Source organism: Giraffa tippelskirchi, chromosome 9 (genome assembly GCF_054371585.1).
Source record: "Giraffa tippelskirchi isolate mGirTip1 chromosome 9, T2T-mGirTip1v1.2.pri, whole genome shotgun sequence".
NCBI lineage: Eukaryota > Metazoa > Chordata > Mammalia > Artiodactyla > Giraffidae > Giraffa > Giraffa tippelskirchi.
Genome location: NC_137283.1, coordinates 78,321,363 through 78,465,541, shown reverse-complemented (window position 1 = coordinate 78,465,541; position 144,179 = coordinate 78,321,363). Strand labels below are relative to the sequence as shown.

General features: G+C 38.5%; 2 long non-coding RNA genes across 2 annotated transcripts; one reads left to right on the top strand and one right to left on the bottom strand.

Annotated features, from left to right (window-relative positions):
- Positions 1-71,100: 71,100 nt before the first annotated feature.
- On the bottom strand, positions 71,101-74,760 carry LOC145520248 (uncharacterized). The gene is made up of 2 exons (XR_014064339.1): positions 74,612-74,760; positions 71,101-74,526 (listed from the first exon to the last, which is right to left on the bottom strand). It is a non-coding gene; the product is annotated as an uncharacterized LOC145520248 (long non-coding RNA).
- A 60-nt stretch (positions 74,761-74,820) lies between these two features.
- On the top strand, positions 74,821-120,426 carry LOC145520247 (uncharacterized). The gene is made up of 5 exons (XR_014064338.1): positions 74,821-74,896; positions 75,943-76,052; positions 77,740-79,139; positions 85,806-85,927; positions 120,180-120,426. It is a non-coding gene; the product is annotated as an uncharacterized LOC145520247 (long non-coding RNA).
- The last annotated feature ends 23,753 nt before the right edge of the window (positions 120,427-144,179 follow it).

Below are 144,179 nucleotides of genomic sequence, written 5' to 3'. Positions count from 1 at the left end.
TTCAGTGTGTCTGCCCTCTGATGCCCTCTTGCAACATCTACTGTCTTACTTGGGTTTCTCTTATCTTGGGCGTGGGGTATCTCTTCACGGCTGCTTCAGCAAAGTGCAGCTGCTGCTCCTGACTTGGACAAGGGGTATCTTCTCACAACGGCCCCTCCTGACATGGAATGTGGAGTAATTCTTCTTGGCCCTCCCGTGTCCATGCAGCCACAGCTCCTTGGACCTGGATTATACAGTGGAAGGAACAAATAGATTTAAGGGACTAGACCTGATAGACAGAGTGCCTGATGAACTATGGACAGAGGTTTGTGACATTGTACAGGAGACAGGAATCAAGACCATCCCCATGGAAAAGAAATCCAAAAAAAGCAAAATGGCTGTCTGAGGAGGCCTTACAAAGAGCTGGGAAAAGAAGAGAAGCAAAAAGCAAAGGAGAAAAGGAAAGATATTCTCATCTGAATGCAAAGTTCCAGAGAATAGCAAGGAGAGGTAAGAAAGCCTTCCTTAGCAATCAATGCAAAGAAATAGAGAAAAACAAAAGAATGGGAAAGACTAGAGATCTCTTCAAGAAAATTAGAGATACCAAGGGAACACTTCATGCAAAGATGAGCTCAATAAAGGACAGAAATGGTATGGACCTAACAGAAGCAGAAGATATTAAGAAGAGGTGGCAAGAATACACAGAAGAACTATATAAAAAAGATTTTCATGACCCAGATAACCACGATGGTGTGATCACTCACCTAGAGCCAGACATCCTGGAATGTGAAGTCAAGTGGGCCTTAGACAGCATCACTATGAACAAAGCTAGTGGAGGTGATGGACTCCCAGTTGAGCTATTTCAAATCCTGAAAGATGATGCTGTGAAAGTGCTGCATTCCATATGCCAGTAAATCTGGAAAACTCAGCAGTGGCCATAGGACTGGAAAAGGTCAGTTTTCGTTCCAATCCCAAAGAAAGGCAATGCCAAAGAATGCTCAAACTACCGCACAATTGCACTCATCTCATACGATAGTAAAGTAATGCTCAAAATTCTCCAAGCCAGACTTCAGCGATGCATGAACTGTAAACTTCTGGATGTTCAGGCTGGTTTTAGAAAGGGCAGAGGAACCAGAGGTCAAATTGCCAACATCCACTGGATCATCGAAAAAGCAAGAGAGTTCCAGAAACACATCTATCTCTGCTTTATTGACTATGCCAAAGCCTTTGATTGTATGGATCACAATAAATTGTGGAAAATTCCAAAACAGATGGGAATAACACATCATCTGACATATCTCTTGAGAAACCTGTATGCAGGTCAGGAAGCAACAGTTAGAACTGGACATGGAACAACAGACTGGTTCCAAATAGGAAAAGGAGTACGTCAAGGCTGTATATTGTCACCTTGCTTATTTAACTTCTATGCAGAGTACATCATGAGAAACGCTGGGCTGGAGGAAACACAAGCTGGAATCAAGATTTCCAGGAGAAATATCAAAAATCTCAGATATGCAGATGACACCACCCTTATGGCAGAAAGTGAAGAAGAACTAAAGAGCCTCTTGATGAAAGTGAAAGAGGAAAGTGAAAAAGTTGGCTTAAAACTCAACGTTCAGAAAACTAAGATGATAGCATCTGGTCCCATCACTTCATGGGAAATAGATGGGGAAACAGTGGAAACAGTGTCAGACTTTATTTTTTGGTCTCCAAAATCACTGCCTATGGTGATTGCAGCCATGAAATTAAAAGACGCTTACTCCTTGGAAGGAAAGTTATGACCAACTTAGAGAGCATATTAAAAAGCAGAGACATTACTTTGCCAGCAAAGGTCTGTCTAGTCAAGGCTATGGTTTTTCCAGTAGTCATGAAAGGATGTGAGAGTTGGACAGTGAAGAAAGCTGAGTGCCAAAGAATTGATGCTTTTGAACTGTGGTGTTGGAGAACACTCTTGAACATCCCTTGGACTGCAAGAAGATCCAACCTGTCCATCCTAAAGGATATCAATCCTGGGTGTTCATTGGAAGGACTGATGTTGAAGCTGAAACTCCAATACTTTGGCCACCTCATGCGAAGTGCTGACTCATGGAAAAGATCCTGATATTGGGAACGACTGGGGGCAGGAGGCGAAGGGGATGAAAGAGGATGAGATGGTTGGATGGCATCACTGACTCGATGGACATGGGTTTGAGTAAACTCCAGGGGTTGATGATGAACAGGGAGGCCTGGCGTGCTGCTATTCATGGGGTCGCAAAGAATCGGACACGACTGAGCGACTGAACTGAACTGAGGTCTTTTGAGGAAAGACTCCAATTTCAGTAGCTTGCACAATTATCCAGTATAGTTGAATCACTGATTTTACAGTCAACATTTTTTGACAGTTAGAGGTAATTTGAACTTAATATAATCAAACTAACCCTTGTATAATTAAAATCAAGCTCTCTCTTCTCCAGGGTCACCTCCAGATAAGGTGTGTGGATTCACCGCATTGGAGACATGATATTCATATCGTCAGTTCAGTTCAGTTCAGTTCAGTCACTCAGTTGTGTCAACTCTTTGCAACCCCACGGACTGCAACACACCAGGCTTCCCTGTCCATCACCAACTCCCAGAGCTTACTCAAATTTATGTCCATCGAGTTGCTGATGGCATCCAACCATCTCATCCTCTGTCATCCCCTTCTCTCCCTGTCTTCAAACTTTTCCAGCATGTGGGTCTTTTCCAATGTGGCCATTGGAAAAGGGTGACCAGAGTATTGAAGTTTCAGCTTCAGCATCAGTCCTTCCAATGAATATTCAGGACTGATTTCCTGCAGGATGGACTGGTTGGATCTCCTTGCTGTTCAAGGGACTCTCAAGAGTCTTCCCAAACACCACAATTCAAAACCATCAATTTTTTGGTGCTCAGCTTTCTTTATAGTCCAACTCACACATCCATACATAACTACTGGAAAAAAACATAGCTTTGACTAGACGGACCTTGGTTGGCAAAGTAATGTATCTGCTTTTAATATACTGTCAAGGTTGGTCATAATTTTTCTTGCAAGGAGCAAGTGTCTTTTAATTCCATGGCTGCAGTCACCATCTGTAGTGATTTGGGAGCCCAAAAAATAAAGTATCTCACTATTTCCATTGCTTCCCCATCTGTTTGCCATGAAGTGTTGGGACCAGATGCCATGATCTTAGTTTTCAAAATGCTGAGTTTTAAGCCAACTTTTTAATTCTCCTGTTTCACTTTCATCAAAAGGTTCTTTAGTTCTTTTTTGCTTTCTGCCATAAGGGTGCAGTCATCTGCATATATAAGGTTATTGATATTTTTATCAGCAATCTTGATTCCAGCTTTTACTTTATCCAACCCAGTGTTTCTTGTGATGAACTCTGCATATAAATTAAATAAGTAAGGTGACAATATACAGCCTTAATGTACTTCTTTCCCAGTTTGGAACCAGTTCGTCATTCCAAGTCCAGTTCTAACTGTTGCTTTCGCACCTGCATACATATTTCTCAAGAGGCAGGTCAGGTGGTCTGGTATTCCCATCTCTTTAAGAATTTTCCACAGTTTGTTCTGATCCACAGGATCAAAGGCTTTGGCATAGTCAATAAAGCAGAAGTAGATTTTTTTTTTTTCTGAAATTCTCTTGTTTTATTGATGATCTAATGGCTGTTGGAAATTTGATCTCTGGTTCCTCTACCTTTTCTAAATTCAGTTTGAACATCTGGAAGTTCATGGTTCACATACTGTTGAAGCCTGTCTTGGAGAATTTTGAGCATTACTTTGTTAACATGTGAGATGAGTGCAATTGTGGAGCAGTTTGAGCATTCTTGGGTGTTGCCTTTCTTTGTGATTGAAATGAAAACTGACTTTTCCAGTCCTGTGGCCACTGCTGAGTTCTTCAAATTTGCTGGCATATTGACTGCAACACTTTCACAGCATCATCTTTTAGTATTTGAAAGAGCTCCACTGAAAATTCATTGTCTCCACTAGTGTTGTTCATAGTGATGTTTCTTAAGGTCCACTTGATTTCACATTCCAGGATGTCTGGTTCTAAGTGAATAGTCATACCATCGTGAATATCTGGGTCCATGAAGATCTTTTTATTCTTGCCACCTCTTCTTAATATCTTCTGCTTCTGCTATGTCCATACAATTTCTATCCTTTATTGAGCCCATCTTTGCATGAAATGTTCCCTTGGTATCTCTAATTTTCTTGAAGAGATCTCTAGTCTTTCCCATTCTATTGTTTTCCTCTATTTCTTTACATTGATCACTGAGGAAGACATTCTTATCTCTTCTTGCTATTCTTTGGAACTCTGCATTAAAATGGGTATATGTTTCCTTTTCTCCTTTGCTTTTCATTTCCCTTCTTTTCACAGCTATTTGTAAGGCATCTTCAGGCAAACATTTTGCCTTTTTGCATTTCTTTTCCTTGGAAATGGTCTTGATCTCTGCCTCATGTACATGTCACGAATCTCCATCCATAGTTCTTCAAGCACTCAGTCTATCAGACCTAGTCCCTTAAATCTATTTTTCACGTCCACTGTATAATCTTAAGAGATTTGATTTAGGTCAAACCTGAATGGTCTAGTGGCTTTTCCTGTATTCTTCTATTTAAGTCTGAATTTGGCAATAAGGAGTTCATGATCTGAGCCACAGTCCTCTCCCAGTCTTGTTTTTGCTGACTCTATAGAGCTTCTCTATCTTTGGCTTCAAAGAATATAATCAAACTCATTTCAGTATTGATCATCTGGTGATGTCCATGTGTAGAGTCTTCTCTTGTGTTATTAGAAGTGGATGTTTGCTATGCCCAGAGCATTCTCTCGGCAAAATTCTATTAGCCTTTGCCCTTCTTCGTTCTGTACTACAAGGCCAAATTTTCCTGTTACTCCAGGTATTTCTTGACTTCCTACTTTTCATTCCAATCTGCTATAATGTTTTCCCTGGTGGCTCAGACAGTAAAACATCTGCCTACAATGTGGGAGACCTGGGTTCAATCCCTGGGTCGGGAATATCTCCTCGAGAAGGAAATGACAACCCACTCCAGTAATCTTGCCTGGAAAATCCCACGGAGGACCCTGGTAGGCTACAGTCCATGGGGTTGAAAAGAGTTGGACACAACTGAGAGACTTCACTCACTCACTCTGCTATAATAAAAAGACATCTTTTGGGGGTGTTAATTTCAGAAAGTCTTGCAGGTATTCCTAGAACCGCTCAACTTCAGCTTCTTTAGTATTACTGGTCAGGGCATAGACTTGGATTACCATGATATATATATTCATTTGCCTTGGAAATGAACAGAGATTATTCTGTCATTTTTGAGATTGCATCCAAATACTGCATTTCAGACTCTTTTGTTGACTATGATGACTACTCCATTTCTTCTAAAGGATTCTTGCTCACAGTAGTAGATATAATGTTCATCTGAGTTAAATTCACCGATTTCAGTTCATTTTAGTTCACCGATTTCTAAAATGTCAATGTTCACTCTTGCCATCTCCTGTGTGACCACCTCCAATTTGCCTTGATTCGTGGACCTAACATTCCAGGTTCCTATTCAGTATTGCTCTTTACAGCATCAGACTTTACTTCCATCACCAGTCATATCCACAACTGGGTGTTATTGTTGCTTGGGTTCTGTCTCTTCATTCTTTCTGGAATTATTTCTCCACTGATCTCCAGTAGCATACTGGGCATTCACTGAACTTTTGATGATAGCAGCAGCTTCGCGGCACTGGAGCAGTGGCTGCATGGTGCTGAAGCAGCTGTGAGGAGATAACCTACGTCCAAGGGCAGAGAAGACCCAGAAGATGGTAGGAGGGGCAAAATCGCATTTAGAATCAAATTCCATACCTGTCAGAGATGTTCAGAGGGCTCAAATAATCCTTGTGTGCACCAGGACCCAGAGACCCCCACAGAGAAGGAGAGATAACTGTGTTTGAGTGTCTCCTGTGGAGGTACAGGTCAGCAGTGGACTGCTGAAGGAGAAGGGGCTCTGGGTGAATAGACTTGGGTATGGTATAAGCCCTCTTGGAGGAGGTCACCGTTAACCCCACCATAGAGCCACCAGAACTTACACAGTACTGGGGAAACAGACTCTTGCAGAGCACAAACAGAAACTTGTGGGCACCAGGAACCAGGAGAAAGGAGCAGTGACCCCACAAGAGACTGACCCAGATTTACCCGTGAGTGTCCAGGAGTCTCCAGTGGAGGCATGGGTTGGCGGTGGCCTGTTGCAGGGTTGGGGGTATTGCGTGCATGGCAACTTTTGAAGGAGGTCGCCATTATCTTCATTACCTCCACCATAGTTTGGCCCAGGTAAATAACAGGGAGGGAACACTGCCCCAACCATCAACAGAAAACTGGACTAAAGATGTACTGAGCATGTCCCCGCCCATCAGAACAAGACCCAGTTTCCCCCTCAGTCAGTCTCTCCCATCAGGAAGCTTCTGTGAGCCTCTTATCCTTCTCCAACAGAGGGCAGACAGACTGAAAACTACAATCACAGAAAACTAGCCAATCTGATCACAAGGACCACAGCCTTGTCTAACTCAATGAAACTATGAGCCATTCTGTGTAGGGCCACCCAAGATGGACAGGTAATGGTGGAGAGTTCTGACAAAACGTGGTCCACTGAAGAAGGGAATGGCAAACCACTTCAGTATTATTTCCTTGAGAACCCCATGAACAGTATGACCCGGCAGCAGATTCCCTCACAGTCTCTTTCAGAATCAACTAACAGAAGACATGGAGCAGCATTTCTGTCTCCACATTCTTCAGAGGAAGAATCTCAGGCTTGGATCTGTTATCCTCGCCTGTTAGAGTCAACTATACCCTGGGTCCTATAGCATAAAAAGACTTCTGAGTTGTCCATAGCTTTGGAAGCATTGGGCAAGGAATGATAGAGACAACATATCTGTCAAAAAAAAAAAAAGTAATTTGGCTGAAAAAAAATGAAAATTGAAAGTTGAATCCTTGATACACCAGGATGTCAGAAATGTTATAAACATTTTATTTTAATTACTATGTTTATTATACCAAATATTAAAGAACATTTTGTTGTCAAATAAGTGAATGTTGACTAAGAGATGGAAACTATTCTACCTTTTTAAAGAAAAGGTTGCAGAGAAGGCAATGGCACCTCACTCCAGTATTCTTGCCTGGACAATCCTATGGACGGAGGAGCCTGGTACGTTGCAGTCCATGGGGTCACGAAGAGTCGGACACGACTGAGCGACTTCAGTTTCACTTGTCACTTTCATGCATTGGAGAAGGAAATGGCAACCCACTCCAGTGTTCTTGCCTGGAGAATCTTAGGGACGGGGGAGCCTGGTGGGCTGCCGTCTATGAGGTCGCACAGTGTCGGACACAACTGAAGCGACTTAGCAGCAGCAGCAGCAAAGAAAATGTTGAACCTGACTTAAGATATTTAAACAATTTTATACAATTCTACTTATTTGAATCTTTTTTGATTTTTTTTTCTTATTTGAAAAATTTTCCATGCCTGAGGGGGAAAAAATAATATATATTATGTGTATCATCAATAATACAAGAGTAGAGATAATGGTATATTGCTTAATCAAAAAAAAAAAAAGGATTTCTTAGTGTCATATATTTTAGTTGTTCTAAGGAAAATCTAGTGATAGATATCATTAGTTTTCAAGAGGAACAGATGCATGAAAAAACTGAAAGGGTTTAATAGGCTGTATCTTTGGCACTCTTTAGCTCTCATTGTTTTTATTTGCATTATTTTGATTGAACTTGTTGGTTTGTTTAGATTACATCAAATTTATTAAAGCACAAATTTTACTTAATTGGCTTCTTCAGTCAGTCAAATTGATATTCTGAAACGTCAAATTAAATGTATATCATCAAAGCATAGTAAAAGCAACTTACTAAATTGCTTCTAGCTTTGGATATTTAATATAATTTTCACACTGTATTGCTTCACCTAGAATTTTGTTTTGAACTGATAATATTGAGTTTTAGTTTTGTTCCTGTGGTCTTGTTACTGCTTTTTAACTGATTTACTTTAAGCATCAGTTCAGTTCATTTCACTCACTCAGTCATGTCCAACTTTTTGCGACCCCCTGGACAGAAGCACCCCAGGCTTCCCTGTCCAATACCAACTCCTGTAACTTGCTAAAATTCATGTCCAGGTCAGTGATGCCATCCAATCATCTCATCCTCTGTCGTCCCCTTATCCTCCTTCCTGCAGTTTTTCCCAGCATCAGGGTCTTTTCAAGTGAGTCAGTTCTTCACATCAGGTGACCAAAATATTGGAATTTCAGTTTCAGCATCAGTCCTTCCAATGAATGTTCAGGACTGATTTCCTTTAGGATGAACTAGTTGGATCTCCTTGCAGTCCAAGTGACTCTCAATAGTCTTCTTCAATACCACAGTTCAAAATCATCAATTCTTCATTACTCAGCTTTCTTTAAAGTCCAACTTTCACATCCATACATGACTACTGGAAAACACATAGTTTTGACTAGATGGATCTTTGTTGGCCAAGTAATGCCTCTGCTTTTTAATATGCTGTCTAGGTTGGTCATAGCTTTCCTTCCAAGGCACAATGCTATTTTAAGCATAACTGATTAATTTTAACTTTCATAAACATTAAAAGAAAGTAACAACAGTCCAGCAAGAATGAGATGCCTTGCTGAACCAGAAACTGTGTTAGACATTCAGTTGTACCTGACTCTGCAACCCCATAGACTGTAACCCTGCCAGGCTCCTCTGTCTATGGTATTTTCCAGGCAAGAATACTGGAGTGGGTTGTCATTTCCATCTCCAGGAGACCTTCTCAACCCAGGAATCAAACCAGCGTCTCCTGCATTGTAGTCAGATACTTTACCATTTGAGCCACCAGTGAAGCCCAGAGAGAATCAGCCCAAAAGATAACAATCATTAGAGTCAAGGATTTATACACTGTTTTGTGTTTTATGGGCTTCCTTCATGGCTCAGATGGTAAAATAATCTGCCTACAATGGCTTGGGTTCTATCCTTGGGTCAGGAGGATACTCTGGAGAAGGGAATGGCAACCCACTCCAGTATTATTGCCTGGAGAGTCCCATTGACAGAGGGACTGTGTTTTATAAGCCACTACAAATAGCCAGATTCTCTGTGATTTGACATCAGGACTAATACACATCACTACCTAGCAAAGTGTTGTGCCAATGTCGGAAAATATCCATGTGAAGCAGAAATTGCTGACAGCTTCTATGGAGCTTTGATGATTGCCACCCTGTAGGACCAGCTAGCTGTTTTCTGATGTCTTCCCTGCATTGACAATGGGATGACAAGTTGTTTTCAATGCTTTTATGAGAAGCCAGGAGTTTTATGTAACAATTCCAGATTCTAAATGCTAGCAAGTAATTTCCTTCCCTTCCTTTCCCTCGTGTTTCCTCCCCTTTCCTTCTTTTTATTTTCTTCCTTTCTTTGTATGTCCCTTAACTTTTTCCTTTTCCCCTTTTCTTCCTTTCCTACCTTTCTTCTTTCTTATTTTCAGGCAACTATATAAATATTAGAGAATTTTAAATATAAGGATATCATGAGTACAGTGCCATGTTGAGTTAACACTTACAATAATTTTTAATTTAAGACTAAATATTATTTGTAAAGGCAAATGTTTTAAACTTCAATTGACTCAAATTATTTTGTTCAGAATTCTGGACAAATTTGTTGTCTAAATGCTATATTTTGTGTACTTCTAAGGTCTCAAATACTATAACATCAACTTTCAATCAATTTTAAATGATAAACTGAAGAAATCTGTGTATGTCATTAAATAATATTCATTATAGATTTTATTCAGAATTGTGATTGATGCTGAATAAAAATGTTAAGTGTATAATTATTATTTTAGACAATTATTATCATTTATCATTGTTACCAAACAACTAGCATTTTTAATGGTATTTTATTGGCTTAGAAATTGTCTCCTTTTCTTGGTAAAATATCCAAAAGTTTAAGTACATTTTATTTCACTTGTTATTGTACATATAACATAATTTAATAGTATTTATTAATCCTTGTGTGTTAAATTGTATGTCTCAGCATGACTGAGCTACCAGGTTCACAGGTATTCAGTTAAACATTTTTCTGGGTGTGTCTGTGAAGATGTTTCTGGATGAAATCCACGTTTGAATCAGTAGATTGAGTAAAGCAGAATGTCCTTTTCAGTGTGGATGGGTCACATCTCATCCAGGGAGGGCCCAAATAAAACAAAATTTTAAACAAAGGAGAATTCCCTCTCTCTGCCTAACTGTCTTTGGGCTGGGACACTGACTTTCTCTTGCCTTGGGCCTTGGACTAGGACTGGGATGTTTACGGTCTGTTCTCCTGGTTCTCAGGCCTTCAAACTCATATTGGAGCCAACCATTGACCCTCCTGGGTCTCCAGTTTGCTGAGTGTAGACCCAGGACTTCTCAGCTTCTGAAGCTATTTGGTCTGATTTCATATAATAAACTCTCTTTCAATAGGTAGGTATATAGAAGAAAGATGATAGATTGACATTCTATGTTGTTTTTGTTCAGTTGCTAAGTCATGTCCAGCTCTTTTGTGATGAATGGACTGTAACCTGCTGGGCTTCTCTGTCCATGGGATTTCCCCAGGTAAGAATACTGGAGTGATTGCCACTTGCTTCTTCAGGGAATATTTCTGAACTGGGATCATACCTGTGTCTCCTGCATTGCAGGCAGATTCGTTACCATCTGAGCCACTAGGGAAGCCTAGACATTTTGTATACACATATACATATATATATATATATATATATATACACAAAAAACATTATATGTGTGTGTGTGCATGCATTAAGTCACTTCAGTCATGTCTAACACTTTGAAACCCTTTATACATAAAGAGAAGCAGAGAAAGTTAAGTGGCTTAGTTGAGTCTGACATTTTGTGACCCCATGGACGGTAGCCTTCCAGGCTCCTCCACCCATGGAATTCTCCAGGCCAGAATAGTGGGTTGGGTAGCCATTCTCTTCTCCAGGGGATCTTCCCGACTCTGGGATCAAACTCAGGTCTTCCACATTGCAGGCCAATTCTTTACCAGCTGAGCCAAAAATACAACAAAATTAAGTGTGATCACAGTGACAGAATGTGATCCACTGGAGAGGGGAATGGCAAACCACTTCAGTATTCTTGCCTTGAGAACCCCATGAACAGTATGAAAAGGCAAAAAGATAAGACACAGAAAGATGAGCTCCCCAGGTTGGTAGGAGCCCAATATGCTACTGGAGATCAGTGGAGAAATAACTCCAGGAAGAATGTAGGGATACAGCCAAAACAAAAACAATACCAAGTTGTGGATAGGACTAGTGATAGAAGCAAGGTTTGATGCTGTAAAGAGCAATATTGCATAGGAACCTGGAATGTTAGGTCCATGAATCAAGGCAAACTGTAAGTGGTCACACAGGAGATGACAAGAGTGAACATCAACATTCTAAGAATCAGCAAACTAAGATGGACTGGAATGGGTGAATTTAACTCAGATGACCATTATATCTACTACTGTGGGCAAGAATCCCTTAGAAGAAATGGAGTAGCCATCATAGTCAACAAAAGAGTCCAAAATGCAGTACTTGGATGCAATCTCAAAAACAAGAGAATGATCTCTGTACGTTTTCAAGGCAAACCATTCAATATCAATATAATCCAAGTTTATGCCCCAACCAATAACGCTGAAGAAGCTGAACTTGAACAGTTCTATGAAGACCCACAAGACGTTCTAGAACTAACACCCAAAAAAGATGTCCTTTTCATTATAGGGGACTGGAGTGCTAAAGTAGGAAGTTAAGAAACACCTGGAGTGACAGGCAGATTTGGCCTTGGAGAACAGAAAGAAGAAGGGCAAAGGCTATTAGAATTCTGCCAAGAGAACACACTGGTCATAGCCAACACCCTCTTCCAACAACACAAGAGAAGACTCTACACATGGACATCATCAGATGGTCGACATCAAAATCAGATTGATTATATTCTTTGCAGCCAAAGATGGAGAAGCTCTATACAGTCAGCAAAACCAAGACTGGGAGCAGACTGTGGCTCAGATCATGAACTCCTTATTGTCAAATTCATATTGAAATTGAGGAAAGTGGCAAAAACCTCTAGACCATTCAGGTATGAGCTAAAACAAATCTCTTATGACTGTACTGTGGAAGTGACAAATAGATTTAAGGGACTAGATCAGATAGATAGAGTGCCTGAAGAACTATAGACTGAGCTTCATGACATTGAACAGAAGACAGGAATCAGGACCATGGAAAATAAATTAAAAAAAAAAAGCAAAATGACTGTCTGAGGAGGCCTTACAAATTGCTGTGAAAAGAAGGGAAGTGAAAAGCAAAGGAGAAAAGGAAATATATATCCACTTTAATGCGGAGTACCAAAGAATAGCGAAGGAGAGATAGGAAAGTGTTCCTCAGCGATCAATGCAAAGAAATGGAGGAAAACAACAGAATAGGAAAGACTAGAGATCTCTTCAAGAAAATTACAGATACCAAGGGAACATTTTATGCAACGATGGGCTCAATAAAAGACAGAAATGGTAGGGACCTAACAGAAGCAGAAGATATTAAAAAGAGGTGGCAAGAATACACAGGAGAATTGTACAAGAAAGATCTTCATGACCCAGATAATCACGATGGTGTCATCTCTCACCTAGAGCCAGATATCCTGGAATGTGAAGTCAAGTGGGATTTACGAAGCATCACTACGAACAAAGCTAGTGGAGGTGATAAAATTCCAGTTGAGTTATTCCAAATCCTGAAAGATGATGCTGTGAAAGTGCTGCACTCAATATGCCAGCAAATTTGGAAAACTCAGCAGTGGCCACAAGACTGGAAAAGGTCAGTTTTCATTCCAATCCCAAAGAAAGGCAATAACAAAGAATGCTCAAACGACTGCACAATTGCACTCATTTCACACGCTAGTAAAGTAATGCTCGAAATTCTCCAAGCCAGGCTTCAGGAATACGTGAACCGTGAACTTCCAGATGTTCAAGCTGGTTTTAGAAAAGTCAGAGGAACCAGACATCAAATTGCCAACATCCACTGGATCATCGAAAAAGCAAGAGAGTTCCAGAAAAACATCTATTTCTGTTTATTGACTATGCCAAAGCCTTTGACTGTGTGGATCACAATAAACTGTGGAAAATTCTTCAAGAGATGGAAATACCAGACCACCTGACTTGCCTCTTGAGAAACCTGTATGCAGGTCAGGAAGCAACAGTTAGAACTGGACATGGAACAACAGACTGGTTCCAAATAGGAAAAGGAGTATGTCAAGGCCGTATATTGTCACCCTACTTGTTTAACTTATATGCAGCGTACACCGTGAGAAATGCTGGGCTGGAGGAAGCACAAGCAGGAATCAAGATTGCCGGGAGAAATATCAATAACCTCAGATATGCAGATGACACCACCCTTACGGCAGAAAGTGGAGAAGAACTAAAGAGCCTCTTGATGAAAGTGAAAGAGGAGAGTGAAAAAGTTGGCTTAAAGCTCAACATTAATATGTGAAACGAATCGCCCGTCCAGGTTCGATGCATGATACAGGGTGCTCAGGGCTGGTGCACCAGGATGACCCGGAGGGATGGGACGGGGAGGGAGGTAGGAGGGGAGTTCTGGAAGGGGCAAACATGTACACCCATGGTGGATTCATGTCAATGTATGGCAAAACAAATATAATGTTGTAAAGGTAAAAAATAAATAGATAAACTAATTTAAAATAAAAAGAAAACTCAACATTCAGAAAACTAAGATCATGGCATCCAGTCCCACCACTTTATGGCAAATAGATGGGGAAATAGTGGAAAGAATGGCTGACTTTATTTTTCTCGGCTTCAAAATCACTGCAGACGGTGATTGCAGCCGTGAAATTAAAAGATGCTTACCTCTTGGAAGGCAAGTTGTGACCAACGTAGATAGCATATTAAAAAGCAGATACATTACTTGCCAACAAAGGTCCACCTAGTCAAGACTATGATTTTTCCAGTGGTCATGTATGGATGTGAGAGTTGAAATATAAAGAAAGCTGAGTGCAGAAGAATTGATGCTTTTGAACTGTGGTGTTAGAGAAGACTCTTGAGAGTCCCTTGGTCTGAAAGGAGATCTAGCCAGTCCATCCGAAATGAAATCAGTCCTGGGTGTTCATTGGAAGGACTGATGTTGAAGCTGAAACTCCAATACTGTCGCCATTACATGCGAAGAGCTGACTTATTGCAAAAAACCCTGATGCTGGGAAAGATTGAAGGCATGAGAAAAAGGGGACGACAGAGGATGAGATGGTTGGATGACTCAAAGGAGATGTGTTTAGGTGGACTCCGGGAGTTGGTGATGGACAGGGAGGCCTGGTATGCTGTGGTTCATGGGGCTGCAAAGAATCGGACACGCCTGAGCCACTGAACTGAACTGAACTGAACACTTTAAGAAGAAAGTCACTTAGAGCCAGAGTTAAAGATCATGGTGGGTTTAAATTCGTATTTTTGAAATAATCAGATATTAGGAAAGAAGGAGTTGTGATAACATGCTCCAGAATTTAAAAAGACAGAATAAGGGAGTAGAGAGACAATTTATTACGTATATATTTATTGTCTGTCATCCCAAATATTTTAATTTACATGGGAAATACAGTGAGAAAAAAAAGACAGGACACTTTGTTACAAGGATTTTTTTGCCATAATATAGGAGAAAGGTTGGATCGAGATTTTAGACTCTAGTTTGAGAGATACAGAAACAAAGACTAAGATAGACTGTTAAAATGACAAAGTAAATTGAATAAAGGGGCAGAGAGAACCTCTGAACCAATGGAGCATAGTATTGAGACAATGACTCACCAGCCCAAGACCATGAAGATTGTAAGTTAGGAGTACCTTAACGTGAAGCAAAATCTGAGTAAGTTATATTCTAAAAATTATATTTTTTCCCAGGAAACAATTGTTCACAGTATTTTTCTTTTGTTTCTTCTGCACACATTAATATATATATTATATAATATATGAATATGGATATATATTCATATAATAAATATATTGTATGTTATATATAATATAAAATATATAATATTATACATTTCTTGTGTACACATTACTATATATTATATATATATGTACCTAATATCCTAAAATAATTGGATTATTCATTCAAACTTCATGTCAAATAGGTTTTCATATTTTCTCCGGAAATTTTGCTGGAAACTTTAGAAGATAAATGACCCAGAGGGATGGGATGGGGAGGGAGGTGGGAGGGGGGTTCTGGAAGGAGAACCCATGTACACCCATGGTGGATTCATGTCAATGTATGGCAAAACCAATACAATATTGTAAAGTTAAAAAAATTAAAAATAAATAAATAAATAAAAGTAAAAAAGAAAGTCTTCAGTTAATTATTGTAAATACTTTACAATAGATGTTCATATTGAATTAAATGTGTGTCAAGGTAATCAGCTTCTTACAGCTTTCATTGTAAATGTCTTCCTTTGATCTAAATTTTTCTATTTATTTATTTCTACACTGATTAGTCTCCACTCTGAAAATAATAGTTGTGTATTTCAAATGAATCAATTGAAAAATATACAAAGAAATAAAATATAAGTTAATAAATATTGTTTTTCTTTCAAGGAAACAAATTTTCTTTCTACATTTAGTTTATCACTATTTTTCAAAAAATTTCTGAAATATTAACTATATTATGTTCATTATATGCATGTGGGGACTTTTATGCTGATATTCAAGTCGTGTATGAATTTTGTTTAAAAGTTCATATACAGATATAGATATAGATATACATATACATACGCTTGTATGCATGTATTTTTGCTTTGCCATGTTTAAGACAGAGGTTTCTGTCCTCTGAATTCTTTGTTTTCTGGTATCCCGTCTCAGACACTAGGCAGCTAGTGTCCTACTTTTTTTTTCTTTTAGTCACAGTTAGAAGATATTCTTATAAACTTTTCCAGCAAATGTATCTCCCCAGGTATTACTCTAACAATTCCGTAGGGAATTCAAACATAATTTGAAATCTTACTCAAAAAATTTCTATTCTGTTATAACTCTATGACTTTTATTGAAACATAAATATATGATTATACTAGAAGCATTGACAAGCTGTGCTAACTTCAAGACTTTGACGAACTCTGTCTAGTTGTAAATCTAACCTTCTGTTATAGTTTCTGCCAAAATGAAACCCTTTGGTTTGGTTTAAAGTTTCTATAATACCTTTAATATTAATATAATAATAAATTATCAATACTAGCCAAGTTCGATGCATTTTTTACATTTTTGTCATGAATATATATGTTAAATACACAGAATCAGGCTATTTTTAAAATAAACAGCATTACATAAATGGCTCCAATCATAATCAAATTAATTTTATTATTTTAAAACCCAATTTTAAATGCATGTATAAACAGACAGCTATATAAACAGACATACACCTACTTACCAAGCTGAATATATACATTTAGTGTAGACACATTTCTGCTAGAGTGATATTTAATATACTTAGATATATGTTCTAAAGATGGATGTCAAAACTTTGCATCCAAATTTATTTTCTCTTGGTCATCAACAATTTTTATAAAATTCATTCATGCCAAAAAATGTTAATCAGCTGCAACCACCTTTTAGTGAAGCACTGGAGAAAATCAACATATGTTAGAAGAAGAAATAAAAAAGCCATGAGAGTGTATACAATGAAGAACATTCTGTTTATGAAGAAGATTAGAATTGGATTAGTAGCTTGTGGAATCTGTCCTCCTTGAAATCTTTTAGAATATAATTTAGATTTTTGTTATTAAAAAAAATTCTCTACTCTCATGAGAAAAGCAACCACATATAAATTTTGGCTTGGCATATATATAGTCCACAGACATCATTTTATGGTGTCTCTCTACAATGTTGTGAGGCAAGAAGTTCAGAGAGTATCTGGGGCATTTTTAAGGTGCGTTGAAATTCACTGTGGTTCTAACCAGAGAACGTAAGCTGATATTAAACCAGGATGGACCTAGAATTAATTTCTGTGTAATTGTTTAATGATCCTTCCATTTCTTCGGTTCTTAAAAAGACAGATGAAGAGGGGAAGCAACAAAATAGTCCTTTTCTTGGATTGTTACAGATGACAAGAACTAATTAATCAGATTTTTTTCTCTCTCCCTTTTAATCTGACCTCCAGAATGGTTTCTGATTCTGTACACATCCATCCTCAATTTCACTCATTTTGTTACTGTAACAAGATTACTGTAATGTCCTCCTAACTTGACCCTGATTGTGCTCCCCACATCTTTCCTTAATCTATTCAAATTTCAGAAAGTTATTTTTCAAAATGTCAATCTAATAGATGTTCCTCAGTGCTGTTAAGAAAAATGCAACTGCTCCTTAATTTCTGAAAACTTATTTGATTTACTACTTTCATTTCCATCTGGATTTTTTCTTCTTTTTGCTTAATTTCTCTCACTAGGACATCTAATACCATACTGAGAGGTGAGAATGGGCCTCCTTGTCTTGTTCCTGGTTTAAAAGATATAGTTTTCAGTTTTCCACCACTGAAACTGATTTTAGCTGTGATTTTGTCATAAGTGGCCCATATTACTTGAGATACATTCTTCTGTACTTGTTTGGTTGAGAGGTTTTTTTTAAACATAAATGAGTGTTGAATGCTGTCATCTTTTTTCTTTCTGAATCTATTGAGATCATTGTGGTTTTTATTTTGTTGATATTGTGAACCACGTTGGCTGATTTATGAATGTTGAACTATCTTGGCATCTCTGAAATAAATCCAAATTGATCATGGCATACAATCTTTACAAGGTTCTCAGTTTGATCCTTTAAATATATGCAGTTTGGTAATATTTAATATATGCAGCTTGCTAATATATTCTCCTATTGATCCTTTTAATACATGCATTTTGCTAATATATATGAGAATTATGTTCATTATATTGTCCTGTAATATTCTCTTTGTGCGTTGTCTTTGATTTTGTTATCTGGGTAATGTTGGCCTTGTAAAATGAGTTAGGAAACATTTCCTCCTCTTAATATTTTTGGAAGAGTTTGAGAAGTATAGATAAATCTTTGAATAGTTGATAGAATTCACCTGTGAAGGTTTTTAAGCTTTTGGTTTTGTGGAAATTTTTGATTACTCTTTCAAATTTTCATGGATGCCCAGTTTTTTTCAGATTTTCCACTTCTCATGATTCAGTCTTGGACAACGGCATGATTCTAAGAATTAATACATTTTTCTTAAAATGTCCAATTAAATGGCATCCATCTGTTCATAATATTCTCTCATATTCTTTTGTATCTCTGCCATATCCATTGCTATTTCTGCTCTTTGGTTTCTGATTTTATTTATCAGAGCCATCTCCCATTTTTGTCTTTGTAAGCCTATCTGAGTATTTGTCATTTTTCTTCTTATTTTCAAATAAATAGAACATAGTTTTATTAATATCTTTGTCTTTTTAGTGTCTATTTCATTTATTTCCACTCTGATCTTAAATAGTTTCTTCCTTCTACTGATTTTAGGCTCTCCTTGTTCTTTCTTTTATTGATTTATTTTAATTGGAGGATAATTACTTTACAATATTGTGATGATTTTTGCCATAGATCAACATGAACCAGAAATGGATACACATGTGTCCCCCCATTTTGAACCTCCCCCACCTCACTCTCCACCACATCCCTCTGGGTTGTCCCAGAGCACTGGCTTTGGGTGCCCTGATTCATGAATCAAAACTTGAACTTGTTATCTATTTTACATATGGTAGTAAGTCAATGGAATTCTCCATACCATAATACTGAACTGGGTAGTCATCCCCTTCTCCAGTGGATCTTCCCATACCAGGAATCGAACCCAGGTCTCCCACATTGCTGACAGATTATTTACCATATAAGTCACCAGGGAAGCCCAATACACATGTTTCAATGCTATTTGTACAACTCATCCCACCCTTCCCTTCTCCCACAGAGTGCAAAAGTCTATTCTTTACATCTATGTCTCTTTTGCTGCCTTGCATATAGGATCATGTTACTATCTTTCTAAATTATTTATATAGGCATTAATGTACAATATTTATGTTTCTCTTTCTGAATTACTTCACTCTGTGTAAGAGGCTCCAGTTTCATCCGCCTCATTAGAACTGCTTCAAATGTGTTCCTTTTTATAGCTGACTAACATTCTACTGTGTATACATACCACAACTCCCTTTTCTACTCATCTGTTGATTGATATCTAGGTTATTTCCATGTCCTAGCAATTGCAAATAGTGCTGCAATGAATATTGAGGTACATGTGTCTCCTTCAATTATGATTTCCTTGGGGTGTATGCCCAGCAATCGAATTGATGGGTCATGCGGGGTTCTATTCCCAGTTTTTTTAAGGAATCTCCACACTGTTCTCCATAGTGGCTGTATCAGTTTTCATTCCCACCAAGAGTGTAAGAAGGTTCCTTTTTCTCCACACCCTCTCTATCATTTATTGTTGTAGACGTTTTGATGACTGCCATTCTGACCTGCATGAGATGATACCTCATTGTGGTTTTGATTTGAATTTCTCTAATAATGAATGACATTGAGCATCTTTTCATGTGTATCAGTCATCTGTATGTCTTCTTTGGAGAAAAGTGTGTTTAGTTCTTTTGGCCACTTTTTGATTGAGTTGTTCATTTTTCAGTATTGAGCTACATGAGCTGCTTGTATATTTTGGAGATTAAATCTTGGTCGGTTGTTTCATTTGTTACTTTCTCCCACTCTGAAAGCTATCTTTTCACCTTGCATATAGTTTCTTCTGAAGTGCAAAATATTTTAAGTTTAAATAGGGCCCATTTGTTTTTTTCTGCTTTTATTTTCATTACTCTGGGAGGTGGGTCATAGAGGATCTTGCTGTGATTTATGTCAGAGAGTGTTCTGTCTGTCTATGTTTTCATCTAAGACTTTTATAGTTTATGGTCTTAAATTTAGATTTTTAATCCATTTGAGTTTATTTTTCTCTCTGGTGTTAGAAAATGTTCTAGTGTCGTTCTTTCACACATGATTGACCAGTTTTCCCAGCACCAGTTGTTAAAGAGACTATCTTTTCTTCATTGTATATTTTTGCCTCCTTTGTCAAAAATAAGGCGTCCATAGATGTATGGATTTATCTCCAGACTTTTTATTTTGTTCCATTGATCTACAGTTCTGTCTTTGTGCCAGTACCATACTGCCTTGATGACTGTAGCTTTGTACTATGTCTAAAGTCAGGAAGGTTGATTCCTTAAGTTCCATTCTTCTTTCTCTAGATTGTTTTGGCTATTTAAAGCATTTTGTCTTTCCATACAAATTGTGAAATTATTTGTTCTAGTTCTGTGAAAAATACCATTGGTAGCTTGATAGAAATTGCGTTGAATTCATAGATTTCTTAGGGTAGTACACACATTTTCACTATATTGATTCTTTGAATCCAAAGACATGGTATATTTCTCCGTTTATTTGTGTCATCCTTGATTTTTATTTCATCAGTGTTTTACAGATTTCTATATTCAGTCTTTTGTTTCTTTATTCCAGGAATGCAAGGATTATTCAGGATTTGCAAATCAATCAATGTAATACAGTATATTAACAAAATGAAAAATAAAAAAACTTATGGTTATTTCAATAGATGCAGAGAAAGCCTCTGGTAAAATTCAACAAATATTCATGATAAAAACTCTCCAGAAAGTAGGCAAAGAAGAAAAATACTTCAACATAATAAAAACCATAGGAATCAGAGAAGAAAAAGAAATAAAAGGAATCCAGACTGGACTAGAAGTAAAACTCTCACTGTTTGCAGATGACATGATCCTCTACATAGAAAGGATATATGATGTAATTCCAGTTGAGCTATTTCAAATCCTAAAGATGATGGTGTTAAAGTGCTGCAGTCAATATACCAGCAAATTTGGAAAACTCAACAGTGGCCACAGTACTGGAAAAGGTCAGTTTTCATTCCAATAACAAAGAAAGACAATGGCAAAGAATGTCCAAACTACTGCACAATTGCACTTATCTCACACTATAGCAAAATAATGCTCAACAATTCTCCAAACCAGGCTTCAACAGTACATGAATGATGAACTTCCAGATGCTCAACCTGGATTTAGAAAAGGCATAGGTACCAGAGATCAAATTGCTAACATCTGTTGGATCATTGAAAAAAAAAAAAGAGAGAGAGAGAGATTTCCAGAAAACATTTACATCTGCTTTATTGACTACACCAAAGCTTTTGATTGTGTGGATCACAACAAACTGGAAAATTCTTCAAGAGATGAGAATACCAGACCACCTTACCTGCCTCCTGAGAAATCTGTATTCAGTTCAAGAAGCAACAGTTAGAACTGGACATGAAACAACAGATTGGCTCCAAATCGGGAAGGGAGTATGTCAAGGCTGTATATTGTCACCCTCCTTATTTAACTTATAGTTAGAGTACTTCAGGCAAAATGACAAGCTGGATGAAACATAAGCTGGAATCAAGCTTGCTGGGAGAAATATCAATAACCCTAGATATGCAGATGGCACCACCCTTATGGCAGAAAGCAAAGAAGAACTATGAAACTTCTTGATGAAAGTGAAACAGGAGAGTTAAAAAGTTGGTTTAAAATTCAACATTCAGAAAATTAAGATGATGGCATCCAGTCTCATCACTTCATGGTAAATGGGGAAACAATGGAAACAATGAGAGACTATTTTTTGAGGCTCCAAAATCACTGCAGATGGTGACGGCATCCATGAAATTAAAAGACATGTGCTCCTTGTAAGAAGAGCTATAACCAAGTTAGACAGCATGCTAAAAATCAAGGATATTACTTTGCCAACAAAGGTCCATCTAGACAAAGGAATGGTTTTCCCAGTAGTCATGTATGGATCTGAGAATTGGACTATAAAGAAAGCTGAGAACTGAAGAATTGATGCTTTTGAACTCCATTGCTGCAGAAGACTCTTTAGAGTCCCTTGGACTGCAAGGAGATCCAACCAGTCCATCCTAAAAGAAATCAATCCTAAAATGTTCATTGGAAGGACTGATGCTGAAGCTGAAACTCCAAAACTTTGGTCCCCTGATGTGAAGAACTGACTCATTGGAAAAGACCCTGATGCTGGGAAAGATTGAAGCTCGGAGGAGAAAGGGAGGACAGAGGATGAGTTGGTTGGATGGCATTACCAACTTGATGGACATGAGTTTGAGTAAGCTCCGGGAGTTAGTGATGGACAGAAAAGCCTGGCGTGCTGCAGTCCTTGAGGTTGCAAAAAGTCAGACATGACTGAGCCACTGAACTGATGTTCCTTCTAAGCTTACCTTCTGAAGAGTTGTTTTTTTTAATCATAAACTGGCTTTACATTATGTCGAAGTTTTTCTATGTATTTATTGAGATAATTTTATGATTTTTATCATTCAATTTGTTAATATGGTATATAGCATTGATTGATTTGCAAATGTTGAAGAATCCTTGCATTCCTGAAATAAAGCCCACTTAGTCATGATGTAGGATCTTTTTAATATGCTATTTGATTCTATTTGCTAGAATTTTGTTGAGGATTTTATCATCTATGTTCATCTGTGATGTTGACCTGTTGTTGTCTTCTTCTGTGGCTTCTTTGTCTGGTTTTCAAATTAGAGTTGTGCTGACCTCATAGAATGAGTTTGGAAGTTTAACCTACTCTGAAATTTTCTGGAAGAGTTTGAGTAGGACAGATGTCAGTTCTCCTCTAAATTTTTAGTAGAATTCACCTGTGAAGCCATCTGGTCTTGGACTTTTGTTTGTTGTAAGATTTTTTATTATGGTTTCCATTTCCAAGCTTGTGATTGCTGTGTTCATATTTTCTATTTTTTCCTGGTTCAGTTTTCAAAGATTAGACTTTTCTAAGAAATTGTCCATTTTTTTTCTAGTTGTCCTTCCTCTTGGAATACAGTTGCTCATAGTAGTCTCTTGTGATCTTTTTTATTTCTGTGTTATCTGTTGTAATTGCTGCATTTTCAATTTTAATTTTAATGATTTCATCCTTTTTTTTTTCTTTATGAGCCTGGCTATTGTTTATCTATTTTGTTTATCTTCTCAAAGAACCAGCTTTTAGTGTTGCTCATCTTTGCTGTAGTCTCCTTCACTTTTAGTGTTGCTCATCTTTGCTGTAGTCTCCTTCACTTTTAGTGTTGCTCATCTTTGCTGTAGTCTCCTTAGCTTTTTTTTTTATGCTCTTTTATGATTTATTTCCTTCTACTAACTTTGTTTTTGTATTTGTTAGCATTCTTCTTCTTCTTTTCTAGTTAGTTTAGGTATAAAGCTAGATTGTTGATTTGATGTTTCTCTTGTTTCTTGAGGTAGACTTGTATTGCTATGAACTTCCTTCTTAGCACTGATTTTCTGAATCCCATTGGTTTTGGGTTGTCGTGTTTTCATTGTCACTTGTTTCTATGTATATTTAGATTTCCTTTTTGATTTCTCCCATGATTTGTTGGTTATTCAGAAGCATGTTGTTTAGCCTCCATTTGTTTGTGTTATATATATATATTTTTTTTTTCTGTAGTTCATATTTAATCTTGCCACATTGTTAACAGAAAAGATGCTTGATATGATTTCAACTTTTAAAATTTGCCAAAGCTAGATCTTTGGCCCAGGATGTAATCTATCCTGGAGAATGCTCTGTGTATGCTTGAGAAAAAAAGGTGAAATTCATTGTTTTGGGATGAAATGCCCTCTAGATATTAATTAGGTCTAACTGGTCTGATGTGTCATTTAAAGCTTGTGTTTCCTAGTTAGTTTTGTTTGGACGATCCATCTATAGGTGTGAGTGGGGAATTAAAATCCACCACTATTATTGTGTTGCTGTTAATTTCCCCTTTCATACTTGTTAGCATTTGCCTTATGTATTGAGGTGTTCCTATGTTGGGTGCATATGTATTTATAATTGTAATATCTTCTCCTTGGGTTGATCCCTTAATCATAATTTGGTGTCCTTCTCTGTCTCTTATCACAGTCTTTATTTCAAAGTCTATTTTATCTGATATGAGTATTGCTGCCCCTGCTTTTTTTTGATCTCATTTTGTATGAAATATCTTTTTACACCCCTTCACTTTCAGTCTGTTTGTGTCCTTATGTTTGAGGGTCTCTTGTAGACAGCATGTATAGGGGTTTTGTTTATGTATGCATTTGTCCAGTTTTTGTCTTTTGTTTGGAGAATTTAACCCATTTACATTTCATGTAATTATTGATAAGTATGATCCTGTTACCATTTACTTTTTGTTTGGGGTTTGTTTTTATAAACCTTTTCTATGTTTCTTATCTAGAGAAAATCCTTTTGAATTTGTTGGAAAACTGGTGTGGTGGTGCTGAATTCTCTCAGCTTTTGCTTATCTGTAAAGCTTTTGATTTCTCTTTCCAATCTGAATAAGTTCCTTGCTGGAAAGAGTAATCTTAGCTGTAGGTTTTTCTTTTTCATCACTTCAAATATGCCCTTTCATTCCCTCTGGGCTGAAGGGTTTCTATGGAAAGATCAGCCATTATCCTTATGAAGATCCTCTTGTATGTTATTTGTTGCTTTTCCCTTGCTGCTTTTAACATGCTCTTTGTGTCTAATTTCTGTTAGTTTAATTGCTATGTGTCTTGGTGTGTTTCATCTTTGGTTTATCTTATTTGGAACTCGGAGTTTCCTGAACTTGGGTAGCTATTTACTTCTGCCTTTTAGGGAAATTTTCAACTATTATCTCCTCAAGTTTTATCTCATCCCCTTTCTTTTTGGCGTCTTCTTATGGGGCACCTATAATTCAAATGATGGGGCATTTAACATTGTCCCAGAGGTCTCTGTAGTTTTTTCTCATTTCTTTTAACTCTTTTTATTTTTTTTCCACCCTGCTTCATTTAACTCCACCATTTTATCTTCCACCTCACTTATCCTTTCTTCTGCCTCAGTTATTCTGCTGTTGGTTCCCTCTAGAGTGTTTTTAATCTTAGTTATTGTATTGTATATTATTAACTGACTCCTCTTTATTTCTTCTAGGTCCTTGTTAAGCATATTGTGCATCTTCTCAATCCATGTCATCAGTCTATTTACCTGCAAATCCATTCTTTTTCAAGATTTTGGCTCATCTTTACTATCATTATTCTGAATTATTTTTCAGGTAGACTCCTTATCTCCTCCTCTTCTTTTTTTTTTTTTTTTTGGACTGGTGGGTTTTTATCATATTTCTTCACCTGTTGTAGATTTCTCTGTGCTTTCATTTTGTTTAGATTGCTGTGTCTAGGGTCCACTTTCTACAGGCTGGAGGGTCGTGATTCCTCTTTATTGTAGAGTCTGCTCCCTGTGGGTGGGGTTGGACCAGTGGCTTGTCAAATTTTCCTGGTTGGGGGAACTTGTGTCTGTGTTCTGATGAGTGGATCTGGATCTCTTCTCTCTGGAATGCAATGAAGTGTCCAATAGTGAGTTCTGAGCTGTCTTTGAGTTTGGCATGGCTTTGGTCAGCCCACCTTTTAATGTTTGGGGTTGTGTCCCTGTTTTGCTGAAGAATTAGTTTGGGTGTCTTGCACTGGAACTTGATGGATCTTGAGTCATCAAGCTTAGATTCATTGTAGGCTTGGAGGCTTTTGGGTTGGCTTTTGTCTATTTTTTGTTCCCTGTGGTCAGGAATTCTACGATGGTCTAATGTTCTGGAGTTGAGCCTCCTGACTCAGGGTTTAACTTCCCCTCTTACATTAACATCAAGCCTTGTCCATCCACACAGCACAGAAAACAAAGGCCCTAGGTTAATGATGAAGCAACTCTCCACAGCCAGGAACACACAGAGTGATTCACAGAGTTATATAGAGAAGAAAGAGGGAGGAGGGAGATAGAGGTGACCAGGAGGAGAAACGTGAGAGTCAAAAGGGAGAGAGAAATCAAGCCAGAAGTCAAATCCCTAAGTGACAATGGATACTAAAGATTAGGTTTTTAAAGGTAAAAAATCTATAACAGATATCAAAAGGGAAAAATTAAAAACCTAGATTAAAGATTAGACTCTCAAAAACGCAATGTAAAAAAATGAAACAAAATCAATCCTAAAAATTTAAAAAATATATATGGAAGTTGTTTTTAAAAAGTAAGTTTTTTTTTTTTAAGAACAGTAATAACAGGCTGTAAAAATGAAACCTAGAGGAGAAATAAAGAACTAACATTTTAAAAATTAAAGAAAAAATGATAATAGTAAAAATATATCTAGGAATTTCTCTGAGGCTGCTGTGGGCAGTGTGGGGTCAGTTCAGTTTCAGATGGTCCCTTGTTCTGGCTTGTACTTGTCCTTAGTTTCTATATTTGCCCCTCAAATGCATAGTCTCAGCATTAACTGAGGGTTTTATTCTGTTGCACCTGTCACTTCCTGGGTGGTTCCCCCTTCTTTGCTTATTTTGCCTTCCTCTGTTTATAAGTCTCTTCAGTGTCTAATTTCCCCCAGACACTAGGGGGCGAAGGCAGCCAGTTACTCAGGCTCACTTGCTCAGTTGTGCTGTGGAGAAAGAGGGACATTCCAAACAAATTCTGCTAGCATGTGTGAGGAGTGCTCCCCTTGGATGGAACATGCTGGGGTTGCCACAGACCAAGTCATCTTGTACTTCCTGGGTTCACACTATTAAAGCTCCTGCATGCTCCGTGAAGGCACTGTCCCCAGAGGACCCTGCCTTTCATGCACTTCCCAAGTCTAAGACGCTCAGGTTCTTGGATGCTCTGCAAGGTCACAGATGGGCTGTGCGTTTTGTGCGCTTCCCAGGTCCAAGCCGCTCAGATAACCGAGTTCTTGGTGAGCACACTGTCCCAGTTGGGCCATGCATCTTTTGAACCTCTCTGATCCTGACCGTTCAGTTTTCTAGGTGTGCCACAAGGGCACAGTCCCTGGTTTGCTTTGTGTGTCTCCTTTGGAGTGCTGATTTCAGGCTATGGCACTCCTGATCCTGGCTGACGTGAATCACCCAGGATCCCATGAAGTCGTGGTTTACAACTGGCAGCCTGCTCACGGTTTGGTGGAAAATTCGGCCTCTGGGGCCAGAATTGCAGCAGCTCTTTGCCTTCTGCCTCTGGCTGTTGCACACCCACCTCTCTGCCTTCTGGGAGGAAGGGTCATAGATGGCAACCCGTTTGCTCTCCTTTGGTATTTGCCAAAGTGTAATACCTTGTTCTGTGAGTGTGCCAGGGGTCACCATGCCTCCTTAGAGATTTTTCGTAGGAATGGTCCTTTTTTTCTGTCTCTCTGGCAATCTCATGGCTTGGGTTGCTATGTCATATTAGGCCCCTCAGATTATCCTCAGGCATTTAAGCCCAGGACTTATCCTAAGGATGGATGATGCATCTCATGCCTCCACACCCAGCCCCCACTCACTGCTGGTGGACATGAGTCTCTGAGCCACTTCTGCACTGGCAGTTGAGGTTAAGTGCATAGTCTGTGTTTTATTTGTTTGTTTGTTTCCAGTTATGTTGCCCTCTGAGATTCCAAATCTCCCCACTGGCCCTGCCTGTGAGAGGGTTTCCTATTGTGTGGAAACTTCTCCTCCTGCATGACTTCTTCCCCAGGAAGGGTCTATGTCCCAAATCCTTTGTCTCTGTTTTCATCTTTAATATTTTATCCTACCTCCTTCAGAGAATTCGGGCTGCCTTTCTGGCTGTCTGGTGTCCTCCACCAGCATTCAGAAGTTATTTTGTAGGAGTTCCTCCACATTCAAATAATCTTTTGATCAATTTGTGAAGGAGAAAGTGGCCTCCCCATCCTATTCCTCCACCATCTTGGGACTGCCCCTCATTGTTCTTTTTTTTTTTTTTTTTTTACTTCATTTAGGGGTAAGTTTAGACTTCCTTGATATTTATTTTTCCTTGTTTATTGAGATAGGGTTGTATTGCTATAAACATTCCCCTGTATTGCTTTTTTTACATCTCAAAGAGTTTGGTGTGTCATTCTTTGATTTGTCTTCAGATAGTTTTTGATTTCTCCTTTTATTTCTTCCTTGACTCAATTGTTGTTCATTAACATGTTGTTCAGTCTCCATATACTTGTGGTATTTTTGGCCTTCTTCTAATTGATTTTTAGTTTCATACCATTGTCATTAGAAACTATGCTTAAAATTATTTCAATCCTCTTAAATTTACTGAGACTTGTTACATGTCTTACCATATGGTCTATCTTGAGAAACTTCCATGAGCATTTGAGAAAAAAAATGTGCACTATGCTGCATTTGGATGGAATATTCTCTATAAACCCATCCAAATCCACTGATCTAATGTTTCATTTAAGGTCACAATTTTCTTGTTTTCTTATTGATTTTCTCTCAGTATAATAATTCTCTTGATATAAATCAGGTGTTACTGTTCCCTAGTATTAGTGGATTGTGACAATTTTTCCCTTTAGGTCTATTAATACTTGGTATATATATATAGTCAGTTCAGTTCAGTTGCTCAGTCGTGTCCGACTCTTTGAGACCCCATGAATTGCAGCATGCCAGGCCTCTCTGTCCATCACCAACTCCCAGAGTCTACCCAAATCCATGTCCATCGAGTCAGTGATGCCATCCAACCATCTCATCCTCTGTCGTCCCCTTCTTCTCCTGACCACAATCCTACCCAGCATTAGGGTCTTTTCCAATGAGTCAACTCTTCACATGAGGTGGCCAAAGTATTGGAGTTTCAGCTTCAACATCAGTCCTTCCAATGACCATCCAGGATTGATCTCCTTAGGATGGATTGATTGGATCTCCTTGCAATCCAAGGGACTCTCAAGAGTCTTCTCCAACACCACAGTTCAAAAGCATCAAATATACTTCTACATTAGGTACCTATATATTAATGACTGTTACATCTTTTAATGAATTTTTCTCTTCCTCATTTTATACCATTCATCTTTTCTGACTTGAAGTCTATTTTGTTTGACCTGAGTGTCGTTGCTGTGTTTTTGTTTGATTGTCATTTTCTTGGAGTATCATCATCAGTCATTTCACACTCAGGCTATGTTTGCCCTGAGAGCTCACATGAGACTCCCGGAGTCAGCATACACTTGAGTATTGCTTTTAAATCAGTTTAACCACTCTGTGTCTTTTGATTCATGATCAATCCATTTATTTTTAGGGTGACTATGGATAGATGAAGATTTAGTGCTGTCCTTTTATCTTTTATCTTCTGGTTGCTCCATACCTCCATTTCTTCTTTTTCACTCATGCCTCTCTCTGACGTTTTGATTTGATGGCTTTCTGTGATGTTGTTATCAGTTTCTTTGGGTGTGTGTGTGTCTTTGTCTCTGTACTTTTTAGATTTATGTTTTATGGTTATACTGTGGCTTCTAAAGATATCTCAATGTCTCAGTGTTTTTTCTGCTGATAGCATCTTATCTTCATTTACCTTTAAATGTTTCATTCTTTTTCCCTTGCCCATTTTTGCTTTTGTTGTCTCAAATTATCCCTTTTTATGTTGTGAGTTTGTAACCAAATTGAAGTAGGTATTTTTTTCTGCTTTTTATTTTTAAACTGTTATGCTGTAATAAAATGTTGAAAAACTTATTCTGATATAGATTTACAATTTTCTGTTTCTGTCTGCTCATCACCTTACTCAAAATGCCCTGTACTTTTGTGTTTTCATTTCAAGTACTAGAGCTCCTTTCAACTTTTCATGTGAGGCAGATCTAGTGGTGATGAACTCCCTCAACTTTTATTTGTCTGGAAAAGCCTTTATTTCTCCTTTATACACCAGGGATAACTTTGCTGGGTAGAATATTCTTGGGTGACAGCTTTTATTTTTCAGTATTTTGAGAATGACATTCAATTCCCTAATGGTCTGTAGAATTTCTGCTGAGAAATTTGTTGATTGTCTAAATAGGCGTTAATTTGTAGGTTGGTATCCATTTTCACTTGTCTGTCTTTAAAATTCTTCCTTTGACATTAACTTTTGAAAGTTTTAATATAATGCATCTTAGAAATGTTATTTTTACATTGAAATAACTGGGTGTTCTCTTAGTTTCATGGACTTTTATATCCAGTTCCTCCTCGGGGTTTGGGAACTTCTCAGCTACTAAGTTTTTGAAATACACTTTCTGCTTCCTTCTCCTACTCTCCTCCTCCTGGGACGCCATTGTCCTAAAGTTGTTCTTAAATGAGCTAGCTCTTGTAGAATTTCCTCACTTCAAAAAGTATTTTGACCCTCTTTCTTCTTCTATTTGTGGCACATCTAGACTTCTGTCTTCCTTCTCCGTAATTCTCTTTTCCATATGGTCTTCTGTGTTTCCAGTGCTTTCTAATGTATTCTTCATCTTGTTTATTGAGTTCTTTAGCTCCAGAATTTTTTGCGTCCTTTTGCAGAAATCGAAATTCTTTGAGATTGAGATCAAACTAAATATCTTTGGTAAAATACTCTTTCTGTTTGTTAAATTTGTTTCTTAGCTCATTGAACTGTGTTTTGTTTGCTTGTTTGTTTTCCTGTGACTTTGTTTAGTTTCTTCATGACGTTCTTTTGAGTTCTCTGTCAGTTGTATCACAGTGTTTCATAACTTTCAAGTTTTGTTTCTAGAGAACAGTCATTTTCCTTTTGTGATGCTGTGTTGCTGTGGTCCTTCACGGTGCTTGATAAGTTGTTACTCTGTTGGCACATTAGAAATCTCAAACATCTTTCTACTTGATTCTAAGGATTCAGCAAATTAGAAATCAGAGGGCTATCTTCTGTTTTCCAGTAGGAGATGTGATGGTTCTTGCTTTATCTTATCTGTGCTTCCTCTGATTTTATCTGAGAGATAGCACTTTATATCTTCTACCAAGTCTGTCAGAGGTGTTGCCCTATGCCTCCAGGGTCATTGATGCTTCACTGCTGCCACTCTTGTTGATTCACCACCTGAGGCACTGAGATGGTGGATTCTTCTGCCGCACGTGGGATATCCTGAGTTGCACGCTCTACCACCATGAGGAGAGGGGGAGAGTTTGTGGGGTGAGCTGAGGTCACATGAGTACCCCTGCTGTATCTGCTGTCACCAGGTTTGCAGGTTCTCTGCCACTGCAGATGGGGGCTGGAGTTGTGGCCACATGTCTGGAGGAACAAAACCCATGCTCTGCTACCTTTGCCTGTAGACCATTCTGAGGCTGGGAGGTCAGAGTCAGGTAGCCACTGAGAGGTGCCACATGCTGCTGTCAGGTTCTCTGGGGCTGAGGCTCTGCTTCCCACTGGTTTTTCAGGCACTGACTCTGCTTTTCCTCTGTTTCCATATTCTGTGTCTTCTCTACACACTTTCAGATGTAGAGATATGTGAAATTTCCTGGCATCCTGATATGTTGGGCAGAGGCACCTTTGCAATTTTTATTTGTGGGAGCAGATTTTTAGAAGTTGTTGGACTTTCTTATAATTCTATCTTTCCTTCTCCTGGCTACGGAAGAAGATGGCAAGGACCTATAGGAATGTGACAGCAATGTAGAACCACAAGATAAGAGTGGGGTTCCCTGAATCTCTGTGTGGATAAATGTAATCTGCAAACCAGAGACACTGTCATTGCATCATTTAGTGTGTTGGAAGCAGATCTTTTGTCGAAACTAAACCACTGTCAAGTTATTATTTGTTGGTGATTAGTTCAGCAAGCATCATTAGTCCAATAAGGTTTAAAATCAGTTTATTTCAAAATAGTCACCTCTCGACTCCTACTTTCCTCTAGATCATATCATGAAAGATGGTCAAATAAATAAAAGAAAGTCAATTCAATATTTATCTGTAAATTGTTAACGTAAGGCTTTATTCTTTTATCTTTCATTTTCCATCCCACACTTTTCTTGTTTTTTATTTATGACAAGCCCTGGAGACTTTTTGACTTGACTGTATCATTTGTAAAACATATAGTTCTACATAAAATTTTATGACAGTTTGTTATTTAAATGGGGACTTCCCTGGTGGTTCAGATGGTAAAGAATATGCCTGCAATGTAGGAGATCCAGGTTCAATTCCTGAGTCAGGAAGATCCCCTGGAGAAGGAAATGGCAACCCACTCCAGTATTCTTGCCTGGAGAATCCCATGGACAGAGGACAGAGGAGACTGATGGGCTGCAGTCCATGGGGTTGCAAAGAGTTGTACACAACTGAGCCACTAACACTTTCACTTGTATTTAAATTATTTCATAAATAATGTTCTACATCAACATGTAAACAAACACATCATGATGAAATACTTATTTATACTTTTATTTTCTATTCTGTATATTTAATACTTTACTAAATGTCTTTTGAGAATGAATTTTCAGGCCATTTTTATTTTTCAGCTAATATATATCTATTAGCTAATATACATTACTTTGAATCAGCTAATTCAACCACATAAACATATGTAATTTCCATTAGATAAATTATCTCCCTTAAGTATCTCTAGTTGGTTTTTTCCTGATAGTACAGTTGCTTTTTAACAAATACTTTTAACTTAGGAAAATTATATGCAAAGCCATTCAACCCTTAAACATTTTGACATATAGTCAGAGACAAAAATTTAGCCTATTTGTTTTAATCAGTGGATTTATGTTTTAATTAATACATGCATTTATAGTGTATGGGATGCCATTAATGAGAAAAGATTTTAAATAACTTACTGTATTGAAATATCTAAATAAAGTATAAAATATAAATTTATAGCAAAATAAAACATGGATCTAGTTTAGAAATAAGTTAGTAATTTCATAAGGGCCAAAGTATGCTAAAATTGATTTAAAATTAAAATTGTGCCTATTTTATTTAGGTAACCATAGGAAAATGATGGACTCATAATTTTTTTCCTTTCATTAAAATAAATAAATAAACAAATAAAACAGGAGCCAGATTATCTAGAAAGACAATCCTCACTGTCAAATTTAGTAAACATTTTCATTTATAATTTTGTTCCTGTATAGGAATCATTGAGAAACAATAGAAAACTTCTGCTGCTCTGATATCATCCCAGGGGAAATATTCCTATTATGATGACTGTCCATAATCAATGCTTATGTATATATAAGATATTTCAACCAAATACTTTTAAAATTCAAAAGGAGTCAACACTCAAAGTCACATTGCAACAAGAAGTATAAAATGCCCTTTGGGGAATATAATTTGAGGAAATGGACAAGGAATGGTTATCTGCTTACTTACATGTTCTTCTGACCACAGGAGTGTATACCTTATTCAAAGATCACTCCCCTGGCTCATGAATAATGGAAGTAAACTGCCTCAGAAGGGATAAAGGTCATAAAGATCATGAGTAGATTATTGAGTCTCAGTATTCCATTATTTTAAATATATCTGAAGTCAATTACATATATTTGTGTGAAAATCCAAGTGAAAAAAAATGAGAAATAATTACTAATATTTATTTGCTTTTAAAAATAGTTTTGGATTTTTAAAAACAACTAGAATTTTAAAAATATGCTTTAGTATGTAGTACAATAAAATTTTATACTATTTATTAGCTTGCCACTTTAAAAGAAAAAGTCAAGTTAATATGAGCTTCTTTTCTAAGTTTTAAATGAAGTGAAAAGGTAAGATTATAAATATAAATTAAATATAAGTAGATATAAATATAAATATATAATAAAGGTAAAAACTCAAGGTGATAAATTATTAATCATTTAATTTAACATCAACAATATAGAGTTATTGTGAAAAGAAAGAATACAATCAAGATTCTCAGATGAAAATGTAGAGTATAAATACAGCGCCCCATGTAAGTCAATTGCCCTTATCCCCTAACAACAACAACAACAAAATATATATATATATGAATATTCACGTGCTTCTGAGATTTTCCTATTAAAATCATGTGATGAATTAGCAGAAATAGCACTAAAAAATGTATCAAGGTTTTCAAACAGCTGAGAAATAAAACCAAGTAGAACATGCTTAAGTAATTCTGTTCTAAGTCACTGAGGCAAAATGACTGAGAGGAAATTAAATATAAAATTTATTGATACAGTAGATTTGGTGAATATGAGTTAGAAAAAGATTTTGATATGCTGAGCTGTCTCCCTCTAAAAAAAAAAAAACAATTGTCACTGGTGTTAACTGGCTCTTAGGTTTTAGAAATCCTTTACTTCTTCTTTCAAAAATGAGTATCAAATATATTAAGTATGTTGAGGGCAAAAATTATTAGAATCGGCCCCTATATATAAATGGTTCTTATTCTAAGAAGAAATACAGAATTAAGCCTACAAATGAGAACCAAGAGCTACACGTATTTGAAAAGATAAGCATGAGACCTCCATCTAGCCTCCTTCCTCTCACTCTACACCTATATGCCCAAATCTGTTCTTCAGAATGACATTTTTAAAAGTTGATCACCTCATATGATCATTGAACTTCCCTGATGGCTCAGTGGGCAAAGAATCTGCCTGCGATGCAGGAGACGCATGGTTCATTCTTGGGTTGAGAATATCCCCTGGAGGAGGAAATGGCAACTCACTCCAATATCCTTGCCCGTAAAATCCCCTACAGTCCAAAAGGTCACAAAGAGGAGGACACAACTGAGGAATTAAGCAGGAGTACACCTTATATGATACCCTTTGCATTGCATTTAATTCTCTAATTATTAATACTTCTCTGATGTCTCAGACTGTAAAGAATTCACCTGTAATGAAGGAGACCCAGGTTCAAGCCTTGTGTTGGGATGATCCCCTGGAGAAGGGAATGGATGTCCATTCCAGTGTTCTTGCCTGAAGAATTCCATGGACAAAGAAGCCTGACAGACTACAGTCCATGGTGTAGCAAAGAGTCAGACACGACTGGGCAAGCAACACTTTCACTTTTCATTGATTTCTCATTGGCTTGGAATCAATTCAATAGTGCTCTCTCTTTCTGACAACCTCATCAGACTAGCCCCCACTCAAGTCTCCCTCCTTACCTAGTAATCCTCTTCCTCTTGCCTTCTAGACACAAGGTTTTGTTTCTGTTGTTGTTATTTTTTGCTTTTGTTTTTGACTGTTTCCAGATACACTGAATATACTTTAGACCTCTTGGAATTTCCATTCCCTCTGTTGGGATCCTCCATTCTGCCGATTTTCCCACGGCTGCCTCACGCTAAGCATTCAGGTGTCAACTCCAATAGCACTGCACAGAAGGATTTATACAGATCTTCCTCTCCCAAAGGATCTTGTTCTCTAAAGTAGAGTGAAAATTGCTCAGTCATGTCTGACTCTTTGTGACCTCCATGGACTGTAGCCTGCCATGCTTCTCTTTCCATGGAATTTTCCAGGCAAAGATACTGGAATGGGTAGCCTTTTCCTTCTCCATGGGATCTTCATAACCCAGGAATCAAACTGGGGTCTCCTGCATTGCAAGCAGATTCTTTAACAACTGAGCTACCAGGGAAGCTCCACTTTTCTCTAAAACTACTGTACTTTACTATTATTTTCTTTGTAGCACTTATTGCTATATGAAGTTACATTTGTATACATTTATTCAATTTTTTGGAATGGATAGCTTAGAATAAGATAGTTTAAACCTGGTATGCTTGATTCACTGCCTTATACCTATTAGAATAATTTTTGGTATGTATAATAAGAATTTAGTAAAAGAAAGGAGGGAGGGTGATAGGTGAATGTTAAGTGGGTGAATGTTAAGTAAATGAATTGAAGACAAACAAGAACCCATATTAGGCATGAGCTAAGAATGGAAGGATGAGTACAATTTAACCAAAAACATAGTCCTTCCTAGTAAATATTAATAATGTTAATAATGTATAAATGTTATTTTGTTAAATGTCACAAATGCATGATACTAACATAATATTAACAATAGGGGAAACAGGGTACAGGGCATATTGGAATTCTCTGTATCATTTCTGTCAATATTTCTGTATATCTTACATTGTTTTAAAAAATAAAGTCTATTTAAAACAAAGTGTCATAAAAACACAAAAACACTCATGCAAACAGGGTGTCATGACAAAATATCAGATGATCTTTAGTATAAAGCTATCTTCCCCCCCTCAGAGAAATAGGGATTCTGTCTGCTTTAGGTTGTGTTCCCCAGAAGTTGACGCTAAGATAAGGGTTCATGTAACAGAGAATAGGAATTATTCCTAGGAGAACTGGTGGGGAGGAGAAAAGTGAAACTAGCAGAGAGAGAATGAATAAGGCAGAAAAGGGGGCAGTTCCCAAGAAAAGTCTGAGGGAGAATCACTGGTTGGATCTCATCAGGGAGATCTGAATCATCTTTCAGAATGTCTTTAGGAAAAGCAAGAGAGCAGGAGCATTTACACACCCTAGTTATCCATTAAACCTGCTCAAGGTGGCATCGGTGTTCTAACTTTCCATAAATGCCCAGCTAAGGTGAAACAGGCAAATTCTGGCAGCCTGAAGGCTACCTTCAGACAAAGATCTAGTGATGGCTAATGGAAGTACACACATCCTGTCAGCCAGATGTGGTAAAGGGTATAAGGTAACACTGATGCTGAGTCAGATCTTGAACTACCTACTACTACACAACATGGACTATTTCAGAAGAAAGACTACTAATGATAATGATCTATAGGTGCAGTCGGTTTTATTGTCTGAATTTCCTTTGGTCCACTGTAGTGGTGCATCTTTCTTCTACATTTAGAGTATATCACATTACCCTGTTTATCCCTGGAGTTTCTGATTCAGTGACTCTTGACTGGGACTTCGTTGTTCGTTGTTCAGTCTCTCAGTCATGTCTGTCACTTTGTGATGCTGTGGACTACAGCACGCCAGGCTTCCCTGTTTTTCACCATCTCCCAGAGCTTACTCAAACTCATGTTCATTGAGTCAGTGATGTACTCCAACCATCTTATCCTCTGTCGCCCCCTTCTCCTCCCTTCAATCTTTCCCAGCATCTTTCCCAGGGTCTTTTCTAATGAGTCAGCTCTTCCCATGAGGTGGCCAAAGTACTAGAGCTTCAGTTTCAGCATCAGTCCTTCCAATGAATAGTCAAGGTTGATATACTTTAGGCTTAACCGATTTGATCTTCTTGTCAGTCCAAGTGACTCTCAAGAGCCTTCCCCATGAACTGGGTCTAGAATTTGTATTTATAACAAATTTTCAGGTGATGCCTATATTGCTAATCTAGGGGATTACTGTTCTTCTGTTACGAATTACCAAAATATTAATGAGTATTTTTAAAGCTATGGAGGTGCTTGCTTTGTGTAAGGAAGAATATGGATTTCAGTAATTATGAAGTCTATGTTCTATTATATTTGAAAACTTCTCATTTGTTTTAATCATTGGAATTTAGTTTACAGTTTTGTAATGCACCCTAATAAAATAAATGATTGCATAGCTTTTATGTTTGTTTTATTTTCACAAATACTGTCAGTATTTAATAAACTTTAGCAATTGCAAATGCAGTAGCTAACTGTGTATTGAAATAAATCATATGTCCTACTGAACAAAGCTACTGACACTTGAGTTATAATTGGTTAAATTGTACACATACAATAAAATATAAATCCAATCAGAGAAAGATGAAAGCTAAACCACTTAAAGTATATATAAGACAAATTTTTGATTGCTTTAGTAGATGATGTTTTTTCTGTAAATTCTTAAACTGGGAGAATTAGTGGATTGATGTAGTATTTTATTTTCACTTGAAACATTGGGTAAAGTTCCATTTAAGGTCAAAAATAAATTAACTCAGTAAACTACTTTGTGTATTAGAGAAAAGTGTCCATAAATCAAAATGCCTAAAAATAATTTTCCACTTCACAAATTCTAGGCTTCAGAGATGAGACTGAAATTTCCTTATAAAAAATATGAAAAATTCTAGTTTCTTTCAGATGAAAGCTAAATGTGGTGAAATTGTCCATACATACCTATGTAACAAAGTTGCCATTTAGCTAAGTCTTATACATTACCTTCTATGAATATAGGATTTTTATTGGGGTTTGGTTTAAGTATTAGAATTATATACTTCTCATTTAAAAATGTGTTTGAGAGCAGTGTTCTTATTTTTTTTTATTTATCTCTCTCTTTGTGACATTTCAGCTTTTAGCCAAAGTTCTGATTATGTGATATTCACTTGGTTTGATGGAAGATATTAGTTTTTTGTCTTTGCCAGAAGAAATTGAATATAGACACATGTTCAATCATTCAAGAATGCTTATTAAACATCAATAATATATTATTAATTGCAATATATGCCATATTAATATGTATTAGAATTGCTGTATGATTGCATTTTTAACAATAATTCCTAGTTCATAATGCAAGTTTGAGTCCCTCTTAATTTGCAGTATTGCCAAGTAAATACTCATTTATTCTTAAGGGTCACTGCCAGTCATTCAGTATTCTTCATAGGCAGAAAGAAATACAATTTGAGCAAAGTACCATGAACTACAAGGATATTAGAAAGTATAATTAAGATCAGAAACTTAGTCACCCTATAAAAATCAACTATTTAAAATATTTATTATCTACATGTCAATCCTCACATTCTCTTTAGCATTTAAAACAGCTGAAGCTATGAAAAAATAAAACAGATCTCGGATATTCAGCATCACTGCACTGGAAATAAAAGGGTGAGTCTCAGGCACAGAAGCACATCTTGTTAAGAGCATCAGCTCACCTTTCTCAAGTGCACTCCTGACCCTGGCCCAGCATGCAGGCTGAGGGATTGAAGTGTGTGTCAGTCAGCAGAGCATCTTGAGGAAACTGAAAACTCACTTAGGTGCCTGCAGTTGGCAGAGGTTTCTTGACTGGCTTTTGACCAGCAGAGTGGCTTGTCAAGGGCTCACTTCCTCTACTCTAAGGAGTTTCCAATCACAGGATACTCTTTGTTTCCTGAAAGATGGGAATTACCTGTAACACAAAAAATATGTTTAGATATTTTCATACTAAGTCAAGTAAATCAGACAGAAAAATACAGATATCACAGGAAATTGAGTATATGTGCAATCTAAAAATAATTGTATAAATGAATTCATTTACAAAACAGAAATAGACTCACAGATAGAAAACAAACCTATGGTTACCAAAGGGGAATGAGGGAAGAGATAAATTAGGAATTTGGGATTAATAGATACACACTAGTACACATGTTATAGGTAACCTACAAGAACCTACTGTACAGCACAGGGAACTCTGCTCAATATTTTATAATAACCTATATGGGAAAAGAATCTGAAAAAAATAGATATATTTATGTATAACTGAATCACTTTGTTGTACACATGAAAGTAACACATATTTTAAATCAATTATACTAGAATAAAAATACTAAAATTAAATGATTTTAAAAAAAGAAATATATACTTTGGGAATACTGTCTAGGTGTTTGCGAAGAAAATCACTCCCATTCCATTTTGGCAAACATACTTCTGAACACCTTGAATTTTCAGCAATATTCCATGATACTTTTCCATCTCAAAACTTTGAATTTAAGACGTCATTTTCTTGCAGTAACCAATGAGATTATCTTTTCTATTTTCCCTGTCCTTATTCATTTTGAATCTCTTCTTTATACTTATTGTCAATTTAAACCTTCTAAGCTTTTTCAGATTACTCCTCTGTTGCTTATCCTTCCTGTTCTTATTTTCAATATATGTGCCAAGATCAACATTGCTCCCTTGAACATCTGGGTTGTTCTCCAAGCGCAGCCCAGCCACTGCTAACCAGCTGCAAACAGCTCTCCATGAGCATTACTGACATAGTGCAGACTCCATCTAAGAAGGACATGAGGATAGGCCATAAAGCCACTGCAGAGATGGAGCTGTGTGAATGTGGACTAAATAGGAAAACAAATGGATAAAAAGAAACAACATATAGAAAGAACTATCAGTGCAAGTTGGAGCTGTCCATACTGCATGGTTTTAATAATATTTCTCATTTAAATTAATCTTTCTGGAATTACCTTAAAAACAAATTAGGTACATGTTGGAAATTACCCAGAAGGCTTTCTAAGGAAGAGTAAAACTCAAGCTGTTTTTCTCATGGATAATCATCACTAATGGTTTCTTTAGTTTCCTTGAGAAATATTATATGGATAGAGTCTTTATTCTTAAAGCAAAAGTAATGAGATTATGACCACATATTATCAAATAACATTTTTCACACTTAAAGAATATTTTAAAACATAAAAATATATGTTAAAATATGAGCACATATAGATATATTTTGTCTTGTTCAATGGTTACCATACCTTCCACTGGGACTTCCCTAGTAAATCAGATGGTAAAGAGTCTGGCAGCAATGCAGGAGACCTGGGTTCAAACCCTGGGTTGAAAAGATCCCCTGTAGAAGGAAATAGCAACCCACTATTCTTGCCCGGGAAATCCCATGGAGAGAGGAGCCTGGTGGGCAACAAGAACATGGAGTTCCAAAGAGTCAGACACAACTTAGCAATTAAATATCATACCATATCATACCTCCCACTACAGTGATTCTTAATTGTTTGCCTAGGTGAACATAGTTCACCTAGTTTCATATTAACAACTTGAAAGCATTTCTAGATTTTTCTCCCCCAGTAGGATGCAATTTCTTCCTTGAAGCTCCTTGCATTGAACATTTCCACAGAATAAACTCCTAGACGTTAATTTTCGGGGGCCCTGCATTTTGTGCTTGTAAAGATCTTTATATTCACTCATCTCACTTATATTCCCTCTCAGTAGCTTCTTTGACACTGAAGTCTCAGCTTGATACCATCTCCTCAGGCCTTCATGGACAAAATAGTAAGTTTCTTTCCTCCCATTGTTTTATTTTCATCCTTGCCAGTACACCAAGTGATTTAACCTCTAAATACACTTGTCATTGTTGACTGACTGTCTTCTGTGTTCTCTGCATGTAGAGCACAAGTGTGGTAAGAATAGAAACCCTTCCTAAATGGTTCACAATTGTATCCTGGGCAGTCAACAAATAGTTGTTCAATAAACAAACTGACTACTATTGGTGTCTTAATGACATACCATAGCACTGTACTTGCTAATAAAGGATAATAAACAAGGCTAAGCATATGAAATGGTTTTGAGTCTATATCCCTAGGCTTCATACCTTCACTCACTATCTAGGTGAACTCATGTAGTTTCATGATTTTCTATATTATTTATACACAAATGACTCCTAAATGCATATTTCCAGTCCAAATATAAACTCCAATGTCATATAACATGCTCTATAAAATAACTCCATTTGAGCACTGAGTTCAGTTCAATTCAGTTCAGTCACTCAGTCATGTCCGACTCTTTGAGACCCCATGAATTGCAGCACGCCAGGCCTCCCTGTCCATCACCAACTCCCAGAGTTTACCCAAACTCATGTTCATCGAGTCGGTGATGCCATCCAGCCATCTCATCCTCTGTAGTCCCCTTCTACTCCTGCCCCCAATCCTTCCCAGCATCAGGGTCTTTTCCAATGAGTCAACTCTTCGCATGAGGTGGCCAAAGTATTGGAGTTTCAGCTCCAACATCAATCTTTCCAATGAACACCCAGGACTGATCTCCTTTAGGATGGATTGGTTGGCTCTCCTTGCAGTCCAAGGGACTCTCAAGAGTCTTCTCCAACACCACAGTTCAAAAGCATCAATTCTTAGGCATTCAGCTTTCTTCACAGTGCCTCAAAATTCACATGACTAAAAGCAAATTCCTCCTTATACCCCCATCTGTTCCTTTCACGAAAATTTCTAGTATCTGTAAATGACAACTTCATTATTCTTGTTGCTCAGCATAACATCCCAGATGTTCTTGTTCCTTGTTTACATCAGAAAATCCTTCCTGTATTCCTTCCAGGATTCGTGAAGTGTTCCTTCTGGAATCTATGCCGCCACTTCTTAATGCGTCCATTACTAACATTTCTGTGGAAATTACATCTTTCACTTGGGCTATTTGTAATAAATCAAAATAAATCTAGTAAAGCCTCCTAACTGATCTCTCTGCTATACCCTTGTTCCTCTACAGTCTGTTCTCAAGCCAGTAGCCAGCATAGCACTTCCAAACACCAGTCAGGTCACATCACTTTTCAGCTATAAATCAAGATGAACATTTACCAGCAATAACTCATGTTGATGGAAACTATGCTGTAAGAAGGTCATGCCACCTCTCAGTGTGCCTCCCCAAAGTCACAGCTTCAGTTTGATAGTGAGGAAACATCAGAAAAAACTCAGTTGAGCGACATTTTACAAATCACAAGACTAGTATTTTTCAAACATATCAAGGTCATGAAACAAAGTGAAGAATGGATAAATTATCACAGAAGATTTAACGAACAAATGCAGCATGGTGCACTGGAGAACTCTGAATAAAGTCTGTAGTTTAATTGATGGCATTGTACCAACAATATTTCTTTTTTAAAAAAACTTTGACACAAGTACCATGGTTATTTAAGATTTTAACATTTTAGGAAAGTGGAGAAAGATGTATGGAAACACTCATTTCTACGTTTAAAACTCTGCTGTATATCTAAATTTATTTTAAAATTAAAAGTTTTAAAAATCCTTTGGGAATCTCGCATGTCACTTACTTTAAAAAGACGTAAGAGAGAACAAGATGGTGGAGGAGTAGGTGGATGTGGAGTACAGCTTCAGACACAGAATTGAATGCAGAGCACCAGCTGAGAGTGGACAGGAGTACCTGACCAGTGGAATAGAATATATAATTCACAAAATTATATAGAACATATAACATGCAAAATAGAATATATAACACGCAAAATTCGGTAGGATGAAGGAACTAGAGGGGGAAATGTGAGTGTTACTAGGACTGGACCAGCCCTTGGCTGGTGTGGGGGGTCCAATCCCTACAATTGGGGCAATTGTTTGAGTCAAAGGAGAAACATTTAAGGCTGAGAGTGAAACAGCTGATCTGTGGTAGCCTAAATGGAATGAGAAGCAGACAGTCCTTGCTGCAGCCATACATACCCTGGACAGGGAAATAGGTCCCCTGGAAGGCGCAGAAGCTCAGAGATGGAGTTTAGGGAATGTGGAGCAATCTCAGGGAGAGGGCTGCTATTGACAGTGAACAGACAGATTGAGGGGATGTGAGGGAGGAGATTGTGGTAGGACATGTCTCTGGAGGAAAGCAGGGTAGCCATGGAAGCAAGGCGATACTGCTGAGTCACACATAAAGGGTGGAGATATCACCATAGCCTCTCTCCCCACACGCCAGCATCAGCAGCTGAACAATAGAGAGCCTGGCCCATCAAACGCCTGACACACTGAACTACAGAGTAGGGCCCCCACCCAGGGTGCCCCTTTAAGTGATTGACAAACCAAACTACAGAGTAGGACCCCACCCAGGGTGCCCCTCTATGTGCCTAACATGCTGAACAACAGAGAAGGATCCCAGGCAAGGGAGCCCTTTAAGTGCCTGAACAGGCGGAGCTATGGACAAAGATTGGCCAAAGAGGCCTTCTGATAGCCAGTTACAAGACTCTGATAGGGCCATAACTCCTGAGGTGGAGGCAGTCCATGTCCCTGCATACTTGGGGCCATCAGGGTCCCTGCAAGCCAAAGCAGCTGCACCACCTTCATGCTCAACTCTCAATGGGGCAGAGCTGCCACAGGCAAAAAATTCTTGCACCTATGAGCACAGGGTCACTTTGATAGTGTCCAACTCTTTGTGTCCCTGTAGACTGTGGCCTTCAAGGCTTCTCTGTCAGAGAGGGGTTCTCCAGGCAAGAATACTGGGGTATATGGGCTAATACTGGTTCCCATACCCTTCTAGAGCACTATATTCCCTGATACCCTAGCCACCAACTCCCCTGAATACCTGGTGCTGCCATAATCCCTGCAACTCAAGCAGTTGCACCACTTCCACACCTGGACCTCACAGGGAAGATCCAATTCCTCTAGGGCAGCCTCTGGAGCAAACTCCAGTGGATGACTCACATGTAGAGGTGGAAATAAAGCCACAATTGAAACCCAGGGGCAGTGTGGCTAAGGAAGAAGATCCAAAACCGTTCCAAAGCTGCACAAGCTGAAGATTAAATCCACATGATCAACTAGGCAGATTCTATGTCTACGGAATATATTAAAGATCATTGAGAGCTCCCACAAAAGAAAACACACTAGTTCTGATAGCTGTAGACATTGGAGGCAAGAACACACAGGAATAGGACCAGATTAGAACCTGAGCTGTCCTCACAGCAGATCCAGAGACTAGCACAGTGCTGGAGAGTATCCTAGGGAGGTGAGATGGACTGTGACTCCCAGCGAGTGAAAGGACTGTAACAGCAGTGACTCAAGAAAAGCATTTGTTATTCTTATGTTTTGACTTGTTCTGTAGATTCTTTGGGATTTTTTTTTCTTTTTCTTCCCTCCCCCCACCCCGTTGTAGTTGTCAATTTTATTGGCACTATGAAATCTAATTAAACTTTTGAGCTTTTTTTTTCTCAGTCATATTTTTATAGTTGCTATAACATCTGCCTCTATGTTGGACTTTCGCAGTGCTGTGTATTTCTCCATTTTTTTTCTCTTTTTTAATTTTAATTTTCAATTTTTTTGTATCTATTATTATTTCTTCTACATTTATTCATCTTTTTGCTTTTCCTACTGTTCTTTTCCCCTTGCACTTAATATTTAATGTATATTAATCTTCTTCATCTATCTCTATTTAACTTTGTATATATATTATTTCTTTCTTTTATTTCTTTCCTTTCCTCTTAAAATATTGGTTCACTTTATTTTCATTGTTTTATTCCTCACTTGGTACCTTGCTTTAGTTTTGTTTTCCAGTTTGTGTTTCAGTTTGTTTTGTTCTGGTAGATATAATTGTTGATTTCCTTTGTTCAACGGGTCAATCTATTGCACTTTATTTTTGTTGGACTGCTTTGATTTTGCTTATGGGTGTATATGTATATGTGCATACTCAGTCAAAATTTTTTTGTTGTTGTTATAAACTTATGTCTATACATTGGGCTTTTGGAGTTCTGTGGAGTTTTCTTTCTTTTACTTTTGTTTCTTTCTTTTTTTTTTAATCTTTTTTTATAATTTTAAGGTTTTTTTTTTAAACCTATTATGTTTTTTCTGTACTTATTCCTTTTTTGCCTTTCCTACTGTTCTTTTCGCCTTGTAGTTAAACTTTAATATATATAAATTTTCTTCATCTACCTCTATTTAACTTTGCATATTTATTCTTTCTTTCTTTAATTTCTTTCCTTTCTTCTCAACATATTTGTTTTGTTTTCATTGCTTTATTCCCCACTTGGCACTTTTATTTAGTTTTGTTTTCTACTTTGTGCTTTAGTTGTTTTTGTTCTTAACTGGTAAATATAATTTTTGATTTCCTTTGTTCACCGAGTCAATCTACTCTACTTTATTTTTGTTGCACTATTTTGAATTTGCTCATGAGTGTATATGTATATGTATATATTCCATTATTTTAATTATTACATGCTTGATTTTATAATTGCCATTACTCTGGGGTTCATCTTTGGATTCTCCTTTATTGATAATACATATTTGCTTTAATCTACTTAATGCCATAAAAAACAACTTGTGGAATTTTCATTCCTTACCAGAGACCAAGCCCTGAGTCTTTGGAGTGGGAGCACTGACGCCAGGACCCTAGACTACCAGAGAACTAACACTCAGCTCAGTTCAATTCAGTCACTCAGTCGTGCCTGACTCTTTGCAACTCCATGAATCATAGCACGCCAGGCATCCTTGTCCATCGCCAACTCTCGGAGTTAACCAAACCCATGTCCATCAAGTCAGTGATGCCGTCCAACCATCTCATCCTCAGTCATCCCCTTTCCTCCTGCCCCAAATCCTACCCAGCATCAGGGTCTTTTCCAGTGAGTCAACTCTTTGCATGAGGTGGCCAAAGTATTGGAGTTTCAGCTTCAACATCAGTCCTTCCAATGAACTCCCAGGACTGATCTCCTTTAAGATGGACGGTTGGATCTCCTTGCAGTCCAAGGGACTCTCAAGAGTCTTCTCCAATACCACAGTTCAAAATCATCAATTCTTTGGTGCTCAGTTTCTTCACCGTCCAACTCTCACATCCATACATGACCACTGGAAAAACCATAGCCTTGAGTAGACGGACTTTTGTTGGCAAAGTAATGTCTCTGCTTTTAAATACGCTATCTAGGTTGGTCATAACCTTCCTTCCAAGGAGTAAGCGTCTTTTAATTTGATGGCTGCAATCACCATCTGCAGTGATTTTGGAGCCCAAAAAAATAAAGTCTGACACTGCTTCCACTGTTTCCCCATCTATTTCCCATGAAGTGATAGGACCAGATGCCATGATCTTAGTTTTCTGAATGCTGAGCTTTAAGCCAACTTTTTCACTCACCTCTTTCACTTTCATCAAGAGGCTCTGTAGTTCTTCTTCACTGTCTGCCATAAGGGTGGTGTCATTTGCATATCTGAGGTTATTGATATTTCTCCCAGCAATCTTGATTCCAGCTTGTGATTCACCCAGCCCAGCGTTTCTCCTGATGTACTCTGCACATAAGTTAAATAAGCAGGGTGACAATATACAACCTTGACATAAACCTTTTCCTATTTGGAACCAGTCTGTTGTTCCATGTCCAGTTACAACTCTTGCTTCCTGACCTGCATACAGGTTTCTCAACAGACAGATCAGATGGTCTGGTATTCCCATCTCTTTCAGAATTTTCCACAGTTTATTGTGATCCACACAGTCAAAGGCTTTGGCGTAGTCAATAAACAGAAATAGATGTTTTTTTCTGGAACTCTCTTGCTTTTTCAATGATCCAGCGGATGTTGGCAATTTGATCTCTGGTTCCTCTGCCTTTTCTAAAATTAGCTTGAACATCTGTAAGTTCACAGTTCACGTATTGCTGAAGCCTGGCTTGGAGAATTTTGAGCATTACTTTACTAGCATGTGAGATGAGTGCAATTGTGCAGTAGTTTGAGCATTCTCTGGCATTGCCTTCCTTTGGGATTGGGATGAAAACTGACCTTTTCCCATTCTCCAAATTTGCTGGCATATCGAGTGCAGCACTTTCACAGCATCATCTTTCAGGATTTGAAAGAGCTCAACTGGAATTCCATCACCTCCACTAGCTTTGTTCATAATGATGCTTTCTAAGGCCCACTTGACTTCACATTCTAGGATGTCTGACTCTAGGTGAGTGATCACACCATTGTGATTATCTGGGTCATGAAGATCTTTTTTGTACAGTTCTTCTGTGTATTCTTGCCACCTCTTCTTAAAATCTTCTGCTTCTGTTAGGTCCATACCATTTCTGTCCTTTATCGAGCCCATCTTTGCATGAAATGTTCCCTTGGTATCTCTAATTTTCTTGAAGAGATCTCTAGTCTTTCCCAATCTGTTGTTTTCCTCTATTTATTTGCATTGATCGCTGAGGAAGGCTTGCTTATCTCTCCTTACTATTCTTTGGAACTCTGCATTCAGACGGGAATATCTTTCCTTTTCTCCTTTGCTTTTCCCTTCTCTTCTTTTCCCAGCTCTTTGTAAGGCCTCCTCAGACAGCCACTTTGTTTTTTTGCGTTTCTTTTCCATGGGGATGGTCTTGATCCCTGTCTCTTGTACAATGTCACAAACCTCTGTCCATAGTTCATCAGGCACTCTGTCTATCAGATCTAGTCTCTTAAATCTATTTGTCACTTCCACGGTATAATCAAAAAGGATTTGATTTAGGTCATACCTGAATGGTCTAGTGGTTTTCCCTACTTTCTTCAATTTAAGTCTGAATTTGGCAATAAGGAGTTCATGATCTGAGCCACAATCTGCTCCCAGTCTTTTTTTTGCTGACTTTATAGAGCTTCTCCATCTTTGGCTGCAAAAAATATAATCAGTCTGATTTTGATGTTGGCCATCCGTTGATGTTCATGTGTAGAGTCTTCTCTTGTGTTGTTGGAAGAGGGTGTTTGCTATGACCAGTGCGTTCTCTTGGCAAAACTCTATTAGCCTTTGCCCTGCTTCATTCTGTACTCCAAGGCCAAATTTGCCTGTTATGCCAGGTGTTTCCTGACTTCCTACTTTTGCATTCCAGTCCCCTATAATAAAAAGGATATCTTTTTTGGTTGTTAGTTCTAAAAGGTCTTGTAGGTCTTCATAGTAGAACTAACACTAGGGAGTATCAAATAGTGGGAATGCACACAAAAGAAACCACCTGAATACAAGACCTGGCATCATCCAACCACCAGTAGCACCCTGTGCAGGACACCTCATCTAATCAACAAACAAAGAAAAAATGCTCACCCATCAGCAGACAGGAGTGCCAGGTCATTCTCCCTTGCCTATCAGAGAAAAAACAAACAAACAAAAACTCAGCACAAATCTCACCCTATATGAAGCTTATACAAACCACCGGACCAACCTTAGGAGGGCAGAAAAGAAAGGAGAAATAATTCAACATTGAAGCCTGGGAAAAGGAAACCTCAAACATGGTAAGTTAACAAAGATAATAATGAAAAGGCAGAGAAATACTACACAAATGAAACAGCAAACTAGAAACACAGAAGTCCAAATAAATGAAGAGGAAATAGGTAAACTGCTTGAAAAAGAATTCAGAATAATGATAGTAAAGATGACCAAAAACCTTAGAAACAGAATGGAGAAAATGCAAGAATCAATTAACAAAGACTTAGAAGAATTAAAGAATAAACATACAGAGGCAAAAAATACAATTGCTTAAGTTAAAAATACTCTAAAATGAATCAATAGCTGAATATCTGAACCAGAAGAACAAGTCAGTGAGTTGGAAGATAAAATGGTGAAAATAATTTCTGAAGAGCAGAATAAAGTAAAAACAATCAAAAGAAGTGAGGATACTCTCAGAGACCTCTGGGACAATATTAAACGCACCAACATTCAAATTATAGGGAAGAGAAAGAAGAAGAAGAGACAAAGAAACAGTATGAGAAAATATTTGAAGAGATTATAGTTGAAAATTTCCCCGACATAGAAAAGGATATAGTCAATCACGTCCAAGAGGGCCAAAGTGCCCCATACAGTATAAACTTAAGGAGAAACACACCAAGACACATATTAATTAAACTGATAAAGACTAAACACAAAGAAAGCATATTAAAGGCAGAAAGGAAGAAGCAACAAGTAACATAAAAGGGAAACCCCAAACACTTAACAACTCACCTTTCAATAGAAACTCTACATGCCAGAAGGGAATTGTAGGGTATATTTAAAGTACTGAAAGGGAAAAATCTACAAACAAGATCAGTGTATCCGGCAAGGATGTCACTCAAAATTGATGGAGAAAAAAAAAAAAAAATCTTTTCTGACAAGCAAAATTGAAGAGAATTCAGTACCATCAAACCAGCTTTACAAAAAATGTTAAAGGGAATTATACAGTCAAGAAATACAAGAGAAGTAAAAAAGATCTACAAAATCAACCCCAAACAATTAAGAAAATAACAATAGGAACATATATATCAATAATTACTTTAAATGTAAATTGTTTAAATTGTTCCAATAAAAGACACAGACTGGCTGAATGGATACAAAAATAGGATCCACATATATACAGTCTACAAGAAACCCAGTTCAGCCTTAAAGACACATATAGATTGTAAGTGAAAAGGTGGAAAAAAGTATCCAATGCAAATGGCAAGCAAAAGTAATCTGGAGTAGCAGTCCTTATATCAGACAAAATAGATCTTAAAATAAAGAAGATTGCAAGAGATAAGGAAGGACGCTACATAATGATCAAGTAATCAATCCAAGAGGAAGATATAGCAATAGTAAATATCTAGGTACTCAACATAGGAACACCTCAATACATAAGATAAATACTAACAAACATAAAAAGAGAAACTGATAATAACACAGCAATAGTGGGAGATGTTAACATCCCACTCACACCAATGGAGAGATCATCAAAACAGAAAATTAACAAGGAAACACAAGTTTTAAATGATACAGTAGATGAGATGAATCTCATTGATATCTTCAGGACATTCCATCCAAATACAGAGGAATACACCCTTCTTCTAAAGTGTACATGAAACATTCTCCAGGATAGACCACATCTTGGGTCACAAATCAAACCTCAGTAAATTAAAGAAAATTGAAATCATATCAAGCATCTTCTCTGACCACAACATTATGAGACAAGATATAAATTAGAAGAAAAAAAATGTAACAGACACAAACACATAGAGATTAAACAACACATTTCGAAACAACCAACATGTTACTGAAGAAATTAAAAGGTAAATAAAAAAAATTATAGAAACAAATGACAATGAAAACATGACAACTCAAAACCTATTGGATGCAGCAAAAGCAGTTCTAAGAGGGAATGTTATAGCAATACAATCTTACTTCAAGAAACAAGAAAAACATCAAGTAGACAACCTAACTTTACACCTAAAACAACTGGAAACGGAAGAAAAAAATTATCAGAAGGAAAGAAATCATAAAGATTCAAGCAGAAATAAATGAAAAATAAATGAAATAAGCAATAGTAAAGATTAATAAAACTAAGAGCTGGTTCTTTGAGAAGATAAACAAAATTTACAAACCGTTCATCAGACTCATCAAGAAAAAAGAGAAGAATCAAATCAACAAAATTAGAAATAAAAAAGAAGTGGTTACAACAGAAAATGCAAAAAATACAAAGGATTATAAGACATTATTTTGAACAACTATATGACAATAAAATGGATAACCTGGAAGCAATGGAAAGATTCTTAGAAAAGTTTAATCTTCTAAGACTGAACCAAGAAGTAGAAATTATGAACAACCTAATTACAAGCAATGAAATTGAAGCTGTGATCCAAAATCTCTGAAAAAACAAAAGCGGAGGACCATATGGCTTCACAGGAGAATTCTATCAAACATTCAGAGAGCCTAGCCTTCTAAAACTCTTTCAAAAAATTGCAGAGGAAGGAACACTTTCAAACTCTTTCCATAAGGCCACCATCACCCTGATACCAAAACCAGACAAAGACAACACAAAAAAAGAAAACTAGAGATCAATATCACTGATGAACGTAAATGCAAAAATCCTCAACAAAATTTAGCAAACAGAATTCAGCAACACATCAAAAAGCTCACACATCATGATCAGGTTGGGTTTATTCCAGGGATGTGAGGATTCTTCAACATATGCAAATCAACTAATGTGGTACAGCATATTAACAAATTGAAAGATAAAAATCATATGATATTTCCAATAGATGCAGAAAAAGCCTTGGACAAAATTCAGTACCCATTTACGATTAAAACTCTTCAAAAAATGGGCATAGAAAGAAACTACCTCAATGTAGTAAAGGCCATATATGATAAGCCTACAGCAAACATTATTTTCAATGTTGAAAAACTGAAAGTGTTGCTAAGATCAGGAACAAGACAAGGGTGTCAACTGTCACCACTATTATTCAACATAGTTTTGGAAGTCCTAGATACAGCAATCTGAGAAGAAAAAGAAAGAAAAGGAATCCAGATCAGAAAAGAAGAAGTAAAGTGCTCACTGTTTGCAGATGACATGATACTGTACATAGAAAACCCTAAAGACAGTATCAGAAAATTACTGGAGCTAATCAGTGAATTTAGCAAAGTTGCAGGATACAAAATCAATACACAGAAATCATTTGCATTTCTGTATGTACTAACAATGAAAAATCAGAAAGAGAAATTAAGGAATCCATCCTAATCACCATTAAAGAAAAAGAATTAAATATCTAGGAATAAAATTGCCTAAGGATACAAAAGATCCATACACAGAAAGTTATAAGACACTAATGAAAGAAGTCAAAGACGACTTAAACAGATGAAGAGATACTCCGTGTTCCTGGGTAGGGAGAATCAATATTGTGAAAATGACTATACTATCAAATGCAATCTACAGTTTCAATGTGACCCCTATCAAATTACAAATGGTATTTTTCACAGAACAAAAGAACAAAAGACATTTTCAGAATTTATATGGAAACACAAAAGACCCCAAATAGCCAAAGCAGTCTGGAGAAAGAAGAATGGAGCTGCAGGAATCAACCTTCCTGACTTCAGATTATACCACAAAGCTACAGTCATCAAGACAGTATGGTACTGGCACAAGAAAAGAAATGGAGACCAATGGAACAATATAGAAAGCATAGAAATAAATGCATGCACTTATGGGTACCTTATTTTTTATAAAGGAGGCAAGAATATACAATGGGGCAAATACAGCATCTTCAATAAATGGTGCTGGGAAAACTGGACAGCTACATGTAAAAAAAAAAAATGAAATTAGAACACTTCCTAACACCATACACAAAGATAAACTCAAAACGGATTAAAGATCTAAATGTAAGACAAGAAACTATAAAATTCTTAGAGGAAAACATAGGCAGAATACTTGACGACATAAATCAAAGCAATATCCTCTATGACCCACCTCCTAGAGTAACAATATAAAAAATAAAAGAAAAAGTAAACAAGTGGGACCTGATTAAATTTAAAAGCTTTTGAACAGCAAAGGAAACTATAAGCAAGGTGAAAAGAGAACCCTCAAAATGGGAGAAAATAATAGCAGATGAAACAACTTACAAAGGATTAATTTCCAAAATATACAAGCAACTTATATAACTCAATGTCAGAAAAACAAACAAGCCAATGAAAAAGTGGGGAAAAGACCTAAACAGACATTTCTTCAAAGACATACAGATAGCTAACAAACACATGAAAAATGCTCAACATTGCTCATTATTAGAGAAATGCAAATCAAAACTACAATGAGATATTATTTCACACAGGTCAGAATGGCCATCATCAAAAAGTCTGCAAACAATAAGTGCTGGAGAGTGTGTGAAGAAAATGGAACACTCTTGCACTGTTGGTGTGAATATAAATTGATACATCCACTATGGAAGACAATATGGAGATTCCTTAACAAGCTAGGAATAAAGCCATCCTATGACCTAGCAATCACACTCCTAGGCATATACCTCGAGGAAAGCAAAATTAAAAAAGACATATGTATCCCATTATTTATTGCAGCATTATTTATGATAGCTAGAACATGGAAGTGACCTAGATGTCGATACAGATGCATGGATAAAGAAGTTGTGGTACATATACACAATGGAATATTACTTAGCCAAAAATAAGAACACATTTGTGTCAGTTCTGATGAGATGGATGAGCCTAGAACCTATTATACAAAGTGAAGTAAGTCAGAAAGAGAAAGATAAATATTCTATTCTAACACATATATGGAATCTAGAAGAATGGTACTGAAGAACCTATTTATAAGCCAGCAATGAGGAAACAGACATAGAGAATAGACTTACGGACAATGGGAGAGGGAAGGAGAGGGTGAGATGTATGGAAAGAGTAACATGGAGACTTATATTACCATATATAAAATAGATAGCCATGTGAATTTGTTGTATGGCTCAGAAAATGAAAACTAGGGCTCTGTATCAACCTAGAGGGATGGGATGGGGAGGGAGATGGGAGGGAGGTTCAAAAGGGAGGGGATATATGTATACCCATGGTTGATTCATGTTGAGGTTTGACAGAAAACAACATTTGTTGCTGTAAAGCAAGTATTCTTCAATCAAATAATAAATTAAAAAAAAAAGCAAAATGTTGTTTTAGTGCAGCTATACGCTCTGCTTCTCCCAATTTGGCTTTCAGCATTCCCTCTTACCACATCTTTTACTCATTTCTCCTCACTCATTTGATCACTCTGTTCAAATAGTATCCAAATAACAAACAAGGTTTCCTTGGTGGCTCAGCACTAAAGAATCCGCCTATCAATGAAGGAGACTCAGTTTCAATCCCTAGGTCATGAAGATCCCCTGGAGGAGGAAATGGCAACTCACTGCAGTATTCCTGCCTGGAAAATCCCATGGACAGAGGAACTTGTCAGGCTACAGTCCAAGAGGTGACAAACAGTCAGACATGACTTAGGGACTAAATAACAAAAACAAAACACCAGGAACCCCAGGTCACAGGTAATTTTCACAAGGTTTTCTTCCTTATAACATTTAAACAGCTTTCTGTTTAAATATAACCTTAAGAGTGAGGCCTTCCCTGACTAACTTTCAAAAAAGATCTGTATTCCAAAACTCCACTGTAGTCACTCTTATATTTACCCTCTCTTTATTTTTCTTCAAAGTGTTACTCTCTTAGTCATGTCTGACTCTTTGCAACCCCATGGACTACACTGTGTTAGCTTCTCTGTCCAAGAAATTCTCCAAATAAGAGTACTGCAATGAATTGCCATTCCCTTCTCCAGGGATCTTCCTGGCCCAGGGGTCAAACCTGGGTCTCCTGCATTGCAGACAAATTCTTTACCATTTCAGCCACTAGAGAAGTCCTATTTTTCTTCAAATCATCGTAAAAATCTAAATAGGAATTGACTTTTGTATCAATTGACTTATGTGTCGATGTGCCCACTATTCTGTGAGAACAAGGAACTCTTTTATTCATTGTTTATAATTTTTTTCTTCTGTCTAATAAACGCTAATTATCTGTTGTTACTGTATGATCTCACTTGTATGTAGAATTTTATGAAGTCGTACTCATAGAAACAGTAAGTTGGTTGTTCTCAGCTGCTGAGGGGTGGGAAAAGTGGGGAAATGTTGGTCAAAAAGTTCAACCTTACAGTTATGAAATGAAAGTTCTGGGGATCTAATGTATAACATGGTGAGTCTAGTTTACAATATTGCATTATGTACCTGAAAGATACTAAGAGAATTCAGTTCAGTTCAGTTCAGTCACTCAGGCGTGTCTGACTCTTTGCGACGCCATGAACCACAACATGCCAGGCCTCCCTGTCCATCATCAACTCCTGGAGTCCACCCAAAACCATGTCCATCGAGTCGGTGACGCCATCCAACTATCTCATCCGCTATCATCCCCTTCTCCACCTGCCTTCAATCTTTCCCAGCATGAGGGTCTTTTCCAGTGAGTCAGCTCTTCGCATCAGGTGGCCAAATTATTGGAGTTTCAGCTTCAGCATCAGTCCTTCCAATGAACACCCAGGACTGATCTACTTTAGGATGGACTGTTTGGATCTCCTTGCAGTCCAAGGGACTCTCAAGAGTCTTCTCCAACAACACAGTTCAAAAGCATCAATACTGCGGCGCTCAGCTTTCTTCACCGTCCAACTCTCACATCCATACATGACTACTGGAAAAAACATAGCCTTGATTAGATGGACCTTTGCTGGCAAATTAATGTCTCTGCTTTTTAATATATTGTCTAGGTTGGTCATAACTTTCCTTTGAAGGAGTGTTTTTTAATACTTTGATGCAATCTCAAAAATGACAGAATGATCTCTGTTCATTTCCAAAGCAAACCATTCAATATCAATGTAATTCAAGTCTATGACCTAACAAGTAATGCTGAAGAAGCTGAAGTTGAACAGTTCTATGAAGACCTACAAGACCTTCTAGAGCTAACACCCCAAAAAGATGTCCTTTTCATTATAGGGGACTGGAATGCAAAAGTAGGAAGTCAAGAAACACCTGGAGTGACAGGCAAATTTGGATTTGGAGTACAGAATGAAGCAGAGCAAAGGGTAATAGAGCTCTGACAGGAGAATGCACTGGTCATAGCAAACACCATCTTCCAACAACATAAGAGAAGACTCTACACATGGACATTACCAGATGGTCAACATCGAAATCAGATTGATTATATCCTTTGCAGTTGAAGATGGAGAAGCTCTATACAGAGAGTAAAAACAAGACCAGGAGCTGACTGTGGCTCAGATCATGAACTCCTTATAGCCAAATTCAGACTGAAATTGAAGAAAGTGGAGAAAACCACTAGACCATTCAGGTATGACCTAAATCAAATGCCTTATGACTATACCGTAGAAGTGAGAAATAGATTTAAAGGACTAGATCTGATAGACAGAATGCCTGATGATCTATGGATGGAGTCTCATGACATTGTACAGGAGATAGGAATCCAGACCATCCCCAAGAAAAAGAAATGCAAAAAACCAAAATGGCTGTCTGAGGAGGCCGTACAACTAGCTGAGAAAAGACCGGAAGTGAAAAGCAAAGGAGAAAAGAAAAGATATATCCATTTCAATGCATAGTTCCAAAGAATAGCAAGGAGAGATAAGAAAGTCTTCCTCAGCGATCAATGCAAAGAAATAGAGGAAAACAATAGAATGGGAAAGACTAGAGATCTTTTCAAGAAAATTAGAGATACCAAGGGAATAATTTCATGCAAAGATGGGCTCAATAAAGGACAGAAATTTTAGGGACCTTACAGAAGCAGAAGATATTAAGAAGAGGTGGCAAGAATACACAGAAGAATTGTACAGAAAAGTTCTTCACGACCCAGACAACCACAATGGTGTGATCACTCACCTAGAGCCAGACATCCTGGAATGTGAAGTCAAATGAGCCTTGGGAAACATCATTATGAACAAAACTAGTGGGGGTGGTGGAATTCCAGTTGAGCTATTTCAGATCCTCAAAGATAACACTGTGAAAGTGCTGCACTCAATATGCCAGCAAATTTGGAGAACTCAGCAGTATCCACAGGACTGGAAAATGTCAGTTTTCATTCCAATCCCAAAGAAAGGCAATACCAAAGAATGCTCAAACTACTGCACAATTGCACTCATCCCACACGCTAGTAAAATAATGCTTGAAATTCTCCAAGCCAGGCTTCAGCAATATGTGAACCGTGAACTTCCAGATGTTCAAGCTGGTTTTAGAAAAGGCAGTGGAACCAGAGATCAAATTTCCAACATCCACTGGATCATTGAAAAAGCAAGAGAGTTCCAGAAAAAACATCTACTTCTGCTTTATTGACTATGCCAAAGCCTTTGACTGTGTGGATCACAATATACTGTGGAAAATTCTGAAAGAGATGGGGATACCAAACCACCTGACCTGCCTCTTGAGAAACCTGTATGCAGGTCAGGAAGCAAGAGTTAGAACTGGACATGGAACAACAGACCGGTTCCAAATAGGAAAAGGAGTATGTCAAGGCTGTATATTGTCACCCTGCTTATTTAACTTATGTGCAGGGTACATCATGAGAAATGCTGGGCTGGGTGAATAACAAACTGGAATCAAGATTGCCAGGAGAAATATCAATAACCTCAGATATGCAGATGACACCACCCTTATGGCAGAAAGTGAAGAAGAACTACAGAGCCTCTTGATGAAAGTGAAAGAGGTGAGTGAAAAAGTTGGCTTAAAGTTCAACATTCAGGAAACTTAGATCATGGCATCCGGTCCCATCACTTCATGGCTGATAGATGGGGAAACAGTGGAAACAGTGGCTAACTTTATTTTTCTGGGCTCCAATATCACTGCAGATGGTAACTGCAGCTATGTAATTAAAATTCTCACCACAAAAGAAAAAACAAAAAAATAGAAGAAGAAACAATGTGAAGTGATGGATATGTTAACTAGCCTTAGTGTGGTAATAATTTTGCATTATATACATGTTTCAAATCCTTATGTACAAGTGAAAGAACAAATAAATTGATATGGCTGAAAAATCATTAAGAAACAGAATAGATTTAAAACTTCGGGAAGCTCTATTTATGTATTAGATTTAGTTATATTCCATTCTAATTCTGTATTATAGTCTAGTTTATCTAGCAAATACATACTTGGAAATAAACATTTTCCCAAATAGTTAAATATATAGTTATATTTATGCAATATTCTTTAAAATAAATACATCTGAAGGGATCAAGTGGTATCTATAGTATTGTATGCTTTTAAAAGTTATTTGTAGAACAGATGAGTAAATGATACATGAATGAGATGAATGGGTACAATTTCTCTTCTCATACCAACAAGAGTTTAATTTCTGGTTCAGTTTTTTATCCCCCTTAGAGTTCCAAATGACAGGCACATTTAAAAGGGGTAATTAAATTCATCAGTAATACAAGAAAAAGTATCCCTCATTAATTGATGTTTTACTCAGGTAATCATAGGATGCTTTCAAAACAATGCCTTTGAGAACGTTAGTAACCTTTAAAACAATGATTTGCATGTATAAAGGAAACATGCATTTACATGTTTCACTGAATTCTCTAGTTCTTGTCTGATGACTCTGTCAGGAATTTCTATGTTATCTTGAAGGAAACTCATCAATCATGATTTATCACAGCGTGATGTCACACTGTGAAGGAAAAGTGTATTGCATAAGTTTGAAGTTTTAGTACACTCTAGAGTTACCTCAGAATCACAAATCAGTTAGCCAATATTGTTAAGAAAGTTATGACTAATTTTACTAATGGTTAATGGAGCCGAGTAAAACCATCAGCTGATGAGCCCACTGAGCTTCTGTGCAGGAACACACATTAAAGTCAGAGTCGTTTATATCCTCTTAGAGTTTAATCAGCATCATGGAATTATAGACTCTTGTTATCACGGTATGCTAAAAATGTGATTTTTATTTTATTTTACTTTTATTTATTTATTTATTTATTTATGTTTTGAAAATATGTGTGAATAGTAACAAGCAAGATATCCAAGGTTTGCAACTGAGTATATAGTATAGGTCACAAAACTATGCTCAGGCAGTCCCTAAGAAAGTGTCCTTTACTATAACCACTACGAGGTTTACTAGCTATAAACAAGATTTTGCTTTCTTTATAGCTTGAAAATACAGCACTGACTACATTTGTGATTTATTGAATGACAATGAAATGCAATTAAGTAAACCAGTGGCTGAAACATGAAAGGGGATATTGAGGAGAGAAATTTGCAGAACCAACTCTTTTTAAAAGGTTAGGAAAAAAATGAAAGTATATTCTAAATGACAGTTTTGAAGTCCCTTGCTAAAGGACAATGCACTTTTGTTTATCAGCTTCATGTTTTATTCATTAAATGATTCAAGCTTGTAGAACTTAGGTGTTTTCACAAAGCTTATGTTGTAGAATAGATCCTTTATTCCACGAAAACTCAGCTTCCTACTGTGAGAAATTCACTTGTTTCCAGAGTAGCAAATTTAGGTAATGCACGAGAATATAGACTCATATACCAAAGAAAGAAGAAAATATTCTACTCAAAGAACTGAAAAAGACAGTTTTCAAAAGGAATGTATCAATTAGTTACAGTACTTTTTCAGCAAATTCAGGATGATTTTAGATTATTGCTAAGAGAAAGTTTCATCTGTCTTTTGACTTCAATTAAAAATTTATTATTACAGGTATGTGAATTAAAAATCCTGTGAAAAATCTATTGTGGTTAAAAATATTGGAAATTATTGTGATAAACAGCACATTTGAAATATCAAAGGGATTGGCTTGATTCCCCATTTCCACCATAAATATACATTGTACTGCAACTTCAATATCATATAAAAATGGAGGCATTATCAATGAAAAGCCAGAAATCAAATTATTAGCGGTAAATAAGAATTTCTTCAAAGTCATAGTAAAGCCTTCCTAAATATAATAAAGTTAACCAAAATAGTTTTCTAAAGAATTCAAAATATAAATGCAATATATTACTGACCCTCACATGAAAATTATTCATGTATGTTGAATTTTGATAATTATGTATTATCCATAAAATTATATGTCAAGCACTGTGCATATGTAAACAAAAATGGTTTTAATTTGCAATACAGATAAGTTTAAAAAAGTATTGTACATATATATATTTACTTAACAAAGTATTTTAACAAAGACTGTGATAAGACTTGGATAGAGTCAGATGTAATAATTTCTAGAATTGAGCCCAACTTTGTTATAAGATTGTAGTTAAGGAAAGGTTGATTCTAACAAGGAATATCTATTGTCTAAATACTTATGTCCCTTCAAAACTCATCTATTGATATCTTCTCCCTGAAAGATGACTGTAAGAGATGGGATGGAACCTCTAGGAAATTGTTGGATCATGAGGGTAGAGCCCTCATGCAAGGGTCTGCTATGTGTGCTGTGCTAATTAACTTCAGTCATGTCCAGCTCATTGCATCACTATGGACTGAAGCCCATTAGGCTCCTCTATCCACAGGATTCTCCAGGCAAGAGTGGGTTGCCATGCCCTAATCCAGGGGATCTTCCTGACTCAGGATTGAATCCATATCTTTTTATGTCTTCTGCATTGACAGGAGGATTCTTTACTACTAGTGCCACCAGGGAAGCCCATGCAAGGGATTAGTGCTCTTATAAAAGGGGTCCTAGAGAGCTTGCTCACTTCCTATTCCCTGTGAGCACCCAGTGAGAAATCTTTGACTGGAACAGCTCTCTCACCTGACTGTGCTGGCATCCTGATCTCAGACTTCCATCCTCCAGAATCGTGAGCAATGAATTATTGTGTTGATAAACCACCCACTCTGTTGTATTGTATTTTAGAAACTCCAACAGACTGAGACAAGGAGGACCTGGAAAGCCACATAAGAAGGTGGAGCTTGGGGAGCAATTCAGAAGATGAATTTGTTGGGGAAAATATATCAGGTCATTTTGTTAACAGAAAGTCATCTCTTTAACAAGACAAGCAGGAAATAACTATTTCCCAGGCAGTACAGTGTGCACTAGAGATTAAAAAAACAAGTAAAGTAAGTAGATAAGGTATCTGAACCACAGATGATCACAGTTTAGAGAGAGAATTGCATACATGTTGAAAATTAGCAAAATTTTCACCTCAGCCATAAAAGTACAAACACATTATTATTAATGGATAAGGGTGAAGCTCAAAACCAAGCCTGAAGTTATCTAATTAGATTTTCAGAGAATTAATAGGAGTTATAAAAGTTAAGTAAATTTAGTCACAAACCAGGCAGAGGGAACTGTAAGGTAAAAACAATTCAGAAACAACATGGTAGACAGTAAACCATGTAAGAAGGCTAAGATATTCATGGAAAAGTGATCACAGCACAACATCTTTGAGAACAAGATAGGAAAGGAAGGCATGTGGAAACCATTCCACAGCTCCCTACTCAGCAGAAAGAAGTACACAGGTTACAATCACACCCTGAACTTGAGAAGGGATTACTGTTATTCAGTCACTCCGTTGTATCTGACTCTTTGCGACCCCATGGACAGCAGCATGCCAAGTCTCCCTATCCTTCGTCATCACCCAGAGCTAACTCAAACTCATGTCTATTGAGTTGGTGATCCCATCCAACCATCTCATTCTCTGCTGTCCCCTTCTCTTCCTGTCTTCAATCTTTCCCATCATCAGGGTCTTTTCAAATGAGTCGGTTCTTCGCATCAGATGGTCAAAGTATTGGAGCTTCAGCTTCAGCATCAGTCTTTCCAACGAATATGTGGGATATATTTCCTTTGGCATTGACTGGTTTGATTTCCTCGAAGTCCAAGGGATTCTCAAGAATCTTCTCCAACACCACAGTTCAAAATCAATTCTTTGGCATTGAGCCTTCTTTATGGTCAAACTCTCACATCAATACGTGACTACTGGAAAAAATCATAGCTTTCATTATACGGACCTTTGTCAGCAAAGCAATGTCTCTGCTTTTTAATATGCTGTCTAAGTTGGTCATAGCTTTTCTTCCAAGGAACAAGCATCTTTTAATTTCATGGTTGCAGTCACCATCTGCAGTGATTTGGGAGCCCAAGAAAATAAAGTATGTCACTGTTTCCATTGTTTCTCCATCTATTTGCAATGAAGTAATAGGACTGGATGCCATGATCTTAATTTTTTGAATGTTGAGTTTTAAGCCAGCTTTTTTATTCTCCTCTTTCACCTTCATTTAGAGGCTCTTTAGCTCCTCTTTGCTTTCTGCCATAAGGGTGGTGTCATCTGCATATCAGAGGTTATTGATATTTCTCCCAGCAATCTTGATTCCAGTGCATGTTACACACAGCCTGACATTTCACATGATGTACTCTGCATATAAATTAATTAAGCAGAGTGACAACAGCTATTTCGGGAAATTCTCCACTTGATGGTAAAGCACCCATAATTCTCCTAACACCTGTATCCATCAGGATGATTTTCCTCTGATTGATGAAGTTGTGCTGTCCATATGGATAGAAATGGGACTGGATAATGTCTCTCCAAGTTAACTCCCTAGGAACTTTTACTCCAGCCATGTCACTATTACCTTGGTCTCAAATTCTGCCTTTACTTAACAATGATATGGCCATCCCTTCCACTTTTCAAAAACTGAAACAAGAAATTATCTATCTGTCTTCTCCAATTTGTCCCAATTTATTCCAAAACAAAGTCAACAAATCCTAGCAATCCTGTTTCATAAGTATCTCTTTAAACTGTCCACTTACATACTGGGACCTTCATGATTTCTGCCACCTGCACTCTCCCCTCAGTGTCCATTTCCTTCTGACTCCCTTCTGTCTAAACCTTGGTTCTTTATTTTGCCAAAGTAGTCTTTCTAAAACAGAAAATTAAAAAGGACACCCCCTTTACACAAAATTCTTGATCAAACGTGTCTTAATCTTAGCTGGTTCACAGAACTCCATGAGAAAGTTTTTTGTTTTTTTTTTAAGTTTGGACTTTCTTCTTAAAAAATAAAAATACTTGTAAGACATAATTTTTGATATATAAACTTTTAAGAAATGTATGGAGCTGAGGCTCATATCAGAGAAGGCAATGGCACCCCACTCCAGTACTCTTGCCTGGAAAATCCCACGGACGGAGGAGCCTAGTAGGCTGCCGTCTATGGGGTCACACAGAGTCAGACACGACTGAGTGACTTCACTTTCACTTTCATGCATTGGAGAAGGAAATGGCAACCCACTCCAGTGTTCTTGCCTGGAGAATCCCAGGAACGGGGGAGCCTGGTGGGCTCCCGCCTATGGGGTCGCACAGAGTCGGACACGTCTGAAGCAACTTAGCAGCAGCAGCAGCAGAGGCTCATACATTGACATCTTTTGAGGGGCACATAAACTCCATATCAAAAGTCACTTCAACAGCTACAAGTTAAAAGCAGACCTCCAGAGTTTGCCTTCAGAAGTCCCCACTTCTGTCCTCACTCTCATTACTTTTCTCTTCATTTGAATGAAATTTCCTCTAACTTCAGAGACTTTATGCACAATTTTCCCAAATTGTGTAATTCCTATCAACATCAGAACTTTTCAGTACATTAATAAAGCATCTGCTTAAAAGTCTCCCCTAGACTGATTTTTGTTCTGTTATTATTTTCCTTTGTGAGCAACAAATTGGCTACCAGTGTATTTATTTGATTATCATGTGCCTTCTAAGCCATAATAAGCTTTACTTTCATATCCATTTTTATGCATAGTGTCTGATGCTTTACAGGTTCTCAGTAAATGTTTGTTGAATAAGTGAATATTGGTGTAATGGAGAGTAAAACATTTGTGTTACCTGAAAAATTGCCACATAAGCAACAAATATCAGTGACCTACAAATAAAAAGTTACTTCACTATCCTGGGGCTGTCTGTCAGCTATGATTTGACTGCTCTTATGAGTCTTGGATAAATAAGTCTGAGCTTCTAGCTTAAAGTTGGGTTTAAATTATGCACCATCAAGACAAGCAATATTGGTCCCAATGGGGTAAAAACTGGTTCTTGATGTATGTATGGAATTTAGAATTTGCAATTATTGTTGTTCTTCCAAAGGACCACAGGGGATTCCCAGGTGGTTCAGTGGTAAATAACCTACCTGTCAAGTAGGAGACACAGGTTTGAACCCTGGGTCAGGAAGATCCCTGGGAGAAGGAAATGGCAACCCATTCCAATATTCTTTCCTGGGAAATCCCATGGACAGAGGAGCCTAATGGGTTACAGCCCATAATATCACAAACATTTCGAAATGGCTTAGCAACTAAACAGAAGTAGCAGCAAAGGACCACATTATAGAAGCAGAAGCAAAACAATATAACTATGATGTTAAAATTTCATAGGTGGGAGAAGTTAATTAGGAAAAGCATATCTAAAAATCTTCATTAGAGAATCAATAACATAGTAAAAGTCATGAAGCTCTAATTTAGGTATTTCCTTGTGTTTTCAATCCATGGTTCAGAGTGAATGGACACCTGTGACACATTTTTATCCCAGGAAAATACCAGGAGCCCTGAAAAGCCAAGACTAATCACTAATATACATTGAAAGTGAAGATTTACTTTGGATATTCTGGCAGGGATCACTGCAAAACTCACCAAGCAAAGGGTACAGATACATAATTAAATTATAAACACAAGTAGAGAGTTGGAAACCATAAACCAAGCTATGATTTAAAAATTTCAGAGTTACAGGATGAGTATAAACAAACTGCAAATGTTCAGTCTTAGGCACAGGTATTTGAGATTAAAATAGGTTAAAAACAAACACACAAACAAACAAAAAAACCAGGGGTGACTATTATATATAGAATGGATAAACAATAAGCTCCTATTGTATAGCACAAGCAGCTATATTCAGCATCCTCTGATAAATCATAATGAAAATAATACGAAAAAAAGTGTATATATTCAATATATAATATATATATATATACACAACTGAACCACTTTGATGCAAGCAGAAATTAACACAACAATGTGAATCAACTATATTTTAATGAAATATGCCTTTATAAAGGGCTGAAAGTTGCAAAAAAATGAATAAATAAATAAAAGATTTCCTTTTGTCACCTTTGTTTTCTTCCTGAACTTGCATTCTGATAGTCTGATTTATTGAACTATGAGTTGAAATCTGATCATTTGCAAAATCCCTTCATTTTAAACTACAATAAATAATTCAGAATATAAATTATATAAACTGAAAATAAAAGTTCATAAAGCTTAATTTGCAGTTTTATCATTTAAAAACATGAACAGAAAACTTCTACACAGCATGTTCATATGACAGAAATAACCATGTCAATATACATAAAATAACTATGATATGGTAGCATAGTTAAAGTTATTGGACAGCATAGGCTCTCCATCACTAGGGTGGAAATAAACGCTAGGCTGGAAGAAGAACAAACTAGAATCAAGATTGCTGGGAGAGAAATATCAATAACCTCAGATATGCAGATGATACCACCCTTATGGAAGAAAGTGAAGAGGAACTAAAAAGCCTTTTGATGAAAGTGAAAGAGGAGAGTGAAAAAGTTGGCTTAAAGCTCAGCATTCAGAAAACTAAGATCATGGCATCTGGTCCCATCACTCCATGGGAAATAGATGGGAAAACAGTGGAAACAGTGTCAGACTTTATTTTTGGGGGGCTCCAAAATCACTGCAGATGTTGATTGCAGCCATGAAATTAAAAGACACTTACTCCTTGGAAGGAAGGTTATGACCAACATAGATAGCATATTAAAAAGCAGAGACATGACTTTGTTGTCATAGGTTCATCTAGTCAAAGCTATAGTTTTTCCAGTAGTCATGTATGAATGTGAAATTTGTAGTATAAAGAAAGCTGAGCACTAAATAATTTATGCTTTTGAACTGTGGTGTTCGAGAAGACTCTTGAGAGTCCCTTGGACTGCAATATGATCCAACCAGTCCATCCTAAAGGAGATCAGTCCTAGGTATTCATTGGAAGGACTGATGTTGAAGCTGAAACTCCAATACTTTGGCCACCCAATGCGAAGAGTTGACTCATTGGGAGAGACCCTGATGCTAGGAAGGATTGGGGGCAGGAGGAGAAGGTCTCGACAGAGGATGAAATGGCTGGATGGCATAATGACTCGATGGACATGGGTTTGGGTAAACTCCGGGAGTTGGTGATGGACAGGGAGGCCCGGCGTGCTGTGATTCATGGGGTCACAAAGAGTCAGACCCGACTGAGCGACTGAACTGAACTGAAACTCAGACAAATCAAGATATATACACTTAGGAAAAGTGCTAATATAAAGGCTCATTTATTTCGTATATAAGAATGATGCCAAAACCTTTTTGTGTGTGAACTTGGGAAAAGTTGATTATGAAAGTGAACACACAAGTTATTCTAAATGAAAATAATTAATAATAATAAGGTTACATCCACAATGCTAGGAATTGAAATGGAGCTAACCAAAAAGGAAGAAGAGTATTTGAGTCCTTCAAATAGACAACTAAAGGAAATTAGCAAAGTAAAAGCATTTTTGGAATCAAATGTTGCCTACAAGATAGAACACAGTTAATCTTGCAGGAACTAAAGTCATTTGCCTGGGTTGTATCCTAATTCTACTTAATTAGTCATGGAAAGTTTAACTTTCCTCATCTAACACTCAAAGAACAAGTATTACAATTATTGTTTATTCTCATTGAATTACTAGATTTTATCCTGTAGCCTCCTGGAGCAGGTTACACAAACTTTTGCCATAAAAGGGCACATAGTAAGTATTTTCATCTTTGTGGAATATAGCATCCCTGTCACAACTACTCAGCTCTGCTATTGCAGTTTGAAAGCAGTCATGACAATATGTAATAGAATGGATGTGTTCAAATAAAACAGATGAAGACAGGCAGTTGCTAGATCTGGCCTACAAGCCTTAGGTCACCAATTTCTGTAGCAGAAGAAGTAGAGCCCTATTTTTTTCTTTTTCCCCTCAAAGTTCAGCCAAATGTATCCAATAGACTAATGCATCAATATTCCCTGTAAAATTCTACTTCCAAATGAAATCATTTATTCTCAAAATTATTCATTATTTGACTAGCATCTACCCACCTCCCCAGGACTATCATGTTAAGATATACTAATTATTATGGAGATATAATTTAGATGACCACTACATCTACTACTGTGGAATGTAGTAGATGTAATGGAGTAGCTCTTATAGTCAACAAAACAGTCCGAAATGCAGTACTTTTGTGCGATCTCAAAATCGACAGAATGATCTTTGTTCATTTCCAAGGCAAACAATTCAACATCACAGTCATCCAAGTCTATGCCCCAATCACCAATGCTGAAGAAGCTGAAGTTGAAACGTTCTATGAAGACCTACAAGACTGTCTAGAATTACCACCAAAAAAAAAAAAAAGTCATTTTCATCATAGGGGATTGGAAAGCAAAAGTAAGAAGACAAGAGATACCTGGAGAACAGGCAAGTTTGGCCTTGGAGTACAAAATGAAGCAGGGCAAAGGCTAACAGAGTTTTGCCAAGAGAATGCACTAGTCATAGCAAACACCTTCTTCCAACAACACAAGAGACAACTCTACACATGGACTTCACCAGATGGTCAGTATCAAAATCAGATTGCTTATATCCTTTGCAATTGAAGATGGAAAAGCACTATACAGTCAGCAAAAACAAAACTGTGAGCAGACTGTGGTTCAGATCAAGAACTCCTTATTGCAAAATTCAGACTTAAATTGAAGAAAGTTGGGGAAACCACTAGAACATTCAGGTATGACCTAAATCAAATCCCGTACGATTACACAGTGGAAGTGAGAAATAGATTTAAGAGATTAAATCTCATAGAGTGCCTGAAGAACTATGGAAAATGGTTTGTAACATTGTAAAGCAGGCTGTGATCAAAACCTTCCTCCCTTCCCCAACAAAAAGATAAAAAGAAATGAAAAAAGGCAAAATGGTTGTCTGAGGAGGCCTTTCAAATAGCTGAGAAAAGAAGAGAATCAAAAGGTAAGGAGGAAAAGAAAGATATACTCATCTGAATGCTCAGTTCCAAAGAAGACCAAGGAAAGATAAGAAAGTCTTCCTAAGTGATCAATGCAAAGAAATAGAGGAACACAATAGAATGGGAAAGACTAGAAATCTCCTCAAGAAAATTGGATATACCAAGGGAATATGCAAAGATTGGCACAACAAAAGCCAGAAACGGTGTGTACTTAACAGAACCATAAGATATTAAGAAGAGGTGGCAAGAATACACAAAAGGATTATAAAAAGATCTTAATGAGCCAGTTAAGCACAGTGGTATGATCATGCACCTAGAGCCAGACATCCTGGAATGTGAAGTCAAAGGGACCTTAGCAGGTATCACTACGAACAAAACTAGTGGAGGTGATGGAATTGCAGCTTCTCTATTTCAAATCTTAAAAGACAGTACTGTTAAGTGCTGCACTCAATATGCCAGCAAATTTGGAAAACTCAACAGTGGCCACACGACTGGAAAATGTCAGTTTGCATTCCAATTCCAAAGAAAGGCAATGACAAAGAATATTCAAACTGCCGCACAATTGCACTCACATCCCGTGCTAAGGCAGAAATGCTCAAAATTCTCCAAGCTAGACTTCAGCAGTACATGAACTGAGAACTTCAGATGTTCAAGCTGGTTTTAGAAAAGGCAGAGGAATCAGAGATTAAATTGCCAGCATCCTTTGGATCATAGAAAAAGTAAGATAATACTAGAAAAAAGCATCTACTTCTACTTTGTTGACTATGCCAAAACCTTTGACTGTGTGGGTCACAACAAACTGTGGAAAATTCTTAAAGTGATCAGAATAGCAGACCACCTTACCTGACACCTGAGAAATCTGTATGCAGGTCAAGAAGCAACAGTTAGAACCAGACATGGAAAAATGGACTGGTTCCAAATGGGGAAAAGAGTACGTCAAGCCTGTAGATTGTCACCCTACTTATTTAATTTGCATGCAGAGTACATCATGGGAAATGCCAGGCTGGATGATGCACAAGCTGGAATCAAGATTGACAGGAGAAATACAATAACCTCTGATATGCTGATGACAGCACACCCTTATGGCAGAAGGAAAAGAGGAACTAAAGTGCATCTTAATGAAGGTGAAAGAGGAGAGTGAAAAAGCTGGCTTAAAACTCAATATAAAAAAAATCTAAGAAAATGGCATCTGGTCCCATCACTTCATGGCAAATAAATGGGGAAACAATGGAAACAGTGACAGTCTTTATTTTCTTGGACTCCAAAATCACTGCAGATTGTGACTGCAGCCATGAAATTAAAAGACGCTTGCTCCTTGGAAGAAAAGCTACGACCAACCTAGTCAACATATTTAAAAGCAGAGACATTACTTTGCTGACAAAGGTCAATCTAGTAAAAGCTATGATTTCCCCAATAGTCATGAACAGATGTGAGAGTCGAACCTTAAAGAAAGCAGAGCGCCGAAGAATTGATGCTTTTGAACTGCGATGTTAGAGAAGACTCTTGATAGTTTCTTGGACTGAAAGGAGATCAAGTTCATCAATCTTAATGGGAATCAGTCCTGAATATTCATTGGAAGTACTGATGCTGAAGCTGAAGCTCCAATATTTTGGCCACCTGATGAGAAGAACTGACTCATTGGAAAAGACCCTGATGCTGAGAAAGATTGAAGGTGGGAAGAGAAGGGGAGGACAGAGGATGAAATTGTTGGATGGACATGAGTTTGAGCAAGCTCCAGGAGTTGGTGATGGACAGGGAAGCCTGGCGTGCTGCAGTCCATGGGGTCACAAAGAGTCGGACACTACTAAGTGACTGAACTGCACTGATTATCATGGTAACAATTTAGAAAAAAAAAATTTTTTTCAACATTTTGAAGCATATATTATATGCTTTTAGGGCTTCCCTGGTAGCTCAGGTGGCACAGAATCCTCCTGCAATGCAGGATACTTGCATTTGATGTTGGGTCAGGAAGATCTCCTGGAGAAGGGTATGGCAACCCACTCCTGTATTCTTGCCTGGAGAATTCCTGGACAGAGGAGGCTGGTGGGCTACAGTCCATGGAGTCACAAAGAGTCGGATGTGACTGAGCAACTAACACACACACCATGTGATTTTTACAGAATTCAGATGAAAAAAGTAAAAGTGATATATAAAATAATGCCAACAAAATAAATCAAAATGGTAACAGTGGTTTCCTTTTAATAGAAGGACTATAGAAGATTTTATATTTCTTATCTTTATTTTTCTTTATTTGTATATATTCCTCTGTGTGAAAGTATTATTAAAAAAAAAACAAACTTAAATTTTTAAATGCAGCTCAGCTGTCTAACTGAATAAGGAAGAATTGGAATATTCACTGTAGCTAAAATCATAATAATAAGACTTCTTTCATCTGTAAAAATATTTCAAAGAATGGAACACATTTAATTTTTTACTTATCACTTTTCTTCATTGCAGCTTACAAAAAAGGTAAGAAATCTCTCTCTCTCTCTCTTTTTTTTTTCTTTACTCTGGAAATTATTAACTTTGATATTCCTTTATCCTCCCAGTTTAAGGTAGAAATTTTGTCTAGTAATAATGAAGTAGAAAAGAACCAGACCTTTGGCTGAGGGCACTTTGGTCAGATGGCCCAGCTACAGTGAAGGGGAGCTGGCCTCAGGACAGTCATGCAGGATTCTGTTCTACTTTCTGGATTTCTGCAGGCATTCACTGGGCTCCCAGACAATCCAGCAACCCAGCTCCAGCACTGGTTTGTGGGCACATTTCTCCTAGGTCCCGCAGCTCTATTAGTTGCTTTTGTAGGCTTGGCAAGGATTTTCATTACATGCAGCCTCAGTGCTAGAAACTTGAAATGTTTGCTAATTTGGAGGCTCCCTCCATTAGTATTACTATTTTACCAAATATTTGACTACCAAAATTAGTGTGACCAAAGTCTGTTACATATCATAGCATTAGTATTTTGTGTTAGTGAAAAGGTTAGATGTCTTGTACAACGTGTGCTCAAGTTGGAAAAAGATTCCTAGGAAGCAGATACCCAGACACAGATAATACTTCCTGGTTGCCTACAAGTTACTTGTGGTCATACGACTGATTTGTAAGTCAACAGAATGCTAGTCTAATCTGTGTGTGCAAGTTGTAAAGCCCACACGTTAAAATTTTACCTGCATCTTTTCTCAGGAAAGCCTGGAGTAAAGAATGCTTCTGGGATACAGGAGAGTATCCTGGAAGTCTGCAGACTTCCAAACCACAAACTGTGAGCCAAGTCTTCCAAACAGACCATCACTCTGATAGTCTGATGACTGCTGGATGAGTCAGCAAGATATTTCTATGTTATTGATAAATTGAATCTTGGGAGCTTATTCCTGCACCATGTATTCAGATAACTGATAGATGATCTGGACTTGGACTCTGTTCATAATAAAGCATTAATGTTTGTGGCCTTAGCTTGGAACTTGGTGGTAGTCATTGAAGAAAAAAGTTCTAACTAGCAGTATGGAAGCCTGAAACAGCACCTTTGTGCCATACAAAATACACAGTCAAACTAATGCTGACAATAGCATGAGAGAGAAACTCCGCCTTGCATAGCTGTAGGGGAATGGTTGGAAGACAACATTAGCATATCTTAATTGTGTGTGTGTGTGTTTGTGTGTGTGTGGGGGGGGCTCAGTTGTGTCTGACTCTTTGTGACCCCATAGACTGTAGCCCACGAGGTTCCTCTGTCCATGGGATTTCCCAGGCAAGAATATGGAGTGGGTTGCCATTTCCTTCTCCAGGGAGTCTTTAACTGTTTCCCATTGATTATAGGAAGAGATGGGCTAAAGTGGAATAGAAATAAGGCCCTAAATTTTATTTTGAAAAATGAATTTCTTTTTTTTTCACATAGTCATCTCAATTTATTTATTTATTTATTTTTTACTTTACAATAATGTATTGGCTTTGCCATACATTGACATGAATCTGCCGTGGGTGTACATGTGTTCCCCTTCCAGAACCCCCCTCCCACCTCCCTCCACTTCCTGTCCCTCTGGGTCATCCTGGTACACCAGCCCCGAGCACCCTGCATCATGCATCGAACCTGGACTGACGATTCATTTCACAAGAAATGCGATGGTAAATATCTCAAACTAAAAAAAAAAAGGCCCAAAGAATTTTTAGTTAGTCAAAATATTAAATGATACTTGCTTCCTAAAAGACCCACTCCAGTGTTCTTGCCTGGAGAATCCCAGGGACGGGGGAGCCTGGTAGGCTGCCGTCTATGGGGTCTCACAGAATCGGACACGACTGAAGCGACTTAGCAGCAGCTGCTTTAAGCTGAGTGAAAGGGACTCTGGGTGTGGAGTAGCAATAACTAGTCCTGGCTCAGAAAAAAGATGCAAAGGAAATGGAATTTTAGCCTCTTTTTTTTTTAAGAAACTAAGATTCAAAGAATATTTCTTAGTGCAATTTAACCCATCCATGTACACACTTTTATTCTGATAATAAAAGATAACATGGAGACAGTTTATGATGTTTAGTTGTAAGAAAATGAGGAAATTCTGTTTTCACTACTTAGGTGAGGAAATCACCTGCTGAGAGTGAAGATCAAAATTTTATCTTGGAATATTTGAAGAAAGTAGAAGATAAGATATGGACATTATTACTGTGTAGAAGAGACAGTTAAGCAGAAATAGTGGAACCATGGCTTTTACCACTAAGTGACTGGGGCTACCATTGAGGCTAAAGATTCATGAAGATACCTTTATTTCAATGTGAGCATGTGAGGGTGTTGAGTATCATTCAGTAGACCCTGTGAGAGCAAACATTGATTTGACTGAGTATTGCTGTTTTCCCAGGTCAACATGAGGAAACAAAATGAGGTCAGAGACAGAAGGGCAAGAGAGATTTCAAAAATGGCAATAAAATGGTTCAACTGAAATAACCCTAAAATTGAAATTAGATTAGGATGAATGGAGAGATATGCAGGAATTAACAAGGAATCACAAATGAAAGCAACAAATTCTATAAAAAGTAAATCATATTTCATATAACAAGAAAATGAAACAATGAAAAGTTGTGATCAGAAAACAAACTAGTATGCCTTTAGATAAAGGATTTCTCTGGAATGTTACTCAGAAGTGTAAGTGTATGGGCCTAAAAGGGGCTTTGAGCAAGCGGAAGCTGACCCTTTCTGCCATCTCTAGGATATGTGGGGCATGGAAAATGGGCACCGTAGGAGCCAGCAAAGCTCTCATGCCTTCTTCTCCATCCCCTTCTTCTTGTCCATCCACTGACTGGACAGCAAAGAATTAAGAAAGAATACTTTTATACTAGTACAGAAATGAACAAGACATTACATCAAGTGAGCAAAATTCATAAATTCATGAAATACAGAGACCTATGAGAGCTTCTTGATTGACAGAAGAGAAAGTGAGAAGATCTGTAATAGAAGGTGTTGCAGTGGAAGTGGTGCCAATATCACTATTTCCTCAGTGGAAGTGGGGCAAAGCTCTCTGAGACCTCAGGCTTTACTCTGCTTTCAGGTACATAAATTGGAAAAATTAAAATGCAGCTGTAAATAGGGATATAGAAAGGAGATCTGTCAGCTATAAAGCAGCCACATGATCGAACTGAAAGCTATGCCTCAGAATAATCTGTCCCTTTCTCTTCCCATTCTCCTCAACATCTGAGTATAGAGTGAATGGCAGCTGAATATTTGCATGCAATCCTGTTAAAAACCTGAGGGTTATTTAAAAGAGCTGCCAAGAGACAGCTGGGTTTTCTAAAAAAGTGATCACTCCAACACAAAGACATCCTATAGGAATGTCATATCCCCATTAACATCCCAAATGTCATCTCCCTATCAACACACCCCAAAGAAGGGCCAAGGGTTCAGCAATCTCATCAATGTCCACGTCAGCCTTGTCTTCAGTCAGAGATCCATTGAGAGGAAAAATATAAATATGTAGCAACAACGAAAATCTAATAATTAGCTATAGTAATCAACACAGTCTCTCATTTGCCATGTACAAAGAACAGTTTAAGATAAAAACAAAGGCTATTTATTGACAATGCTGTAGAATCCAATTAGATTAAAAAAGATATTACCTCCAAAAGTCAGGAAAATATCGTAAGAAAAATAATCCCTCATTGTCCAGTGGTTGAGAATCTGCCTTCCAATGCAGGGGACTCAGGTTCAAATACTGGTTGAGGAACGAAGATCCTGCCTGCTGTGGGGGCAGCTAAGCCTTGTGAACCTCAAGTAGAGAGGCCTTGTGCCATAAAAAGATCCCTAATACAGTAATCTAGACCCAATGTAGCTGAAAACAAATCAGTATTAGAAAAAGAAAAATAATGGTTTAATCAGAAGGATATAAACATTCTTAGAAATGTAAACTATTAATGCAAGAAATGTTAATCAAATGATAAAGCCATTTTGCAGAAAGAAATCATAGTAGCATGCATTTATTTTATTAGAATAAATGCATGCTAGAGGACATCAGAAAAGGACTTCAAGCACTGTTAAATGTTTATCATAAAATTATGTATTGTTCTAAGGTATCAATACAAATAGATATTCTTGTTCATTACCAATAAAAATCCAGATATTTTTCATATAGAGGTAACACCCATTAAAAGAAAAAGAAAAATATGAGAGAAGAAATTATAGCTGCTATGATGGGCTGGGCTGGGATAAGTCACTTTAGTTGTGTCCCACTTTGCAATCCTATGGACTGTAGCTCTCCAGGCTCCTGTCCATGGGGATTCTCCAGGCAAGAATACTGGAGTGAGTTTCCATGCCCTCCTCCAGGGGATCATCCCAACCCAGGGACTGAAGCCTCATCTCTTACATCTCCTGTATTGCAGGAGCGTTCTTTACCACTAGCACCACTTGAGCTGCTATGATATTCTTGTTCTAATCCATCAGAAAAGTATGACAGACCTGTAGTAGGCTGAGGAAAACCATATAGGTTGTAACAGATGATTGGAAGTCTCTTGGGAGAATACCATTAGAAAGAAAGCAATTATAAATACTAAAAACAAACCAAAAAAAAAATGGTAGAAACACTGGTGAATTTTGAGGGTATATTGAAAGCTTACATTATAGCGTATGCATCTCAAAAATCAGGAGTTGTAAAAGAATGCCATAATGTAGAAAGCAAGTTAAAATGCTTTGTGCTTTTGAACAAATGTTGTAGTATCTAACTCTTCAGTGTTGGCTAACTTCTGATGCAGTCCTGACACACACCTGATGTCTCAGAGGTTTGCGTATCTTCAGAGTCTGTCCTGGGCTTCCCCGGCAAAGAATCCACCTGCAATGCAGGAGACCTTGGTTCAATTCCTGGGTCAGGAAGAACCCCTGGCAAAGGGAATGGCTACCCACTTCAGTGTTCTGACCTGGAGAATTCCATGGACAGAGGAGCCTTGCTGGTTACAGTCCATGGAGTTGCAAAGAGTCAGACATGACTGAGCAACTTTCACTTTCACTTTCAGGGTCTTTCCTGGGCTCTGGGTTCAGAGGGTGGCAGTCTTCCATTTGGTGACTCAGCAGTTCAGGTTGCTGACATCTCATTATTACATCATCTGGAACACATAGGGTACAGATCACTTCAACAGGAGAAAAATGTGCTAGAAGATCAGACAGCAGTGTTGACCCATGGAAGACACCACTTCTGCTCACAGGTAGGGTATGGTTCCATATCCCTGACTGTAAATGATCTGAAAAGTGAAGGGGCCCTCAGTGAACTGTAAATGCCTCCATCACAGAGTGTGAAACATTAGAATCCATTTGACTTAGGTCTGTAGAGAAGAAAATTAGTCTCAACATATTTATTGGATTTTCCATAGCCAGTAATATTGCACCCATAAAAATTGAATGATTCTTGTTTTTACACCTGTAGAAAATATAAAAATAGCTTATTTATAATTTCAAAAGAAAAATGTGATATAAAAGTGATTTTATGATATAAAATAAAACCATAGTTGTCAATATGAAAATTAGTAGGAAAAGGGTAAAGTAAATTAAAAAAATCATTGTCTGTATCTTATACATCAGAAAATCAAGAAATACTGCTTAAATTTAATGGAGCAAAAAATAAAGGTGTAAATCAGCTGCAAAAATAACCAATTAAAAACTAATGACTAGAGATGACATGGAATGTGTTTAAAAGTCTTAGCTTCTTTTCCTAGTGAAGGGCAATAGATGTTATTTAATTTGATTAAGAGAAACATACACATAAATAGCTGGGAAGCTATTTGTGAGTGATTCTCAGTAGGAAACGTTAAAGATAGGAAGCTGGCTGGAGCTCACAGGGATAACGGGTTAAAAGAGAAGTCAGAGAAGGACTGAACCTTTCTTCTAGAATTTTGTTGGTTTGAGCGTGACCTCAGTGGACACCACAGAGGGAAGCCACACCAAACCATCTTAAAAGGACACAGCAGAAGGGCTGCCTGATGCAGTGAGGCATCCCCAGAAGAGAACGTTTTGCGGATTCGTATCATTGAAGGATTTAAGGGAAATCATGCTAGTTTGTCCACTTGCGGGAATAATGTAATTAATTGCCCCACCTGGAAAGTCTCTGAGGCACTCGTAATCACCCTGTAAGAGGAAGAGGCAGCATTGGTGTGTGTTACGCAGTGAGAACCCCTCCAGCCTACAGCAGCATCTGTCAAATGAGATCTTCTTCTTTTCCTTTTATCTGTCTCCATCATGTCCCTGGGGGAACCAGAAGCAGCTTAAATGGAAGAGAGCTAGAATTGAGACAAGACAAAAGGACAGGTCTTATGATGGTCATTATTACCACAAGCTAAGGGGCCTGGGTCAGGACAAAGCAGAGGGGTGAGTATGAAAATTTGAGATATGGATGTGAGATAAAAAGTTTGATTTACTGTAAACTGGGTTTCTTAACACCTGAACAAGATTTAAAATTCCTTGATGGGATCAGCTTCCTTCTCATGCTTAATTGATGTTGCCAAAGAGGAAAGCTCATATAAACAAAGGATAAGATACACTGTCATGCTCATTTCCTATCAAATAGTTTTCTTTAGGATTTTAGTTTTCCTTTGAAGATGAAGCAATTTCTACAACTTTGAAAGTCTGGGAACTTGCATTTTGAGTTTGTACTCAATTGTTTTGACTTTTATATGTTATTTTTGAGCCTTCTGATCTCAAAGATATTATGAATTCTCTAGATGTTTTAAGGGAGTTTTTGTACATTGCATTATGCATAGTATTCCAATTTACCATTCATTATTTTATTTTTAGTATTATTTTAACTAGCCAACTTCCCAGCATCATTACTAATCAGAGTTGGAATAAGAGAACTGTCAAGGTTGTGTGTGTGTGTGTGTGTGTGTGTGTGTGTGTGTGCGTGTGTGTGTGTGCCTAAGTTTGAAAATAATTCATATTTTGGAAGAAGCTTACCAAATTCAGTCAGCCACTGATTGCATTAATCAAAACTGTATAACCATGATTTCAACATAAATCTCTAGTTGTCATGTTTGTATCTTTGGTTGCTATAATAGCAGAATAGGTGTGTCTTCTAATCTACTTTTATCCATCCAGTCAACAAATACTGAACTCATCAGCAGATACACAAGATACCAGGCAAACCAAGAGATACAAGTATTTCCTTCAGATAGATAAAACCTAGGGGAGCTAGAGATTGTAAATGATACTACTGTATGGCTGACTAAAGAGTTTCTTCAGTTTTTTAAGCAGAACTAAAAGACACATTTTGCATTTTCACCATGAACTATTATTAGTCATTTTATTCCACTATCTTCTGCCATTTTTCAGGCAACTTCATAATGCCATCTTCCCAAAACTTTTTTTTTTTTTTTTATTTTTTTTTCTTTTTCCATCTTCCCAAAACTTTTTATATTTTTGAGCAGAGAACTCTTCCAGGTGTCTTTTATAGTCTTCCAGGGAAAGGACATTTTTTCCATGAAGAGAATTTTGTAAAGACCAAAATAAATGGATATTCAAAGGTGCAATATCTGGTGAATATGGTGAATGAATCAGAACTTTCCAGTCATACTGTAACAATTTTTGCCTGGTCATCAAAGAAACACATAGTTTTGGATTATTCTGATGGAAGATTATGCATTTTCTTTGGACTAATTCCTAAAACTTCCCTGCTTTCAGTTGGTCTAACTGGGAGCAGCCCTTGTTGGAATTAATCTTTGGTTTACTAGAAAAGGTTCATAAAAGAGGGCTCTTCCAATCCTAGCAAATGCACACCATCACCTTCTTTGGATGAAGACCAGCCTTTGTTATAGTTGGTGTTGGTTCATTTCACTTGCCCCACAATCTCTTCCACCTTCATTATTGTAGAGTATCCACTTTTCATTGCCTGTCAAAATCTGTTTTAAAAATGAAATGTTTAATTACTTTTAAGTAGACAATCATGTGTGGAAATGTCATCAAGAAGGTTTTTTTCACTTAAGTTTAACCCAAACATAATAGTGATTAACATAGCCAAACTGGTGCAAATGATTTTCAGTGTTTGATTTGGATATTTTAGGTGTGTTAGCTGTCTCCTGCATGGTACAATGTTGATTGTTCTCAAGTCATTTCTCACTTTGATCGCTATCAACTTCAACTGGTATACCTGACCATGGAGCACTGTCCAGAGAGAAATTTTCAGCATGAAACTCTGAAACTACTTTTGACACATTTAATCAGTCACAACACTTTCTCCACACTGAACAGATTTTTTTTTTTTTTTTTGCATTTCAGTTGTGTTTTTACCTTTCTTGAAAGAGTAAAGCATAATATGCCAAAAATGTTGCTTTTTCCTTCCACCTTCAATATTAAAATGGTTACATTAAAAATTCATCAATTTTGATTTTTTTTAATGCATGCTTATATGACAGTTGTCATAATACAATATAACAAAATTATTTAGAATGAAGTTAAATACAACTAAGTGCTACTAAAGCCATCATAAGAAAAAAAAAATGAACAAAACCTTTGGACAACCTGATAAATTCTAGTAATTGGAAACATTTTTAAAGCAATACAAAGGGAAAGGACTGAGTTAAACAGGAATAATCACAAGAAGAGGAGTGAAAGCATTACAGGTCTGGCATGAATATGTTCATTCTCTGTGTAGCTATTCTGAGATCAAAAAATGGATTTCGTATTAGAGGAATAGAGAGATTAGATTTTCTAGTGAAATGAAAGTCTCTCAGTCATGTTCAGCTCTGTGACCCCTGGCCTGTAGCCTGCCAGCCTCCTCCATCCGTGGAATTCTCCAGGCAAGAATACTGGAGTGCATTGCCATCCCCTTCTCCAAGGGATCTTCCCAATCCAGGGATCAAACTCAGGTCTCCAGCATTGCAGACAGATTCTTTATCATCTGAGCCACCAGGGAAACCCAAAGATTTCATAACTCTCCACCAAAATTAAAATATGAAAACATCTTTCCCATCATGTCTCATGTATGAGCACCTTTGAGTACCTAGTTGTAATAAACAATATTCAGAGAGATCATTTCTGCTTCAGAAAGACAGTCCCTCTGATTTTATCCAAGCTTTATTATTCTGGAAAAGAAATCCCAAAGAAATGACTACATCATACTGAAGGCAGGACAAAAGTCTATATCAGAAATTGTGTGACTAGACTCATCTTTGCTTCTGACAACATAAGTATTAGTCGCTCAGTCATGTCTAACTCTTGGAGACCCCATGGACTGTAGTCCACAGGCTTCTCTGTCCATGCAATTATACAGGCAAGAATACTGCAGTGGGTTGCCAAGACCTTCTTCAGGGGATCTTACTGACCTAAGGATTGAACCCAGGTCTCCTGCGCTGCACGCAGATTCTTTACCTGACATTCATTTATCTGATAATATAAGCCATGTCCATTTTCAACAAACATACATTGATGCCTCAGAATAATCAAGATCAAAGTATACAAAATGTGAGTATGTTTTATCCTTAATATATTTATGCTCTATTTGGTTGAATTTACCGGCAAAAGTAAAATTCCAAATATGCATAATTTACAACATTGTGGTAATTCTTTCCAAGGAGGATTAAATTTCTGACCTAAAAATCATATCAAACCAATTAATAGAGCAAAGAATAAAACAGATGAATAGCTTTTAAATAAAATATTTGCTCTAAGTACAAAATTAAGAATTTTGTTCAATTATCATATTCTTGGCAGGTAAATCTGTGAACCAATTACCTATGATAACAGAAGCCTCCTCCACTATTCATTATTTATGTTTACAAGATTTGATCGTGTAGATATCAGTAAGCACATTCTGCATTCTGTGTTGAACTTGAAATTTTGTTTGCACGTGTTTATAAAAACCTTAATGTACTTCCTTCTGAGTTTATATTTTCAAAGTCCAGATGAGGAATAAAGGATCATTCCACATGTTTGATAGAAGCATGTTTGTTTCAATCCTTTGGAAAGTTTAAGAAGTAATATGAGTAATTTTTCCAGATGTTGACTTGTAATTTTCATTTATATATATATATATATATATAGCTTTTGAATTGTTCTATGGTCTCTAATGGAATATCTTTTCTCTTCTTGTCTAATAATACTATTTAATAGCTTATTATATATCAGTGTAACAAGTGTAAAGGATACATAATTAAATAAATGAAAACTTGGATCGACTATCATAATTTCAGCCATGAGTATTAGGTACATTTTCATCTTCATTTCTGCAAAGTGTACATTGTTATCTAAAAGTCATAAGTAGTAACACACACACATATACCAAATTATATTCATTTCAATGACACTTCATGAAAAATTCAGAAATAAAGCTGCCAAATATTATTTGTTGAAATAGAAAAACACATATATAGACATTTCCAATGTTTCCATCCTGGTTTGAATTGATTTAAAATTTATAGTGAGAAAAACTCCCAATAATATGCAGACTTCATGTTAAGTGTTTTAAAAAACAGCACATGCTCTATGGGAGCTTCCCTGGTGGCTCAGAATATAATGAATCTGCCTGCAATGCAGATACCTGGGTTGGGAAGATCTCCTGGAGAAGGGAAGGCACTTCACTCCAGTATTCTTGCTTGGAGAATCCTATGGACAGAAGAGTCTGGCGGGATACAGTCCATGGAATTGCAGAGAGATGGACATGACTGAGCAGCTAACACAGTTTTACTCTTTTAGTCTGCTTTTGATTGTACTATGATGAATCATATTAATAATGTTCAATGATGCTCATCAGTTCAGTTCAGTTCAGCCACTCAGTCATGTCCAACTCTTTGTGACCCCATGAATCGCAGCACGTCAGGACTCTCTGGCCATCACGAACTTCCAGAGTTTACCCAAACTCATACCCATTGAGTCTGATACGCCATCCAACCATTTCATCCTCTGTCGAGCCCTTCTCATTCTGTCCCCACTCCTTTCCAGCATCAGGGTCTTTTCCAATGAGTCAACTCTTCGCATGAGGTGGCCAAAGTATTGGAGTTTCTGCTTCAACATCAGTCCTTCCAACAAACACCCAGAACTATCTCCTTTAGGATGGACTGGTTGGATCTCCTTGCAGTCCAAGGGACTCTCAAGAGTCTTCTCTAACACCACAGTTCAAAAGCATCAATTCTTCTGCATTCAGCTTTCTTTATAGTTCAACTCTCACATCCATACATGACAACTGGAAAAACCATAGCCTTGACTAGACGGACCTTTGCTGGCAAAGTAATGTCTCTGCTTTTGAATATGCTGTCTGGGTTGGTCATAATTTCCTTCCAAGGTGTAAGCGTCTTCTAAGTTCATGGCTACAATCACCATCTGCAGTGATTCTGGAGCCCCAAAAAATAAAGTCTGACATTGTTTCCCCATCTATTTCCCATGAAGTGATGGGACCAGTTGCCATTATCTTAGTTTTCTGAATGCTGAGCTTTAAGCCAACTTTTTCACTCTCCTCTTTCACTTTCATCAAGAGACTCTTTAGTTCTTCTTCACTTTCTACCATAAGGGTGGTGTCATCTGCATATCAGAGGTTATTATTATTTCTCCCGGCAATCTTGAGTCCAGCTTGTGCTTCTTCCAGCCCAGAGTTTGTCATGATGTACTCTGTATATAAGTTAAATAAGCAGGGTGACAATATACAGCCTTGACCTACTCCTTTTCCTATTTGGAACCAGTCTGTTGTTCCATGTCCAGTTCTAACTGTTGCTTCCTGACCTGCATACAGGTTTCTCAAGAGGCAGGTCAGGAGGTCTGGTATTTCCATCTCTTTCAGAATTGTCCACAGTTTATTGTTATCCACACAGTCAAAGGTTTGGGCATAGTCAATAAAGCAGAAATAGATGTTTTTCTGGAACTCTCTTGCTTTTTCGATGACCCAGCAAATGTTGGCAATTTGAACTCTGGTTCCTCTGCCTTTTGTAAAACCAGCTTGAACATCTGGAAGTTCATGGATCACGTATCGCTGAAACCTGGCTTGGAGAATTTTGAGCATTATTTTACTAGCATGTGAGATAAGTGCAATTGTGTGGTAGTTTGAACATTCTTTGGCATTGCTTTTCTTTGGGATTGGAATGAAAACTGACCTTTTTCGGTCCTGTGACCTCTCCTGAGTTTTCCAAATTTGCTCAATTTCCATACTGAGTGCAGCACTTTCACAGCATCATCTTTCAGGATTTGAAATAGCTCAACTGGAATTCCATCACCTCTGCTAGCTTTGTTCATAGTGATGCTTCCTAAGGCCCACTTGACTTCACATTCCAGGATGTCTGGTTCTAGGTGAGTGATCACACCATCGTGATTATCTGGGTTGTGAACATCTTTTTCATACAGTTCTTCTGTGTATTCTTGCCACCTCTTCTTAATATCTTCTGCTTCTGTTAGGTCCATACCATTTCTGTCCTTTTTTGAGCCCATCTTTGCATGAAATGTTCCCTTGGTATCTCTAATTTTCTTGAAGAGCTCTCTAGTCTTTCCCGTTCTGTTGTTTTCCTCTATTTCTTTGCATTGATCACTGAGGAAGGCTTTCTTATCTCTCCTTGTTATTCTTTGGAGCTCTGCATTCAGATGGGAATATCTTCCCTTTTCTCCTTTGCTTTTCCTTTCTCTCCTTTTTCACAGCTATTTGTAAGGCCTCCTCAGACAGCCATTTTGCTTTTTTGCATTTCTTTTCCATGGGGATGGTCTTGACCCCTGTCTCCTGTACAATGTCACAAACCTCCGTCCATAGTTCATCAGGCACTCTATCAGATCTAGTCCCTTAAATCTATTTGTCACTTCCACTGTATAGTCATAAGGGATTTGATTTAGGTCATACCTGAATGGTCCTGTGGTTTTCCCTACTTTCTTCAATTTATGTCCGAATTTGGCAGTAAGGAGTTCATGATCTGAGTTGCAGTCAGCTCCCGGTCTTGTTTTTGCTGACTGTATAGAGCCTCTCCATCTTTTGCTGCAAAGAATATAATCAATCTGATTTTGGTGTTGACCGTCTGGTGATGTCCATGTGTAGAGTCTTCTCTTGTGTTGTTGGAAGAGGGTGTTTGCTATGACCAGTGCGTTCTCTTGGTAAAACTCTATTAGCCTTTGCTCCATCCCCCTTCTCATGTCTATGTCAGAAGCTTTCTCTGTCCTTTTTTATACTTTAATAAAACTCTGCTCCACAAAAGCTCTTGAGTGATCAAGCCTGGTCCCTGGTACCAAAGCTAAATCTTCTTCTTTGGAGATCATGAATCTGACATCGTTCACCGTACCCTATCATCTTGGGGGTTCATCCGGGGTCTTCAGGACCAGTAGTTTGTCAGCTGTAGAGGCGCAGGAGGGCAGAGAGGAGCTACTCCATGTTCAAGGTCAGGAGGCGCGGCTGTGAAGAGATACTCCTCGTCCAAGGTAAGGAGCAGCAGCTGCGCTTTGCTGGGACAGCCGTGAAGAGATAACCCACGTCCAAGGTAAGAGAAACCCAAGTAAGACGGTAGGTGTTGCGAGAGGACATCAGAGAGCAGACACACTGAAACCATAATCACAGAAATCTAGCCAATCTGATTACAGGGACCACAGCCTTGTCTAACTTAATGAAACTAAGCCATGCCGTGTGAGGCCACCCAAGACGGACCTGTCATGGTGGAGAGGTCTGACAGAATGTGGTCCACTGGAGAAGGGCATGGCAAACCACTTCAGTACTCTTGCCTTGAGAACCCCATGAACAGTATGAAAAGGCAAAAAGATAGGACACTGAAAGAGGAAGTCCCCAGGTCGGTAGGTGCCCAATATACTACTGGAGATTAGTGGAGAAATAACTCTAGAAAGAATGAAGGGATGGAGCCAAAGCAAAAACAATACCCAGTTGTGGATGTGACTGGTGATAGAAGCAAGGTCCGATACTGTAAAGAGCAATATTGCATAGGAACCCAGAATGTTAGGTCCATGAATCAAAGCAAATTGGAAGTGGTCAAAGAGGAGATTGCAAGAGTGAATGTCAACATTCTAGGAATCAGCGAACTAAGATGGACTGGAATGGGTGAATTTAACTCAGATGACCATTATATCTACTACTGTGGGCAGGAATCCCTTAGAAGAAATGGAGTAGCCATCATGGTCAACAAAAGAGACCGAAATGCAGCACTTGGATGCAATCTCAAAAATGACAGAATGATCTCTGTTCATTTCGAAGGCACTCCATTCAATATCACGGTAATCCATGTCTATGCCCTGACCAATAACACTGAAGAAGCTGACGTTGAATGGTTCTATGAAGACCTACAAGACCTTTTAGACTTAACATCCCAAAAAGATGTCCTTTTCATTATAGGGGACTGGAATGCAATGATGCTCATAAGCGTAAACAAATCATTGGTAGTGTCGATCAGAATTAGCATACAAGGAGGCTGTTTCTGTCAGCCCCTACCTACCATATTTGTACTGTGGCTTCCCAGGTGGTGACAGTGGTAAAGAAACTCGCCTGTCAATGCAGGAGATGTAAGAGAGGTGGATTCAATCCCTAGGTCCTGAAGATTCCCTGGAGGATGACATGGCAACCCACTCTATTGTTCTTGCCCAGAGAATCCCATGGACAGAGGAGCCTGGTGGGATACAGTCCATAGGGTCCCAAAGATTGGAGATAACTGAAGTTAGCACGTGTGCATGTCCAATATGTCTGTTATAGAAAAATAGATGCCAAATCTGTCATTGGAATGCATTGAACCTCCTGAATTGCCTCATTTTATTTTGTGCTTTACCATCCGTTTGTGTTATTCCCGCAAACTGTGAGGGATTTAGATATTACTAAATATGTCCATCGCCCATCACACACCGCAGGTTCGTGGGGAACCTGATGCTAACCCTTCGCAGACGACCTGCTTCTGGATCGGGTTTACTAGGTAACAGAGCTACTCCCTCCCTCCGACCTATTGCAAGTCGGCCCTGGACACAAGGGTTTGTCGCTCCCGCCGGCGGCCGGGCCTCCGTACCCCTGTCTTAGCTCTGAGGCTCTGCCCGTTCGCTGGCGGTGTCCTCGGCCCCACGGAGGCGGTGCCCCTCGCGGCGCCTCCCAGCCGCTAGGCGCCTCGCCCTCCTTTGCTGCCCCGCCGTGGGCCTCGCCCGCGGGCCGGGCCGGGGTACCGGGCAGAGGCGGGGCGCCGACGGGAGACCGGGACGTCGCAGAATCCCTTATGCTCGTTCTCCAAAAAAAAAAAAAAAAAAAAATGTTAAAAAAAAAATAAAAAGAGAAAGAGGAGGAAGGCGAAGAGAAATCTAAGAAACAGTAGCTTAAAATCAGTGGGAGTAATACCAAATATTAATGACATTTTGGAAAATAAAATAATTGTGCAGAGTAACAAATATTAAAGAAAAGTGAAAGTGAAGTCGCTCAGTCGTTTCTGACTCTTTGCGACCCCGTGGACTGTAGCCTTCCAGGCTCCTCTGTCCATTGGATTCTCCAGGCAAGAGTACTGGAGTGGGTTGCCCTTTCCTTCTCTAGAGGTTCTTTCCAACCCAGGGATTGAACCCAGGTTTCCCGCATTGTTGACAGACGCTTTACCGTCTGAGCCAGCAGGGAAGTACCAACTAACAAATATAAAACCACTCAAAACAAAATAAAATCATTTGATTCCAGGGCTCTTGATATTAGAGACTTCTGCCTACATTCAAGCATAGAGTTAGCCTTATGTTCAGTGAAAACTGAAAATTACTATGATGACATAAAGTATGTAGAACTATTCAGTTTCTAATTGTCATATATGTATTTTTTTGTATATATGTTTCACAAGCAGTTAAGTAAGAAATTGCATGCAGGATATTCTATATAATAATATTATATTCAGCAATATTTCCTAGTATTCTATCTACAAATCTCAATAAGGCTAAACATGCATTGATTTTATGAATGAATTTGTTTAAATTGACAAATGAAAAGTTATCCATTTCTCTTCTAATTACCTAAACTCTTTATCTACTTGTCTTCATCTACTTGTTTTGTGACTGCAAAGCTTAAGTTATCAAATTTTATTCATGCAATCAGGATCCAGCATATTTACCTACCTCATTCTTCTGCACTTTCTTTTGCCAATTTCAAAATCATATATGTACCTTTATCTCAATTGATTATACATCTTCATTTTTCTTTCCTATCTTGTGTCACAGTAACCTCCATAACATGAGATGACTTTGAAGTATTTGGATAAAATTAGAAGTAATAAATTGTCTTTTTATGATGATAAGATGGAAATTGATACAATGAGAATGTAGTCTAAAAAATATAAACGGTAAGTGAAATGCAGTTATAATGTGATAATGTGATAATTCATTATCACAGGCAATATATTTATATTAAGTATATATACATATATATAAATAAAGTGCAATCATAAAGAACACTTTCAAAGTTTGACGAAATGATGTTAAGCTTTCAAACAGGTGTGAATCGCTGTTATTTTAAAAAATCCAAACTAAGGGATCTATAATTTTTAGTGATCGTGGAAGAAAAGACTAATGGCTAGTTATCAAATAAAAGCAAATTAAACTGCTTCATTGCAAAGGTAACACATTTTTATAATATTGTATAATTATTTCAATAATGTGGTAAAATGATGCACTTTAAGCTTTTAAAGGAAGTGTAAACTGATAATTTTGGAAGGCAAGATAAATTTATATATATACTTTGTAAATTTTCAACTAAGTATAGGCTCACAAAAAGTTGCACTTTTTTTATAACATTTGGTGGCTTTGGCTTGCCTTTATGCTTTGGCCCAGTAATTTCACTGTGTCAGTATTTCCTTTTATGAAATAGAATAGTCAGAAGACAGCCTAAATAAGCAAATGGTAGTATGATTTAAAATAATTGAAATTTGGAACACAAAGATATATGATAAAATTTATTTTTCATTAATCCAAGAATAGTGTTTAAAAATACTCTGAAGACTACAGGGGAAGAAAAACTCTCATGATATTTTAAGTATAATCATTACATTAAAATGACACTTATTATAATGAATTATTTAAATATGCATAAATAGGTACAAATAAAGAAGGAAGGCAAAAACATTGACTTTTTTTTACTTTTTGCTTTCCTTTTCTCTATAATATTGTACTGAAAATGTCAGAGAGAAAATTTTTTGAGCCCTTGTATTTGACTAGGAGCTGTATTTATGCTATTTTATTAATGAACAACTCAGGATGCACATTACATTTTATAATTGAGAATATGTATACAGTAATGTACAAAACAAAACAAAAATGAATTTATGCTTCAACAAATAAATTTGTTGAAAATTTAGATGACAGGAAATATTTCTTGTGATTTGCTATTTTTTTCCAGCAAAAAATGGGAGATTTACTATTTTTCTGAAGGTCAAATTTCTAGTTACATGGCTGAAAAGATATGTAAATCAAATCACATTTAATTTCAAAGTCTTCTCTTTTCCAACTAGAGGAAATGAGAAATAAGGCTTAAATAGATATCAAAGACTTTTCTAGAAGGAACCCTTTCAGGGCCTACCAACACGTATATATATCTGAAAAGCTTTATCCATACATCGAATGAGTTTTTCTCTACTCGTGTGTATGCACACACACGCAAACACACATAAACACACATATTCCATGTATTTTGTGCAAACTTATATAAATATCTTAAAAGCAAATCAGGAGAGAACATGCCAACTAGATTAGCCTCAAGTCACTTTTAAGTGGTGTGATCCAAATTTATTTTATTCACTTTGAATCATACATGCTAAAATTATTTCTACTTATAAGTATTTTAACTTAACTCCAATTATATTTTTAAAAGCACAATATAATTTAAAAAAGATTGTTACTCCTTAACTGATGTATCTTCTTGAAGGCACTTAACTCATTTAAGTTGTAATGATCATTCTGCCCATCTGTGGTTTGTATGAATGTGTGTTTCTTGTCTTTTTTTTTGAAAAGGAAGCAATGCTTACTCAATCTCTAAAAGAAAGCTGCTCAATAAATGCATAGAAAATGAAGCAATAAATTGATGCTATATATATATATATACATATATATATATATATATATATATATATATATATATATATATATCTGAATCACTTTGGTGAACACCAGAAGCTGGAACAACAATAATTAAAAACATAATACACAAATTCAGATTTAAATTGAAGAAAGTAGGGAAAACTACTAGACCATTCGGGTATGACCTAAATCAAATGCCTTATGATTATACAGTGGAAGTGACAAATAGATTTAAGGGACTAGATCTGATGGAGTGGTTGATGAACTATGGATGGAGCTTCGTGACACTGTACAGGAGACAGGGATCTATGCAAAAAAGCAAAATGGCTGTCTGAGGAAGCCTTACAAATAGCTGTGAAAAGAATAGAAGTGAAAGCAAAGGAGAAAATGAAAGATATACTCATTTGAATACAGAGTTCCAACGAATTGCAAGAAGAGAGAAGAAAGCCTTCCTCAGTGATCAATGCAAATAAGTAGAGGGGAAAAAAAATAGAATGGGAAAGACTAGAGATCTCTTCAAGAAAATTAGAGATACCAAGGGAACATTTCATGCAAAGATGGGCTCGATAAAGGACAGAAATGGTAGGGACCTAACAGAAGCAGGAGATCTTAAGAAGAGGTGGCAAGAATACACAGAAGAACTGTACAAAAAAGATCTTCACGACCCGGATAATCACGATGGTGTGATCAGTCACCTAGAGCCAGACATCCTGGAATGTGAAGGCAAGTGGGCCTTAGGAAGCATCACTATGAACAAAGCTAGTAGAGGTGATGGAATTCCAGTTGAGCTATTTCAGATCCTCAAAGATAATGCTGTGAAAGTGCTGTACTCAATATGACAGCAAATTTGGAAAACTCAACAGTAGCCATGGAACTGGAAAAGGTCAGTTTTCATTCCAGTCCCAAAGAAAGGCAATGCCAAAGAATGCTCAAACTACTGCACAATTGCATTCATCTCACACGCTAGTAAAGTAATGCTCAAAATTCTCCAAGCCAGGCTCGAGCAATATGTGAACCGTGAAATTCCAGATGTTCGAGCTGGTTTTAGCAAAGGCAGAGGAACCAGAGATCAAATTGTCAACATCCACTGGATTATCGAAAAAGCAAGAGAGTTCCAGAAAAACATCTATTTCTGCTTTACTGACTATGCCAAAGCCTTTGACTGTGTGGATCAATAAACTGTGGAAAATTCTGAAAGATGGGAATACCAGACCACCTGACCTGCCTCTTGAGAAATCTGTATGCATGTCAGGAAGCAACAGTTAGAATTGGACATAGAACAACAGATGGGTTCCAATAAAAGGAGTACATCAAGGCTGTATATCGTCACCCTGCTTATTTAACTTATATGCAGTGTACATCATGAGAAACGCTGGGCTGGATAAAGCACAAGCTGCAATCAAGATTGCTGGGAGTAATAATAATAAGCTCAGATATGCAGATGACACCACCCTTATGGCAGAAAGTAAAGAAGAACTAAAGAGTCTCTTGATGAAAGTGAAAGAGGAGAGTGAAAATGTTGGCTTAAAGCTCAACATTCAGAAAACTAAGATCATGGCATCTGGTCCCATCACTTCATGACAAATAGATGGGAAAACAGCAGAAACAGTGGCTGACTTTATTTTTTTGGGCTCCAAAATCACTGCAGATGGTGATTGCAACCATGAAATTTGAAAGATGGTAACGATAACCCTATATGCGAGACAGAATAAGAGACACTGATGAATAGAACAGTCTTATGGACTCTGAGGGAGAAGGTGAGGGTGGGACGTTCTGAGAGAATAGCATTGAAACGTGTAGATTACCATATGTGAAACAGACATCATTCCAGGTTCGATGCATGAAACAAATGCTCAGGGCTGGGGCAATGGAATGACCCAGAGGAATGGGATGGGGAGGGAGGTGGGAGGGGGGTTCAGGATGGGGAACACATGCAAACCCATGGCTGATTCATGTCAATGTATGGCATAAACCACTACCATATTGTAAAGTAATTAGCCCCCAACCAAAATAAATAAATTAAAAAAATAAAATAAAAGATGCTTACTTCTTGAAAGGAAAGTTTTAGCCAACCTGGACAGCATATCAAAAAGCAGAGACATTGCTTTGTCAGTGAAGGTCTATCTAGTCAAGGCTATGGTTTTTCCAGTGTATGGATGTGAGAGTTGGACTATAAAGAAAGCTGAGCACTGAAGAATTGATGCTTTTGAACTGTGGTGTGGAGAAGACTCTTTAAAGTCCCTTGGACTGCAAGGAGATCCAACCAGTCTATGCTAAAGGAAATCAGTCCTGAGTGTTCATGGGAAGGACTGATGTTGAAGCTGAAACTCCAATAATTTGGCCACCTGATGAGAAGAACTGACTCATTTGAAAAGACCCTGATGCTGGGAAAGATTGAGGGCAGGGGGACAAGGGCACGACAGAGGATGAGATGGTTGGATGGGATCACCAACTCAATGGGCATGAGTTTGGTTAAATTCCAGGAGTCAGTGAAGGACAGGGAAGCCTGGCGTGCTGCGGTTCATGGGGTCACAAAGAGTCGGACACGACTAAGCTACTGAACTGAACTGAACTGATGTTTCTTTGTGAACTGAGGAACATTTATTATCTTACATTGTTACTTTTTTTTTTTCTTTAAGTATATAGTGTAAATGTGCTTCAGCTCTTGAGATCATAAAAATCAGGCAAGTGGAAGGCTTGAAAAAGAGAGGGGTAAAACCATAACCATGAACATATGTCTATGTCAAATCTTGTTTATTTATGTCAAAGAAAAGTAGCTGATATTAGTTAATTAAAATCAATTTGTATATATCTTAATTATTTTTACTTTTGTAAACCTAGTTAATGGAAAGCTTCTTATTTGTTATTCTAAAGTTTGGAAAATCTATAGTCTTTGCTTTTAAACTTCTGAAGTGTTAGTTGTAACAGGACCATTGTATTTATAATCAGCAGTTATCAGTCACAGTCTTTGGACAAACATAATTTATCACCTTAACAGAATATATTCATTCTTCCACCATGGAAAATTTAACATTTACATAATTTCAAACTCAACCATTTTTAGTCGACCACTCTCAAAACTAACCTATTTCCCTCTTCAGTAAACAAATAAGCACCATGATATAATTTCAAAGTGAAGAAACATATAATAAACATGATTTTAATTTAAATGTTAAAGTCACAATCAAATATCTTCTCATACTCACAATTTCACTACTAAGCTTGTGATGCAAACTAACATTTTATGAAAATCTAACACAATTCATTTGATGCCTGTAGTGTATTTCCATATATAAATTACCTCACTTATTTTTACTGGAGTAGGTATTAAATGCAACACTGTATAGATGATTACTCTGAGACTCTTGATTGGAATAAATTTTTTTCAAACTCTGGCTGCTAGTGACCCTGAATTTATACTTTATGTGTTTCCTGACCCACTGGCCTCACTGACTCAATGGACATGAGTTTGGGTGGGCTCTGGGAGTTGGTGTTGGACAGAGAGGCCTGGTGTCCTGCAGCTCATCAGGTTGCAAAGAGTCGGACACAACTGAGTGACTGAACTGAACTGAACTGACCCACTAACAACTCTTAACTTTTCTAAGCAGAAGCTGTTATCAGCTGTTGGCCTCTATTTCCTGCACCTGCATATTGATAACCTGTTACTTCTTTTACCCTAATGTTTCTCCTCATCTTCCATGTACTAGTTGGCTGCCCCTGGGTGCTGTAACCATCCATCAAAAATGTACTTCCTAGTAGATCAAAATATTTTAAATATTCTATTGGAGCTTGAACGAGAAGCTTGCTATTCTTCCTTTCTAAGAGATGCACAATGGTTTTCTATTATATTGCTAAAAAGAGGTCTGAATACATTTTATAATATTCAAAGTCTATGAAGTTTTTAAGTTAATGTTTGATTAAATTATTTGAATAAATTGTCAACCATTAAATTATCTTAAATTTTACAGAAATGTAAAATTTTTGTGTAAAATATGTGTGAAAAGAAAATATACATCATAAGTTGTATTGTAGTAATTTATTTTAATTAAAATTGCCACACCAATACTGTCTTGATTATTGGGCAGGAATGGTCCTTCTTGAAATGTCCCAAACTTATTTATTGTTTAGTGTGATACTATAGTCAGATTGCCTTGATTAATATAAAAGGAAAAATTAAGTTTCTTCTGGCTACCTTCTGCCTTATTATTTTACTTTATATTACTGTCAAAATATTGTTTTCCAAAGTTCAAAATATAGCATATAAATACTGAATGAATATGTGTCAGAACGGACAAGCCAATAACAAGGAACACCAAAAAGACTTCAGAAAAAGAGGTTACACAATACAAATGTTGGCAAATTATGCTCCATAAATCAAATCCAGCCACTTACTAGTTTCTTTTAAGATTATTGGAGCACAGATACATTGATTGTGTATTGGTTCCATCTGCCTACAATAACTACAATGATAGAATACCTGAGAGAGAGACATGACCTACAAAAAGAAAATATTTATTATCTGAACATGCACAAGAAATGCTTGTTGACCCTGAAATCATACTTCATAAAGTCACTTGCAAAAGAAAAGAGCAAAAGAATTTGACTCTAGGTGTCATACAAAACTGATTCCTGCCTTATGAGATGATGCAAGTAAAACCTTTGTGGTTATCTTGTCTATTGGACTGCAGTCTACAAGTTAACATTTAACGTCATATCACCTCACCAAATAACATATTGCAATATGAAACACCATCCCTTCTCCTGTATCATTAAATAGTCCCTCAGATGCACCTTAAGTATTTCCTCACTATGCCATTGAAATAATAATCTGTATTCTCTTTTGATTTCCAAGTGCGAGATAATTTTTCTTAATAGCACTGAAGTAAAAGAAAAATCAATCCAAATTAAATCTTTTGGTTTCTTCTGTTATCTTCTTAGATAATCTTCTGTTATCTAAGCATACTTCTGTCCTAGTTTCATTATAATTGGTTATAAGGGCAGTTGCTAAGACACCTACAAAATGTGTAAAACAATGTCATAAAATTTTCCCCTTACAAGATTTGATTTTTCTATCCCTTAGATTATGATGTTACCATTACATTTCTGTCATTTATTTTATTCTACATAATATTATACAGTTATTTACTACACATAAGGGTTTATTTTGGGGCTATATTATTGTTTGTATTATAGCAGCAATCACTGCTGTTTTATATAAAACAGCATATATATATTAAACAGTATAGACATATTAAGTATATCTACTATATTAAAATATTTTTATCATTAATGCAATCTTAATTTTATAGTATACTTTTAATTTTTGTAAATAGTTACATATCACATACAACTATTTATATTGTAAACAAGTAGCATAGATTTCTCTAGTTTATGGCTTAGAATATTTTTAAAATCAGTGTTGCATTTCTTTGGAAACCTTTAATACACTTCCAAAATGTTCTCCTATATCAATTGTAAGAGCATTTCATTGTTTTCTTGTTGCCTACTGAGCTGGAGACATTCTAAAAGTGTCCTTTTATTATATCCGCTAAAGCAACAGAATTGTGTTTGACCCCATTTGAATTGCTGAAGCAAATGCTACACTGGCAATTTGCTTTTTTCAATTTGTTATTTAGCTTTTACTGTGACATGTTTATGGATTCAATTATCTATTGCTCCCAATAATATTATTTTGCTGATATATCAGTCATTGTTTCTACAAACTGTACTAACTTCAGTAACACATTTAGGTAAAAAGACATTTCCTATCAAAAAAACCTTTTTTTTTCATATATCTTTATGATATATCCAAATTTTAAACTATCAAAAGATGATTCCAAACACCATAAATAATAAATATTATATTTATAATTTTAAGAATCTGTATAAGTATGTAACATTGATCATCACATTTTTTGTGCATAGCAATTATATGGAAAGCTTTTCATCATGCAGATAATAGGAATCCACCTTTCAAAATATTAGGATTTTTTTTAATAAATTTATTTATTTTAGTTGGGGCTAATTACTTTACAATATTGTAATAGTTTTTGCCATACATTGACATGAATCAGCCATGGGTTTACATGTGTTCCCCTTCCTGGACCCCCCACCCACCTCCCTCCCCATCCCATCCCTCTGGGTCATCCCATTGCCCCGGCCCTGAGCCCTTGTCTCATGCATCGAACATGGAATGGTGTTCTGTTTCACATATGATAATATACATGTTTCAATGCTATTCTCCCAGAACGTCCCACCCTCACCTTCTCCCTCAGAGTCCATAAAATTGTTCTATGCATCTGTGTCTCTTATTCTGTCTCGCATATAGGGTTATTGTTACCATCTTTCAAATTCCATATATATGCATTAGTATACTGTATTGTTGTTTTTCTTTCTGGCTTACTTCACTCTGTATAATGGGCTCCAGTTTCATCCATCTCAGTAGAACTGAGGATTCTACTGTAAATTCTTAGTAGAACCTAAAATAATAGGATTTTAAGTCAAGAATGTGTCCAGGAATCTGCATTGCACCAAGTACTCTAGGGGAATGTATTGTAGTTTACCTGACTTCAAATTGATAAAAAAATGCTCTAAAATACCCTTTTGCACTGGTAGTATCTTTTAGAAAGTTTACAACAGTGTATTAAAGAAACTGACTGAAATGCAGGAGGCCAGGGTTCAATCTCTGGGTTGGGAAGATCCCCTGGAGAAGTGAGTTGCTACCCACTTCAGTATTCTTGCCTGGAAGTTTCCATGGATAGAGGAGCCTGGCTAGCTACAGTCCATGGGGTGGCAAAAAGTTGGACATGACTGAGCAACTTTCACTTTCACTTTCATTATTTATATACAGAATGCCTCTGCTGTTACACATACCTTTAATATATATCATTGATTAAAAAATTGTAATTTTTTTCATTCTATAGACAAGTCTATAAAAATATTTTGAGGTACCCAGGTAGATGAGGCAGTGGATGTGTTAGTCCCTCAGTGGTGTACAGCTCTTTGCAACTTATGGACTATAGCCCACTGGGCTCCTCTGTCCATGCATTTCTCCAGGCAAGAATGCTGGAGTGGGTTGCCATTTCCTTCTCCAGAGGATCTTTCCAACCCAGGGATCAAACCTGGGTCTCCTGCATGGCAGGCAGATTTTTGATCATCTTTCATTCAGTGGCTCGAAAAAGAAAAGAATCAAACCAGATTTCCTAAACAAAGTGAATAAGTTCAAGAGAAATGAAGTGACATCTAAAGAGCACTAAAGGAAAAAAAAAAAAGTTAAAGCTGTCAAATTAGAGTTCTATACTCAAGAAAAATTATCTCAAAAATGATGCTATATGATTTTTCAGACAAACAAGGTCTGAGAGAATTCATTGTATGAAGATGTGAACTAAAAGAAATATCAAAGTGAGTTCTACCAACAGAAAACCATTGGCACCCAACAAACTTGGATTACCCACAGAATGGAAAATGCTTGTTTTTGTTTTTTGTTTTTTTTAAATAAACTAATTGTTAGGTTGTTCTTCCTATTTTAATTACTCTAAAAATACTTGATATTGCAAAGAAAATATATAGTGACATACATCTGAGGATTTGCAACTCATGTAAAAGTAAAATGCATGACTGCTTTGAATTGAAAATTTACTCTTCTGCTTACAAGTTGAAAAATTTTGGACAAATTATTTTACTTTCCAAGCTTCTTCGCTGTGTCTAAAATGGAATTAAAAATAGTACCTTACATCATAGGATTGTTATCAGGATAAAATGAGCTAAGAAATATAAATATCTTAGAGTACACTCTGATGCGTAGTAAGGTTAACTGGGATAATTATTATTAATATCATTATTTTTTATCACAGTGAATAAATGTTAGATTGAATTAAAGTTTATTGAAGACCATGTTATAAAAGCTATAATCCTTAAAGAATAAAAACATTTCACTAAAACAATGGTTCCATTACTGGCATGATTACTTAGGATTACTTTTTCGAAGCAGATTCCAAGGCTCACTACTTATGACTCTCGAGTGAATAGATCCAAGAGAGGGCCCAGTAATTTTTAAAATATGTCTAGTTGATTATTATATAGTTTGCTCCCCTTCATCTCCTTCTACAAGATGAGAAGCTTGTCTATTTCATATCAGGTTTTCCCTAATTTCTTCCATAAAGCTCAGCATAGAACCAACACTCAAAACTATTTGAATTTTTTAAAAAATATTGATACTAATGGAGAAAGAGAGATTAAACAGAAGCACTAAGAGAGATACATGTGCAAGCAAGATTAAATTGATGTGGAGAAAAAATCAATATCACAGCATCCACCCATGTTTGCCTATACACACCACACGACTAACAAAAAAAAAAACAAATATTCACATGAAAAATGAGATTGCTGAGCTCTGATATCATAGGGTAGAGAAGTTAGACTCAATACCTAAATTATCTTAAATTAAATTACTTATAAATAGAGTGTGCTGTACGTGTTAGTAAATAGCAAAATAAAATTCAGAATATTTCATTGAAATGCTCCAGTACCCCTATTCCTTCCTGATTTTGCCAGAAGTTATTTTTTTCTTATTTATTTTGGGGGAAATGTAGAGGATAAGGAAAAACTGCTTATGAAAGTAGTTGTGTTTTCAGACCTCCTGAGATTTAGTCAAAACTGACAGTATTTTAATTATTTTAATGTTGACCAAACTGGGTTACCATATATATATATATATATATATGTATATATATATATATATATATATATATATATATTCGCTTCAGTCGTGTCCGACTCTGTGTGACCCCATAGACGGCAGCCCACCAGGCTCCGCCGTCCCTGGGATTCTCCAGACAAGAATAATGGAGTGGGTTGCCATTTCCTTTCTAGAGAGAAATAAATCTCCAGGCCATGTTAGGTCTTTTCATCAGCACCTTGATTTTCTTTTTCAAAGAATTCACTACACTTTAAAGATGCTTTAACAGATGTATTCTCTGACAAACTGCTGCTGCTGCTGCTAAGTCGCTTCAGTCGTGTCCGACTCTGTGAGACCCCTTAGACAGCAGTCCACCAGGCTCTGCTGTCCCTGGGATTCTCCAGGCAAGAACACTGGAGTGGGTTGCCATTTCCTTCTCCAATGCATGAAAGTGAAAAGTGAAAGTGAAGTTGCTCAGTCGTGTCCGACTCCTAGCGACCCCATGGACTGCAGCCTACCAGGCTCCTCCATCCAGGGGATTTTCCAGGAAAGAGTACTGGGTGCCATTGCCTTCTCCGGACAAACCGTTAGTGAAATATTAATAGCATGTATGCATCCTCAGTCACCTCAGTCATGTCCGACTGTGACGCTCTGGACTGTAGCCCACCAGACTCTGTCCATGGGATTCTCCAGACAAGAATACTGGAGTGCATTGCCTTATCCTCCTCCAAGGGATTTCCCAACTCAAGGATTGAACCAGGGTCTCCTGTATCTTCTTCATCACTGGTGGATTCTTCACTGCTAAGCCACTGGGGAAGCCCAAAATGTTTATAAAACACATTAATATTCATTTCACAGTATGTACACAGCAAACCCTCAATAAATACTTGCTAAATGAATAACTGAATTAATAAATGGCTGGTCTTCATGATTACAATTTTCAGTTTTTAAAAGACAGGTCATAGAACTTTCATGTGCTTCATGAAGATTTAGTTCATTGAAAGGGTGGCCTTGGAGTACAGAATGAAGCAGGGCAAAGGCTAATAGAGTTTTGCCAAGAGAACACACTGGTCATAGCAAACACCCTCTTCAAACAACACAAGATAAGACTCTACACGTGGACTTCACCAGATGGTCAACACCAAAATCAGATTGATCATATTCTTTGCAGCCAAAGATGGAGAAGCTCTATACAGTCAGCAAAAACAAGACCAGGAGCAGACTGTGGCTCACATCATGAACTGCTTATTGCCATATTCAGACTTAAATTGAAGAAAGTAGGGAAAACCACAGGACCATTCAGGTATGACCTAAATCAAATCCCTTATGATTATACAGTGGAAGTGAGAAATAGATTTAAGGGACAAGATCTGATAGAATGCCTGATGAACTATGGACAGAGGTTCATGACATTGTACAGGAGACAGGGATCAAGACGATCCCCATGGAAAGGAAATGAAAAAAATGCAAAAAAGCAAAATGGCTGTCGGAGGAGGCCTTACAGATAGCTGGGAAGAGAAGAGAAGTGAAAAGCAAAGGAGAAAGGGAAAGATATTCCCATCTGAATGCAGAGTTCCAAAGAATAGCAAGGAGAGATAAGAAAGCCTTCCTCAGGGAACAATGCAAAGAAATAGAGGAAAACAACAGATTGGGAAAGACTAGAGATCTCTTCAAGAAAATTAGAGATACCAAGGGAACATTTCATGCAAAGATGGGCTCGATAAAGGAATGAAATGATATGGACCTAACAGAAGCAGAAGATATTAAGAAGAGGTGGCAAGAATACACAGAAGAACTGTACAAAAAAGTTCTTCACGACCCAGATAATCACGATGGTGTGATCACTCACCTAGAGCCAGACATCCTGGAATGTGAAGTCAAGTGGGCCTTAGAAAGCATCACTATGAACAAAGCTAGTGGAAGTGATGGAATTCCAATTGAGCTCTTTCAAATCCTGAAAGATGATGCTGTGAAAGTGCTGCACTCGATATGCCAGCAAATTTGGAAAACTCAGCAGTGGCCACAGGACTGGAAAAGGTCCGTTTTCATCCCAATCCCAAAGAAAGGCAATGCCAGAGAATGCTCAAACTACCACATAATTGCACTCATCTCACATGTTAGTAAAGTAATGCTCAAGATTCTCCAAGCCAGGCTTCAGCAAAACATGAACCATGAACTTCCAGATGTTCAAGCTGCTTTTAGAAAAGGCAGAGGAAAAAAAAAAAAGAAAAGGCAGAGGAACCAGAGATCAAATTGCCACTATCCTCTGGATCATTGAAAAAGCAAGAGAGTTCCAGAAAAACATCTATTTCTGCTTTATTGACTATGCCAAGGCCTTCGACTGTGTGGATCACAATAAACTGTGGAAAACTGTGAAAGAGATGGGAATACGAGACCATCTGACCTGTCTCTTGAGAAACCTGTATGCAGGTCAGGAAGCAACAGTTAGAACTGGACATGGAACAACAGACTGGCTCCAAACAGGAAAAGGAGTACACTAAGGCTGTATATTGTCACCCTGCTTATTTAACTTATATGCAGAGTACATCATGAGAAACTCTGGGCTGGAAGAAACACATGCTGGAATCAAGATTGCCAGGAGAAATATCAATCACCTCAGATATGCAGATGATACCACCCTTATGGCAGAAAGTGAAGAAGAACTAAAGAGCCTCTTGATGAAAGTGAAGGAGGAGGGTAAAAAAGTTGGCTTAAAGCTCAACGTTCAGAAAACTAAGATCATGGCATCTGGTCCCATCTCTTCATGGCAAATAGATGGGGAAACAGTGGAAACAGTGTCAGACTTTATTTTTGGGGGCTCCAAAATCACTGCAGATGGTGATTGCAGCCATGAAATTAAAAGACGCTTACTCATTGGAAGGAAGGTTATGGCCAACCTAGATAGCATATTTAAAAGCAGAAACATTACTTTGCCAACAGAAGTCCGTCTAGTCAAGGCTATGGTTTTTCCAGTGGCCATGTATGGATGTGAGAGTTGGACGGTGAAGAAAGCCGAGCGCCACAGAATTGATGCTTTTGAACTGTGGTGTTGGAGAAGACTCTTGAGAGTCCCTTGGACTGCAAGGAGATCCAATCAATCCATCCTAAAGGAGATCAATCCTGGGTGTTCATTGGAAGGACTGATGTTGAAGCTGAAACTCCAATACTTTGGCCACCTCATGCGAAAAGTTGACTCATTGGGAAAGACCCTAATACCGTGAAGGATTGGGGGCAGGAGGAGAAGGGGACGACAGAGGATGAGATGGTTGGATGGCATCACTTACTCGATGGACATGGGTTTGGGTGGACTCCGGGAGTTGGTGACGGACAGGGAGGCCCGGCGTGCTGTGATTCATGGGGTCACAAAGAGTCGCATACGACTGAGCGACTGAACTGGACTGAACTGAGAATTGTTTGGCTATATTGACTTCAGACTGGGCTTTAAAGGAGATCTTAATTGATGTTTAGAAACCTAATTAGGATTTAGAAATAAGTTGTAGTTATTGAAGAATCTATAAATACATGGGAGAAATTATGTTGTCAGCATTATTAGATGGGGAAAAGACAAATGAAGAAATGGAGTCCTGTTTATCTCTATCTTCTGTGAATAAATTCAGTCCCTTAGGCATGAGACACAATGACAGCCTAGCCATGGGGATTCTTTGGAGAGATTTAGAAATTTAGGTAATTTAACAAAAAAGTGAGAAAACCTGGTTCAACTCTCTGTGGAAAATTGAGCCAATGTATCAAAAAACTGGTGATGAATGGCTACAGGGGTCTGTGTAAGGAAAGGGACAAACTTTTGTTTCTGTGTAGGAGAGACATTGTAATTACTAGCTTCAAGAATCCTCATGCCTTAAGCAGGAGAGTCTCATTTGTTAATTAAGTTACTAGCTTTCAGATTAATTTATTAATTAGAGGAAATAAAAAAAGACTACTGAGCTTTAGTATGACTAAGATGTTGAATTAAGTATAAAACCTAATTGAGTCAGATATTATTTGAGGCATTTCAATTTTCTTGAGAAAATCGTGTATTCAAAAAAAAACACAATTCAAGATAAAGATTACACATGGGCCTACAGAAATAAGAAGTAATGTAATTGTTGGTGTATTTCAATCCACATGCTGCTGGCAAGCCTCTGGGATGCATCTTTCCTGTTTCCTCCTCTCTTATTGCAGGGGGCTTTGGTAAAAACATTTAAGTACCAATTTAGAGATTCTTGAGATGCCCTGTACTGTAGCTTGCCAGGCTCCTCTGTCCATGGAATTCCCCAGGCAAGAATACTGGAGTGGGTTGCTGTTTCCCTGGAGAAGGACACAACTGAGCAAACACACACACACACACACACACACACACACACACACACAAACACACACAAGTGTTATGGCAGAAATGGACCTTAGAAGCTGCCTGTTTCACCCTTTGGTCACAGATTTCTCTGATGTTGGATCAGCACAGGGAACACGTCTGCTGGAAATGCCTTACAGCTGTTGCATAATGTGGATCTGATAATTAAGGCACACACATTCTGCCTCATCACTTTGTGAGAAAGAGAATTTCAGCAAGGCAATGTAAATGATCATAGACAGAATAAAAATTGAGGAGAAGACAACAATTTATTATTAGTAATCCTACATTATTTTTCCTCCTCACACCAAAAGAAAGAATCATGGACATTTCTCACATCTAAATATGTAGATTTCTGTATGGTACATATTTTCTAAACTAAAAATACTTTTCCAAAGATAAGAATTTGCAGGGACTTCTGCTTAAGTTGGTCCAAGCTCTGTGACATCAAATACTGATTGACTTGAAATAGTTAATGCAAGTGCATTGGTTCTGTGCAATTTTAACCTTTGATTGTTAATAAAAGAAGATATTTTGATATTTTGACTTTGTTTTAATTGAATTAAATTCTGAGACACATAACACCTTTTCTTTTAATATCATAATGGATATTTCAAAATAGGTGATTATTTTAAATATCACTTCTCCATCTAGTCCCCAGGAAGCAAATCATCTTATTATCTACAAACTAACTTCATGTTCTTGGTCACAGTCATATTTCTAGGGAATGTTCCACATGATCTTGTGTATGTAAACTGAGCACTTAAATCCCCATGTCTGCAATGTTTACTTCCTAGGATACTAGAGCAAAGTCTGAGAAAGAAGAGAAGTAAGGTCTTGGAATTACTTTCTGGGATTCATATTCTGCCTTCTTTGGGGCATGTAGCAAGAAAAATAACAATCCTTTACTTGTTATTCTTCCAGTTCAACACCATCCAGGAATATCAAGAACCAGCAGTTTAAAATGTGCTCTTTTCTTCTGGCCCATAACTAGTCTACTGTTAACTCTTCATTTACAACAACATAAGCTACATTTAAAAAATAAATAAATAAAAGTACAGTTATTGGCTATACAAATACAGACTGGCAGCTGAGGCTGATCTTAGTAATGAACTTGAGAGTGAAATACATTGCAGTGATTTATTCAATGCTAATCTAAACATGTGAGTAGATTCACCTGTAATTTTTTTCTAGCAAACTTTAACCAGCATTTGTTTATTCATAATAAAATTCCTCCTAGCAATCTGGAGTTCAATACAAGTTAGACCTAAAACCTCTAAAAAGCTATTGAGTAAAGACCAAAGAAATTCAAACAGCCTTTTGAAAGCCAACACGAGAAGCAGTGATCACTTGTGCCTGTCTAGTGTACAATTTAGAGTGAGCAATTGTTTTGGATCATGTAGATATAGACTCAACCATGAAAATAGCAGTTTCGGTCAATTGCCCTGAGAAAATGAAGAAATCCCTTGAAAAGATAAAAGATGAAGCCAGACTGCTGGGAGCAAATTGTTAATAATTGCTATGGGACTTGATTGGCTCATAAATTCCTCACTCTATCATATCAACCAGTTCCTTCAGAGGACGATACAGGCCCATAAAATAGTTTCCATTTGCTAGTAAAGAGATAGGCTGGGAAGACAGAACATGCTTGATAAAAAGTTGAAGCTAATTTATGCACAATTTTCCAGTCATACAGAACCCTTGCCCTCTTCTTTCACTAATTTCTGTGAGGCCAATTCCAGCCCTGAGAATTCTTCTGATATTTGTGTTCTGACTCTGAACAGATCCAACCACAGGTCTGAATATTCCTGGTAGTCTTCTCTGCAGAATTCTTCATGCTTGGGATTTTGAAGGCCATTGGCAAAGATGAACACCATAGTGGATATGATTGGTTGTTTCAAGCAAAACTGCTTTATGGGATCACTCTCTCCCCAACATTCCCTCTGCTTTGGGATCTAGAGTTTTTTAATGATCTTAAATAGCCTAAGTTCTAAACTAACTTCTGCTTTCCAAAATGATTTTGAGAAAAACTCAAGAAACACTCTTTCCCATACAGATTTTCTTTTTATGTGTTTCCTAGTTCTATAAACCGTATAGATCGCTTAGGTACAGGAAAACCTGATGGAAAGACATTTATTTTATCACCATTTGGATCCAGAAATCTCTCCTCATGCAATCTGAAGGCTAAAGGACTAATATGTTTTCTAAACTTCTTTGGACATCGATATTTAATGCCCAATGTCCAAGAAGACAGCAAATATGAAAAAAAGAGGTTAGACCAAGGAATACCATTTCATGCAGTCTCTAATTGTAGATGTGAACCAGAAAAATGACTCCTCAAGGTATGTTTTTTGAAAAGTCTGTTATGGTTGAAATGCGTTTTTTGACATGAAGCAAATAACACATTCTATGCTGTTCTAAGGATTCATTCATTCCCTTTCTTAAAAGAATGGTATTTGGTGGTGTCTATAATAAACTCTCAGACTTGTCACACTGTTTGTAGCTTTGCATGACTAGCACCATAAAAATCATATTATAGCTTAGGGTAAATATTTCCTTAATAAGTCACATGATTGTCTTTAGAATTTTGAAGCGCATGCTGACCTACAAGTGACCACTGCCTCTTCCTATCTCTATGTGCAGAGGAGACATATATATATTCCTCCAGCAGTGTGTCCTTAACCTGCTGTTTTTATCCACTTGCCTTTCAAATAAGAGGGTAATGGGTAGGTAGGCTAGGGGTCTCCAAACAGAGGAAATAGGCTGCCAGTGTCAGAATTTTTTTTTTTTCTTTTTTAATCTCTTTCTTAAGGGGCAGAAGGAAACAAACTACAAGGGTCAGACAGTTTTCCCTTCTCTACACAAAATTAAAAGGAGATTTCCTTTAAAATTCTGTGTTGCCATGATGATACTGGTTCCACATGAACTTAAGTTTTTTCAAGCCTTGAGCTAACCAATGCATTTTTCTTCTGGAAATGTTTTTCTTAAACTATGTTAATGAACTATATATTTACCCCAGACTCTATCTTTGTACAAGTCAGTTCTGCCTAAGACTCAGAATCTACTTGCCAAACCAGTATGTTTTAATCATGTAAATATTCTCTTAAGCTATGTTAATGAGCTATGTATTTGCTTGGAAATCTGCCTTTCTTCAAGATTCATGTCAATTATTTTATGGCACAGGCTCAACTTGTGTCACTGCTATCTAAAAATGCATGTTGTGGGTAGGGGGCCTGGTGCAACTCTCTCAGTTTTGAGGTGTTGCATTTCTATAATTAGCAAATTAGCTAATAAGTATATGACTTCTTGCTAAAACCTAGCAAGGGGGAACTCTTTCTGTCCTCTTCTGATGTCTATGTCTGAAGCTTAAAAATTGTCTGTTTCATACTTTAATAAAACTTTGCTACACAAAAAAAATGAGTGAACAAGTCTTGTCACTGGATCCATATTGAATTCCTCTCCACTGGAGGCCAAGAATCCCTGTGTCATTTATGGTTCAGCTGTTAGCAATCATCTTTACTTCCAAATTGGGAAATTATTCTATAGCATCCAGGAGTGACGTGAGCACTTTCATGAGGTTAAGTGAGAAATGCAAACATTAGTTCAGTTCAGTTCAGTAGCTCAATCATGTCCAACTGTTTTTGACCCCATGGACTGCAGCATGCCAGGCCTCCCTGTCCATCACCAACTCCCAGCATTTACTCAAACTCATGTCCATCGAGTCGGTCATGCCATCCAACTATCTCATACTATGCCATCCCCTTCTCCTTCTGCCTTCAATCTTTCCCAGCATCAGGGTCTTTTCCAATAAGTCAGTACTTCACATCAGGTGGTGAAAGTATTGGAGTTTCAGCTTCAGCCTCAGTCTTTCCAGTGAATATTCAGGACTGATTTTCTTTAGGATAGATTGGTTTGATATGCTTGCTGTTCAAGGGACTCTCAAGAATCTTCCCCAAGACCACAGATCAAAAGCAGCAATCCTTTGGCACTCAGCTTCATTATAGTCCAAACCTCACATCCCCACATCATACTGGAAAAACCACAGCTTTGTCTAGACAGACTATTGCTGGAAAAGTAATGTTTCCACTTTTTAATATGCTGTCTAGGTTTGTCATGAGTTTTCTTCCAAGGAGCAAGAGTCTCTCAATTTCACGGATACAGTCACCATCTGCAGTGATTTTGGAGTCCTCCCCCACCCAAATATATATATATATATGTGTGTGTGTGTGTGTGTGTGTGTGTGTGTGTGTGTGTGTGTGTGTGTGTGTATATATAAGTCTCCCGCTGTTTCCAATGTTTCCCCATCTATTGGCCATGAAGTGATGGGACCAGATGCCATGATGCTAGTTTTCTGAATCTTTAGTTTTAAGCCAACTTTTTTACTCTCCTCTTTAACTTTCATCAAGAGGCTCTTTAGTTCTTCTTCACTTTCAGCCATAAGTCTGCTGTGATCTGCATATCTCAGGTTATTGATATTTTTCCCAGCAATCTTGATTCCAGCTTGTATTTCATCCAGTCCAGCATTTATTATGATGTACACTGCGTATAATTTAAATAAGCAGAGTGACAATATACAGGCTTGATGTAATCCTTTCCCAATTTGGAACTAGTCTGTTGTTCCATGTCCAGTCCTAACTGTTGCTTCTTGACCTACATACAGATTTCTCAGGAGGCAAGTCAGGTGGTCTGGTATCCCCATCTCTAAAAATCTTCCACAGTTCATGTGATCCACATAGTCAGAAGCTTTGACATAGTCAATAAAGCAGAAATAGATGTATTTCTAGAACTCTCTGGATATTTTGATGATCCGATGGATGTTGGCAATTTGATCTCTAGTTCCTCTGCCTTTTCTAAATCCAGCATGAACATCTGGAAGTTCACGGTTCACATACTGTTGAAACTTGGCTTGGAGAATTTTGATCATTAGGATGGAGAAGCTATATACAGTCAGCAAAAACAAGACCAGGGGCTGACTATGGCTCAGATCATGAGCTCCTTATTGCTAATCGACTTAAATTGAAGAAAGTAGGGAAAACTACTACACCACACAAGTATGACCTAAATTATATCCCTTACAGTTAGACAGTGGAAGTGACAAATAGATTCAAGGGATTAGATCTGATAGAGTACCTGAAGAACTGTGGATGGGGGTTTGTGACATTGTACAAGAGGCAAGGATCAAATCATTCCTAAGAGAAAGAAAAGCAAAAAGGCAAAAAGGTTGTCTGAGGAGGCCTTACAAATAACTGTGAAAAGAAGAGACGTAAAAGGAAAAAAAGAGAAAGGAAAGATATACCCATTTGAATGTAGAGTTCCAAATAACAGCAAGGAGAGATAAGAAAGCCTTCTTCAGTGATCAATGCAAAAAAATAAGAGTAAACAATAGAATGGGAAAGACTAGAGATTTCTTCAAGAAAATTAGTGATACGAAGAGAAAATTCATGCAAAGTTGGGCACAATTAAGGACAGAAATGGTATGGACCTAACAGAAGCAGAAGATATTAAGAAGAAGTGACAAGAATAACAGAAGAACTATACAAAAAAGATCTCCAAGATCGAGATAATCACGATGGTGTGATCACTCACCTAGAGCCAGGCATCCTAGAATGTGAGCTCAAGTGGGCCTTATGAAGCATTGCTATGTAAAAACCTAGTGGAGATGATGGAATTCCAGTTGAGCTATTTCAAATCCTAAAAGATGATACTGTGAAAGTTCTGCACTCAATATGTCAGAAAATTTGGAAAACTCAGCAATGGCTACAGGACAGGAAATCATCACTTTTCATTCTAATCTTAAAGAAAGGCAATGCCAAATAATGCTCAAACTACCTCAAAATTGCCGTCATCTCACACACAAAGTAAGGCTCAAAATAATGCTCAAAAGCAAACATAGGTAGAAAGATAAATGATGGAAAGGTAGACAAATAGATAATATGATAGGGAAGTAGGTAGGTAGGTTGATAGACTTGTCAGGCGAGTGTGTAATTTCCACGGTTCTGTCTGTGGGTTACAGATCAGAGTTTTATTCAGCTAATAAATAATAGTACACTTTCAAGGCATGAGGGCTGACTGACCTCAAAGGAGAGGCCTGAACCCATCTTGGCTCCCTGTTTTTTATAGACTTTGTCTATTCCCCCAAAGCCTGCTTTGTGCAAGTTAGGGCAAGCCAGGAGGAGGGAGGGATTGTTTCACCCGAGGTTCTCACTCTGGTCCATAGATTTTTCCTATGTTCCCTTTTTGTGGGGTATTCCCTTTCTTTGTCTTTAGGCCACCACTATTTTGGACTGTTTTTCCTATTCGAACTGCCTAACAATCCCCACTCAATAGATGGGAAGTCCGATTCTTTGGGAATAGGGACATCAAGGTCTCTCTGGTTACTTCTTGCTGAGCTTGGATGGTGAGGGGCATTGGCCCTCTATTTCTTGCTAATCTCATACCTCAGAATCCTTATACTGGTGTCCATCCAAGGGTGAACGATAGGTATTTTCCGTGGTTGAGTGTAGTTTTATGTATCCTTGCTGAACTAGTACTGCATGTTGTAGCTTGTTGACCTGGGCAGAGAGAAAATGCATTAAACATTTGATAATATATGGAGAAATCATAATCAGTAACAGTAGGATGATAACAGGGGTCAGTAAGAGCATTAGCCAACTACAAATCCCCCATCGCCAGGAAAAGGATCTTCCAAAGAGAGATTGTGGCCACCCTGAGGACTCTCCAGCTCCTTCTTTGAAATGCTGTAGGATCTGAATATTTTTCTTGACAACTGTGAGACTTTCTTCAACTTGATTGGCAGTATTTACTCAGAAACAACATGTCATATTCAAGTTGGTTTCAAGTTACTTCTTGTTCAGCAGTCAGGAGACCTGTGTCCTGTCTATTTTATAGTAGAAGCCATGCCAAACCTTGTTGTCTCTTTCTATTTTTCCTGAAGACTGAGGCCTCCAGGAACAATGGAGGTAATGAGCATTAGACATCTCTAATGTCTAATACTTTAGAGACCAGTTGGGTGACTTTAGAAATAAATGATGTTCTGTTATCACTTTGTAATGAACTGGGCAGGCCAAATCTCAGAATAATTACCTAGAGCAGACTTTTTTTTTTTTTTTAACCATCTCTTTGCCCTTCTCAGTCCAGGTGGCAAAGCCATCGATCCATCCTGTCAAGGTATCTATCATGACTAGTTGCTATTTATACTTTTGAGAAACTCATCTGGGTGAAGTCCATCCACCAGTCCACTCCTGGGTAGATCCCATGCCATTGGATGTGCTGGGCCAGCTAGGGTCTTCAGTTTCCTTGGGGGTTCTTTAATTGGTAAGTGTGACAAGAGAGACCACTTACCTTATAGTCATTTAAAGGCCTGTTCCTCTAAAGAACCTTTGCAGTAATCTTTGGAGGATCTTGTAACCTAAATGAGTGGTGGCATGTTAACCAACTTCCATTGGAGTTTCCCAGGCAGAAAAAAGGAGTCTCTCATTTTGTTCTTCTTGAAAGCCCTCACTCTTAGCTTGAAGAGTTTCACCTTCAATATATGAAGGACTTTCTGGCACATTATTCTGTAGAACTAAGGTGGCAACACCTATTAGGTTACTGTTCTGAAATGCTGCTCTCTTAACTGCTTGATCAGTGGCCTGGTTCCCTTGTTCCATTTCCATATTCCCTTTATGGTGCCCTTTACAATATGGGACTTAAAACTCAGTGGGCAGAAAGACTGCCTCCAGTAAACTAAGGATTTGATTACCGTACTTGACTGGGGCACCTCTGGTGGTCAAGTGGCCACTTTCTTTCCAAATAGTAGCATTTGCATGTAGCACCACAAAGGCATCTGATTTGGAGTCAGTGTAAATTGCTACTCTTTGTCCTTTTCCCAGCTGTAAAGTTTGAGTCAAAGCTAGAAGCTCAGCCAATTGGGCTGTAGTACCTGGTGGTAAAGGTTTAGCCTCTAAGGTCTCGAAATTGGAAACCAGCATATCTGGCCCAGATTTTTCCATCTAAGGCAAAGCTGATTCCATCAGTGTACCAGATTTCCTCAGGATTGGTCAGAGAATCTTCTTCCAATCCCTCTCAAGGTTTTATCCAATGCTTCAGAATTTCTAGGCAAGAAAGAAAGGTGAGAGAGCCATCAGGGTAGGCAAGAGGGAAGCTGGGTTAAGAAGCTCACAAGGGGACATAATCACGCCTGGATTTTCCATCAACACTGCTTGATATTTGAGAATCCTTTGATCAGGACACCCATAAATGGCCTGTCCCATTCAGGAGTTGTTTCACTTGGGGGCTGCTAAAAATAGTTAGTTTGCCCTCAAGAGAGAGTTCTAAAGCATCCTCTATCAGGACTGCAATAGCTGCAAGCTTTCGAAGGCAGAGAGAACAGCTTCGGTCAGCTGTCTTGAGCCTCCAGGATAATTAAGCTACTGTCTGGGGCTCAAGTCCCAATTTTTAAGTTGACGCTCCCAAGACTATTCCTTCCTTTTAATGGACATATGGACATACAGATGGAAAGCTTTTTGTGGGTTTGACAACCTGAAGGCGGGTGCTTCAGTTGAGATTTGTTTAGTGTAGCTTCTGCTTCTTTTTGAGGAGGTTCCCACATCAGTGGGATCAAATCACCATGTCCCTTTAAGCTTTCATATAAGGTCTGGGCAATTAGGCCATAGTCGGGTATCCAGATTCTACAATACCTGGTTAGCACCAGGAAAGCTAGCAATTGTTTATGAGTCATGGGGCAAGGCAACTGGAGTATCCCTTGTACTCATTCAGAGGACGGCTTCCTGAACTCGAGTGTAATCTCAGCTCCCAGGTAAATGAACTTTGTCTGGACCATCGGTACTTTAGCGATGAAGACTTTATATCCATTGTCTGTCAAAATGTTTAGAACCTGAGTCACATGTTGTTGGGCATTTTGCTCATCTGGGGAACAGATTAGTAGGATATATATATATATATATATATATATATATATATATAGCAGAGAAGGCAATGGCACCCCACTCCAGTACTCTTGCCTGCAAAATTTCATCGACGGAGGAGCCTGGTAGGCTACAGTCCATGGGGTCGCTAAGAGTCGGACACGACTGAACGACTTCACTTTCACTTTTCCCATTCATGCACTGGAGAAGGAAATGGCAACCCACTCCAGTATTCTTGCCAGGAGAATTCCAGGGATGGCGGAGGCTGGTGGGCTGCCATCTATGGGGTCGCACAGAGTCGGACATGACGGAAGCGTCTTAGCAGCAGCAGCAGTAGCAGCATATATATATATAGTAGTATTCCCCATTAGGTCCTACTTCCATATCTAGGAGACGCCAGCTAAGAGCCTGTCCAGAAAAGCGGGGGCTGTATCTGAACCTCTGAGGTAATACTCTCCGGGTCATTTGTTGTTTTTCTCCTGGAGCCTCCCATAGTTTTTGCTCCCTCCCTATTGGAGAGGGAATAATAGGTTCCTCAGTTGTAAGCATGGACTGTCGTCTCTAAGGGATGAAAAGTTTCCCATCACAAGGGTGGTCCCCAGCCAGGTGAGCATATCTCTGCCCAATAAGGAGAGAGGGCACTCAGGGGCCACCAGAAATTGGTGGGTAAATATCTGTTAAACCTAGCAACAAAAAAGTGCTTGGGTGAATAATTGTTTTTCCTGTAGTGCCCAAAATGGTATAGGTTTTGGGGGAGAAGATTCCAGAGTTGGAGGGCAGGGCAGAGTACGTAGCCTTTGTGTCAACCAAGAAATTCTTGGACTGGCCTGCCACATCCAGTTGCACCCTTGACTCCAGCCTCGTGACGGTTATCTATGACAGATGGACTGGCTGAAATGAGCCACTTCAGTCCTGTTAAAGGGAAGGCTTGGCAGTTGCCCTTGAGGCTCCAAGGTCCTGAAGGCAGAGTGCAGCCCAATGTCCCAATTGATGGTATTTGTATCAAGCCTTTTTAGGAGACTTACTGCTATTTGGACACTCTTTGACCCAATGTCCTGCCTGTCCACAGATTAGGAACTCTTCTTGTGCCTTTTCCTTCAAGGACTTGGGGTTTGTCATAAGGCTTCCATGGAGGGCAGCATTATCTGGGCATGTCTGGTCTCTCCTTCTTTCCCTTTCCTGGGCCTTGACCTCCCTCTCTTGTTCTCTGTTATATAAGGTATTGGTGGCTGTCTGGACCATTACATTTAAAGAGGCAGCAGGTTCTTCTGCTATAACCGTTGTAACTTTATCCCTATGTCTGATGTACATTGGGACAGAAATCTGTTGTATAAAATCACCTGTCCCTCATAAGAGAATAAGTCCAGATTGGTAAACATTTGGAGGGCTTCTTTTAGCCTTTCCAAAAAAACAATGGGGTTCTTGTTAGGCTCTTGAGCTATTACTGAGACTGAGCACAGCCCCACAACTAATAGGCTTCCTACTATATCCATGGGTTAACTTCCTTAGAGATGTGTCTTCCTGAATCTTATCCTACCCAAGACTGTTGCAACCTGAAAGCCGGGAGTCCCCAGCTCAGGGTGCAGACTCCTATCAGGGTGAGGAGCATCAACCACCCTGAGATTGAATCTGTAGACTGGTCGAGGCATGTCCGTCTCCCAAGAATTGTGTCCCTGGGGAGATTGTGAAATGTCAACCTCCTGGGTCCTGCAAACTGGTGGATCCCCGAGTAAGCAGACTGAGGCATGATAAACTCCTCGGGAACAGATTCTTAGGCAGGTAAAGGCAGGTCGAACTCCTGGACACCTGGGTTAAATTTGTGCATCCCCAAGGTCTCCAGCATGACTAGTGCTCAGTAGGCTTAAAGGGTTGTAATCTTAACTCATTGCTGGTTTCTTCACCTTGGATGGGAATAAGTACTATGATGTAAAGCAATCCAAGTGTCTGCCCTGAGACTGTGAACCTGTCAAAACAGCTGCAAAACTAATGCTCTTATTGCTCTGAGGGAATGTTAAGTCACTGATTCCTCCCCTAGTCTCCCTTAAGAGAAACATTTCATTGTCACAGGCCCACACTAGGTAATAATAAAAATAGTGATAAATGAGTGGATTATCTATAAAGGGCTGGGTGGAGTGATGCTAGCTACAGAGGGGGCGGGGTCATGGTTGTTGGAGTTGAGGCAAAGTGGCTTAAGGACAAAATGATAAGAGGCAACAGACCAGATGTTTAATAAAAGTGAAGTGGAGATTTGATCTGGGGATATGTTTGCAGCTTTGGGTGGTAAGGCTTTGGGCCCAAATGGCCTGTGGGGCTAACTCCCAAAGTAGCAAGACCAATTGTCCTTGAAGGGATGCCACCAACAGATGGACTTCTGGCAGGCATTTGTGCCTGTCGCCCGCCCTAGCAGGTCTACTGAGAGGTCCTGTTGTTGCACATGTTGTAGGAAACATGGAAGATGAAGGCCTGAATATCTAGAGGGATTGGATATTATACATGATTTCTTTCCCAAGGACAAGCTATTTTCTGGTTGTCCCATGAGAAGGTTGTAGAGGCAACACTGTGGGCCTAGATGGGGCTCAGGAAAAGAGCATGAAACAGGAGAGAAGGGGGCAGGGCACAACTTTTGAAAGAATGACATAGCCCAAGGACATAGCATAAACTGATTAAAATCAAATGGGTCCAAGATGGCAGGCAAACCGACTTCAACTAAACCTTCATCCTCAATCTGCAAGTTAAATGACACACCTAGAGGCTCCACCACAGTTCCAAGGCACTGTCAAAAGACCAAGGAGTGGTCTTTTCCAATTCCTGGAAAACTCTACCCCTGCCCCAAAGAGTTGGAATAATCTTCCCTCTCATTAGCATATAAAGTTACCCAGCCCATGAAAACTAACCATGTCACAGCTCATGGCCGCACTTGCCCTCTGCGATGGCCCGCACTGTCTGTGGTGTGTGCTCCTCTCTGAATTTGAATAAATAATTCCATTTCTTACCCATCTCTTTGTCTCTCATGGAATTCTCTCTGTGATGAGACATCAAGAATCTGAGATTCACTAGGTCCTCAGGGATTGAGTCACTGCTGAACATGACTGAGAGACTAAGCACAGCACAGCACAGAGTCCTGGTCACGTGGGTTCGAGTCCTAGTCTTAGGTAAACAGTTTTAAACACAAGTTGCAGAAGTGGAAAGACGATGACCACACCATACTTTGTAAACAGTGGCACAGAGGAAGGGAGGAGCTGAAGGATGGGAGAAAAAGCAGTGGGATGTATGTGCCAAAGAAGCCCATTCATAACCTTCCAGAAAAAACTGCTAAATGCCTGACCCGTGCCCACAGTTTTCTTTGGCTTGATCCTTGGCACAAAGGAGATTAAGGACAAAAGAACCTTCACCTGCTTGACCAATAGCTACTAGGGTGCAGTGGATAGTGGAGCTTTTGGGATACATTGGGCAGTAGTCCCTGCCAGAGGCCCTCAGTTGCACCAACTGCCACTCACCTGTTCACAGGGGGTTTGAGGAGACAAGAAACGAGAGGTTGTATAGAAATTAAGATTTTGTTAGTCATATGTCCTTCCAGCCACAGCAGCGAGGACTTCTTACCTTCGCCAGAGGTCTTCTGGAATCTGAGACTGAGTTGCATGAGCTTTCTCCTGAGTTCGTTTTTGCTGTCCTGCTTTCCAGCATGCTGGGCTTCTCCTCACTTCTGCTCTGGGTTTCCTTTGTGTTCAGCTTCCACAGGGTGAGCTTCCGCTGAGTTGGTCTCTCCTATGCTTGGCTTCCACCTCGCTGGGGTTCAGGAAAGGTTGCTTCAACCATGTTAGATCTGAGTTACAGCTCCAGATATTTTTGGTAGAGTGTGCAATTTCCTCAGTTCTGTCTTGCTGCAGCAGAAGTTTGAGACGGCGGAGCGGTGTTACAGCTCAGAGTTATTCGGCATACAAATCATAGCACACCCTCGAAGCACGAGCGTGTGCCAGCCCCAAAACAGGAACCAATGCAGCTCGTCTTGGCTCCCTCTTTTATAGGTTTTGTCTCCCCCCCTTGAATCTACCCTATGCAAATTAGGGCTAGCCAGGTTGGGGGCATGTTTGTTTCACCTGGAGTTCTCACTCTAGTCAACAACAAACTTTCACAAGCTCATGTAGTGATGCTCTATGATATAAAACATCATAGATTTGTCGAAGTAGTTTGTAACCTCCCTGGTTTTCTCTTGCCACAACAAAAATTTGAAACAATGGGTGGACCAGTGTTATAGCTCCATTTTACAGCTCAGTTTCATTTGGCAAGCAAAGGAGAATACATTCTCAATGCATGAGGGTGGGCCGACCCAAAAGCAGCGAAGAGAGAGAAGCCCCGTCTGAATTTTGGCTCCTGTTTTTATGATTTTTCTCCTCCCCCGAGCCTGTCCTGTGTAAATTGCGCTAGCGGGAGGGTTGTTTCTTTTACCCGAGGCCCTAACTCTGCTCCTCGGACCTTCCTTTGTTCTATTTTTGCAGGCTTTTCCCTTCTTTGCCTTTTAACACTGACATTCTGGACTCGTTTTTCCTATTTTCTCTACATAACAGGTTGCATCTCCACACTTCAAGAGTATAAAATGTGCACATTATTTCTCAAAAATAGTTCTATATTTTTCCTATTTTATAATGTCATCATCTCTAATACTGCCTTGGTTGGTAGTGACTGGATCTGCTAGTATTATTTGGCTGCTAAATCTTCTTTTCTCTTTGTTACAATGACTTCTTCCAGTATTTTTTTTTTTTTTTTACATTTCATTGCCCATCCTGCTTCTCTTATATTTTAATTTTCCATCACAAAAGGCTAATTATTTTGCATAAACAATATTTACTTCTATTTGTGTAAGATTTTCATTCTTTAAACGTTATCACATCTGATATTTTCAGATGTCACATATTAGCTATTTTTGAGCATTTAATTCTGTTTGCTCAAAAAATATGTGTTCAGTATAAAAAAGATCCTTTGTTTTGGGTTTGATTTTTATTTTAAATTTTAAATCTGGCATTAATCTGTGAATCTAAGTTTTCCAAAATATTAGTCTCTGAATTAGAGACAATTTATAAGGAGACTCAAGGATAAGAAAAATAGATGAATTTTCATCATATTATAATCCATATTCATTTTCTGACTTGAGTATTCTTTTCTCCTTGATTAACTTGAAACAGTGGTACCTTTAATCACTACTCATTATCTTATAGTCATCACCTAGTATATTACTGAAATTCTTATAAGTATCATGAATAGAACTATTTCAGTTTTTTTGTTCATGTTTCAATGCATGACATCCATTATTGCTCAAGGAAATATTTAAACTAAGAAGAATATTACACAATGAATAGATGAATGCATCACAAAATTTTTCATTATCATTAATTTGCACTTACTTAGAAGTAGAAAGACACATGTATATAGGTCAAAGAGGTATTTTGACGTTGAATTATACAATTTAAGCATGAAAATTAAAATTTCCAGAAAATAAATAAAGACAAAAATTACTGTGTAAATTATCTATTATTTTATTAAGCATTTGAGTGGTTATATAAAGTATGGACATTGGCAAACACCACTTAATTAAATAAAATCTTCCTTTATATATTTCCAAGAATGATTTCAAGAAAAAAAAAAAAAACTTAAAATCACATAAATATGAGTTTTCTAGTTCCAAAGAATAGCAGGGAGAGATAAGAAAACCTTCTTAAGTGAATAATGGAAAGAAATAGAGGAAAGCAATAGAATGGTAAAGACTAGAGATCTCTTCAAGAAAATTAGAGATACCAAGGGGACATTTCATGCAAAGATGGACACAATAAAGGAAGGAAATGGTAGGGACCTAACAGAAACAGAAGATATTAAGACGAGGTGGCAAGAATACACACAAGAACTATACAGGAAAAAATCTTTATGACCTAGGTAACCATGATGGTGGGATCACTCACCTAGAGTCAGACATCTTGGAATGTGAAGTCAAGTGGGACTTAGGAATCATCACTCCGAACAAAGATAGTGGAGGTGATGGAATTCCAGCTGAGCTATTTCAAATCCTAAAAGATGATGCTGTGAAAGTGCTGCACTCAATATACCAGCAAATTTGGAAAACTCAGCAATGCCCACAGGACTGGAACAAGTCAGTTTTCATTCCAATCCAAAATAAGAGCAATGCCAATTTTTTTTTTTCAAAGTACCACACAATGGCACTCATTTCACATGCTAGCCAATTAATGCTCAAAATTCTCCAAGCTAGGCTTCGACAGTTTGTAAACTGAGAACTTCTAGATGTTCAAACTGGATTTTGAAAAGGCAGGGCAACCAGAAATCAAATTGCCAACATCCGGTGCATCAGCGAGGAAGAAAGAGAATTTCAGAAAAAAACATGTACTTCTGCTTTATTGATTATGGTAAAGCCTTTGGCTTTGTGTATCACAACTAACTGTGGAAAATTCTTAAAGAGAGGATATACCAGACCACCTTACCTATCCCATATGAAACCTGAATGCAGGTCAAGAAGTAGCAGTTAGAACTGGACATAGAACAATGGACACATTCAAAATTGGGAAAGGACTACATTAGTACATTAAGGCTGTATATTTTTACCCAGCTTCAGCCTGGTGGTTCAGATAGTAAAGTGTCTGCCTACAATGCAGGAGACCCGGGTTCAAACCCTGGGTTGAGAAGATCTCTTGGAGGAGGAAATGGCAACCCTCTCCAGTATTCTTGCCTGGAAAATCCCATGGACGGAGATGCCTGGTAGGCTACAGTCCATGGGGTCGCAAAGAGTCGGACATGACTGAACGACTTCACTTTCACTTTCACTTTCAGTTAAGTTCAGTCACTCAGTCGTGTCTGACTCTATCAGACACCATGAATCGCAGCACATCAGGCCTCCCTGTCCATCACCAACTCCCGGAGTTTACCCAAACTCATGTCCATCCAGTCAGTGATGTCATCCAGCCATCTCATCCTCTGTCGTCCCCTTCTCCTCCTGCCCTCAATCCTTCCCAGCATCAGGGTCTTTTCCAATGAGTCAACTCTTTGCATGAGGTGGCCAAAGTATTGGGGTTTCAGCTTCAACATCAGTCTTTCCAGTGAACACCCAGGACTGATATCCTTTAGGATGGACTGGTTGGATCTCCTTGCTGTCCAAGGGACTCTCAAGAGTCTTCTCCAACACCACAGTTCAAAAGCATCAATACTTCCATGCTCAGCCAATTCACAGTCCAATTCTCACATCCACACATGACCACTGGAAAAATCATAGCCTTGACTAGACGGACTTTTGTTGGCAAAGTAATGTCTCTGCTTTTTAACATGCTATCTGGGTTGGTCATAATTTTCCTTCCAAGGAGTAAACATCTTTTAATTTCATGGCTGCAATCACCATCTGCAGTGATTTTGGAGCCCCTCAAAATGAAGGCTGACACTGTTTCCACTGTTTCCCCATCTATTTGCCATGAAGTGATGGGACCAGATGCCATGATCTTAGTTTTCTGAATGTTGAGCTTTAACCCAATTTTTTCACTCTTCTCTTTCACTTTCATCAAGAGGTGTTTTAGTTCCTCTTCACTTTCTGCCGTAAGGGTGGTGTCATCTGTATATCTTACGTTATTGATATTTCCCCTGGCAATCTTGATTCCAGGTTGTTCTTCCTCCAGCCCAGCATTTCTCATGATATATTCTGCATATACGTTAAACAAGCAGGGTGACATTATCCAGCCTTGATGTACTCCCTTTCCTATTTGGAACCTGCATGTTGTTCCATGTTCAGTTCTAACTGTTGCTTCCTGACCTGAATACAGGTTTCTCAAGAGGCTGGCCAGGTGGTCTGGTAACCCCATCTCTTTCAGAATTTTCCACAGTTTATTGTGATCCACACAGTCAGAGGCTTTGGCATAGTCAATAAAGCAGAAATAGATGTTTTTCTGGATCTCTCTTGCTTTTTCGATAATCCAGTGGATGTTGACAATTTGATCTCTGGTTCCTCCACCTTTTCTAAAACCAGCTTGAACATCTGGAAGTTCATGGTTCATGTATTGCTGAAGCCTGGCTTGCAGAATTTTGAGCATTACTTTGCTAGTATGTGAGATGTATACGCAGTGTACATCAAGAGAAATGCCAAGTTCGATGAAGCAGAAGCCGGAATCAAGATTTCTGGGAGAAACATCAGCAACCTCAGATATGCAGGTAACACCACCCTTATGGCAGAAAGTGAAATGGAACTAAAGAGCTTTGATGAAGATGAAAGAGAAGAGTGAAAAGGCTGGCTTAAAATCCAACATCCAGAAAACTAAGATCATGGCACCCGGTCCCATCACTTCACGGCAAAAAGATGGGGGAACAATGGAAACAGAGCCAGATTTTATTTGATTGGGCTACAAAATCACTGCAGATGGTGACTGTAGCCACAAAATTAAAAGACGGTCTCTCCTTGGAAGAAAAGCTAGGACCAACCTAGACAGCATATTAAAAAACAGAGAAATTATTTTGCCAAAAAATTCTGTCTAATCAAAGCTATGGTTTTTCCAGTAGTCATGTATGCATGTTAAAGTTGGACCATAAAGAAGACTGAGCACAGACACATTAATGCTTTTGAACTGTGGTGTTGGAGAATACTCTTGAGAGTCCCTTGGACTGCAAGGAGATCAAACCAGTCTATCCTAAAGGAGATCAGTCCTGGATATTCATTGGACGGACTAATGCTGAAGCTGAACCTCCAGTATTTTGGCCACTTGATGTGAAGAACTAACTCATTAGAAAAGAACCTGAAGCTAGGAAAGATTAAAGGCAGAAGGAGAAGGTGATGGCAGAGGATGAGATGGCTGGATGGCATCATTGACTCAAAGAACATGAGTTTGAGGAAACTCTAGAAGGTGGTGAGGTACAGGGAAGCCTTTTGTGCTGCAGTCCATGAGTTGTAAAGAGCTGGATATGACTGAGTGTCTACACAACAAGAACAAGTAAGTTTTCTAAACACAATAACATCATATTAGGAATTAACTTTGAAGTTAACACTTAAATATACAAAATGCAATAAAGTTACTGGAAGTTCTTGGAAGATGATAATCATTTATGATGTGAGACTAAAATAACAAGGCATTAAAAATTTTATTGGAAAATAATTGCTTTACAACCTTGTATTGTTTCCTGCCATAAATTAACACCAATCAGCCACAGGTATACATGTGTCCTTTCCCTCTTGAACTCCCATCCCACCTCCCTCCCAATCTCCCCCTTCTAGGTTGCCACAGAGTCTTGGGTTGATCTCCCTGTGTCACACAGAAAATCCTCACTTGCTATTTATTTTACATATGGTAATGTATATGTTTCCATGCTATTCTCTCAATTTATCCCACATTCTTCTTTCCCCACTGTCTGTTCTCTATGTCTGTGTCTCCATTGCTTCCTTGCAAATAGGTTCATCAGTACCATCTTTCAAAATTCCATGCTGTTGCTGTTGCTAAGTCACGTCAGTCGTGTCCGACTCTGTGCGACCCCACAGACAGCAGCCCACCAGGCTCCCCCGTCCCTGGGATTCTCCAGGCAAGAACACTGGAATGGGTTGCAATTGCCTTCTCCAATGCATGAAAGGAAAAGTGAAAGTGAAGTCGCTCAGTCGTGTCTGACTCTTAGCGACCCCATGGACTGCAGCCTACCAGGCTCCTCCATCCATGGGATTTTCCAGGCGAGAGTACTGGAGTGGGTTGCCATTGCCTTCTCCACAAGATTCCATATGCATGCATTAATATACAATATTTGTCATTCTGTTTCTGACTTAAGCAACTCTGTATAATAGGTTCTAGGTTCATCCATCTCATTAGGACTGACTCAAACGTGCTCTTTTTTATAGCTGAGTAATATTCGATTGTATATATGTACTACAATTTTTGTATCCATTCATCTGTTGATGGACAATATAGGTGGCTTCCATGTCCTAGCTATTGCAAAAATTGTTACATTAAACATTGGAGTACATATTTCTCTTTCAATTATGGTTTTCTTAGGGTTTCACAGCAAAGAAAACAATAAACAAGATTAAAGACAATCCTCAGAATAGGAGAAAATAATAGCAAATTAAATACTGGCAAAGGATTATTCTCCAAAATATAAAGCAGCTGAAGCAACTCAATACCAGAAAAATAAACAGCTCAGTCAAAAAGTGGGTGGAAGACCTAAATAGACATTTCTTCAAAGAAGACATACAGATGCCCAGCAAACACATGAAAAGATGTTCAACATTGCTCATCCTTCGAGAAATGCAAATCAAAACTACAATGAGATATCAACTCATACTGGTCAGAATGGCCATCATTAAAAAAAAATCTACAAACAATAAATGCTAGAGAGAATATAGAAAAAAGGAAACCCTCTTGCACTGTTGGTGGGAATGTGAATTGACACAGCCACTATTGAGAACAATATGGACATTCATTAAAAACCTAGGAATAGAACTACCATATGACCCAACAATCCCACTACTGGGCATATACACAAACAAGGAATTTTTATCATGTGATACTTGAACAGATTTTTTCAAATATAAAAAATCCATTTCACTTTTCTCCTCCCCTTTGTTTGTGAAACAGGTTAAAATAACCTTACATTAATGCTGTGGACAAGGACATCTGAGGAGTGACCTTTAGAGGAACAGAAGAAGTGGCCTTTCAGCATCTGAGAATTCCATTGAGTCCAATGTAGATCCTATTTCCAAAATAATGTTTAGGAAAAATAATAAGAAAATAAGCATTTCAACAGAAATCTAGTACTTTGTTATGTATATTTTGTCCACTCAAAATGCTAGAAGTTTTCATTTAATAAAAGAGTTTAAAGATACACTGAAGTTTTCATGTTTTACCAGGAAATGACAGTTTTTTATTGATCACTTTTCATATTAAGGTATTTTCTTAAGTAAATTTTAATAAAATGCCATAAGTAAATCAAGTGGATTAAAAACACACTTGATATGCTAAGCTGAAACTGTGCCATCAAGTAAGAAATATGAGAGAGAAAAGGCTTTTCCAGAATGGCATCTTACATGTTTGCTAATTAAAAAACATCAGAGTGAAGGGATGCGATTTCTTTAAGCAAGTGACTCTAGTAATGAATGCAGACTCCATTGTTTAGACTAGAAATCAGAAAAGGAAGCCAGAAAGAAAATAAATGAAGCAACAAATGCCTAAATTTGCAGCAGTGTAGGATATCTATGGAGTAGTTGCTACAGGACACATTATATAATAAATACATTTTCATATAACTAATGGAATGAGACAAAGTGAACAGTTGAATTGGACAAATATGAGTAATAACCTCAAAATACCAAAGAGCATTTTGTTGTAATGAGTAATACATGCTCAGCCTCTGGGCGGGCATAAAAGAATTAAGAAGATAGATGGTGACCCTGCTGCACTGCCCTAAAGAACAAATACATCTAGCAGTCACAATGCCCTGACACAATGTTCATGCTGCTAAGGACTTGCTGATATGGTAATTCATGAAGGGATGGAGGTTTGATTTGAATGTTACTCTGTGTATTTTAATACTTAATCTAGATTGATAGCCAAATGCCACCATCTAAATGTAGCCTGTGTGGCAAGGATCACAGAAAATGTGGTTGTTTTAAACTGCATAAGCAGTACGTATTATGCAATCTTTCATAGAGGAAGAGACGGCCAAATTCTTTGCTTCTCAGGGAAAACTAAATGCCAAATAATGTTTATTTCACAAAACATCTTGGCGATGTGTAGAATTGAAGTTACTAATTAATTTTTTATTAGTGATATCCAGTTATTTTGCTACGGGGTAGACAATAGGATGCAGAAGTTTAAAAAACAACATTTTTCTAGCACTAATCAACAAACTCTTAATACATAATACACTTAAAATGCTATGATTTACACAAATTACACCCTAGTTTTGTTCCTGGTAGACTTATCTCGGCATCTCATGGAAACGAATATTGGAACTTCTGTATTCTTATTAAACAAAACTCTTCTTGGAATTTGTTCTGTACCATACCATATGAAGAAAGTGTTTTCACATTTCTTTAATTTATTAGATATTACATGAGAAGATTTTCACAATTTCTGAGAAAGAAAACAAGATGAAATGAAACCACTTGCAACACATTTATTTTCTTGGTGGTAATGTGCAATATGAATGCACTATTCATTTTATCATTTACACATCATTTATTGTTTACAAAGGAGCATGTACTCTTTATATTCAGAAAAGATCACAAAGTATAACTTAAAAAAATATGCAACTACTAATAACTACTAATACTGATGTATCATCTACTATGGGACAGGAAATCATCCAACTACTTTAAATGTAGTAATTTATGTAACCAAGACCTGGTGTAAGTACCACCATTTCCTCAATTGTAAAGATGTGGGAAACTTGAGGAATGAAGAAGCTGAAGAAAGTTAATGTGTCGCTCAGTCATGCCTGACTCTTTGCAACCCTGTAGACTGTAGGCTGATAGGCTCCTCTGTCCTTGGAATTATCCAGGCAAGAATACTGGAGTGGGTTTCTATTTCCTTCTCCAGGGGATCTTCCCATGGATTGAACCCTGGTCTCCTGCATTGCAGTCAGACTCTTTATCATCTGAGCAAGAGGCAGAAACAGTCAGCTGAGTTTACATTCTTAACCACTATATATTTGGTTCTGAAAAGGAATAATTGAGTGATAGAAAGAAATTCACATTTTGAATGAAAAGGAATTGTAATACCTTATTAACTCTACAGATATACAAGTCTGTGTTCAAAATGATATCTTTTAATAACAACCATAATAGCCAATGCTTTGTTACACATTATATTCCGATTACTTGATAAAATCCAGATACATTTTAAAATAGAAAGAGACACATCAAGAATTGAAACTGAGCAGGACTCTGTGGAGCTTTTGAGCACAGAAGTCATTCCTTGTTCAGTTCCCTGAGTTCCAAAGGGCAGACTTAAGCAAGTGCTAATTGGGGAAGGGAGGAGATACAAAGACAAGGGAGGAACAGTCAAAAAACAATAGTGAAGCCTTATGGCAGAGTCCTCATTCCTCCTCGAGGGATATATATATAACAACATATTTGAGCTCGTCTGCAGAACTAAAAGTCCCACCAAATAGAGGATGTTCCAGAGAGAGGATAACAGTATAATAACTTTGAGAACAAGAGACCGCCTGATGTCAGATTAAAGGAATACAGGCTCTGTTGTCACCCTAATTCTTATCAGCAACTCTGTCCCTTGACTATAAAACTCCTCACAAATTCCTTGGGGTTGGAACACAGTTTTGAGGGCATTTGCCTGCTGTGGTCCTCTTTGCCTAGCAAAGCAATGAAGCTATTATTTTCTACTTTACCCTTCCAAAAATAGATGCTTGAATATGTATTTGTAAATATTTATTGACAGATTTGATCAAATAACTTCCTGTGCTAACTTAAGCAGAACTTTTATAGTTTAGCATTTGCACTTAATTTGACATATTTAAAATAAAGTTGGTATTTGGTCATTAAGTTTTTCCAGTTCTTTGTGACCACATGGATTGTAGCCCTCCAGACTCTTGTGTTCATGGGATTTCCCAGGTTAGAATACTGGAGCAGGCTGTCATTTTCTTCTTCAAGGGATCTTCACAATCCAGGGATCAAACTCGTGTCTCTAGTGTGGCAGGTGGACAATCTGAGGGAGCTAATGTCACATAGCAACCCAAACTGTGGGATCACCAGAGACAAAAAAAAAGACCTTTCTTGAGAAAGACTCTAAGGCCACTTGGCGACCTCTGGTGCACCCACAGAACGAAGTATTGTGCCCTAGTGAACAGTAAAGGCAACCAAGCCAGCTGCCATTCAGTGCCTTCCTTTCCTGGAGGCAGAGAGGCAGGCGAGGGACAGCCAGAGCCAGAAGGCAAGGGGCCGCTTCAATCTTGGCCCCAGCGTCTGCATTCTCCACCAAACTTTGAGCGTACTGCCAGTTGCTAACCATGTCTTCCTGGGATCATGGATAGTTCACACCTTCCAGGAGTGTCACAGCCTGAGATCAGCTCCCCTGAGATCAGACACATGGCACACCAGGGACTGTGCTCCATGGTGCACTTGGGAAACTGAGTGTCCAGGACAAGGAGGTGCATAAGATGCCAGGCCCATTTGGGACAGTGTGCTCACCAAGAACCCAGTCATCTGAATGATTTGGACCTGGGAAGGGCACAAAATGCCCAGCCCATCTGGGTCTTTGCCCTTGTGGAACACCCAAGAACCTGAGTGGCTTAGACCTGAGAAGTGCAAAAGTTGCAGGAGCCACATGGGACAGTGCCCTTGCAGAGCATGCTGGAGCCTGAGAAATATGGACTCCACCTTGGACTATGGCAACCCCAATGTGGTCCAGCCACTTGGAGCACTTCCCACACATGCCAGCATTCTTTGTTAGCAGTGACCCTCTCTTTCCACAGAACAATTGAACAAGTGAGGTTAACTAAGTGGCCACCTTCACCCTCTTGTGTCAGGGTGGAGATTAGACAATGAAGAGACTTGCAAACAGAGGAAGCCAAAATAAACAAAGAAGGGGAAACTGCTCTGGAAGTGACAGAAGCAACAGATTAAAACCCTGTAGTTAATGCTGAGACTGTTCATTTGAGGGGCAAATATAGATCTTAAGAACAAGTACAAGCCAAAAAAAGGGACTACCTGACACTGAACTGACCCCACTCTGCCCACAACAGCTCCAGAGAAATTCCTAGATATATTTTTACTGTTATCAGTTTTTAATTTTTAATTATTTCTTTATTACTCTTTCAGCTTTCAATTTTATAGCCTACTATTACTTTTCAAACAAAATTATATATATATATATATTTGGGAACAATTTTGTTTTGTATTTTTTATATTGTATTTTTGAGAGTCTAATCTCTATTCCAGGTTTTTAACCTTTGCCTTTTGAAATTTGCAATCAAATTCCTATCTTTAAGAATCTAATCTTCAGTATTCATTTTTCACTTAGGGATTTGATTACTGGTTTGATTGCTTTCTCCCCTTTTGACTATCCCCTTTCTCCTCTGATCACCTCTATCTCCTTCTTCCCTCTTCTCTTCTCTATATAACTGTGAATCTCTCTGAGTGTTCCTGGCTGTGGAGAGTTGTTTCACCATTAACCTATGGATTTTAACTTTGGTGCTCTATGGATGGAGAAGTCTTGAGGCTAGTGGAAGGGAAGGGCCAAAATCCAGAGGCAGAAGATTTAACTCCAGAACTTTAGAACATGAGAGCACTCCTGACTATAAGGGATATTAATAGACAAGAACTCACCCAAATGTCTCCATACTTACACTGAAACTTTCTGAACCCAAGAGTCAGAAAATTCCAGTGCAAGACACACCATGATAACTCTTCCACAAAAATGGAACACAATCCTAAACGTTAAAAGATGGGCTTCCAAAGCCATGCTAAATCCATAGACACCCCCAAAACTCACTACTGGACACTTCATTGCACTCCATAGAGAAAAGATCCAGCTTCACCCACCAGAACACAGACACAATTTCCCCCAATCAGGGAAACTTGACAAGCCACTGGTCCAACCCCATCCACAGGGAGCAGACTCCACAATTAAGAGAAAACATGAACTTCCAGCCTGCAGAAAGTGCACCCCAAACACAGTAATCTAAACAAAATGAAAAGGCACAGAGACATGCAGCAGGTGAAGGAATATGATAAAAACCCACCAAACCAAACAAAAAAAAAAAAAAAGAAAGAAAGAGAAAAAGAGGAGGAAAAATATCTGAAAAATAATTTAGAATAACGGTAGTAATGATAATAAAATCTTGAGAGCAAACTGGAGTTACAGATAAATAGACTAGAGACAAGGATTGGGAAAATGCAAGAAATGTTTAACAAGGAATTAGAGGAAATGAAGAAGAGTCAAACAGTAATGAACAATGCAATAACTGAGGTGAAAAGCACTCTGGAGGGAACCAACAGTAGAATAATCGAGGAATAAGAGAGGATAAGTGAGATGGAAGATAGAATGGTGGAAATAAATGAAGCAGAGAGGGGAAAACAAAAAAGAATAATTAAAATAAATAAGGACAGCCTCAGAGACCTCTGGGACAATGTTAAATGCCCCAACATTCATATCACAGGTGTCCCAGAAGAAGAAGACAAAAAAAAGGGGGATGAGAAAATATTTGAGAAGATAATAGTAGATAAATTTCCTAAAATGGGGAAGGAAATAGTCACCCAAGTCCAAGAAACCTAGAGAGTCCCATGCAGGATAAACCCAAGGTGAAACACACAAAGACACATATTAATCAAACCTACAAATAGTAAACACAAAGAACACATAATAAAAGCAGCAAGGGAAAACCAACAAATAACACACAAGGGGATCTCCATAAAGATAACAGCTAATAATTAATAGAAACTCCTCAGGCCAGAAGGGAATGGCAGGACATAATTAAAGTGATGAAAAAGATAAACCTACAACCAAGATTACTTTATCCAGCAAGGATTACATTCAGATATGAAGGAGAAATCAAAAGCTTTATAGACGAGCAAAAACAGAGAATTCAGCACCACCAGACCAGCTCTTCAACAAATGCTAAAGGATCTTCTCCAGATCCTTTATAAAGGTTTATAAAAACGAACCCAAACAACAAAGTAAATGGTAATGGGATCACACTCATCAATAATTACCTTAAACATAAATAGGTTAAGTGTGCCAACCAAAAGATAAAGACTAACCAAATGGAAACAAAAACAAAACCCCTATATTTGTTGTCTACAAGAGACCCACTTCAAATCTAGGGAAACATGCAGACTGAAAGCAGGGGGCTAGTAAAAGATATTTCATGCAAATGGAGATCAAAAGAAAGCAAAAGTAGCAATACTCATATCAAATAAAATAGACTTTGAAATAATGACCATGATAAGAGACAAATAAGAACACTACATAAAGATCAAGAGATCAATCTAAGAAGAAGATATAATTATAATTATATATGCACTCAACCTAGGAGCACCCAATACATAAGGAAAATGCTAACAAGTATCAAAGGGGAAACTAACAGTAACACAATAATAGTGGTGGACATTAATACCCCACTCACACCTATAGATATTTCAACAAAACAGTAAATTAGCAAGGAAACACAGGCTTTAGATGAAATAATGGACCAGTTAGACCTAATTGATATCTACAGAGCATTTCACCCCAAGTCAATGGATTTCACCATTTTTGCAAGTACACATGGAACATTCTCCATGATAGATCATATTCTGGGCCATAAATCTAGCCTTGGCAAATTTGAAAAAAAAAAAAAAACAAAAAACTGAAATTTCATGCATCTTTTTCTGATTATAATGCAGTAAGATTAGATATCAACTACAGAAAAAAATATATATATATATAACACAAACATATGAAAAGTAAATAACAAGCTTCTGAATAATCAACAGATCACAAACAAAATTGAAAAGGAAATCAAAATATGTATACAAACAAATGAAAATATGACAACCCAAAACCTATGGGATTCAGGGAAAGCTATGATACGAGCGAGATTCATAGCAATATAAACCTACCTAAAGCTATGAAAGAAACATCAAATAAACAGCCTAACTTTACACCTAGAGTGACCAAAAAACAAGAAGGAGAAGAAGAAAAGAAGAACCCCAAAGTTAGTAGAAGAAAAGAAATCATAAAAACCAGAGCAGAAATAAATATAAAAGAAACAAAGGAGATGATAGCAAAGATCAGAAAAAAACTAAAGCTGTTTTTTTTGAGAAGTTAAATAAAACAGAGAAATTGCTAAGCAGACTCTTCAAGAAAAAAAAGAGAGAAGATTCAATCAATAAAAATAGAAATGAAAATGGAGAAATCACAACAGACAACACAGAAATGCAAAAGATCATAAGAGACTACTATGAGCAATTATATGCCAATAAAATGTACAACTTGGAAGAAATTGACAAATTCCAAGAAAATTATAGTCTTCCAAATTGAACCAGGAAGAAATAGAAAATCTTTACAGACTCATCACAAGCACATAAATCGAAACTGTAGTCAAATCTTCCAGGGGGAAAAAAAAAATTGTCCAAGATCAGATGGCTTCACAGATGAATTCAACCAAAAATTTAGAGAAGAGCTAACACCTATCCTACTCAAACTCTTCCAGAAAATTGCAGAGGAAGGTAAACTCCTAAATTCATTCTATGAGGTCACCATCACCCTAATACCAAAACCAGAAAATTACGCCACAAAAAAAAAAGAAAGAAAAGAAAACTACAGACCAATATCACTGATGAACATAGATACACAAATACTCGACAAAATTCTAGCAAACAGAATCCATTAATGTACTAAAAGCATCATACATTATGGCCAAGTGGGCTTTTTTTCCAGTGATTCAAAGATTCTTTAATATTTGCAAGTCAATCAATGTGACTATATCAACAAATTGAAAGATAAAAATCATTTGACTATCTCAATGCTGCTGCTGCTGCTGCTGCTAAGTCACGTCAGTCGTGTCCGACTCTGTGCGACCCCATAGACGGCAGCCCACCAGGCTCCCCCGTCCCTGGGATTCTCCAGGCAAGAGTACTGGAGTGGGTTGCCATTTCCTTCTCCAGGGCATGAAAGTGAAAAGTGAAAGTGGAGTCGCTCAGTCGTGTCCGACTCAGCGACCCCATGGACTGCAGCCCGTCAGGCTCCTCCATTCATGGGATTTTCCAGGCAAGAGTACTGGAGTGGGGTGCCATTGCCTTCTCCGACTATCTCAATAGATGCAGAGAAAGCCTTTGGCAAAACTCAACACCCATTTCTGATAAGAACTCTGCAGAAAGCAGGCATAGAAGGAACATACCTCAATGTAATAAAAGCAGTATATGACAAACTCACAGCAAACATTATCCTAAATGGTGTAAAATTGAAAGCATTTCCTCTAAAATCAGGAACAAGACAAGAGTGCCCATTCTCACCACTAGTATTCAACATAGTTTTAGAAGTTCTAGCCACAGCAAACAGAGAAGAAAAAGAAATACAAAGAATCCAGGTTGGAAAAAAAGAATAAAACTCACTGTTTGCAGATGACATGATCCTCTACATAGAAAACCCTAAAGATAACACCAGAAAAGTACAAGGGGTAATCAATAAACATAGTAAAGTTGCAGGTTATAAAATTAATACACATAAATCTTCTGAGAAAAGATCTCCTGACAGCATTTCTATGCTGAGCTCTTTCCAAGTTAGAGAGTCTCTCTCTAAATTATGTAAGGCCATGCCTTCTTGCCTGGAGAATCCCAGGGACAGAGAAGCCTGGTGGACTGCCGTCTATGGGGTCACACAGAGTCGGAGACGACTGAAACGACTTAGCAGCAGCATGCCTTAATATAGAATTATTTTCAGAGATGTTCAAACTATTTGGAAACCAATGTTTCTCATAACTCAGTGAAAACAATTTTGCAAGCATAAAAATATGTGTTTAAAATGCACATTACTAGGCTTTGCCATAGCCCTCTGAAGTCACAGGACCAATGAATATGCAAATAAAACAAACAGGTCAAGTGATTCTGATATGAGTGGTCCATGGACCAAATTTTGAGAACAGTACCCTCAACCTGTTATTTCTTAGTTAAATATAACTCCCCACTTCTCATTTTAATGATGTTTATAGACACTGCAAATGCCGCAGTAAATATTAGATACTCCTGGATGATTGATATTAAGCCTATGAGTGAATTTATCACTCCCACACTCTTGATGGAAGTCAGCAGAATATTATAGCATATTCGTAGTATGACCAATGAGAAGTGACAAAGAGTCTTGAAATTCTGGAAAATCTATGAGCCAACACCAGTCGAGTCTATTGTTATCCCAAAATTCAGAGATCACAATCCTTTATGTCCCTTTACTATGTATGAAAGAACTGATTTCTGATATCCCTCTCTGGACTCTGCTCTGGTGGCCAGTGGTGGGGTAACTGATGAAAACTCATAAATTCACTGAAAATACACACTAAACTCTTATGGAACAATGGGTAGAGCAGTTTGGTATTCTCACTGTGATGAATATCTATTTCAAGTAAAGTAACAGTCTCATAAATTTTATGTGTTTGAGATTTTATTATTATTCTTATTTGTCTTTAAGAGCCCTCAAAATATAGAAACTCACCTTGTGTTCTGAAGAAGAAGGAATAAATAAAATTCTGAGATCTACTGAACGCCTTCCCATTGTGAGGTTTCTGAAGAAATCACCAAACTGCTCTCATAGTATACATTTGTGAGAAATATAGTACATGTTTTTGGAAATTAATTAAGCAATCCAAAGAGAAAAAAAAAGTAAAAAGAGAGGGGGGAAAAATCATGTAGAGTGGTGTATTTTTATTTTTATTTTTTTAATTCACATTTTGTAACTGACTTTTATTTCTCAAACAACTATAACTGTTAGGCATATATACTGAGAGAGAAACTTCACATTCATGAAATATAAAAGCTTACAGCTAGAAACATTGAAATGTAGCAAAAGAAACTCTTCCAATATTCTCAGCCTCTTCCTCACCAAAGTTATGCATGAAAAACAGTGGAGATGTTGTTTACTAGCTAAGTTGTGTCTAACTGGTTTGTGACACCATGAACTGTAGCCCTGCAGATTCCAATGCCCATGGAATTCTCCAGGCAAGAGTACTGGATAGGTTGTCATTTCCTTCACCAGGGGATCTTCCTGACCCAGGGATTGAACCCTTGTCTCCTGCTTTGAAGGTTGATACTGAAAGGTTGTTTGCTGAATCACGAAAAGACGCCGGGATTCTTGGCCTCCAGAGGAAAAGAACTGTATCCGGGGCCAGAGAGGAGGCTTGATCACTTACAGCTTTTGTGTAATAAAGTTTTATTAAAGTATAAAGGAGACAGAGAAAGCTTCTGACATAGGCATCAGAAAGGGGCAGAAAGAGTACCTGCTTGCTAGTGTTAGCAGTGGAGTTATATACTCTAAGATAACAGGATTAGCCAGAAGGTTTAATCCAGAGACTGTCCTCAGGCAGGATACATTATTGTTATATAATCTTTGTAAAGACAGACCTACTACCATAATTTACATTTTAAGATAACAAAATTAGAAACCAGAGACTGTCCTCAGGTGGGATACATTATTGCTATACAATCCTCAGGAATGTAGAGAGAAAATAAAAAGTTTGTCCTTTCTTCCTCCTTGAAAATTCCACACCCCTCTCTCCTTGGGGACCCCTAGACTTCTTATCAACCTGCCTAGGAAAGGACTCTCTCAATACTTGACCAGTGAGCCAACTGGGGAGCCCCTGCTTAAATTATACTTATTACTAAATTTCAGAAACTCATATTAAATAGTGTATTTCTACCTGTTAGGTAGCAAGAATAGGAAAAAGGAGTCCAAAATGCCAGTAGCAAAAGACAAAGAAACAGAAAACCTGCAAAAAGGAAGGAAAGGAAAAATCCAAGGACCAGAGTGAGAACCTCAGCAAAACAAACATGCCCCCAACCTGGCTAGCCCTAATTTGTATAGGGCAGATTCAAGGGGGAGAGAAAAAACGTATAAAAAGAGGGAGCCAAGACGGGTTGCTGTTCCTGCTTTGGGGCTGGCACACGCTCATACCTCGAGGATGTGCTATGCTTTGTATGTCGAATAACTCTGAGCTGTAACACTGCTCAGCCATCTCAAACTTGTGCTGCAGCAAGACAGAACTGAGGAAATAGCACAGTCTATCAAAAATATCTGGAGCTGTAACTCAGATCTAACATGGCTGAAGCAACCTTTCCTGAACCCCAGCGAGGTGGAAGCCAAGCCAAGGAGAGACCAACTCTGCGAAACCTCACCCTGTGGAAGCTGGACACCAAAGGAAACCCAGAGCAGAAGTGAGGAGAAGCCCAGCATGCTGGAAAGCAGGACAGCAAAAACGAACTCAGGAGAAAGCTCATGCAACTCAGTCTCAGATTCCAGAAGACCTCTGGCGAAGGTAAGAAGTCCTCGCTGCTGTGGCTGGAAGGACATATGACTAACAAAATCTTAATTCCTATACAACCTCTCATTTCTTGTCTCCTCAAACCCCCTGTGAACAGGTGAGTGGCAGTTGGTGCAACTGAGGGCCTCTGGCAGGGACTACTTCCCAATGTATCCCAAAAGCTCCACTATCCACTGCACCCTAGTAGCTATTGGTCAAGCAGGTGAAGGTTCTTTTGTCCTTAATCGCCTTTGTGCCAAGCATCAAGCTATAGAAAACTGTGGGCATGGGTCAGGATCAAGCCAAAGAAAACTGTGGGCACGGGTCAGGCATTTAGCAGTTTTTCTGGAAGGTTATGAATGGGCTTCTTTGGCACATACTTCCCACTGCTTTTTCTCCCATCCTTCAGCTCCTCCCTCCATCTGCACCACTGTTTACAAAGTATGGTGAGGTCATTGTCTTTCCACTTCTGCAACTTGTGTTTGAAACTGTTTACCTAAGACTAGGACTCGAACCCACGTGACCAGGACTCTGTGCTGTGCTGTGCTTAGTCTCTCAGTCATGTTCAGCAGTGACTCAATCCCTGAGGACCTAGTGAAGCTCAGATTCTTGATGTCTCATCACAGAGAGAATTCCATGAGAGACAAAGAGATGGGTAAGAAATGGAATTATTTATTCAAATTCAGAGAGGAGCACACACCACAGACAGTGTGGGCCATCGCAGAGGGCAAGTGCGGCCATGAGCTGTGACATGGTTAGTTCTCATGGGCTGGGTAACTTTATATGCTAATGAGAGGGAAGATTATTCCAACCCTTTGGGGCAGGGGTAGAGTTTTCCAGGAATTGGAAAAGACCACTCCTTGGTCTTTTGACAGTGCCTTGCAACTGTGGTGGAGCCTCTAGGTGTGTCATTTAACTTGCAGATTGAGGATGAAGGTTTAGTTGAAGTCGGTTTGCCTGCCATCTTGGACCCATTTGATTTTAATCAGTTTATGCTATGTCCTTGGGCTATGTCATTCTTTCAAAAGTTGTGCCCTGCCCCCTTCTCTCCTGTTTCATGCTCTTTTCCTGAGCCCCATCTAGGCCCACAGTGTTGCCTCTACAACCTTCTCATGGGACAACCAGAAAATAGCTTGTCCTTGGGAAAGAAATCATGTATAATATCCAATCCCTCTAGATATTCAGGCCTTCATCTTCCATGTTTCCTACAACATGTGCAACAACAGGACCTCTCAGTAGACCTGCTAGGGCGGGTGACAGGCACAAATGCCTGCCAGAAGTCCATCTGTTGGTGGCATCCCTTCAAGGACAATTGGTCTTGCTACTTTGGAGTTAGCCCCACAGGCCATTTGGGCCCAAAGCCTTACCACCCAAAGCTGCAAACATATCCCCAGATCAAATCCCCACTTCACTTTTATTAAACATCTGGTCTGTTGCCTCTTATCATTTTGTCCTTAAGCCACTTTGCCTCAATTCCAACAACCATGACCCCGCCCCCTCTGTAGCTAGCATCACTCCACCCAGCCCTTTATAGATAATCCACTCATTTATCATTATTTTTATTATTACCTAGTGTGGGCCTATGACAATGAAATGTTTCTCTTAAGGGAGACTAGGGGAGGAATCAGTGACTTACATTCCCCGAGAGCTATAAGAGCATTAGTTTTGCAGCTGTTTTGACAGGTTCACAGTCTCAGGGCAGACACTTGGTTTGCTTTACATCATAGTACTTATTCCCATCTAAGGTGACAAACCAGCAATGATTTAAGATTACACTCCCTTATATCTGATGGGAGTCTGCACCCTGAGCTGGGGACTCCCGGCTTTCAGGTTGCAACAGTCTTGGGTAGGATAAGATTCAGGAAGATGCACCTCTAAGGAAGTTAACCCATGGATATGGTAGGAAGCCTATTAGTTGTGGGGCTGTGCTCAGTCTCAGTAATAACTCAAGAGCCTATCTAGAGCCCCATTGCTTTTTTGGAAAGGCTAAAAGAAGCCCTCCAAATGTTTACCAATCTGGACTTTTTCTCTTAAGAGGACAGGTGATTTTATATGACAATTTTCTGTCCCCATGTACATCAGACATAAGGATAAAATTACAACCGTTAAAGCAGCAGAACCCTGCCGCCTCTTTAAATGTGATGGTCCAGACAGCCACCAATACCTTATATAACAGAGAACTAGAGAGGGAGGTCAAGGACCAGAAAAGGGAAAGAAAGCGAGAAAAGGCGTACCCAGATGTTACTGCCCTCCAGGGAAGCCCTGTGACAAGCCCCAAAGTCCATGAAGGAAAAGGCACGAGAAGAGTTCCTAATCTGTGGACAGGCAGGACATTGGGTCAAAGAGTGTCCAAATAACGGTAAGTCTCCTAAAAAGGCTTGATACAAATGCCATCAATTGGGACATTGGGCTGCACTCTGCCTTCAGGACCTTGAAGCCTCAAGGTCAACTTCCAAGCCTTCCCTTTAACAGAACTGAAGTGGTTCGTTTCAGCCAGTCCATCTGTCACATATAACTGTCACGGGGCTGGAGTCAAGGGTGCAACTGGATGTGGCAGGCCAGTCCAAGAATTTCTTGGTTGACACAAAGGCTACCTACTCTGCCCTGACCTCCAACTCTGGAGCCTTCTCCCCCAAAACCTGTACCATTTTGGGCACTACAGGAGAAACAATTACAAAAAGATTCACCCAAGCACTTTTTAGTTGCTAGTTTGAATAGATATTTACCCACCAATTTCTGGTAGTCCCTGAGTGTCCTATCCGCTTATCAGGCAAAGATATACTCACCAAGCTGGGGACCACCCTTGTGATGGGAACCTTTTCATTCCCTAGAGACTACAGTCCATGCTTACACCTGAGGAACCCATTATTTCCTCTCCAATAGGGAGGGAGCAAAAACTATGGGAGGCTCCAGGAGAAAAACAACAAATGACCTGGAGAGTATAACCTCAGTGGTTCAGAGATAGCCCCCACTTGTCTGGACAGGCTCTGAGCTGGGATCTCCTAGATCTGGAACTGGGACCTAATGAGTAAATACTACAATATATATATATCTGACCGAAAATGCCCAACAACGTGTGATTCAGGTTCTAAACATTTTGGCAGAGAAGGGATATAAAATCTTCCATGCTAAGGTAGAGATGGTCCTGGCAAAGTTCATTTACCTGGGAACTGAGATTACCCTATGGGACCAGGAGGCTGTCCTATGAATGAGTAGAAGGACCCCTCGAGTTGCCTTCCCCCAAGACTCGTAAATAATTGCTACCTTTCCTGGGGCTAACTGGGTATTGTAGAATCTGGATACCTGACTATGGCTTAATTGCCCAGACCTTATATGAAAGCTTAAAGGGACGGGGTGATTCAATCCCAATGACGTGGGGACCTCCTCAAAAGTAGGCATAGGTTACACTAAACAAACCTTAAATCAAGCACCCACCTTCAGGTTGCCAAACCCACAAAAAGCTCTCCTTCTGTATGTCCATGAAAAGGAAGGAATAGTCTTGGGAGTGTTAACTTAAAAGTTGGGACCTGAATCCCAGCCAGTAGCTTAATTATCCAGGAGGCTCAGGACGGCTGTCTGAAGCTGTCCTTCCTGCCTTCGAAAGCTTGCAGCTATTGCAGTCCTGATAGAAGATGCTTAAAACTCTCTCTTGAGGGCAAACTATTTTTAGCAGCTACCAAGTGAAACAACTCCTGAATAGAAGAGGCCATTTGTGGATGTCCTGATCAAAGGATTCTCAGATGTCAAGTAGTCTTGATGGAAAATCCAGGCCTGATTATGTCCCCTTGTGAGCTTCTTAACCCAGCTTCCCTCCTGCTTACCCCGAGGGCTCTCTCACCTTTCACTCTTGCCTAGAAACTGTGGAGCATTGGATAAAACCTTAAGAGGGATTGCCAGAAGATCCCCTGACCAATCCTGAGGAAATCTGGTACACTGATGGAATCAGCTTTTCCTTAGATGGAAAAAGAAGGGCCAGATATGCTGTGGTTTCCAATTTTGAGACCTTAGAGGCTAAACTTTCACCACCAGGTACTTCAGCCAAATTGGCTGAGCTTAAAGCTTTGACTCGAGCTTTAGAGATAGGAAAAGGAAAGAGTAGCCATTTACACTGACTCCAAGTATGCCTTTGTGATGCTACATGTACATGCTGCTATTTGAAAAGAAAGAGGCCACTTGGCACCTGAGGGTCCCCAGTCAAGTACGATAATCAAATCCTAAGGTTCCTGGAGGCAGTCTTTCTGCCCGCTGAGTTTTAAGGCCCATTTTGTAAAGGACACCATAAAGGGAATATGGAAATGGCGCAAGGGAACCAGGCAGCTGATCAGGCAGCTAAGAGAGCAGCATTACAGAACAATGACCTAACAGGAATTTTCTCCTATTTCCACAGAATAATGTGCCAGAAATCCCTTCATATATTGAAGGTTAGACTCTTCAAGCCAAGAGTGAGGGCTTTGAAGAAGAACAAATGGGATGATTCCAAAATGAGAGAATAATTTTTCTGCCTGGGAAACTCGAGGGAAAGCTTTCCGTCTATATGTCCATGAAAAGGAAGGGATAGCCTTGGGAGTTAGTTAACATGCCACCACTCATTTAGGTGACAAGATCCTCCAAAGATTACTGCAAAGATTCTCTAGAGGAACAGACGTCTAAATAACTATAAGCCAAGTGGTCTCTCTTGTTGCACTTGCCAATTAAAGAACCCCCAAGGAGCTTGAATACCCCAGCTGGCCCAGCACATCCAACAGCATGGGGTCTACCCAGGAGCAGACTGGCAGATGGACTTCACCCAGATGACAGTTTCTCAAAGATATAAATAGCTACTAGTCATGATAGATACCTTGACAGGATAGGTTGAAGGCTTTCCTTTCTGGTCTGAGAAGGGCAAGGAGATGGTTAAAAAAAAAAAAAAGTCTGCTCCATGTAATCATTCTGAGATTTCTCCTGCCCAGTTCATTACAAAGTGATAACAGAACATCATTTACTTCTAAGGTCACCCAAGTGGTCTCTAAAAATTTAGACATTGCTCGTTAACTCCATTGTGCCTGGAGGTCTCAGTCTTCAGGAAAAATAGAAAGAGACACAACAGTTTGGCACGGCTTCTACTACAAAATAGACAGGACACAGTTCTCCTGATCTCTGAACCCAAAGTGACTTAAACCTTCTTGAATGTGACATGTTGTTTCTGGGTAAATACCACCAATCAAGCTGAAGGAAGTCTCACAGTCCCTAAGAAAAACAGTCAGATCCTACAGCATCTCAAAGAATGAGCTGGGGAGTACTTAGGGCGGCCACAATCTCTCTTTGGGAGATCCTTCTGCTGTTTAGGGGTGATTTGGAGTTGGCTAATGCCCCTACTAACCCCTGTTATCATCATACTAATACTGATTATGATTTCTCCATATATTATCAATTATTTGATGTAGTTTGTCTCTGCCCAAGTCAACAAGCTATAACATGCAGTACTAGTTCAGCAAGGATATATAAAACTACACTCGACCATGGAAAATATCTATCATTCACCCTTGGATGGACACTGGTATAAGGACTCTGAGGCTTGAGACTAGCAAGAAGGGAAGGCCCAATACCCCTCATCATCCAAGCTCAGCAGGAAGTAACCAGAGAGACCACAACTTCCCTATTCCCAAAGAATCCGACCTCCCATCTATTGAGTGGAGATTTTTAGGTAGTTAGAATAGGAAAAAGAGTCCAAAATGGTGGTGGGTAAAACAAAGAAAGGCAAAAGCCCACAAAAAGGGAACATAGGAAAAATCTACGGACCAGAGTGAGAACCTCAGGTGAAATAATCCCTCCTTCTTCCTGGCTTGCCCTAACTTGCACAGAGCAGGCTTGTGGGGAATAGACAAAGTGCACAAAAACATGGAGCCTAGATGGTTATGGCTTCTCTTTGGGTTTGGCTTACCCTCATGCCTCAAGGGGAGAAGGCAATGGCACCCCACTCCAGTACTCTTGCCTGGAAAATCCCATGAACGGAGGAGCCTGGCGGGCTGCAGTCCATGGGGTCGCTGAGTCGGACACGACTGAGCGACTCCACTTTCACTTTTCACTTTCATGCCCTGGAGAAGGAAATGGCAACCCACTCCAGTACTCTTGCCTGGAGAATCCCAGGGACGGGGGAGCCTGGTGGGCTGCCGTCTATGGGGTCGCACAGAGTCGGACACGACTGACGCAACTTAGCAGCAGCAGCAGCATGCCTCAAGGTTATACTATCCTTTGTTTACTGAATAAAACTCTGACCTGTAACCGAGCTGTAACACTGGTTATAGACAGAACTGTGGAAATTACACACTCTTCTGATATATCTATCTGCCTACCTACCTACTTGCCTATCATATCTATTTACCTACCTTCCCACCATTTATCTTTCTACCTATGTTTGGTTTTCTCACTTGACCTAATGAAAGTTCTCATGTCACTCCTGGATGTCATAGAATAATTTCCTAATTTGAAAGAAATGGTGGCTTTTACCAGCTGAACCACAATGACACCGAAATTCTTGACCTCCACAGGAGAGGAATTCAATATGGGGCCAGTGACAAGGCTTGATCATTTAGAGCTTTTTGTGTAGCAAAATTTTATCAAAGTGTAAATGAGATGGTTTAAGCTTCAGACATAGACATCAGAAGGGGAGAGAAAGATTTTCCCCTTGTTACGTTTTAGTAAGGAGTTATATACTTATTAGTAATTTGCTGACTGTAGAAAGTAAACACCTCAAAATTGAGACAGTTGCACCAGGCTCCTCACCCACAAAATGCATTTTGAAATAAAATTGGCACAAGGTGTGCCATCCTGGGCTATAAAATAATTGACATGAATTTTAATGAAAGGTAGATTTCCAAGCAAATACATAGCTTATTAACATACCTTAAGAAAACATTTCCATAAGAAAAACATGTTGGTTAGCTCCTGGTTTGAGATAAAGTTAAGTTCATGTGGAACTGGGTGTTGCCATGACAACATAGTATTGGAAGAGAAAAGAAAAAAAAAAGTCTGCCACTTGCAGTTTATTTCCTCCTGCCACTTAGAGACTTCTGGTCTCCCTATGGGGATTATTAACAATCTCATTTCACGCCCCCACCCCTTTTCTTTTAGGAGAGTTATGTTGCCAAGGGAAAGCAGTTGCATTTTCATTCCATAACTGCTTCTGAGCTCTTAGGGTGTGCTATCCTTAAATTGTTGAGGCCACTTGAGGACTTCCAAGAGAGGAATGACAGATGAACCTATTCTCTTAACCATAAAATTGATGGTCTCTGATCCATGGGCCACAAGTCATAGTTGGAGGAGACTGTGGCACTGGTTGGAGTCTGAACAACAATTTATAACTTAAAAGCCTTCATATGGCTAAAAACAAATTCATCTAAACAGTTACAGATATGGGGAGCAAACAGTAAAACAGAACAATCAGCAAAGTTAACATCACATTATGTCCACAATTAAGGTACAAAGTGTTACACCAATCAGTTTTAGGATTGTTAGATGTTATCAGACTAAGAGGAGACATCACAGGTGATTGTTGTGGTGATGGCAGTTGCAGACTTGGAGAAGCCTTTTCCCTGAAGTGGAGACACCCACCACGGAAAGCCTTCCACTGATGTGGGTTGGGGGGTGGGGGGGGAGGGCAGGCACTCTGCAGACCGAGCATTTTGACCTTTTGTGGAATGTGGAGTAGAAATGAGGCCAGGACATGACGGTACTTTCTTAAGGATCAAACAGTAGATTCGGGATTTTTGGAATCAGCAAAAGCAGGCCCACATAGATTACTAGGCCTGTATAGAAAGTGAAAACTAAAAACATAGAGAAAAGACATAAAAATGACATCACTTAGTCTGGGTTAATGGCACCCCACTCCAGTACTCTTGCCTGGAGAATCCCATGGACGGAGGGGCCTGGTAGGCTACAGTCCATGAGGTCGCTAAGAGTTGGACACGACTGAGCGACTTCACTTTCACTTTTCCCTTTCATGCACTGGAGAAGGAAATGGCAACCCACTCCAGTATTCTTGCCTGGAGAATCCTAGGGACGGCGGAGCCTGGTGGGTTGCCGTCTATGGGGTCGCATAGAGTCGGACACGACTGAAGCGACTTAGCAGCAGCAGCAGCAGCAGCAGGAGTCTGGGTCAGGAAGTGGAAGTGAAAGTCGCTCAGTTGTGTCTGATTCTTTGCATTCCCATGGACTATACAGTCCATGTAATTCTCCAGGCCAGAAAACTGGAGAAGGTAGCCTTTCCCTTCTCCAGGGATCTTCCCAACCCTGAGATCGAACCCAGGTCTCCAGTATTTCAGGAGGATTATATACCAGCTGAGCCATCAGGGTATCTCCAGGTCAGGATGCGAGTGCAAATCTATTCCTGGCACCTTGACAGGTGTGGAAGAAGAAAGAATAACCTGGTAAGGGCCTTCCTAGAGAGGCTCAAGAGATTTTCCCCCAAATCCCAATGTCTTTATCAGGGCCTCAGTTCCTGGTTTGAACAGCGCCTTGTTTGACTCAGAGGCTGGGTCACAAGTCACTTCCCAGAGTTCCTGTAATGCCTGTTGAAAAGCTGAAAGTTGAGTTACATAGTTAGTTAATTCCAAGGCCTTAGGGAAACTCTGGTGTAAGCCTTTAGGAATTTTTCATTGAGCATTTTCAGGAATTATTAATCATCTGTCTTCAGACTCTAACCATTCTTTATCAGTAATCTTTGCTCCTATTTTTCATATCTGTCTAATTCTTCCTCAATGTATTGCAGTTTTTACTATTCAACAGGGCATGTCCAGATCAAAGACATCTGTAGTGAAGGGATTCATAAAGTGCCTCTTTTCTGGCTTGGCAGCCAGCCAGCTGATTACTCTGGGCTACTTTACTCCCATCCCTATCATGTCCCTTGTAATGTATAACAGCTACTATTTTTAGAGAAATACATAGCCATCAAGTCTTTCACTCTCTTTGAAAAGTTTACTAGGCTTTCCTGTTGCAGTTTTAAACTGTCTTTCCATATTGCAGCATGAGCATATGAAGGCAAATAAGCATATTTAGAATCAGTGTAGATATTTACTCATTGGCCTTTGCTTAACTGTAAAGCTCAGGTCAGAGCTACGAGCTCTGCTAGCTAAACATTGGTGCCCAGGGTGGAGAGACTTTGTTTCTGAAACCTGTCCAACTGTCACCACAGCGTAACATGCTTTCCACTTCCCATCCTGAACAAAAGAACCACCATCTGTAAATATTTCCATGTCAGAATTGTCTAATGGAGTATCCATCAAATCTTTTTGAGCTATAAAGTTTAAGTTTAAGGTTAGAAATTGGGAATGAGCATGATCTGGTGTTTCACTTTTCTTTCAAGAAGGAAAGTGGCAGGATTTAAGTTTCCACAAACTTTAAGTTTTGTTATTCCTTCTAACAATGATGACTGACATTTAAGAAGCTGACTGTCTGTCATCCAAATATTAATCTTACAGTCTATGATTCCACTCACATCATGAGAAGTCAGTACAGTAAGATTTTGCCCATTACTAAACTTAAGAGCTTCAGGCACTAGCAAAATAATAGTAGCAATTACCCTTAAGCAACATGGCCCAACTTGAGTCACTGTATATCATAACTCCCAAGGCCATGCCCTTTTTACAGTAACAAACAGATTAAACTCTGATCCTGTGGGAAAGCTCATAGTGGGAACTTGCAGGAGAGCAGTTTGAAGAGCCTTAAAAGTCTGATTCATTGGAGGCTAAACCAGCTTGACGGTTTGGGCTTGTGAAGTTTTTGTTATAAGTTTATGTAAAGGCTGGGCAAGTTCCCCATAACCCTGAATCCAAATGTGACAGTAGCCTGTGATGCCAAAAAATTATCTTATTATCTTAAAGTCATAGGTAGGTGATGATTTAGTACAGACTTAATTCTCTTGGGGCCTATGGCCCTCATCCCTTCTAGAAAAAAAAGCATCTTTCAAATCAATGACTGAAACATATTTGGCTTATTCAGGAATTTCAGACAATAAAACATAAGGATTAGGCACCATGGGGTGTAAAGGAGCCACAGTCTCATTTATTATTCATAAATCTTTAACTAGTCTCTATTTATTATTTGACTTTTTCACACCCAAAATAGAAGTGTTGTATGGACTGTTACAAGGAATTAATAGCCCTTGCTCCTTTAAATTATCAGTGGTAGATTTTAACCCTTTCTTAACCTTGGGTTTCAGTGGATACTGCTTTTGATGTGTAAATAGATGTGGGTCTTTGAGCCTGATAACGACAGGAATAGCATTCTGTGCTTGACCCACAGTTTTTCCATCAGCCCACATTCTAGGATTTACATTCTGTTTGTTTAATGGAGACAAAGAGAGGATTCCATATTCATGAAAACAACCATGGACCTTGTTCAGTACATCCCTCCCAAAAGGGGTGAGGGAGACTCTGGCACAATCTGAAACTCATGTGAAAACAATAAGAGTCCCAGTTGCAACTTAGAGGACAACTGAAACAATACTGTTTGTTTCATCCAGGCAGTTCCATCATGGAAGTGGATCGGGGTGAAAGTGGGCCAGGAGCTTCAGTAAGCATAGAGTAAGTCTCCATGGTGTCTAAAAGCAAATCAACTGGTTGCCCCCCAGAGTTGTCAATACCCGGGGTTCCTCGGGTGTGATTAGGACAGAGCTTTTGTGGGGACCCCCAGGCATCTTTAGTCCTGATTGTCTTGAGAGTCTGACCCCTAGGGCTTACACCTTTGAGGGCAGCCTCTTCTCCAGTATGGTCCTTTGCAGACTGGACATGGAGCCAGGGGCAGCTTAGATACCTTAGAATAATCCTGCTTGAGGTGTCCCCACTTTCCATGGTAATAGCAAGTCTGCCCCTTTTCACCTGGGTCACTCTGGGCATTTTTTCTCCAGCTATTTCAGAGTGGATATGAAAGCCATGTCTGGAGCTTAAGCCTTTCCTGGTCTTTTTCTGCCTCTTCTCTTCCCTCTGCCATAATAAACTGGCTGAGCCAAATTCAACCGGTTATCTAAGACTGATTTGGTCAAAACACCTGTTTTAGTAGCTTATGGGAAATATCTGAAAGTGACTGAGTGAGAAATCTATATTTTAATATCATCCCTCCCTCTGCACTTTCAGGATCATTCTTGGTGAATCTGTGAAGGGCTTCTCACAGTCTATCAAGGAATTTACCAGGAGCTTCCTTCTTTCCCTATTTTATGTTTGTCAACTTGGCATAGTTAAAAGTCTTGTCATGCACCCGCTTGAATTCTGACATAGTGACTCTGATCCTGTCTTCCTTTAGCCATATTATAGTCCCAGTCTGACTCTGTTGTGGGGACTGTCTGATTCCCAGTAGGGAAGGTGGCTATCTTACCCTCCCCCTTTTCTACCGATTCCATTACCAAGCCATTCATATTGATAGGGAAAAGTTTTTCCCCAAAACTTGAGTTTCTGGGTCAGGAGTTAGTGGCTGTCACAGGATACATTATATATTTCTCTAAATAAGATTAAGCTCTGGGGATTGAACTTATCCAAGTTTCTCAAAATACATTTTAAAGAGATGGTTCTGGAACTGCTAACTCTCAACTTTAAGAAACAAAAAAGTGGTGTCCAGTGCCCTTTTCTACCAGAGATGGCCCTCCCTGCCCTAAATAGGGGTGGAGACAGATTTTCAACTGACTCTTTCCTTCCCTGGTCAGACTTAGTCTGTCCGTAACCAACAAAGGTACCCTACTCGTCCCTCCCTGTTCTACCACCCACTGAGGTGGGGTGGAGATGCACCAGGGGTAGACTTGATGGCACCCCAGAATGATGTCTAATTACTCACTATTATGACCTTGGCTTTATTTTTGGTCCTCCTCTGATGTCACCCGGAGTGAAGGAGAGTAGCCTTCTGGAATGCCTCCCACTCTAAGACTACTGAGGAAACATCTGTCTTCCATGTGCTTGTGTACATTCTGAGCCCAGGCCTGACCACAGTAGAAATGGTAAGTCATAAAGGGATGAACAACAACAAAGATGTCATTTCTGAGTGTCACCACATCAGTATATGTGATAGCAAAAGAGGTGAAGAAGGCCCTACCAGCAAAGAAAAAGTGATTTTTGTCCTTGAGCTATTAGGGCCAATCCTTCTAGTTCATTCCCATGGATTCCAAAGCAAGACTATCCAAGGAGTTGAGACAAAAAACACCAGAGAGACTCCTCTGGCTCGCTAAGAGCTAGGGTTACCAGGGGAAGAAGCCTGCTGCACTTCCAATCTGACTAGATCCTGGAATTACCAATCTACTTGCTCAAAAACCTCCTGGTCACCAGAAGTGCTTCAATCCACATAGATTGGAGGCACAGCCATGCCAAAGAATCACTTTCAGGTTGCTGATCCCTGAGGCAGGCAGCCAAGATAGCAACCTATAGCCTGAGAGAGGTTCCTAGAGCTAGAGCTCCACTCACTCCTGAATGTGCTTTTGTAACTTTTGGCTCCTAGAAAGGCTAGGCATTTCCAAACTTGGGGTCTCAGTAAAAGTACATAATAACATCATGGATTTTAATTACCTTGAAAGTTTATGATTCAACAGATTGGGTTAGTGGTTCTAATTCCCCAGGCAGTTATGAAATGGTCAAAGAGAGTGGAAAGTTTGACCAAGAAAGGAGAGTTTGGTCCAA